At 37.5% G+C, this 144179-nt stretch overlaps 2 long non-coding RNA genes across 4 annotated transcripts; both read right to left on the reverse strand.

Moving 5' to 3' along the window:
• Window positions 1-20110: 20110 nt before the first annotated feature.
• On the reverse strand, window positions 20111-100080 carry LOC130455502 (uncharacterized). 3 transcript variants are annotated; one of them, XR_008913512.1, is made up of 7 exons: window positions 99996-100080; window positions 92169-92239; window positions 89183-89327; window positions 44694-44800; window positions 29279-29398; window positions 23770-23812; window positions 20111-22520 (listed from the first exon to the last, which is right to left on the reverse strand). It is a non-coding gene; the product is annotated as an uncharacterized LOC130455502 (long non-coding RNA). The 3 variants fall into 3 exon arrangements; XR_008913511.1 differs by having other exon boundaries at window positions 29279-29401; XR_008913513.1 differs by lacking the exon at window positions 23770-23812 and having other exon boundaries at window positions 29279-29401.
• A 3667-nt stretch (window positions 100081-103747) lies between these two features.
• On the reverse strand, window positions 103748-109640 carry LOC103096629 (uncharacterized). The gene is made up of 3 exons (XR_470451.2): window positions 109541-109640; window positions 108805-108993; window positions 103748-107060 (listed from the first exon to the last, which is right to left on the reverse strand). It is a non-coding gene; the product is annotated as an uncharacterized LOC103096629 (long non-coding RNA).
• Window positions 109641-144179: the final 34539 nt, after the last annotated feature.

Below are 144179 nucleotides of genomic sequence, written 5' to 3' on the forward strand. Positions count from 1 at the left end.
GAAAATTTCCAGAGTTGAGAGATGGAATATCCTATTTGAGAAACAGCCAAGAGGCCTGTGCTCTTGGATCACACAATATTGGGATGAGGATGGGAAGAGAAGTGTAAAACTCAAAAGTTAGTGGAGAAAGCTAGATTAGGAAGGGCTTTGAACTCTTTATTTGATCCTAGAAATAATAGAGAACCACTGGAATTTATTTAGGAGAGAGGTGACATGGCCTGAACTGCACTTTAAGAAAATCATTTTGGCTATAAGAAATGATGAACAGGATGATTTCATAAAGAGCTGAAAAGACCTACATGAATTGATACAGAGTGAAATAAGCAGAACCAGAGGAATGTTGTACACGTTAACAACAACCTTGTGGGATGATCAACCATAAAAGACTTTACTACTCTCAGCAATACAATGATCCAGGACAATTCTGAAGGACTTAAGACAAAAAATGTTATCCATTTCCAGAGAAAGCAATGTTGGAGTGGAATTCAGATCAAAGCATACTATTTTTTTACTTTAGTTTACTCAGATTTTTATTTTGGATTTTGAGTTTTACATGAGTATTCTCTTACAACAATATGGAAATGGGTTTTACATGATAATACATATATAACTGAAATCAAATTGCTTACCAGCTCCAGGAAGGGGGAGGAAAGGAAAGGAGTGAGACAATTTGGATCTTATAACATTGGAAAACTTTTGTGGAAAATTGTTATTACATGTAATTGGCAAAATAAAATATCTTTAAAAGAAAAAAGATCACTTTAGCAGCTCATTTCCATTATCACCTATTTTGGTGTTTTCATCTTTGAAAGTTTATCCTAATTTTAAATTTTGGTTTCTTGTTAGTTACCCCCAGAAATAGAAATGTATTTTTAAAAGTTCAACTTCATTTCATTTTGATGTGTTGATTTGTATTATTACTCTAAACCTGCTGTTGTTAACCTAACTTCCCAATTTAATAATCATCTAAAAAATCCATCTGCTGGGTTATTAGTAATATTGTTAAGACTGCTCTTCATATCTACCATACCTCTAAACATTTTGCATATATAATACATTATCATTTATCATTACTTGTTTTTTACAGTGTTGGAATAATTTTTCAATCTTTGTGGCAGAAGTATTATCCAAGCCAATCTGAATTGATTTCATAAGTAATTTCATTTGACAATATATCAAATAATTCACAGTGGTCCAATTATATAATATCCACTAAGTTCCCTCTTCCACTCATTTTGTAATTTTTTCCTAATATGATTCACTCAATAAATGCTGACTCTAACTAATCATAATTTCCTATTCATCTAAGTGCTTATAAGTTTCCCCTTAATATCTGTTATATTATTTTTACCTTGAATTGCCCTTGGTATCCAGACAGTATTATGATTTTGAAAGGAAAATACCCCATTTCCTTTTTGACAGTTCATTCCCATTATCCCTGTCCTGTGTGAGCAATTTGGAAACTAATTTAATGTTGGTTAACCAAATCTCTCAAGGTATTTTTCTATTTATGTAGGCAAGGTGAGATTTCCTGACCAATTCAGATGCTTCCTGGGAGGACCTTGTGCTGTTTTCTACTTCAAGAGCAGAGAAGAAGTTTTATGGTACCGGTGAAGCTTTAGTCTGATATTATATAATCCCTTCCAAGGTCTAACCTAAAATTGATCATGCCACATTTTAAGTTAGTGGTGGCTTAATCTGTTGCTCTTGTCCTCCAATGTAGAAACAATTTTAATATCTAGGATATAGACTACTAGTATTTAATTATATATAGTCAATCCTTCATAGTCCATATTAATGAAGTAGAACAATAGCACAGATAACTCAAAATAGTGAATAATTCCCAAATCATTTATGTTCATAGTTGGGTTTGAGGATACCATTTTGTACTTCTCCCTACCTCCAACTCTATGTTTAGAGTGGAAAGTATTACCTTTCTTTCAGAAGACTTTAGTAGATTGATGGCTTCATCCATCTCAGTACTCCCCTAAAAGATGCAGATCATAACCTATCCCTGCCTTCTCTACTGGTATTTATGAGCCCCTACGCCATTATCCCCTCTTTCAAGAGGAGTTCAGAACTTGACTCACAATTTTTTGCTACACTCAAATATGAATTTTATCCTTGGAGACTTCAACTTACATAGGGATGTCCTTTTAAGTATTCATACTTTTCAGTTTAATCGGTTTCCTCAGTTTCTGTGATCTGTATCTTCACTCCATCTCAGCCATCCCCAGGAAGAATAAGGCCCTTCATCTCATGATCACCCCACAAGTGTTCCACCTCCTCCATCCATACATTCTTTTCTGATGATGGTGACCTGATCTTCCAGTTTTCCTCATGTTCCCCATCATCATAATCACCTAATTTTCTGACTGCAATTTCTTGTCATTCCTCTTTTCCCTGATTTCCTAATCCATTATCCTTGCTCAAGCCTCAGTCAGCTAACATGCATTATACAAAATTATACTAACTGCCAGGCACTATTCTAAGCGATGAAGATACAAAGAGAGTAAAAAATGGCCCCTGGTCTCAAGGAGTTCAAATTCTAATATGGGAGACAACATGCAAAAAAATGTACAAATATAGAAGGTAATCTCAGAGGAAGGCACTAACATTAAGGGAGAGTGGGAAACACTTCTTGAAGAAGGTGAGATTTCAGCTATGTCCATAGGAAGTCAGGGAAGCCAGAAGGTAAAGAGAGAGAGAGGAGAAAGAATATTCCAAGACTGTGAGGTGGCCAGTGAAAAGACATGGCGTGGTGAGATGGAGTGTCATCTATGAGGAACAGCAAGCAGGTCAGCATCCCTGAATCCTAATACATATAGAAAAGAGTAAAATATAAAAAGATTGGAATAGAAAGACTGTAAAGGGCTTGAAATCCAAAATACATATGTAACATCTGGCTTCACTGTGAAAACTAAGTCAACCCATCTCAGCAGCTTCCACCATGTGTCTCTCTAACCCTTTCCCTCTTTCCTGATCTCCCTTTTATCATCCTTCCTGACTGGGCTGTTCTAAGCTTTCTCTTCATAAGCCATCTATACCACCACCTATCCCCTTCCTTTTAGCAAAAGTCTTTGCCTCCTACTTCACTCTATAGACCATGTAAGCACCTTCTCCCCAGTTCTACTCTTTAAATTACCTCAGTATTATCCCCTACCCTTTCCACCTTTGTTCCTTTCTTGGAGAATGAGGTTACAGTTTTTGCCAGCATCAACCCCTCCACTTGACCTTTTGATTCAAGGAAAAAACCTTTGGGGAAATGGGACCTGCTAGTTTGCCTTTGAACAGGCTTCATCCTTAACCAGTCACAGCTACTGAAGAGTCAGAAAAGGAAGTTCTTGTCCTCAAAGTCCTCAACACCATCAAATGGCTCAATGCAAATTAAATTTTTAAAAGTAATGTCAGAAACATAAGGTTTTATCAGTGAAAATTTCACTAAAAATGATGCATTACCAATTCCTTTGCCACTGTACCCTAAGGACTATGAGGTCTTTCTGTGTGGCTTACAGTTAAATGCTCCGGTATGTATTATCTTCTTCTGTTAGAATATTAGCCCTTTGAAGGGTCTGTCTTGATGTGCTATTAGTATCCATAGGAAACACTTAATAAGTGTTTTTTTTGTTTGTTTGTTTATTCATTCCATCGCCTTCTGTCTCCTACGGAAACCTACTCTTTCAATCGTTTCCTCTAATTTTCAACTTTTCCTAATCATTGACTCTTTCCTTGCCACCTACAAATATGTCAAGATAGTCTTGTTCATTCAAAAGAGCTTCACTTAATCCTATCATCTTCTAAAAGTATTGTTCTATAGTTCAGCTAAAACCTCTAGTTGAGGGTCAGTGTAAGATTGAAAGAGCTTACAAAGTGTTCTCTAAGCTTTAAAATGGTATATAAATGTTATCATGATCATTATAGCTTTATTATACTGTTATAGCTTATATAGAGAGAGAGATTATGTGTTCGTGTATAACATATATAGTTATAGATTGTTAAATATGTAGAAGAGAGGCTTATCAAGCATAGCACATCCCAGAAGATAATAGAAGTGATTGAAAGAGTGGAACAACAACAACAAAAAAAAGATATCACCTTTATCTGAAGAAGAAAAATTTAGCAACCCTGAAAAAAACAAAAAAAAACTCATGAAGAATTCCTAATGTGGGAACAGAGACTGCAATGCCTAGTGAAGAACAGGAGAAATAATATTTGGATGAAAGGGCATCCAGAAAAGAGAAGCACCTGGATCTCTGGATCTCATCAAGAAATGGGGATAGTTCTTTAGCATCAAAGGCACAATTTATCCCTCCAAGTATATGCGGTGGACATAAATGTCTTCCTTATATGCATGTCTCATGTCATTTCTAAATATCTGTCCACTCTTTCACTCAGATTTTGCATATTTGTAGAAATGCGAGGACAAGATGTATGGAGAAATGCTCTGTCTGAAACCATGTAGTTCCAGAAGGTGTCTCTGCAGTTTCAAGATCTCAAAAGAAAATGTAATTCCTTCGAAGTGCTTACTTTCTGTTCACTTCACCTCTCCAGCTAGGGGATAAAGTTACATGAAAAGTATCATGAAAGAATTCATCAACATAGAAAGTCCAAAATCCATGTTAGTGTATTTTTACCTCCTCATACAGAAAGATTCAGTTAAAAGTCAAGAAGTGTACTTTACTTCGATGTAAGTGTGATATGTACACAAGCATAAGACCTCTTCAAAGTACTCTAAGAAAACCAATTCTATGGCATTGATCATAAAAATCACTATAATCCACAGAAATAAATATGGGTGAGAAATTAGAAAAATCTAGTTTTTTATTGAAATTCTAGAATATGAAAAGGGATACAATAAGTAAAGCAAACATAATTCTATATTTTCTAGCTTTATTAATTTCAATGAATCCAAGTACAAATGTTATGAATTTTTAAATTTTTTTATGAACTACTGGTCAGTTTTAAACATGTATTCAAAATATGAATGCTAAAGATACGAAATAGTGAGAACAAAGTACTAAAAGGCATTTTCTCATTCTACCTAAGTGTGTGCTGTTGACAGAACTCCGAGGTCCTGCCAGCCTGGCAAGCCAGAGACAGAGAGAAAACCGCAGGTGTAGCACATGGCCAAGCAGAGCTTCATCTTCAGGCCACCAGGCCATTCTGCTAATGTGTTTTTGTATTTTGTAATTAAATAAAGATGCTGGGTAATGCTGAAATATTTATTTACTAGATGAAGTCTCTTGAGGTACCCAAGGTACCTCTGAAAAACATTTCACATATATGTCTAAAGTTGTGTACTGGGTTTGGAAAGTTCATTTTCCTTCATTTGAAAAGCCAATATTTCCTTATTTAAAATGCCTCTGAATGATATTTGCTACTTTAAAAAAAACATGTTAATTATATTTCTGCTCCCTCAATTTCGTTGACAGTTCCTTACGCATACACCAACATCACCAGATCATTATGACTGATGATCATTTACGGAATAAACAAAAATGATGTCCCAGGATGCACCAGTTCCAGGATTTCTCCTGCCTTTGGAGCAAGTTGCCACATTGCAAACACGACAACAAATGAAATGACGATAGCATCTGCTTAATCTGGCTTTTGTCCATGTGTCACAACTGCAATGGACTGGGGTTAATTGAGAGACTTTTTTAAAAATTTGCTTAAGTCTCTTTTGTTCATTTAATTTTCTCTGACATGAAATTACTTCAGTTGTCTTTCATTGAAACATTGTCAATTTTTAATAGAGATATATTTCTTCATCTTTCATTTTTAAGAAAAAAGCTTATCAAACACTGACTTACTCTGTCATGGTTGATACATTAAACTTCTGTTTGTTAATAATATACCAGGTCTATCAAAACTGTTTGGTCTTAAAACATAATTTGTATTTGGGGCAACAGTCCTTTATATGCAATGCATGATCAATAAATATGCATTGATAATAACCACCTTTTTTTAGCCAATAAAGCAATAATAAGCAGAAAAGGCAAGAATAATCAAGAAGTCATCCTGGTTCCCACTGGATATTCCCTTTGTTCATGTAGCATCAATTGAACTTGTCTTTCCTTTTTTTTTTGCATTTGAAATCAGAGTAATGTTTTTTTAGCTGTTAGGTAGAAGGGCATTCAAATTAGTAAAAAACTAGACTTTGCCAAGAAGTAAACAAAGAAGTCTGACATATCCAACAATTCTTCTTTAAAGCAAGTGGATGTTCTACCCAAAGATGCTATTCATAAATAGAAGCTAATATACCCTCTAACATATTTTATTTCCCACAAGGACAAAATTAGGAAATGAATGATTTAACTATAATAATAATTTTAAATGGGCACATCAGAAAGAGATTAGATTATGATGTTGTCTAGTCCAAAATAGAGTTAGTATGGTCTCTTCTCCAATACAAAGATGCCAAGCAGATCTATGGTTTAGTTCTATTTGTTTTGGTTCATTTAATTACTTCTATGGTTACCTTTGCTATCATGGCTGCTAAACTCTCTAGTTAAACCTCCTCTCACCAAAGGAGGAGGGGAGTTATCACCTTCCAGACATGTGCTAAATTCTATTGAAAACAAATTCTAAGTGGTAATAGTTATATGATGATAAACTCTTCTACTAGATTGTAATCTCAATTAATCAGGCCCCTTGTTTATTGTTTGTTTGTTTTTTCAAATTTAAATCCTCACTCCTTTACACCTTGAGACTTAGTGAAACACTTAGAATACAGTGGGCACACCATAAAATTTTTTGAAAAAAGGACTTGTCAAAATCTGTCACTGGGTACCACTGTTTTCCCCCTGGATGGGAATAGAGTAACCCAGGTATACAGTCAATATTGCCCTCTAGTGGTCATCTTAGCTCAATGGGTCCTAATGCTAGACCTGAGCTTCTCCATCATTGGCAAGTCCTATAACTAACCACCCATTAGTGCCTGAGGCCCTGGAGGTGAGTTTTATTCTGACTATTTTCTCCAAAAGATGGCATACTATAAGTTTTGAACATCTTCAGAATAGTCATTTCCTGATGTACAAATGACCCTAACAAATTAACAAAGCAAATCAAGCTCCATTATACACGGGATGAGGCAAATGAATGAATGAGTTAAATATCTGTAACATTAGACTAATTATTCTCTTTTCCAAGAATTTCAGTATTGTGCCAATTCCAATCAAATAGAAACGAGATGCCTTAGCAAGCAGTGGATCCTCCCTTTTGCTTGCTAGAAGGCTGAAGGGAAGAAAGGATGACCACTTGATGAGGATGTTGCAGAGGTACCAATTAGACTGGACAACATCTGAGTTTCTGTCAAAATGATTCTATGAAATTCATAGCCGGAGAGTTTGAATCACATAATAATAATGATGATGATGATAGCTAACAGGATAGCGCTTTGAGGACTGCAAAATGCTTTAAGTCTTGTGATCCTCACAATAGCCCTATGGGGCAGTTATAATTATTCCCATTTTATAGATGAAGAAATTGAGCAGAGAGATTAACTATCTAAGGCAAGATTTGAACTAAGATCTTATTGACCTAAAATCCATCCACTATGTAGACCTAGCTGTTTCAATAGAGTAAAAGTGCTTTAAAGTTTCATGTTGATGTTTAATCAATCAAAAAATAAACATTTATTAAAAGCCTAGTATGTGCCAGGGACTGTGGAAAGCACTAAAGATATAAAAAAGAAGCAAAAAAGCATCCTTGCCCTAAAGGAACTTACAACCTAATGGAGGGGACAACATGCAAAAAAAAAAAAACAAAGCAAGCCATATAAGGATAAATAGAAAATGATTAGGAGAGGGAAAGCACTGGAATTAAGAGGGACTACGGAAGGTTTCCTGGAGAAGGTGGGATTTTAGTTAGGACTTAAAGGAATCCAGTGAAGTCTGTAGTCAGAGTGGAAGAGGAAAAACATTCTTGCTATGAGAGACAGGGAGAGAAAATGCCCAGAGCCAAGAGAGAGAGTATCTGGTTTGTGGAAGAGTCAAGAGTCCAGTGTCACTAGATTAAAGAAAATGGGCCAGGAAATAAGATGTAAGAGGCTGGAAAGGTAGAAAGGGTATAAGTTATGAAAGACGTGGAATGCCAAACAAAGCATTTTGGTTTTGATCCTGGAGGTAATGTCAATGCTATTGCAAGACAAATATCCCAAGGAGGTCACTGACAAAAAGGACTAGAGACAGTAAAGGACTAGGATCAAAGCAAAAGTCCATCAACTGAGGAATGACTAAATAAATTATAGTATATGAATGCAATTGAATATTACTTTACTGTAAGAAATGATGAGCATGTTGAATACAAAGAAACATGGAAAAACTTATACAAACTGATACTAAGTGAAACTGAGCGAGAAAAGTGACATACACAATGACTATAACAAGGTAAATGGAACGAACTACAAAATGGCTTTAAAGTAAATTTTGTGACATTATTTTTTTCAAAAGGTGGCCCCAAAGAAGAGATGTGAAAAACATCTTCCCTGACTTCTTTGCAAAGATAGACAGTCCACAGATGTAGAAATAAGATTTTTTCAATGTATTTGATGGTTTTTTCTGTTAAAAAAATTCTTTATTATAATGGATGGCTTTCTGAAAAAAGGAGAAGTAGAGGAACAGAGAAGGAAATATCAGTGTAAAAACAGAACTTTTCAATAAAAATCTATTTTTGAAAAGTTGAATGGTGATGTTAACATTAGGATATGTGAATAGAATTTAATTCAAAACAATTTTTATATGTATAAGACCAGCTGGCCCTTTCCCACTAAGAAGCTCCAGTTCTGGATTCACATGGTTTAGTTTCAATCCTAGGGGAATCCAGCTTCTAAAGAGAGGGGTCAGAATTTTTCTTATTGTCTCTGGCTCACTATATAGCCATCCAAAATGGAAAGCTCTCAGGACATTCACTTAAATAAAGCTTAGATTTGGCTCATGCCTAGAAACTATCCAGCAGGGATTAACAGGGTCTTTTTCAAGATATCCAATGTAAAAAGAAGATCAAATATTGGACAGCTATTTATTTCTTCCACTACAAAAGAAATGCTTAAAAACTCAAGTGCATTCACAAATACTTATAGAATTATATAAGTACTTAAAGCATGAATATGTATTTCACTTTTACTTTGGGACCTACTGTCTGGGTAATTCCTTTGTGGTATCTTCTGACTAGCCCAGCATACATGGCTCATTTTCCTGTCCAGTATTCAACTGTTCCTCTAAGAGGTATTGTAGTAGCTACAATGATGCTATACCTCTTATAGGATATCTGGCACAGAATAAAGAATCCAAGTAGTGAGCATATAGGAAGAGGAAGAGTTCAAGGAAATATACAGGTCACTCCTTTTAAAGTCTTCAAAATGAATTGTTCTCCCTGGCTCAATGGCCAGTGTTCCACTCCTACAAACACACACACACACACACACACACACACACACACACACACACACGTGTGTGTGTGCACATGGAGTATGTACATGTAAACATACACACATGCACACACAGAGTATCATAGGGATTAAGGAACTGATCATGGGATTACTTTATCTTCCTAAATCACAAATCCACAGGGACAAAGAGGTACCATTCCAAAGGGATTATTCTCCAGCACTATACCTGATTACATGTCACTCAGAATAACCAGAGGAGCTCAAATCAATTCCATGTGCTCTGTGAGATGGTCCCCATCAGCAGATCAAGGGAAACTTCCTAGAATATTCCCATTATCTATCAAAAATATGAAATTGGTATCCAATGTGATTTTAAAATTCATTTTACTTTTCGCCATTACTTCTCCGATTTTCTCTATCAAACTATCTACCAATAGTACTTTCATTGTCACTTTTCTAAAGAAATTATCATGTATTATAGTTATCTTATTATATTGATAACTGTCTAAACTATAGATTTCATGAGGGCAGGGATTTTATCTTATCTAAACTTTGTATTTTCTCCAGGACCTAATATTGACTCTACATTATTTTCTACTTTCAAATTCCTTGCCTTTTTGTCTTATCACTCAATTGAACCTTGCCAAAACCTATTCTTGGATTAATGTCATTATTTTCCTCCTTTACTCCAATTCACATGTTGCTGAGCTGGAGGGAATCATGAAACACTACTGAGAGGTCCATGTCAAATTCATGTTATCTGATCTCAATAGGGCTCTAATTATAGCAAGGCAATCATTCTGTTCCTCACTAACTGATTCATTATCCCATGCTCACAGTGGCTATTACAAAACTTCTCATCTCTCTTATAACCTCAGATGACATTCCCTCCCACAACCCTCTTCTCTGAGAACTTTGTTTCATTCTTCACCAGAATAATTGAGATGGTTTTCAGAATGCTCTTCTTCCTCCCCTCCTCCTCTCATAACCCTCAGTCATCTTCCTTTACTATCTCTTCTTTCACTCCGGTCTCTGATGAAAAGATTAGCACTTTTGCCAAGGCCAGTTTCTCTCCCTTGAACCCTTGATTCCATACCCTCCCATTTTCTCCAGTCAACTGTCCCACTATCATCCCTACTCTTTTATCTTTGACCTTTCCCTGTCTAATGGCTTCTTCCCCACTGCCTACAAACACAGATATATCTCATCCATCTTAAAAAAATAAAAATAAAAAATTTCACTTCTTCTCACCATTCATGCTATTATCTTATATGTCTTCTCTTTGTGGTTAAATTCCTTGGGAAAACCATATATAATAGGTATTTTCCTTTCTTATATTCATTCTTTTCCAAACCTCCTATTTTCGATCTTCAAGACAGCATTCTCTCATCAACTGCTCTCTCCAAGGTTATCAGAGATCATTCGTTAGACACATCTAATGAAGTTTTTTCAGGCTTCAAGCTTCTTGATCTTTCTGCAGCATTTCAAACTCTTATATGCCTTCTCTTCCTGAGTGCTCTGTTTTCTTTGGGTTTTCTTGGCTATATCTCTTGGTTCCTTCTATATGGCTAACTGATCAGCCTCAGACTTCTTTGCTATTTTTTTCATTCATGTCACATTTATTAACTGTGATGTTTCCCAAGATTCTGTCCTAGGATCTCTTTTTCCTACTATGCCACTTGTCTTGTTAACCTCCTCAGATCCCCTGGTTATCATATCTAAGGAGATGATTTGTGAGCCAAGATGGTGGAGCAGAGGCAGCTACCCAAGAAATTCTTATATTCCTCTCCATATAACTATAAAGTAATACCTCAAATCAATTTCTGGAGTTGCAAAGCCAACAAAAAAGCTAGGGTGAGACATTTTTCCAACCTAAGACAACTCAGGAGTTCAGAAGGAGAAGATTATGACACCAGGATGGGTGCCAGCCTGATGTACATATTCAGTAAGTTTCTATTGTTTAGATTCCTATATGGGAAGATGATAGATGTAACTCCTAAGAACTTTATCATTATTAAGGCAGTTAGGAGTCTGCATAGACAGATGACATGCATATGAGTTGGTTGTGTTGAGATGATCACAAAAAAATGAAAGAGTGAGAAAGAGGGACACACTGGAAGAAGAGGAAGGGAGAGGAAAAATGGGGAGAATGATCTCATAAAAAGATGTAAATAAGGAAGAGCTTTTACAATGGTTGGGTATAAAGGTAGTGGCAAGTAATATTTGAACCTCACTCTCATCAAAATTTGTTCAAAGAAGGAAATAATATATGTATAGGGTATGGGTGTGGGTGGTTGGATACCTTTGAGTATAAAAATCTCTTACCTGTGTAGGATGTAGGAGGAGAAGAGAATAAGAGAAAGCAGGGGATAATAAAAGGGAGAACAGATAAAAGGGTGGAGTGGTCAAAAGCAAAACAAAGTTTTGAGGAGGGACAGGGTAAAAATAGAGAAAATAATAAATAGACAAAAATAGGGTGGAGAGAAATACATAGTTAGTAATCAAAACTGTGATTGTGAATGAGATGAACTCACCATAAAATGGAAGCAGACAGCAGAATGGATTAGAAACCAGAATCCAAAAATATTTTATTTACAAGAGACATATTTGAACCAGAAAGACACATACACAGAATTAAAGTAGGGCCTGGAACAGAATCCATTAAGCTCTGGTTGAAGTTTAAAAAAAGAAGAAGCAAGAGTGGCAATCGTGATCTCAGACAAAACAAAAGCAAAAACTTCTTGTTGTTCAATTGCTGTCATGTCCAACTCTTCTTGACCCCATGGATCATCGCACACTAGGCACTTCTATGCTCCACTATCTCTTAAAGTCTGTCCAAATTCATATTTATTGTGTTCATGACATTTTTAATTTCATCCTCAGCCATTCCCCTTTCCTTTTATTTCCCTTCAATCTTTCCCAATAATAGAGTCTTTTCCAATGAGTCCTATCCTCATTATGTGGTAAAAGTATTTAAGCTTCAGCTTCAGTATTTGACCTTCCAGTGAATAATCAGAATGATTTTTTTTTAAGAATTGACTGATTTGATATCCTTGCTGTCCAAGGGAATCTCAAAATTCTTGTCTAGCACCATAATTCAAAACCTTTGACTCTGCAGCACTCAGCTTTCCTGGTTGCCCAATTTTCACAGCCATATTGGAAAAACCATAATTTGTCTATTATGAACTTTTCTTGGCAATATGATATCTTATTAGTATGTTGTCCAGCTATGTCATGGCTTTCCTTCCAAAGAGCAAGTATCTTTTCGGGGAAGGGTGATAATTTATGTTTTATCTTTTATATTTTTTCTAGATTATAGGAAAGTTCAATTTTAATATTATATTTTGACATTTTGCAATCCATGTTTTCTCCCACCCATCCTTCTTCCCAAACAAGGCAGGTAATATAATATAGGTTATACATATGCAATCATACACTATTTATCCTGTTCATCATATTGTAAAAGAAAATACATATTGCTTATATTAGAAAAAATTCATGGAGGAAATAAAGTGAAAGAATGGTATGCTTCAATCTGCATTCAGATTCCATCAGTTGCTCCTGTTGCAGCTGATAGCCTTTTTCTTCATGAGTCCCTGTATCCTTCTATTGCTGATAATAGTTAAGGCATTCACAATTGATCATCACATATTATTGCTGTTACTATGTACAACATTCTCCTGTTCTTCTCACTTCACTTTGTATCACTTCATGGAAGTCTTTCCAGTTTTTGCTTTTTTATGTGATCATCTTGTTTGTCATTTGGGGGCTACAGTCATTCCTTAGGGCACAATAGTATTCCACCACAACTTGTTCAGTCATTTCTCAATTGATGTCCATCCCTTTGGTTTCTAGTTCTTTGCCACTTCAAAAAAGAACCGTTATCAATACTTTTATACAAATAGGTCTTTCCCCCCTATCTTTCATCTCTTTTGGATACAGATCTAGCAGTAATATCACTGGGTCAGAGGGTATATACAATTTGATAGCCCTTTGGGCATGGTTCCAAATTGCTTTCCAGAATGGTTGTGTCAGATCACAGTGCCATCAACAGTGTGTTTACTAGTGAGCAAGCATCTTGATTTCATGGCTGCAGTCACTTTCTGCAATGATCTTTGAGCCCAAGCATGTAGAATCTGACGCTACTTTCCTTCCTTATCCTTCTATTTGTCAGGAAGTGATGGAATCAGTTGCCAAGACCTTAGCTTTTTAACTAAACTACTTTTTGAGAAAAAATAAACCTAATTAAAAGAGACAATCAAAGAAACTACATTTTATGGAAAGTTACCATAAACAATGAAGTAACATAAAAAAATTATGTGATGTTTCTCTGAAAAAGATCTCATTTCTCAACTGTAGGAAACTGAGTCAAATTCATTTTTAAAATAAGTGCCATTTCTCCAACAGATATGAATAGGCAATTTTCAGGAAAAAATCAAAGGCATAATCATATAAAAATACTTTAAATCACTATTGATTAGAGAAATGGAAATCAAAACAACTCTGAGGTTCTACCTTATACCTTTCATATTGACTAACATGACAGAAAAGGAAAATGATAAATGCTGGAGGATGTATGAGACAAAAAGGTATAGTTAGTGCACTGTTGATGGAGTTATGAAGTGGTCCAACCATTCTGGAGAACAACTTGGAACTATGCCCAAAGGGCTATAAAGTTGTGCATACCCTTTGACCCAACAATGCCATTACTAGATGTGTATCCCAAAAAGATAAAAACAGCAAAAAAGTATGTCGATGTGCAAAAATCTGTAAGATCCCTACCAAATCTAAACTTATGTCCAAAGGTTAGAGAATTAGACACCAAGAATTTTCAATTAATGGTGCTTTCTGAACTTGGTTAGTTTGTAATCTTCAGTTACCCAGAACTTCAAACTTGAAAAAGCAAAATTTATCCCATTGAAGAAATATTTATTAAGTGTATTGTGCAAGGTGTGTTAATGGGGGTAGGGGATACTTGAAAAAGACAGAAACTAGATAGTTTCTCCTCTCAAAGAGCTATTGCCAATAATATAACAAAGAGACTGTACATTTGCCCAGTGCACAGTGCCGTTAACTACATTGGCAAGAATTTGGCTTGGAGATATGTTCCTGGCAACTCTTTGGAAGATTTTTTGTGCTCTACAGCTGCACTGAAGCATAACTCAGAAGAATCTAATTTACATTACTCAGCACTAGACCTGGAAAACCCTAACTCATCCATCAATGGTCCAGACATGAACATTATTTGAGGCATAATTTAATACGGATGGACTCCTGCTGGCTTTAAGAGACACTCACATTTCTATGGCGCCTTAAGGTTCACAAAGCACTTTTCCTATAACAGCTTGGGGAGGAAGATGGTACAAGTATTAATGTCCCCATTTTACAGATGAGGAAAATGAGGGAAAGAGGAGTGAAAAGACTTGCTAAGAAACTCAAACTTGAGGTCAGAGCCAGGATTTCAAATCTCTCTTAGAATCAGATCTAGGGCTCTTTTTTCTGTCTGATGATGTCTCTCAAGGGCAGGGCTATTTTCTCTATCTATTAACATCCCTGCATTTGTCTATTTCAGACAGGGTTCCAATGAGATCAAGGTTTTCTGTGCTTCTGTTCAATTCCTCCTGTCAGTAGCACCATAGTCTTTGTCACCCTAATTCACTACCTCTCAAAGCACCCAGGCCCCTGAGGATGCTCTGCATAATGTCCATAAGGAGTAATGCCAATGATGTAATTCTAAGAGTCTAAAGTTACCAACTGGGGTAAAATATTTGGCTGTAGTCAAGCTTTGGGGTTTCTTCTAAAATTTTTTCATCAAATATATTTTAAGCATTTACTATGTTGTGTGCAAGACTATGCTCAGGGCTGAGGAAGCCGAGATGAAAAATGGCACAAACCTTGTATTCAAAGAGCTTGTATTTGAATAGGGGAAATAAGACAGGTTCACCACAATAAGATTCCTAATGGAGTCAATCTTGAGTTTTCCCTCTCCCTCCACTCTTATATCAAATCAGTTGTCAAATCTTATTGATTCGACCTTCACAATATTTCTTGCATCTTCCCCTTTCTCTCCATGCATTCATCTTCCCTAGTTCAGGCCCTTACCACCTCTCATTATTTGGAGTACTGGAATGGCTTTCTAATTTTTCTTCCTGCTTCCTGCTTCTACCCTCTATTATCTATCATTAGCATAGCTGCCAAACTGATAGTAATAAAATACACATCTAACCCTCCCCCACACACCATAAAAAATCTTCAATGGCTCTCCATTGTCTCTAAGATAATCCTTAGGCTGAAATTTAAGGCCCTCCACAATCTGGTTTACATACTCTTCCAAGCTGATTTTATATGACTTCCCTTCATTTGCTCTCTATTGCAAACTGGTCTATTATTTTTTCTCTGCACACCAGTTCTTTTGTATAAATGGTCCCTTATGGCTGAAATGTCCTAGCTTCCTTCAGGATCCTGCTCAATGGCCTCTAGAGTGTATCATCCCTTCCCACAACCTTCCTCTTTCCCCATGATGTGACTTTTCATTTCCTTTGTATATATTTGGTAAAACTCTTTTCCATATATGTTTTTTCCTCAAAAGAATGCAAGCTCCATGAGGTTTGAAATTATCTTATTTTAGGCTTTGTATCCCTAGTACCTGGTTTACTTCCTGGCACAAGGTAGATGTCTAATAAATACTTATGAAACAGGAGGAAGCGGGGAGAAGGATTTTATCAATTATGCAAACTATTAATTTAGAATAATTTGAGAATAAAGCTTCACAAGAGGTGATGTTCTTTGGCCATTTGCTTATTTAAAGGTTTTTCCTGGATCACAGGTTTGGAGTTGGATGGGACCTTATTATATTATAGATGAGAAAATGGAAGCCTAGAGAGGGAGAGCAACTTAGGTTACATAGGTTGTGAATGTTAGGACCAAAGATCTCCCACAAAACAAGAGTTCTTATTTATATTATAGCATGATGACATTGGCACAAGTCCTCTCTCCAAACAATGAGAAGAATTGATTTTGGAGGAAGTAAGAAATGCTGGATCAAAACTACTGAGAATTTCCTTATGGAGAACATTTCAAACTAATTTTTGCAACTGTCTGGGGGAGATATATCTTAGACTCAAAAATGAACAGCGAATCCCATCTGGTGATTGGTGAGTTGTCAATGGAACTTATGTAAATGATGAATAAAAGTGACAGCTAAAGAACAAAGTCACTGGACCAGTGTGATAATGATTAGGGACATTATTAATCTCCGCACCTGCTCAAATTAAACCTCCTCCAATCAGATGAACATGCTGACTTGTCTTCAACATCTTTATTTCCATGCTACATTAACAAAGAATTATGAAGGGAAAACAGTTTGGGGTTAAATGATGCAACATATTTGGAAACCCCTGATTCCTCAGTAGACTGACTTCCTGAGTGAAGTGTTAAATGGCATCACAAAACAACTTTGTTCTGAAAGAAATGGTGTGCATGACCAACTAATATGCTCTCTTTTCCATGTTGCCCCTTTCTTTACCCAGTCACCTTTCCTATGCAATTTAACTATAGTTTTCTTCTTCATCACCTTTTTTCCACTCAGAGAGTCATCTCCCAAGTTCAGCACTTCTCACTCTAATTCAGTCTTTTATAGCCTGATCATGGAGAGAGTCTTCAGTCTCTGATTCTAGTCTCTCTCCACACAGATGCCCAAAGGATCTTCTTAAACCACAAGTGTGACTATATCACTCCTCTGTCCAGAAGGAATCGTTGACTTCCCTTTGCCTCTTCAAGGGTATAGAGTGTTAGATTTTCACTGTAAACACTTACACCTTGCAAATTGGTAGGCAAATGCTACAAGTTAGGATTTCATTTATTGTTTTGCTGATGTCTAGAGATTGAGGTAATGAAGAAAAGGTTAATAATAAAGATTTTAACTGTGCTGGAGAGCTGGTTGTTAAAACATTTATTAACATTCACTGCCTATAGTACAATACAATTTCTTAGCCTGACATTTGAGCCTTTCTACAATATGGTTTTCATTTACCTTTCCAGTCTTAATTCATGCTATGCCTCTTTGAAACTCTCAATTCCAGTCAAAACAGATATAATATGCTGCAACTTGATAAATTTTAATTAAGCACTTCTATGTGTTAAGTCCTGGGGATACACATTTTTCAAAAAAGAAAGACAATCCCTGCCTGCAAGAAGCATATTTTCTAATGGGGGAAGGCAATACACAAAAGGAAACTGAAAAGAGAGAAGGGGATAGAATTGCCAAATTGTATACTGGGGACATGATGGTGGTAGTGGGGTCAAAATCAAGCAAAGCAGCTGGAAGTAAATGAAGAGATGGCTAGGATTTTGAGTCTTCTCTAAAGGGAAGTTGTGGGAGAGGATGTTCTCTGCTCCACCTTCCAGTAGTCCAATCAGAGGAGCAGAAGCAAGTGAAGGTATTAATGAGATGTGAGTACCAAAACTGAAGTAATCTCTATGATGATGAGTTTCACAGAGATGATCTTATCCTTGGTGGGAGATTGGGAGGAAGAGAGAGAGGGAAGAAAGGTGTGAGGGGCTACAGAGAAGGATGAGTTTCTTGAGGAAGGAATTAAACTATTCATTTCTATGATTTCACATAAACTATTCTTCATTCCTTTATTGCATCCCCCCATTTCTTCTTAGAATCCACCTTCTAGAATCCATGTTCAATTTAGAATCAAGGTTCAACTCAAGTTACCATTTTTCCTATGAAGTCTTTTACCATCCTCAGAGTTAGTGGTGCTTTCTACATCAATTTTCCTTATGTTATATTCATTCACATGTTTTCTATTCTCTCTATTGAATATACACTCTAAGAAGAGTATTCTGTAGATTTGCCTTCATCCTGGATGGGAAGAGATAACACTGAGATGTGTTCTCATCTGAGAAACTTCCTGGTCTGTAGCACAGAGGAAAGCGCTGAAAGGCTGTGAGAAAGTGGAGAGATGTCCCTCTACACTGACCCTCACCCTCATCTACCTACAATGAGCAGCCAGCAAAAACAAGACTTGTAGGGGAGGGCTTCCACTAGAGGAGATCTCATATTTGAGACTGGCAGCATGTGCCACTCAAGTCAAGCAACTACCACCACTTCAACCATTATGTCCCCTCAGGCTCCAATGCAGAAAACTCAAGTCCCTGAGCCCAAGAGCCTTGGAAATATTGATGCTTCTAGCCCATTGCCCTGAGACAACATCCTAGGAAGCAGCTCCTATGGAAATGGAGTCCAGGAACAGCTCTATAGGCATTATTGCCACAGTTACTAAAAACCCAGAAAAGAAAGTTCTTGCCACCAAAGTCCTTGGCAGTGTCACTTCATTCAGGATTTTATTAATGAAAATAGCATTAAGAGTGGGGTATTGCCACTTACTCTGCCTCTGTACCCAAAGAACCATGAGAACTTTCTAGTCAACTTACAACTGAAACCTTCCTTATGTATTGTCTCTTCCATTTAGAATGTAAACTCCTTGAGAGCAAAAAACTATGTTAACTTTTTCTATTCATATCTTGAGCACTGAGCCCAGTGCTGTACACTGTAAGTGCTTAATAAATTCTCCATTCTCATTCATTCATTGATTGATTTATTTGTTCTATAAGGACAGAGTCTCTTTTCCATCCAATGTGTGGAACAGTTCTTTCATAAATGTTTGTTGAATTAAATTAAATTAATTTGCACTACAAAAAATAGATCTCCATAATAATAAGTTTATAACTATTTCAAAAAAGAAATAGAGGTACACAAAGATGATCATCTGGAATATATTTCAAGTCAAGCCTCCCATGGGACAAAAGTTTCTGGGAGGCCTCTGCTGCCAAATAAAAAGAAGACAAAAAAATTATTCTGAACAAAGCTTGCTTCACGACAACATGTGGATATACAAAATAGGTTGCACATGTGGCGCTTCCTCTTAGACCCAGAAATCAAGGAATGGAAAGAAGATATACAGGACCTAGGTCCTGTATAATGAGGAAGATTTAATGTTACCGTTGCCCAGACTAAATCAATAACTGGCATCCTAACTGGGCCAGATATTGAGGGAGCATGATTTGCTTTTCCTTTCCTCCATTTAAATAGATTTCTTTTATCATTGGATAATTCCAGGCCTACAAATTCCATTTTTCTAAGTTCCCCTAGACAAAACACCCCTTTAAAAGATTATATGCATGATGAAAAAGAGATGATAAACATGTATGAAATCTACAGAAATTATCAAAAGAAAAGGAATTCATTTCTTGCTGGTTACCTTGACCACTGTTTATTTACAAGAGTTCATATTGTATAAAGTCTTGTATTTGAATCAGCTACACTTGACTGGTATCAGTATTTCTGTGTTTTGTATGCCTAGTCTGGATAGTCTGTTTGGAAATTAGAAAGAATTATAATGTTCAGTGACCAGGCAGAGTATATATCACTCCATAGGATTCTAATAAAGTTAAAAAGAGAAGCACTCTGAAATATCTAACATCCTTCACTTTACTTCCCCCTCAAAACAATTCATCATAAACCCTTTTTGCCCCCCTTCATGACTTTCCTCACAAGACTGTGAAGATCAAATAGCAAAGTCAAATGTGAAATGCTTTGGGGAAAACTTTATGCTTCCATGCTTTGATCAACTATTATTGTTTTAATTCATTCTCATCGATTCAGGGGAACCATCCATCAGGGCATATGCAATAATCCAACTCCATCACCTCTTGTTTTTTTTTTAATTTATTTAATGAATTTAAAATATTTTTCCCATGGTTATATGATTCATGGTCTTTCCCTTCTCTACTCCTTCCCCCCTCCTGTAGCCAATGAACAATTCAACTGGGTTTTACATGTATCACTGATCAAGACCTATTTCCATATCATTAATATTTGCTATAGAATGATGGTTTAGAGTCTACATCCCCAGTCATATCCCTCTCAACCCATTTAATCAAGTAGTTGTATTTCTTCAGTTTTTCTACTCCCACTGTTCTTTCACTGGATGTGGATAGTGTTCTTTTTCATAAGTCCCTCAGAATTGTCCTTGATCATTGAATTTCTGCTAGTAGAGAAGTCCATTACATTCAATTATGCTACAATCTATCAGTCTCTGTGTAAAATGTTCTCCTGGTTCTGCTCCTTTCACTCTGAATCAGTTCCTGGAGGTCATTCCAGTTCACATGGAATTCCTTCAGTTCATCATTCCTTTCAGCACAATAGTATTCCATCATCAACAGATACCACAATTTTTTCAGCCATTCCCCAATCGAAGAACATCCCCTCATTTTCCAGTGTTTTGCTACCACAAAGAGCATGGCTATGAATATTTTTATACAAGTATTTTCCCTATTATTTCTTTAGGATATAATCCCAGCAGTGGTATGGCTGGGTCAAAGGGCAGGCATTCTTTTAAAGCCCTTTGGACATAATACCAAATTGTCTTCCAGAATGGTTGGATCAATTCACAACTCCACCAGCAATGCATTAGTGTCCCAATTTTGCCACAACCCCTCCAACATTTATTACTTTCCTTTGCTGTCATATTAGCCAACCTGCTAGGTGTGAGGTTGTACCTCAGAGTTGTTTTGATTTGCATATCTCTAATTATAAGAAATTCAGACCACTTTTTCTTGTGCTTATTGATAGTTTTGATTTCTTTATCTGAAAACTGCCTATTCATGTGCCTCGATTTATCAATTGGGGAATGGCTTGATTTTTTTGTACAATTGATTTAACGCCTTATAAATCTGAGAAATTAGACCTTTGTCAGAGGTTTTTGTTATAAAGATTTTTTCCCAATTTGCTTGTTTCCTTCTAATTTTGGTTACATTGGTTTTGTTTATACAAACCCTTTTTAATTTAATGTAATCAAAACTCTTCATTTTACATCTCTTAATATTCTCTATCTCTTGCTTGGTCTTAAATTCTTTCCTTTCCTATAGATCTGACTGGTATATTATTCTATATTCACCTAATTTACTTATTGTTTCCTTCTTTATATTTAAGTTGTTTGCCAATTCTGAATTTATCTTGGTATAGGGTGTGAGATGTTGTTCTAAACCTAATCACTCCCATACTGTTCTCCAATTTTTTCTGACAGATTGTGTCAAACACTAGGTTCTTGTCCCAAACACTGGTATCTTTGGGTTTATCATTTACTATATTGCTGAGAACATTTACCCCAGGTCTATTCCATTGATCCTCCCCTCTGTCTCTTAGATAGTAGTACCATATTGTTTTGATGACCATTGCTTTATAGTACATTTTAAGAAGATCTGGTACTGCAGACTACCATCTTCCACATTTTTTTTTCATTATTTCCCTTCATATTCTTGATCTTTTGTTCTTCCAAATGAACTTTGTTATAATTTTTTCTAATTCAATAAAAAAGTTTCTTGGTAGTTTGATCGGTATGGCACTGAATAAATTAACTTGGGTAGGATTGTCATTTTTATTATGTTAGCTTGAGCTATTTATATTTATGAGCAATTAATGTTTTTCCAATTATTTAGATCTAGTTTTAGTTGTGTGGAAAATGTTTTGTAGTTGTGTTCATATAATTCCTGTGCTTGTCTTGGCAAATAGATTCCTAAATATTTTATATTGTCTAGGGTGATTTTAAATGGTATTTCTCTTTCTAACTCTTGCTGCTGAGTTGTGTTGGAGATATATAGAAATGCTGATGATTTATGTGGATTTATTTTGTATCCTGCAACTTTGCTAAAGTTGTTGATAATTTCCACTAGCTTTTTAGTTGGTTCTCTAGGATCTTTAAGTAGACCATCATATCATATGCAAAGAATGATAGTTTAATCACCTCATTGCCTATTTTAATCCCTTCAATTTCTTTTTTCCATCACCTCATATTTGGTGATTTTTGTCCATAAATTCTCCACAGCATATTTCCACAATATATTGGCCTTCCTCTGGTATTTTGGGACTATCAATGCAACTCAGGCTATCCATTCTTCACTCATGCTATAAAACCAACTCATAAATTTCTTGTCAATACACATCCTTGAGATATCCATGATGTCATCATTGGTAAGATAGTGTAGCTTATTTATCCCCAATACAGTGTAAGCTCTTTGTGGGTAGGGATTGTTTCACTTTTTATACTTCCATCCTCAGCACCTGGAATGTAATAAGTACTTGTTAATTGATTGACCAACTCCACAATGCATCTCTCATTTACTCTCTCAGTCATATTCAGTTTTTATTTTTCTGAGATCCTAGTGAACCATGACTTATAATTATCATTCTCTTTATTCATTTAATGAGATTTTTAAAAATTCTATAATTTCTAAATGTTAGAATACAATTATATCAGAATATTTTGAAGCTTTACTTCCTGTATACCTTTTCCTGGCCTGGCCATTTTCTCCTCCTACTCAACTGATTTAGATAATGCATATGTTTTCTGTTGGCACTAATCTTCCCTTTCCATTTCTTTGGAATTGCCTTTCTGCATAAAGGCTCTAGAAATTCACTCACTAGGGCCAAATACTCCTCTTGGAAAGCAAAAAGTCATAGAGTAATCAAAGCAAGCCAATCACACATTGACCCATTTATGGTACATTTTCATCCTCAATATCTAAGCATCAATTTAGATATTGAGGGGGAAAATACATTAGCTTGGTACATTGGACAAAATTGCTGCTTTATGTAAGAGGGGAAAATTGATTTAGCTTTTTTGGGAAAGAGAAATGTCATTTCTTTCTTGTGTATTGTCAACTATAGCATAAAGAACCAAATTCTTATTCTTTAATGCACCTAGTTCTGTTTCAATCAAAACAAAACTGCAAGGGAGATGACTTTTCCTTGAAGACTTTTGCGAACCTCAACTTCCATACTTTCTTCTTATCTTTCAAATCTCCTCCTTTTCCCCATATGCTCAATGTCCTCAGACCTCTCCCTTCTCCAAGATTTTTTCCCCCTCACAGAATTACTCAAGTTCTTCTATCCAATCCAACACCATCTAGGGCCTGCTTGCCTCCATAGATAATACTTCTTGTTTTCTGTCCTCTCATCTAAGGACAGTGAGGCCAAAACAACGTTAGATAATACTAAGAGGGTTTAACTAGGATTTAGGAAACTTGGGTTCTACTCTTAATTTTGCTACTTATTAGCTGGAAGATTATAAGACATTTCTCCTTTTTAGGCCTCAGTTTTCTCAGATTCCAACTGATGGTCTTTAAAATGCTTTCTAACTCTAAAATTATGATCCAAATAAATTAATGTAGGGGCAACTAGATGGCTCAGTGGATAGAGCACCAGACCTGAAGACAAATGGTCCTGGGTTCAAATGTGACCTCAGACACTTCCTAATTGTGTGACTCTGGGCAAGTCACTCTAACCCCAATTACCCCAAATGCTTACTTACCCTTAGCACTCTTCCACCTTGAAACTTATGCTTCATATCAATTCTAAGACAGAAGGTAAAAAAAAAATTTAAAGCTAATGTAAAATACGAGATGGTGAAGCAGAAGCAAGAACACGAGCTAAGACTAAGCTAGGGCTCCTCCAGGTCTAGAGGTGATATTCTTTCACCCATCCCTTCAATAATTTTATACAAATGTCAAAAGATTGGTGACTTAGAAGGGAAAAAACATCACAAAGGAGCAAAGATGCTACTTCAGAGGACTATGTGTAGAAGATGGAAAGTAGATTCAATATCTTTCCTAAACAATTATGAAAAATTTATGAGTCACCTGTATATAAGCCCCAATTCTTCACTAGAATCCTAACATTTTAGAGCTAGAAGGTTCTATACATTACAGATTATAGGGATTCTTAATCTGAGGTCCACAGTCTGGGCATCCATGCATAGATTTTTGGATAGTCCATGAATTTGGGTAGGGAAAAAATACTTCTTTATTTCAACATAATTGGTTTCCTTTATAATTTAATGAAATAGTTTTTAATTTATTTGAAAACATTATTCTTGGAAGACCTCAGGCTTCATAAAACTGCCAAAGGGATCCATAATGAAAAAATAAAAGGCGAAGAACCTCTGATCAAAATCAAGTTCCTCACTGAAGAAACTGAAGTCCAGAAAAAGTGACATGACTTTCCCAATATCAAGCAGCTAATTAGTGGCAGAACTAGCATTAGAACTTGGGCCTTTTAGTTCATTTCATCAGCTCACAAAGCCACTTCCTGCTTCCTTGCCAAGTTCCTCTATTAGTCATTGTCCAGTTGGTAATAATAATATAAATAAGATGTCTGTAGAGCACTTTGTAAACTCTAAAGACATTAGAATTTGAATCTCTTTATCTATGAAACCAAGATAATGAGAGCTTTAATACCAACCTAAGAGAATTGATATAAAGAGTCCAATCTTAGAAAAACCTGAACTAGGGTAGTCATTCTGTGAGTGGAAATTAGGGGCAAAAGTGGAATTCTTAGAGATAAAATCAACAAGACTTGGCAACTGTTTGGATATAGGTATGCAAGACTCCAGATTCAAGCTTGGAGCCTGTTCTCAAATTCCTGGTCATGTTGCCACTAAGTCTTTCTGCTTTTTCCTCTGCCAGTGTCTCAAAACAAATATATTTCTTTTTTCCCCTCTTCTTTTAAATTAAAACAATTATAAGCTTTACAACCATTAAGAGACACAGATACTCAAACAAGAACAACAAAAGGAGATTGTGTATTAAATGGGAAATTTACATTAGTTTATTTAGTGTATAGCATCATTGACAAAATAACAAATTTTTTCTAGTTTTATGTTCCCTTCTCAACTCTTTTCTTTTTCTGTGTTTTTTTCTAGATTTTATTATTATAATGATTGATATAGCTATAGCCAATATATGCCTTTGAGAGAATTTTTTAAAATGTATATACTGGTTTGGGCCCCAATCAGTTCTTGACTTTTGTGTACCTTTATTTTGTGTTTCCTGTATTCTTAGGCATTCCAAGGAATGTGTTCCCCCAATGAAACCTGACTGATAGATGAGAGATAATGAAGCTCTCCCTGGAAGTCATGTGATGACTCACCTTCACCTATGAGAGTGAGGAAGGGTTGAGAATTTTGATGGACCACCTCCCAATTAGCTATTTACCAATTAGGCATGTTTTGGGATGCCCAAGGGAGGGGCTGAATAATGAGCTCCCAAAATTGCATTTATGGACCTGAGCCAGAAGATTTAGGGGGTCTTTGATTATAAAGAGAATCATTTGACCAGCTTAATTTGTCTTGACTGGTCAATTAATAAATTAATTTCATACCTAGAAATATTGCCTCTCTAAATTTTAATCATCACACTAGTGAAGTTGGTTCCCCTCCCTCACTCCCCATTATTGCATATATCTTGTCATATTTCTTCACAAAGCATTCATTTCTTCCAGTTTTCCTTTTTCTTCAGTCTCTGTTAATTAAGATGACTAATAACCTTTTATGCTGAAAGGATGGATGAATGAAAAAGTGTTTATGAAGTAATATAAATAAACTGTCAATAATGTAAATGATTTTGATCATAGTGTCCAATCAATCCAAAAGCATTTACTAAACTACAATGTGTCAGACACAATTACTAAGTAGTAAGAATCTAAAGACATTAATAAAAAGCCTTTCCCCTCAAGGAGCTTGCATATTATAGGAATTCCATGAATTTTTCCCCCCATAAAATCTGATGAAGTTCTGACCACCTACCATCACCCATGAGGGTGGGGAAGGGTTGAGAGTTTTGATGGACCACGTCCCAATTAACTATTCATCAGTTAGGGACATCTTGGGATGCCCAAGGGAGGAGCTGAATACTGAACTTCCGGACATTTTTGTGTGTGATGATCCCTCTGGCAGTCTGGACTCATTGGAATAATGTTTTTAAATGGATAAAAGAAAATACATGGGAATACAAAGAAAATCTGTTACATGGTGAGGAGGGGGAGATGTAATTTTTCCCCTATCCTGAATCTTTTTTTGTGTATGTGATGGATCCCTTTGGCAGTCTGGATTCATTGGAATGATGTTTTTAAATGGCTAAAAGAAAATACATGGGAATACAAGGGAAATCAGTTATATTGGTGGGGGAAAAGAAATAATTTTTCCCATCCAAATTCATAGGTTCCCTGAAAACTATCCCCTGTTCTCTACATACTCCTCCCTCCGTACCCCCAAGAAGTGGAGAATGCCTGCATACAGGGGACACAATGTGGAAAGTGGGTATATATAAACTATAAACTTATAACCGGTAGGTGGCAATGTGGAGAGGAAAGCTGGCTAGCTTGTACTCTGGGCTTTCTGCATCCTCCCTTCTGGGTAAGAGGAGCCAAATTCTCCCAGACCACATCTGTCTTAATCCACTCCCTGACATCCCCCTCCCTTTTCTCTCCTGAGGCTGGGAGGAGAGGGGAGAGAGGAGGAAGAAGAGGCACCAGAACTGGCTGCAAAAACAATGACTGGCGGAGACTAGAAGCTTTCCACGGCTCCATGTGATGGCTCCACACAATGAGGAAAAGTAGGCATTCTAAGGGAGGAGAGTGAAGAGGGCATGGATTCTGGTCAGTGAGGATATAGTGCCAGGGCACGGAGGTCAGAGATGTGTAAAGAACAGCTAGACAAATTTGACTGTACAACAAAGGGTGTGAAGGAGGAAAACATAAAAAGGCTATGAGGGGCTTTCAATGCCAGATGAGTTTTTAATTGATCTGTCAAGGCAATAGGGAGTCACTAAAGTTTACTGAGCAGGAAGTGACATGATCAGATCATGCTTTTGACATTCAACTTTAGACTTTGGGCAAGTAAACCAAATTCAAAGATTTATTATAACAATTCAAGTGAGAGGCTGAAAGTGGGCAGTAACTGGAGGAAGGCGCTAAGAAAAGGTATTATAAATAATGCTCTAGAGGTAGAACAATATGATTTACCAACCCACTGGATACATACATACAAGACTGGAGTCATCTCTAACCCAGAAGATCTGATTGTTAAATTTTCATCCTGAGCATTTATAACAGAAATCAGCAACTGCTACAAATCAGGGCTTGATTTGTTTTGCTGATTGTCTAGCTTGAGATAATAATAAACTCTAATAAAGAGCTAATCACTTAAAAGTATGTGTGCATTAATATCCATCCCCCCTCCATAAAATCCATTTGTTAAACATTTACCAGCACACTCCTGTATTCCTTTAAAAATATTGCTTGGGAAGAAAAAAAAAACATTGCTTGAAGTACAGGAGAAATTTTAGAAAATGAAGTCATCAGCTTGGAAAGCTGGTGACTGTAGGCTAATAATAATCATGATGACAATAATAATAATAGTCTTTTAAATAGTGCTTTTGAGACTTTACAAAATGCTTTTCATTCAGTATTTTATCTGAACCTCTCACTAGCCCTGGATCTGTAGGATGAGTGGGAATGAGGAGCCAAGGAGGACTCCTAGGCAATGAACCTGGGTAACTCGAAGGAAATTAGTAAAGTGAGAAGCCCTTGTACATAAGATGGGAAAACAGTGTATTGGAAAGAGAAGTTGTGCCTACAATTCCCAGAAGAATTATTTACCAGTGAGGGGCCCTAGGGCAAGTCACCTGATAGCCCTGATCCTCAGTTTCCTCGTCTGTAAAATAAGTATGGAAACATTGGAGATAACATTGTTATTTCACAAGACTGACAGTAACAAAGTTTATAAGTTATAATATAGTAACTTTGTTTTTAGAATCATGTATTTTCCTACCTTTATTTCTTTTGCCTTGACATCTGATTTCCTGGTTTGCCAAAGTCACTTCAAGAATATCTCAAAATCATTCATTAAAAGACACCTCCTTTCATGTCATCAGCAAGAAGTTACTAACTTATCCTTTACCTTTTCCATCTCCAAGCCATTAGCAGGGATCATAAATTGCATGGGGACTCTCTGTGACCTGTGGAATACGCTACTAGTTCCCTCCATTCAGAGAAATAGCCACTTTCTAAACCTATTTTTACAAGAACAAGACATTACCCTTTGCTCTATGGGTACTTATTTTTCTTAATAACATCTTTCAAGGGACATTATCTAAAGCTACATAAACTCCCAAGTAAATTAAGTTCAGCGTTAGTAACCTTTCTTCACTTGATTTTTCTGCTTTTCAAAGGATTCAGACAAATTGGAAAACCAACATTTCTCCTTAAAAGAGCTAATTGTTTTGACCCTGTCAGGAAGGACTGGTCCATAATCTTTTATTATATAGCTAATTCTCAGTTATTTAAAGTAATGGAGAGACTCCTTGACATGTATTAGCCCAAACCACAGATAATCATCACAATACTGTAAAAATTCAGACTAGGCATCAGTGAAGATGCATTCATTAACATAGGTACTGAAATTGCTACCTTAACTAGATTCTTTTCTTTTAATCCAAGCCTGTGATCTAATTAGTGTGGAGAACTCCCTGTGTGGAAGCCCCCCTCCACTGGTACAGATCAATAACTTCTCTATAATTTATAGACTTATCACTGAGAGATTAGGTGATTTGCCCCGGGTCACATACCTAACATTGGTCAGAAGTGAGAGTTTAACCCTCGTGTTTTAGTTCTAAGTCTAGTCTTCTATCTACTGTACCCAGGTAATTATTTAACAATCAGGTCTCTGGTGGGAGGGTGTAAAAAGTATTCATGACACACTATTAAGTTATATCTGCATTATTACTATTTTCTCCATCACTTTCTTGAATCTAGACAATCAACATATAATAAAGCAAGTCTTTATTTGTAGAATTACCAATTTCCAAGGTGTAAATGCTCACATTGAAAATTTTACAATTGGCTCTCTCAAGCATGTAGGCCCTAATTCCAACACATTACTTATACCATATTGCTTTTTCTAGATAAATTTGTCACCATAGCAATCAACACATTTAAATTATTCTCAGAAAATTGACAGTGCTCTTGCCTTATAGCATACACACATGGATTTTCCAGTTGCTTGAAGGAATTTATCTCTGCCTTCAGTTGTGAGACAGATGCAAGATTTGAAAATCCACACATGGAAAGTTTTGGCTCTTCTGCTTGCCCACATGGTGAGAGAGCTGCTGTGGCCCAAAGGCAGGGGGGGAATGAAAAAGAAAGAAACAAAGACAAAGTGAAAAGTGGATAAATTACCTTGGAACAATTGAAGGTTATTTTTATTCTGTTATTCCAGGAAGAAAGGATGAAGTTCCTGCAGCCTCGATGTTCATACATCCCACAATACTCCTTTGGAATTTTTTATGAAAGTAGGTGCTATCTAAATAGAGCTCTCATTCTTGGTTTGCTTTGAGAATTCTATTGACTATCTGACCTGGGTGCTATAACAGATGTGGTCTTGTCAAGTTGCTCTATAGCTCCCTCTTTAGAGATGAACCTGCTAAAGCTACATTTTCATTTTTTGTTTAAAAAAAAACATGAGAAAAAACATTTTCATGTTCTCTTTCATTGATGGCTAAGTATAAAGTCTTTTTTTATTTGAAATATGGACTATCAGGGCAGCTAGGTGGTTCAGTGGATAAAGAGCTAGGCCTGGAGATGGAAGGTCCTAGGTTTAAATATGGCCTCAGACACTTCCTAGCTGTGTGACCCTTGGAAAGTCATTTAACACCAGTTGCCTATCCCTTACCACTCTTCTGCATTAGAACCAATATTTGGTGTTGATTCCAAGACAGAAAGTAAGGGTTGAAGAAGAAGAAGGAGAAGGAGAAGGAGAAGGAGGGAGGTAAAGGAAGAAGAAGAGGAGGAAGAAGAAGAGGAGGAAGAAGAAAAGGAGGAGGAGACAGAGAAAAGAAAGGAAAAGAAAAGAAATTTTGTTTGTCCTAGGACATCTTGAATCCCAAATCTGCATTGTTCAGAGCCCCAGAAAAGTCTAAGCAATATACCCATCTGTCTTTGAATCAATAGGTGGCATAGTAGATTGAGCCCTGTAAAAATGGTGATTTGAACCTTGGACTTCAATTCCCAGAAGTCCTTGGTATTTCCCAGAATTCCCTAAAATCTCACCCTGAGTCCTCGCCTGAGTGCCAGAAAACAATTTGTATTTAAACTGACTCCACCTACTTCAGCCCCTCTCTCCCTACTTCCACTTCTAAGCACAGGAGGCTCTCTACCTAGCAGACAAGATGCAGGTTGCACGTGCTCTCTTATTTTGTATTTTCTTTATTTCTTAATCTTTAATAAACCTCATAAAAATATAATACTTTACCAGAGAAACTAATTTTAACTATTACAGTCCAGGACTTGGAAAAAGGAAGGCATGAGTTCACATCCTGTCCCAAACCTTTAACTATCTATGTGAACCTGAGCAAGTCAATAAATTTTCTTAATCTGTGTCTTCTAATGTAAAATAGCATCCATAGTGATAACATATGCAAGGGATGCTTTGCATCCGTTAAAGCACTCTACAAATGCTTTCATCATCATCATCATCATTATTAGAGGATTAAGAAGATACTTTCCTATCTATGGTCATCATGGGCTTAGGAAAGCCCCAATGGGACAGCTTTGGTTTCTCTGTATCTGGCCAAATTAGCTAGTGAACTTGAAGCTTCCATAAGCAAGGATTGAGTCATCTAAATTGTATATCTTCCCTCTAAAGCCTCCATTTAAAGAGGGCTCAGAAGCAGAACCAACTCTTCATTTCCTGCCAGCAGCACTATTCGGATCCGATTCTACTATCACCAGTTCCCCTAGCTGGGTGCCTTTTTCTTCTCCCTCCTACCTCTCTCTTCAAGTTCCTTTTCTCCCCCCATTAGCTCTTAAGCACCTTGAGGATAGAGACTATCTTTTTCTTCTTTGTATCCCCAGTTATTAACACCAGCAATAGTGCCTACAGTGGTACCTTGACACCTGAGTTTAATTTGTTTCATGGCCAAGCTCATATGTAACTCAATTTGCTCATGTGTCAAATTGAATTTCCCCGTTTAAATTCATGGAAATGCAATCAATCCATTCAAGCCCCCCAAAAAACACATTAATCTTTTGTTTTATATGCTTTTAAATACAAAAATACACTTTATAAATAACAAATAAACATATTTATAGATAATGAGAAAAATGTAAAGAAATAAACTTGCTTATGAAATGCTATTTACCTTCAAAGTCAGGTGAAGATGCTGGCGGTGAAGGTTTTCATTTCATGGGCTATCTTAACATAACTTACTCTCTACACATGTAATGCTACATTTAAATGCAAAATTGGCCTTATACATTACTTATGAGATGTAATTTTATTGTTAAATTTAATTGCTTTTTTTTTACTTTACTTAATTATCATCATTTTCTTCAATAGATTTTGGCTGTTCTGCCACACTTGCCTTGATTTCACTTAGAGGCCGTTCCAACAAAAACCTTTCCATGGAAGTTTATCTCTTCTTCCATTTCAGAACATTTGGATAATGTGTGAAACAAGTGTCATCACACAGCTCCAATGCATGATCTGTTGCAACTTTTTCTGGGTGTGCCTTTTCAAGAAACTGTTTCATTTTTTCCCAAATCCTCAACATTTCCGTAACCTCAATTGTACAGATATCTACCTCTGGCTCCTCCCATGGGCAGAAGATCATGATTCAGATATCTACTCGTGGACTTAAGCAAAAAATTCCTATTGGGACTGCTCGGGTCTCAAATAGCACGTGACTTAAGTTGCTCGTGTATCAAGGTACCAATGTATTACAATAGTAAGTACTTAATAAGTGCCTACTGTATTATAGTGTGGAGTATAGAAATGTGTTCATACCAAGCACATAATAAATTTTGTTTTTAAAGGCAAAGTAGATAAAAGTTAAAATTATATCATTTTAAAGGCAGTGAGAAAACTCCTGATTCTCCCCCTTTATCCCCACAAGTCTCCAGTTATCTCCCATCTGTAATGTCACAAAGTCCTGCTCATCACTTCTTTTTGGTATGGAGATAATCCTTGCTTCTAAAAGTGGCACCAGTAGAATTTAAAATTCAGTAGACTCTTCTATCTTGGAAAGACCTCAAGGATGAGGAAGCCAGGGTTCAAGTCTCATCCTGTCCTGTCCTGAGGTAGGAACTAAGTGTGCATTTTACAGATGAGAAAACTGAGCCTAAGTGAAATGATTTGCTTGTGGTCACACAAGCAAATGGATGGAGTAGAAACTCAAAAAAGTTCTCTTCTTTCCAGAGATCTTTCCATTTGTCTTGCCTGTGTTCTCTTGAAATTCTAAAAGATTGGATAGAGTATTTTTTCAAAACAGATTTCATGACTTTATTTTCCTATTCTATAACACAAAAGCATTAGACTAGACATTCTCTAATATTCTTCCCAGCCTCTAACGTTCTATTAATCTAATTGTCACAAGACAACCTTCTAAATATATCTAAAGAAGTATGCATGGCTAGGTACTCTCTAAGAAAATCCTTCCATGTTATTTAGTTCTTATACAAGGTAAGAAGATGTTCTCCTTCATGCTTCATAAATCTATTTAATACATAAATGCTTATTGTTGATTGAAGTACAGAATAAAGATGATTTGTACATAATCATTTGAATGTTTTCTCCCCATTAGACTACAAACGCCTTCAGGGCAGGATCTGCTTTTTTTTTACTTTTTCTTTGTATCCCCAGCACTTAGGTCAATACTTGGCATATAGTAAGTGTTTATTGACTATTTTTCTTGTTGTACGTTTGGTATTTGCCTGCCCCTCTCTCTGCTTTCCTTGTTCTATAGTCTTCTTCTCTGCAGTCTCTATAAATTAGAAGATTGGACAGGGTACTTTTCGAAGCAGTTTTCATGACTTTATTTTCCTCTTCCATAATACAAGAGCATTAGACTAGATGTTCGCTAATATTCCTTCTAGCTCTAACATTCTATTAGTCTAATTGTCACAAGACAAACATCTGTACATTTTGTAATTGCCAATGAGTTGTTTTAGGTGGCTCTAAACTTGTACTTCCCATTTATTTTCCATGCTTCAAGGAAATGCTGATGCCAATCAACATGGACCCCAATCTAGCTTTATTTCTGAGCCCTTGTCTGTAGTTTTGTGTGCAAATTTGTACATGGTTTGGGGTACTTTATGAAGTCAGGAAATTACACACACAAAAAAGTTGTACTTGGCAGATAATATTGCTGGTTATGTTACTTGTTGAGTTGACTTCAGAGCTGTAATCTGGAAGTTTGTCTAATTGGACTGATTGGTTTTGGTCTTGTGGTCTTGAGAGAAACCAAGGATGAAGTCTGAAATGTCAGAAACATTCATCAGCCAAGAAAGGGAGGTGATGACGGTTTCCTTTTTATGTATCTCCAAATGGTTGTGGCATGTTTGGCTCAAACTCTTTTGATTTGTGTTTTAATTTTTACATGTCTAAGAAAGGGAGTGTGGCCAACAGTATGGTTGGGAGAGTGAGCTTTTTCTCTCCAAAGGCACTGAGAGCATAGTCTCAGAATCTCTCTAGTTCTGAAATGCTAAGATTCTATGAATGGGCCCAGATAAGGACTGATAAATGATTGCAAGGAAAGAATTACTCTTCTATTTTGTTAGAAATGAGAAAGGGTAACCAAGGGAAAATATTCTAAATTGACTAATTAAATAAAAATTTCAATAAAATAAAAAGAAATGAGAAAAGGGTAAATATAAAAGAAGAATGGTAAAATCTGCTCATCACCTTTGCCCTAAACATTCATCTAAATCACTTGATAACACCTTAGTCACCTTTACTTGTATGATGGTTCATTCTAGAAAACATCATCATCATTTTTTTAATGTTACCTTCTATCTTGGAATCAATACTAGGTTTTGGTCCCAAGGCAGAAGATCAATAAGGGTTAGGCAACTGGGGCTAAGTGACTTGCACAGGGTAACACCGCTAGGAAATATCTGAAGCCAGATTTAAACCCAGGACTTCCTATCTCCAGACATGAATCCCTATCCACTGAGCCACCTGGCAACCTCCCAACACCATTGTTTTAAAAGTGGGTGCCACAAAGATAATGTCCATTAGGCCCTAAAATTACTATTCAGGCCCATCATAAAGATAGCTAGCAGACAGTCCTGCTTGGAAGGCATTCCTATAGCAACAACCTTCCCTATTACTATAGGAAAGAAATATCAAACATGGGACCCACAACATTCTTGAGTTCAATCCTAACCAGATAAAAATGTAATTGAAAAATGTAGAAAATATCACATCTTAAAACTAAGTTATGTGATCTTCAGGGATCCTTATGTACAGATTATTGGTCCCTGGTTCTATTTAATTTTGACACCACTCCTATTGGGGACAACCAGACCCTCAGATTCCACCTACAAATTATCTTAAACTCCTCATGATCTCCCATTCCCCATATTCAGTCTCTTGCAAAGACCTGCCAATTTCACCTTTGCAATACACCAACTTCTCTTCTCCAATACTGCCACCATCTTGGGACAGGTCTTCATCACCTCACATTTGTACTTTTGCAACAGCCTTCTGGTGGATCTGCCCAACTCAAGTTTTTCTTCACTCCAATCCATCCCTCATTCAGCCACCAAAGTGATTTTTTTAAAAACCCTTACCTTCCATCTTAGAATGAATATTGTGTATTGGTTCTAAGGCAGAAAAGTGAGGTCTAGGCAATGGAGGTCAAGTGACTTGCACAGGGTCACACAGCTAGGAAGTGTCTGAGGTCAGATTTGAACCCAGGACCTCCCATCTCTGGGCCTGGTTCTCAATCCACTGAGCTACACAACTTCCCCCTTTATAAGTGAAAATCTGTTACCCTAAAAAAGAACTACATTTCCCGGGAGCCCGCCAACTTCATATCATTACATGCTTCCTGTAGACAGGGGATATTAGACAAGGATAGGGAGGGTCCTTGCCTCTTTGGCTTGATGACAGCAAGAATGGGGGTGGTGAGTGGGGATTTTGAAATGGCTGATCAGCCACGGGCACGTGGTCTTTATTTTGTATCCTCTTTATTCCTTTATTTCTAATGATCATTAATAAATCTCTTAAAATATAATATTTTCATTATTTGAGATTAATTTTAATTTTTACAACCCTAAAGTGATTTTCTTAAAGTACAAGTTAGATCATGGCCATTCCTCTACTCAATAATTTCTAATGGCTCCCTATCACTTCCAAGTTCAAATGCAAAATCTAGTATTTGACTTTTTCAGTGCCCTTCATAGTCTAGCTCTCCTATCTGCTAGTATTCTTATACCTTACTCCCTATCACATAATCTTCAGTCCAATGACACTAGCCTCCTGGCTGTTCCATGAACAAGATGATCTGTGACTCAGCTCTGGACATCTTCTCTAGCAGTCCCCCATGCCTGGAATATTCTCTTTATCTGTGCCAATTGGATTCACTAGTTTCCTTTAGGTCCCAACTAAAATCTCATCTTATAAAGGGAGTCTATTCCAACTCCAATTAGTCCTAATATCTTTCTTGTCTTCATTATGTCCTGTTTGTCCCATATTTAGCTTATTTGTACATTTGTTTTCTTGTTGGCTCCCATCACAATATGAATTCCTTGAGGGCTTGGAATTTTGTTTCTTTTTGTATCCCCAGTGCCTAGCACAGTGCCTGGCACAGAGCAGACACTCAAATAAATGTTTACTGAGTATTTCTTGACTGATTTACTCTCATACTTTAAAAACAATTTATTTGTACAATAGTGTTATATGAACAATATAATATGCTTTGGGGGAAAAATATGAATGAGAAGACATTCTGATAGAGTGATCCACTTCTTAAAATTGTCCCCAAAATGAAAAGATGTATTGATCATAGGGTCAAAAGATATGAATTTGGAGGCAGCAAGGTTGCTCAGTGGATTGAAAGCCAGATCCAAACACAGGACTTCCTGGGTTCAAATCTAATCTCAGGTACATTCTACCTATGTGACCCTGGGCTAGTCACTTAACCCCCATTGCCTAGCCCTTACCATTCTTCAGCCTTAGAACCAATACACAGTATTGATCCTAAGACAGAAAGGAAGGGGTTTTTTTTAAGATTTGAATTAAAATCCTGCCTCCATAACTTATTATAGTTGTGTAACACTGGGTGAGTCATATACCTACTTTGCATCCCAATTTCCTCATCTGTAAAATACAGGGGAAAGACTATTTGTATACTTTAGAGTGCTATATGAATATTTTAGCAAAATACTTTCATTGTATTCTTCTTCAAAGACTTAAACGAATACAGTATCTCAGATATTTACATGTGAGGGGGAATACAAAAAAGAAAAAAATTTAAAATAATTATAGGAACATAGATTTAAATAGAAAGAACTGGGCAACAGTTATAGGAACATAAGTTTAGAACTAAAAAGAATCTTAAAAATTATCTAATCCAGAGGTTCTCAAATGTTTTGGTCTCAATACACCTTTACACTCTTAAAGATTACTGAGGATCCCCCCAAAAAAGCTTTTGCTTGTGTGTCTATTGTTACTTGCCATTTTAGAAATTAAAATATGTCAGTATCTTAGTATGATTATGCAACTGGTTTTGACCTTGAAGATTCCCTCAAAAGATCTCAGGGATCTCTCACTTGTTGAATTAGTTCAAAGTCCTCATTTCATGGAAAAGAAATTTGAGAACCAAAAAGGCGAACTTTTATCTATTATCTCCTCCTAGAAGACATGATGTCCTTGAAAACATAAACAATTCCTTTTTGTTGTTGTTGTTGTTGTTGACTAACTGATTTTCCAAGCTCACACATGTAACCAAAGCAAGCCAGGATTTAGAAGCTGGTCCTCTGCTGGCAAATGAATGCTCTTCTCATCATATCATGCAATCTCTCTTTTATCTGGAATAGAGTGAAGAGATTCCTGAACTCTTTCTTTGCTTAATTCATTCTGTTATTAGAACCCTAATTTGTCCCCCTTTCACAGCCGGCAGAATGATTAGTTTTAAATCATTCTTAGTTCCATCTTAGAGTTTGCTTCAATCAATCAACTAATAAGCATTTATTATGTGCTTATAGTCATATAGTATAAGCTATTGGGAGGGAATGTATTAAGTATTGGGGAATACCAAAAATTGTAAAAGAAGTCCTTGCAGGGAGCCTGCGGAGGAGTTGGGACTCAAGTGGATGGAATCTCATATAGATATGGAGGAAAGCAAGTTAAATATATAGGAGCTGTGTGATTTCATTTCTGTCTATCTTGTTTTTCTTTATATATGGAAATGTTTGTTTTGTTTGAATTTGTAAGAATTTGCATTAATAATAATAAAACAAAGATAATCACTGACCTCAAGGAGCTTACAGTCTAGAGAAATTGTCACTTGAAGGCAGGGTGGGGGGAAGCATGCTAATTAATTGCTGGTGGATCTATGAATTGGTTTTAAACCATATTGGGAAACAATTTGAAATTATGAATCCCAGTAATTCCAACATAGCCTAAGAAGGACAAAGTCAAAAATCTTTTACATGTGTGCCCAAAATATTGAATCCTACTTCTTGTGTTAGCCGAAATGCATCTGTATATTGCTGGAAAGGGTAGAGAAAGAGGAGAAAAAGAGGATATTCATCAATTAGGGAAAGGCTGAACAAATTACAATTATATAAATATAATAAAGTATCACTGCATCGTAAGAACCAATGATTCTGAGAAATTAAAAAATTCTAGAAAGACCTAAAAGAATGAATTAATTAACGAAAAAAACATTATTAAGATCTTACTACATACCAAACATAAAACCTGAAGAGACAAATAAAAGCAGATCATCCCTGCCTTTGAGTTTACTCCTTTTTCCAATAATATTTTCTTTTTTCCAATTGCAGATAAAAACAATTTTAACATTTGTGTTTTTTTTTATTTTGAGTTTCAAATTCTCTACCTCCACCCCATCTCTTGCCCCTCACTGATTTAGTAGGCAGTTTAATATTTTATACATATGCAATCATGCAAGACATTTCCATATTAATCATGTTGCAAAAAAGGGAGACAATAAATTCCAGTGAGTGGTCCTCAGGAAGGAAACCCTGGCTTTTGAGAAATGGTGAGTGGGGTTATAGGGGAGTAGAGTAGAAGTCCCATTCAGGAACAATAGAAGAGTTGATTTGATCATGGTCCCCAAATTGAAAGTGGAAATGGAGGAGGGTCAATGAAAACCTACTTTCTTAGAGGAAAGGGAACTAGCTAGAGGGCAACATGACTGTTGAAGCTGTAGGGAAGATGGCTGAAGAGTAGGAGGCAAAGTGAAGGAGAAACAAGAGAACAAGTACAAATTGATTACAATAATATGAATGAAAACAAGACTGAGAGGTGGGCAAACTTTGTTTCATTGTAATGATCAATTTTGGCCTTTGTAGAGCAGATAACAAAATATATTTCCCTCCTCAAGATAGAGAGGGAGGGCCGGGGGTGAGGGGAGACATCAAATGTGGTCTGTGGTATGTATTTGCAGATGCAGTTGCTATGTTGATTGCTTTCACTTAACTTTTTCCTATGTTATAAGGGAAGGTTCAGTGAGGGTGAGGGGAGTATAATGGGAAATGAATAATGAAAAACATGAGGCATAAATAAAATGAGAATGGGGAGAGAAAAGAAAGAAGGAGAGTGGGGAATATGGGGGAGAGAGAGGAAGGAGAGAAGGAGAAAGGGAGGGAGAGAAAGAGAAAAGAAGGGGGAGAGAAGGAAAGAAAGTGAGAAGGGGAAAGGAGAGAGGGAATGAGAAAAAAAGGAGAAAGAAAGAGTAGAGTGAGTGGGGTGAGACAGGAGAAGGGAAAAGAGGGAGAGAGAGACAGAGAGAGACAGAGAGACAGAGACAGAGAGACAGACAGAGAGACAGAGACAGAGAGACAGAGAGAGAGACAGAGACAGAGAGAGAGAGACAGAGAGAGAGACAGAGAGACAGAGACAGAGACAGAGAGACAGAGACAGAGAGACAGAGACAGAGAGACAGACACAGAGACAGAGAGACAGAGACAGAGAGACAGAGACAGAGAGAGAGAGAGAGAGAGAGAGAGAGAGAGAGAGAGAGAGAGAGAGAGAGAGAGAGAGAAAGAGAGATTGCTTTGGGACCTTATTCCCAGCCTACTAACTTAACTTTTGGTGGAAAGGACCCTTTGGGTCATTACCACCACAGTGACTTCAATGGGCGGAGTCTCTGGATCGAGTCCCCTGGTTGTCCTTGCTCCCTGCTCTATTTATTGGTATATACAGCAAGAGACTTTTAGTCTCCAAGAAACCAGATGAGACAAATAACCTCACTGAGCCAAAATTAAGGCATTTTCACCAGAGAAGAATGAAATGCAGCAGTTACAGTTTACCAGAAGTCTGGCAAAACTGTTAATGGATTTCATCCCCACCATTCTGATTGTTGGCAACCAATGAAACTAAGTGCAAAATTCCAATTATTTTCTCATTTTGACCTAAACCCGACATTTTTTTCCCTCAGGCACCCAGGGACGTTAAAGGGGGTTCCCCCTACATGTTTGTCTTCAGTGAGCTCCTGAGGATCTGGTTCAAGTTTCAGGATTTCCAAATAACACTGTGGCTTTCTGTTAAACTCTGGTTCCTCTGTAACTTCTGAAGGCAATGGTTTGGCAAATTACAGCCATTTATTTCTTTTATTCTTGTTAGTTTGAATTTTCCCCTGGAGCTTTTTCTTTCCTTTGGAGGGGGTCTTCTCCAAATCAGTAACTAAGAGCCTTTTTAAAGGGACAGAGGAATTTTAATTCACTACATTCAGATGTAATCCTATTGGGAAGGAGTCACTAACAACTAAATAATGTCTTTTGAGTTTGCTAACAGAAAGCAAGGAGGAAGGGTATGGTCTGACTGACCATATTAGAGCTGATTCCTCCCTTAAGGACATGTTATGATATAGTAGCCTCTGTAAGAACTTCCTGTCTATACCTATTCCTGCCTCTCTTTGCTCACATATGCTTCCTTTAGAAAAGAGAAATGGTGCTGCCTGGTGTCCTCATATCATTAGTAAAAGAAATACATGGAAGGGTGGTGAAGTGGAAAGACCACTGGATTAGAAGTCAAAGGTTCTATATGAATTTAGGTAAGTCACTTAATCTCTTTGGGTCTCAGTTCTCTCATCTAGAAAAGGATCAAGTTGGACTTTAATGACAACTAGATCTAAGTCTTATGAATTGTGTCCTAGGAAAAGTCAACTAATGATAGATAGATAACTAGATAGATAGATAGATAGATAGATAGATAGATAGATAGATAGATAGGTAGGTAGAGATACATATATACATACATAGAAAGAGAGAGTGTGTGCTAAGGCAATATAAATAAAAGGAACCAAGAGAATCCCTTCCATCAAGGAACTAATATTTTAATGGGAAACATAATACCTTTCACTTTTTAAAAGGGGTCCTGAAAAGGAATGACAAGGAAATGGCAGGAAGTAATGGGATAGTCTACTGATGTCTGATTACATAAGACAAAGGTTCATCTATTAGAACCAGGAGTGGAGTCCTAGTATCTGGTCGGATATGGGTGGTCAAAGATGGAAGCCAAAGAAGGTAGACTACAAAGAGTATCTAGACCAAAATACCTTGATGTCATTAGAAAATAATAGCTAATACCCTTCACAGATTCATGTATAATTTTGATTTTGGTTCTTTGAAATGTTCATATTTGTTGATATTAATTAATTATATAATTTTTAGAAAATGAATTTAAAAAATAGTTCATATCCCATGTAGGAAGGAACTAAATGTAGATTAAGAGATTATACTCAAGTGAAATGAATGGGACATGACTTTTTAGCCATCTTGGATTAATAGGAATCACTTTGAAAGTAATTCACTTTTTGTCAAAAGTAATATTGACCAAGGTGGCTTCACTAGATATATCAATCATGTGGGTATCCAAATTATGGCTCATGTACAGAATTGGCAGTAAAGAGCCAAAGAACAGTGGTGTGGTAAGCTGTTTTGTTCTGTAGGTGAAAACCACCTTGGGAGTCAGCCCACGTGCTCCATTATCAGAGGGCTGACTTAATCATTCACTGACATACCTGTTTAGGCATTTTGTCACCTGGCACCTTGGTGCCACATTCTTTGTGGGTACCCATTCTGCCTGGCAGCTAGAATTACCTACCACTATTTCAACCTGACCCCAAACTGAGCATGAATATAAAAACAAAAGGCATCAAGAAAACCAACATTTTTAAAGGAAAAAAATAGAATTATGGGCAACTGGAAGCTAGTGCATTAATATTAGACCTAGTCAGGAAGGATTAGATTCAAAATTAACAACTGTGATCATGGGAAAGCCTCTCTGAGCCTCAGATTTGACATGAAAAATGGAATGATAATACTTATAAGTACTAACTTCTAGGGGTTTTGTAAGGTCCAAATTATGTGTGTATGTATATGAATATGTACATATATCATATATAAATAACAACTATATATATATACACACATATATAAATTGCTTTCCAAACTTCTTTTTTAAAAACTTTTTAAAACCTTTACTTTCTACCTTAGTAACAACTTTAAGACAGAAGGGCAAGGGCAAGGCAACCAAGGTTAAGTGACTTGCCCAGAGTCATGAAGCTAGGAAGTGTCTGAAACCAGATCTGAAGGTAGATCCTCCCAACTCCAGGCATGGTACTCTATCTACCAAGCTACCTAGCAGCTCAGCCTTACAAACTTCTAAAGCACCATACAAATGACAATAAACAATGACATGACAAAAGACCAGCAGTCTTCTACTCATTTGGAGAGCAAAACTTTTAGCCCCCTGCCATAGTACATTAGAGCATATCATTAATTTCGTAGCACAGGTGACTACCATGGCTACTTTTTCATAGAGGAATTATAATCTGCATTGTGGATCACATCTGTAATTGATCTATCTAATGCAAACTAAAAGAGTGGTCTTTCCCTTTCGATGCTGTGCCATCTTGGCTTCACTTAGCATTTAAACATCTTTATTAATTTGCAAAAGAAAATACTGATGGTCATTTTGATCAGTTTTCCCTAGGATGGCATCAGACTGATTCTCAGACATATTACCTGGTGCCTGGACTGTCCAAAGAGAAGTCTCTGTATGGAATCCTTCTTTCCTTGTTTATGTGAACAGAGGAGTTCTTTGTGCCTCCCTTGTATAGGCGTGACATGGCTACATGCCCAAAAGGAGGTTTGGCAGCTGTCCGACTAGGGGCAAGGGTCCTCACAGAGAAGGTGGCTGTACTTACCAGGAGCTGTACCCAGAAAAGGGGCCATTTTGAAATAGACATGTTCACTTCCTTTTACTACATCCCTGCCAAGTGACTAACTATACACTGTGAAGGAGGCAAGGAGACCGAGGGCATATATATATACTCTCAAATCAGCCTCTCTGCAACTTCTTCAGAGAAATATGGGGAAACCTGTCTCCTCCCTCCCATCCTGAGAATACAACCCTTGTTAATTCTAATAGAACTAGAGAAGGCTGGAGCTCCTTCTAATCTCCTTTAGACGTACAAGAAATAGGAGCACAGATGGGAAGGGTAGTTACTGGTATGTGGCAAGCCAAATTTATTAACAATAATGCTCAGACACTTTGTCAAACCCCCCCTTTTGAAAAAAAGATGTTAATTTAGCACTCCTCCCGTATTATTTTAAGTGCTAAATAACACTTTATTACATAAATATGGCCTGCCAGTTCTAATAGCTATGTGCAAAATTTGCTAAATCCCAATGTAATGGTACATATGAAGTTGCTTATAGAAAATTGCAAAGTATTTAAGTGACAGTGAGAGAATGTTATGATTGGCAAAGATATCCATTTACTCTACCTAAAATTGAGGAGCCTGTGTAAACAAAGTCAAGTTTCCATACACAAATGATTTTTCCTCCAATTGTACCAGTAACATCAAAAATAAAAAGGAGAACCATGAAAAATGATCCCTGTGAGACAATGCACGACATTGGCATAATGTTACTTATGTATATCAGAGTGTTTTTTCGTGTTCTCTTTTTTCTTTTTCTTTCATTCTTTCTTTTTTTTGGACATACCAAACAGAAAACAGACGTAAAAGGGTTTGGCTTTGACCTTGGTACCTCATTTACCAAGGCGAGTTTTGCACTGAGTTTTATTAACACTGAGTAAATCATGGAAATAATTAAGCTGGAAACTGCTACCATTACTCTTTTTCAAAGGGCTATGTTCTCCTTTCTAATACTTTTTTAAAAATCTAGCTTTTTCTTCAGATGTATAGAGATGCTTAAGGCCCCAAGCCATGGCAATGGGCCAATAATGCCAGTAGCCCATTTCGAGAGTGCTATAGACATGAAACTTTTCTGGAAGTGATGGTGTGTATTTGAGAAAGAACCAAAGTGTTCATTCAAGAGTGACATCAATGGTTTTATTATGCCATTTCAAGATCTAACCTGAATTTTTTCCCTCAGAATTCTTTTTTTTTTTTTTGGCTAAGAGATATTTCTTTTCCCTTTCTCCCACCCCAATAACTTTATTTGCAGTTGGGCAACTTTCAGCTCTCTTGAAGGGTCCCTATTCTGCTGGGGTTTAAGGAAGTAAAGGAACATAAATTTGATCCCTCCACCATAAGCTACAACTTCCAGGTTTCAGACATGCCAAATATGTTTCAATCATGGAGAAACTCTCCTACTTATCCTATACTTGTCAGGAAAACAATAGATCACTAAGGACTTGAAAGGGTTGCTCCTTCATAGGAGAGCAATTAAGTGTTCATTACTTCCAAAAGAGACCTTTTTCTATGTCGGAGACAATTGCTTTTTTAGTAGCAATTCACCAATTTAGAGAAACCTTTATGCACTAATTTTCCCATGCAAGGCTTAGATTAGCAACATTGGATCTCTGTTAGTACTTTCTTCTGCTTATGACATAAGGAGTTTACAGTCAGCTCTATACGATTGGCAGGGCAGATATTTGTGATTTGGGGGCAACCAGGTGCTTCAGTGAATAGAGCACTTGGTCTGGAGTCAGGAAAACTTGAGTTAAAATCTGACCTCAGACAATGTGTGACCCTAGGCAAGTTATTTAACCTTGTTTGCCTCAGTCTCCTTATCTGTAAAATGAGCTGAAGAAGAAAATGGCAAACCACTCTAGTATCATTGCCAAGAAAAACTCAAATGGGGCCACAAAGAGTCGGACATGACAAAACAACAACAAAATACTTGTTATATATAAGACATGAGATGATTGGCAAACTATTTGCCTTTTGAGTACATTATTCAGCAACAATGGGGCAAAATATTAAAGGAGGAGACTTTTATCCTGGACTTCATGGATCCCCTTAAGCTGCCTAATAATCCCCATTTGTCCCTCCAGATCTGTGAAGGAGGTAATGCAAGTGCTATTCATTTTAATTTTATCTCATATACATGAAAACTGAACTTAGGAAGAATTAAGTGACTAGTCATGGTCCTACAGCTAGTAAACCTGACACTTACCTTGGACCTTAATCTCTCGGGTCTATTTCCTCGTCTTTGAAATAAAGGGTGTTGGACCAGGTGGTCTTCAAGGTCCTTTCCAGTTCTTAATGATGGTGATAATGTTGCTATGATAAAAAGAAATATCATAATAAGTCAATTGTTAGTCTCAAGATGTAAAGTCCCAAAATCATTTGGAGTGACTTTCAAAAATCAAATCCACCTTCAGAGGATGAAAATTTGCCATTCCTGAGGATATTCAGAAGAATAAGCCCCAGGTTCTTAACAGCCACATAAAAGAAGGTATTCTAAAAATATTTTCATTAATTGCAGTATTATCAGAATAATTTTCTCAAGGCAGCAACATTGAAAAAGAGAGAACTCATTTTAAAAAATAAATGTTTGTTGCTATATTTTATTTTCATATCATCTACATTTTTTCCATTATGGTCCTCCTCAATCCCCCTCCTAGAGAGCCATCCCATTTTATAATGCGTATCATGAAGAATGGAAAATATTTCATTGGGGTATACCCAGAAGTGTACTGGTAAAAGTTTAGCTAGCTTTCTAGGAAAGAAACAAACCAAAAAAGGAAAAATACCTACACTCAAAAATTATACATTATAAATTTTTTAATTTAACTTGCATCATTAACATTTTCTATTGTTTTCTTAAACCTGGGCAATAAACAAAATCATATATAAATAATAAGTACAAAATAATAAATCAAACTCTGCTTTAGTACAAATATATTTTGCCAATTCCTAAGGTATATGTTCTCACAATGAAATTGACAATCAGCTCTAGTAAGCCTTTTCAAGCTGACTCCAGTTTATCCCAAGGAAAGCTGAGCTTTCTCCATAGCTACTTCCACTCCATGGGATGTACTCTAATCCAACTCTTATTCACAAAGATTAGAAGAGAGGAAAGCAAAATTTGGTAAAACTAACCAACACATTGAAAAAAATTTTGTGTCAAATATTTCTGGTATGGGTATCAAATTCCAAAATATATAGACAGCTAACTGAAATGTATAAAATCAAAGGCCATTTTTTCATAGGTAAGTGGTAAAAAGTTATATTTCTGAAAAGAAGAATTACAAATTATCAAGAGCAAATGAAAGAATGTTCCCAATCATTAACAATAAGAGAAATGCAAATCAAAACAGCTCTGAAGTTTCATTTTATACCTAGCAAACTGATGAAAAGGTGGGTTGGGAAAGAAAGGTACAAAAATACAAAGTGGATGGAACTGTAGGTTACTCCAATCATTCTGACAAATTATTTGGAATTGTGCTAAGAAAGTGACTAAAATGTTTCATTTATTTTATTTCTATGCTCTGATAGTTGTAAGCATACTTTCTATAGCCAGCTTTTATTTCAGTCAGATAGTTCTCATTGCTTTAAAATCCTTATTCACATTGATGTCTACTCTACTTTCAGCCTTTCTTAATAAGATTTCTTCTCATTCTCCACTTTCTTTTTCACCTTCTTTAGGTTCTTAGGCTTCTTTTACTTTCTCCTAAAACCTCTAAGTAAATAAGAGTGATCTGTAAGTGCGTGTGTATGTAAATCATCATCTTATTTAATATTTCTATGACTAAGTGTTTTTCATTAAAAATTTTTAATTGTAAGAGTAACCTTCAACAAAAACAAATTTTCAAATGTATAGAAAAGAATCCCAAAAGAAGGTTAAAAAAAATATTACATGAAATCATCCATTTCTGTCTAAACTATCACTTAGAGGAAGCCTTTCTTGATCCTTCGTAATTGTGAGGCCTCCTCTCTACTGATTGTTTCCTATTTATCCTGCATGCCGCTCTTTTTTCTATTGAAAAATAATTTTTATTGACAGTCTGTATTTTTATTTCACCTGAATATTCCAAATTAAATGTCAATTTCCTCCTTCCCTTTTCCAGAGAACTATCTCTTATGACAAAGAATAAAAACATTTCAACAAAACTATCTATGGAATACTATCTGTTCAATATCTCTATCCTTTGAAATTTGCTATTTTAAAAACTTATAAACCTATAGCGGTATGCTCTCCTTGTCTATCAAAACTCTAGGAAACAATGATCATGTTTTCTCCTGGTTTTCATTGTGTATGTATCTCTTTGTATGTAGTTGTTTTCACAGTCTATTCTCCAATTGATTGTGAGCTCCTTGAGAACAAGGACTATCTTTTATTTTTCATTATGTCCCCAGGCCTAAGCACAGTGCCTGGCATAGAGCAGTCACTCAGACTATACTGACTTTAAAGTGTGCAAAAATTTTAATGAAATGGTAAAGAAATCTTTCTATTTGTTCTTATATCCCCTTCTTAACTTCCTTCTTGCATTTTTCAGATTTCATTTCTATCATTATTACTTACATAGTTGTGGTGTGTCTGCCATTTTGATTCTGCTTTCTTTGCTCCATATCATAATATATAAACCTTCTAAAATTTCTTTGTATTCTTTATTTTTTTTCATTTTTTGGTGGTATGACAATATTCCATTATATTCATTGTGGAAAGGAAACTAAAACAAGTTCTGGACTTTCTGCCACTGTGTTGGAATAAGCAACAGTGGGAATATTAGAGAGAATAGAAATTGACAAGACTGACAGTTGGTAGGGGAAGGGGCAACTGGGAGTGGCAGTTGGTCTTGTGACTGGCACATCCTTCCTGGCCTTGGAAGTGGGAGGAGTTTCTTCTTATTCATCTCTGGATAGAAGTGCCTTTATTTTCTTCAGCCCGAAGAGACAGGCCCAACCAGCTCTGACAGTCAGAACTTTTCTTGTTGCTTGCTGTCTTGTTGCTAAGATTTGAAATTAAGAAAACTAATACAGATATAGCGTAAGCAGGAATAAGAGAAACCCTCCACCAGCCTGTGAGGCCTGGCCTCAGCTCCAAAGCTGAGAGAGACTCAAATCTTATTTAGGGATATCCCTCTTCCCTGATACTTCAATCCAAATTGGTTATTAGCATTTATCTTATTTGAATATCACAGTCAGATAAGAGGACTATCTTTTCAGGGGCATAGAGGGAGCTGAGCCTCAGTTCAGTCATTCAACTACAAACGGTCCTTATCAGACCCCTGCTGGGCAACTAAAGTCTGGGGAAAGACTTGTCCCTTAGGAGGGTTCGTGTTCACCTGCTCTCTGGGGCATCTTTGGCACTAATCCATAGAGAAGACATCCCCGCAGGCTATCATAAGTGGCTCATTTCTTGGACACCCCATTTTGTTCAAAAATAGCCTGTCGGCAGGGGGTATCTCTCTCCTCCTCACTGGCAGCCATATTCCCTCTCTCCCTTCAATTCCTCCATTCCCTGCTACAAAACTTCCATATCCCCTGTTCTTCATATCCACCCATCTTTCCCTATAAATATTACATCATATATCATGATTTGTCTATTTCTCCATTCATTGACCAATTACTGGGCACATAATTTATATTTAGGTTTTGTTACTGTTAACAATATACTAACATTATAATTAATAATAATATAATGATAATAAAAAACTACTCTATTTTTGTAGAAATTTCTTTTTTTCTTTGTCAATAATGCCCTCAGGATATAGTCATATTAGAAGAATCAGAGGAAATGGATACATTCACTTGTAACCTAAGTCCCAAAGCCTATTGGTACAGAACTTTCTCCTCATTCATGGAGATCAGTGCCCTGTATCTGAGTGATGATTGGGGCAGAGATGTTGAGACTGGGGAGCAAAAGAGCTCTACTTTCTTTGGACCATCTTTGGGATACATCAGTCTCATCCTGGATCTTCAGTTCTGGAGTCATTTTGGCCACTCCTGGCTTCCACCTTCAAGAGAGTAGATAGAGAATACCAATCCTCCCCTCATCCTCCCTCCCCCATTTAAGTTGCTGAAGGAAAAAACTGGGAAAAAGTTGACATGAGAGAAGCTGGCTGTCCCCCTACCCCCATATTCCTATCCCCAGCTTGCTACACTAAAGACTTTGAGGTACAATTTTCTCTTTGGTTGAAATCTAAGACTCTCTCTTAGTTGAGCTGAATTACTCTCAACTAGAGAGCTCTTTTACTCTGTATTATCTAGTATATATTCTCATATACACCATCTCTAATGTCTGTTTTGCTATGATTTAGATAAATGGGTTCCTTTGGTACCTCCTATGTATGTTCATTGTGGATGGGTGGAAGGGAATCAAACCTTGAATATAAAAGTTAGGGTCCTACTCTCCTCAATTAATGAAATTGTGATCAGAAGTCATATCCCCTAATTGCTTTTTACAATTTCAGTAATATTTAAGGGAGCAGATAAATATAATTCTAGCCCAGCACCTTCTCTCTGAAGAAAGCAGAGTGGCTAAGTTCCTGGTCCCAACCTCCTGCTCCCCATCCTTGCAGGAATTAAAGCATTCTTTGAAGAAGGGAAAGTGAAGGAAGAAGCTAGAGATACTGATTCTTCTTCCCTTTGAGCTATACAATAAAATCTGCACGCTACACACAGAAAACAGCCCTCACAACATACCATGTATTTATGGGGCAGGGCACTAAGATAAGCTCTAAAGATACACATTTAAAAAAAAACCCTCAGGACCTTAAGGAGAAATTCATGTTTAAGAGATTTCTGTATCCCCTCTCCCAAAAGCAGAAGTAATACATAATCTCTCTCGCTATTCACTGTGCACTAACTGATTAATTGAGCTCCACTCCACTAAACATACCTCAGTGTGGGATATCTGCTCGGTATAATCTTTTATATCTCCTTTGAGGTCTTATTTTGCTATAGGGAGTCCCCAGGAAAAGTGGAGACATTGGTCTGTGTGTGTTGGAATTTGGTTATTAGGCAAAACGAGGTACCAGCAGTAGAGCCAAGAAGTGTTTATAGGGACAAGCATATCACCTTCTCCCTTCCTTTGCTCATGCAAACTCTTCTCCTTGTTAATTCCCTTCCTACATTCAATGGCAGACTAACAGGTATTCTTTGGAATGTAGTTCGAAAGGACCAGAATTCCAGATGCTCTTTTGCTTATTAATTAATCCCTTCCCCAGACTAGATCCAAGGAAACAACTTCTTCCATGAGTCAGCTTCTTCTCTCTGTCTCCATCTGCAAACTCAAAAACTTGAACAAAATCTCTGTTAATACTCATATAATTGATTAGCAATATCAAGTAGCAGAGATAATAATAAGACTACCCTTTAAATAGCACTTTAAGTTCAAAGAATGTTTTACATGCTATGTCATTGATTCCCTTTTTTATCCTTATTTTCTGTTTCAGTAACAATTTTAAGCCAGACAAGGGCTAGGCAAACATGATTAAGTGACTTGCGAGGGTCATATAGCTAGGAAGTATCAGAGGCCAGATTTGAACTAAAATCTTCCCTACTCCCTACTCATGCCACTTAGCTGCTCCTGTCTCATTGGTTCTTAGAACAACCCTTTAAATTGGGTGCTGTGACAGAGGATGGCACTAGAGAAAAAGTGCCAGACTGAAGAGTATGTGAAATTGATCACCTCAATGGGGGAGGGGGCCCCAGAAGTGGAATCCAGAAGGAGGAGTAGACTCTGACTGGGAGAACAGTGAGGGTCTCTCGGTCTTGAAAAGCCAAACAGAGAAATCAGGAAAAAGACTTTCTCCTGAGGGTTACCATTGTTCCTGCTGGTGACTGGAAATCTCCCCCCCCCTCCCCCAACACTTCCCAATTGAAGGGACTTCTGAAGAGAAACCTGAGCAGACTTTACCTCAGCTCCTGTTGCCCCGGGGTGAGTCGACTTTCTCTCAGGGGGGCTCAGGCTGCCAAGGCCTAAGTTCCCCCCAAACTTGAGGGGGGGGAAAGGGTTTAGAGACAGGGACCCCTTTCCCCACTTTCCTTTTCCCATTCTTCCCTGCCCATTATTCCTTTGTATTGCCTAATTGAGTCAACATTAAAAGTTATTCCCCAAGCTGAGTGTGAGTGAAGGGATCAAGGGGAGACCTTTTGGTCTCGAGTAGTGGAGGGGGGGACAAGAGGGACAAAAGCGAATTGGGGAGAGCAGCTTTAGCTAAGGAGGGAAGGCAGAAGGGGGAAAATCTTCAAACCCCCTCTCCTCTCTCTGAGCCAACCTGTTACATTTGCTGTCTCCCCTGAACCCTGCTTTGAGAAGGGGGTTCTCCTCTCTTTCCCCCTCTCCATACCAAAAGTCCAAGCTTATCTCAGGGTACAAACTTCCCTCTCTTTTATCATTTTTTAAGACAGTGCTATTGTGATGACCACTTTACAGATGAGGAAAATGAAGATAAAAAGTTAAGTGATTTTCCAAGAATTAAGTTGCATAGTTAAAAAGGATCTGATACAGGATTTGGACTTGAGTTTTCCTAATCCAACATCTATCCAACTCCATCGTAAGAGATGATTAGTAAAACAAGGCATAGCACGTGGTCAAATGAATTATAGTCAGGGCCAAATTTTTCTTTTCTTCTTTACCCTCAACCCATCTTCTCTACTAAAAGGAGGGGGTAGGGGGAAAAGGCAGATAAAGTGATTGAACAAGTAAAATGATAAAAAGTACAAAGATTTATAACTAGAAGAGACCATAGGAGCCATCAAGTCCAGACCCTTCACCTCATTTCACATGAGGAAAGTTAACTAATAAGTTCTTCTTGATTGTTCTTGAACAATAAGTTGTTCAAGGTCACACAATTAGTAAGTGTATGAGATAAGATTTGATACCATCTAATGCTTTATACACTATGCCATGCTAGTTTTCTTTTCTTTTCTTTTTATAGTCATGCAAAACACTTCTATGTTGTCATTGTTGTAAGAGTAAATTCATACCAAAACCCCAATAGAAAACCTTAAATACATTGATGTGAAAGATGACTCCTGCAGTACTTTCTCAGGAGATAGAGAGAATTCCCTGTCATAAGTCTTTCAGGATTGTCCCAGACCATTGCATTGCTGAGAGTAGCCAAGTTTTCACAGATAATCATTGCCCAGTATTACTGTTTCTGTGTGCAATGTTCTTCCTGTTCTGCTTATTTCACTCTGCATCAGTTCCTTTGGATACTTTTCGTTTTTTTCTGAAATCATCTTCATGTTAATTTTCCAAAGAGAAAAGCAGCTTCTCCAGAAATGGTTAGAGCAATATCCCAACACCTGCCTCCATGAATTGGGCTAATGTTTCTTTAAAAGGTATTGAAAGGATCCTCACGATGTGATTGGCTCAAGGGGACTAAAAGCACGGGCTCTGATCACTTCAACTATTCCTTCCTTTCACCTGCCAGATCCACAATGCCTATCCATCATTCTCCTTGTCCCTGCTCACCTACCCAAAGGAGCCCTGGACAGCAAGAAATCCCAAAGTCATTGTCTTTCCTTCTCCTCTGTTTCCTCATGTAGCTTCTCACCAGAAGTTTTGTTTTGTTTTGCTTTGCTTTGTTTTGTTTTGTTCTTTAATGCCCCAAAGCTCCACAAAGACCCACTGTGGAAGCACAATCACTTCAATGTGGTATTAATGCTGGTCCTGAATTTGCACTGTTTAAGTTGGCACAGCACAGGCTCTGTCCAGTCTACAAAGATGGGAAAGTGAAGAATTTGTGCCTGGTGACAGAGCAAATGTGTATCTTCATAGGATAAGCCTAAATTTGAGAGGCTTATTACCTACAGCTGTTGTTGTTATTGTGGTTGTTGTTCAGTTGTTTCGGTCATGTCTAATTCTTCATTCCCTATTTGAGCTTTTCTTGGAAAAAAATACTGGAGTAGTTTGCCATTTTCTTCTCCAGTTCCTTTTACAGATGAGGAAACTGAGGCAAACTGCATCATGTGACTTGTTCCAGGTGACACCATTAAGAAGTATTTGAGGCTGGATTTAAACTCGAATTTTCTGACTCCAGACCCAGTATTTTATTCACCGCACCATCTGGCTCCTCTTACAAACTACTGACAGACTGCAGACTGATGAACTTTTTGGCCACAGAAGCTATCTAAGATCATCTCCTGTATCACAGAGAGGCAGAGAGCTGTGTCCATGAAAGGTATTTCTCTATTCAGAAAATCATAGACCTTTGGAATAGCAAAATATAATCTATTACTTTAGTATAGTCTAATTTTTCTGTTCTAGTCTATTTAATTTGGCTATGGCATTACAGCTAGTTTGAAGATTTGTATTTGGAAGAATATTGAAATTGTTGAATGCTAACTCCTTCCTGAGTATCAGTGTTGGGCACTTGGGAGAATAGAGAGATTCAGCAGTCAGTGACCTTGCTGTATCATTCAACTCATTTGTTTAGAAACGTCTCTTTACGAATGTAATTATAAAGATATTTCCGAAGTCAAAAGTAGTCAAACCCTCATTAACTAGAATGTTCAAAGAAAGAGTTAACTGAACTTTCTGGTCCCTTTGGAAAAAATTTTTTTCTGAAAATCATTCTGAAACGCTTCAGTACACTTTCCTGCTGTAGTAAGGGCAATATAGTCAACATAATTCAATCTTTTTTTGATGATTCGAGATCTCAGCCATAATTACTAACATAATTTCTCATATAGTACCATAGATGTAAAAGATCCAGGAATTTCGTCTGAATATATACTGACCCTCGGCAACATCCTGGGAGTTGTTTGTTTGTTTTTTAATATAATGAAGCTATTTTGTTATTTTATTTGCATTTTTCTCCTAGAAATTGAATATCTCCTCCACCCCCCCAAATCTGAATAATTAAGGATCCTGATCAATCAGTTTATCTTTTCAGCAGTTATTTTGGGGTCAACACTGTTCTGAATAAATTTTTGTGAAAATTGAGAATTAACCAAAACCTCTTATAATTTTTAGGTCATAGATTTAGGGATAGAAAGGAACCTCATAAGCTTTCTAGGGCAATCTCTTTCTTTTAGAGACAAGGAAATGAAATGAAGCAGAGAGGAGTTAAGTTACTTGGTAAAGTATCAAATCTGAAAGACAAGTCCAGATTAGTGGTGCAATGGATAAGAGTACAGAGCCTAGTGTCAGGAAGACCTGAATTTCAATCATGGGTGCAAATACTTCCTGGCAGTGTGACCTGGGCAAATCATTTAATTCCTCTTTGCCTCATTGTCCTTATCTGCAAAATGGGGATGATAATAAGCCCAATGCCCCAGTATTGTGGTGAGGATAAAATTGAGGTAATATTTATAAAGAGATTTGTGAGCCTTTAAATGTTCTTTATGAACATGAGCTATTTCTAAAGGTGAGTTTGGAAAACAATATTTAGCACTCTGTTGTACAAGGAACTAACCAAGAATCCACTGGTTGCTGGAATCCTGTAAATATAATGAATCTAGCCACCCTCCTCTCTGCCAAGATATTCAGTGTCTAAAGTTGTGTCTGATCATTGCACTGATTAAAGTTCTTAAGCCTTTCAAAGTTATTTTCCTTTGCAATATTGTTATTGCATGTTTGTTCATAAAAGTCTTCCCAGGATTCTCTGAAGCCAACCTTTTCTCCATTTCTTTTGGCACAATGATATCTCACTACATTAGTATGCTATTGTTTGTTCATTCATTCCTCAATAGACAGTCGTCTCATTTCCAGTTCTTTTTTTTCCTACAACAAAAATAGTTGCTATATTTTTGCAGAGATAGATCATTTTCCTTTTTCTTTGATCTCTTTAGGGCATAAGCCTACTGGTGGTATCACTGGGTCAAATGGTATATGCAGTTTAGTGATTTGGGGGACTGAGGCATAGTTCCAAACTGCTCTCTAGAATGCTACCATGTATCACTATTTTACCTCCAAGACATCTCTTGCATTCAGTTCCTTCTCTCTAATTCCATGGAATTCAGGTCATGCCCTTATCATTTCTTGCTCACACTGCCCTAATTGCTTTCAAAGTGTTTTCCATGCCTCCAGTCATTCCTAGATCCAATCCATTTTCCTTCTATAACTGCCAGGCACAAATCTAACCATCTCACTTGCCTAATTAAAAATCTTCCATGGCTCCCCATTGTCTCTAGCACAAGATACAAGTTCTTACCACATATTTAAGGTCCTCTCCTACCTGGCTTCTACCTACTCTGGGACATGCGGTGGGGTCTGGACCTATGATTTCATTGGCATAGGGACTTCCTGCTGAAGAAATTGCATCAAATTGCACCAGTGCAGGTCAGCACCTGCTCAGCAGGATATGCTGGGAGCACTGAGAGATGAAGTGACTTGTCTAGCGTTGGTCATCCAGTTTGGGCTTGGATCCAGTCTTCTCCAAATCCAAGGACAACTCTCTATCCACTACACAGCACTGCCTCCCACTCTTGGCTACTTTTTTAACCCAATTTCATACTATTCCCTTTCACAAACTGTGTTTTCTAGTTCAGCAGAACTATCTGCTGCTCCTCAAATTCAACACTCCATCACAATGGTCTTGTTTTGTTGTTGTTATTGTTGTTGTTTTGCTTTTCTATGCCCAACACCTAGCTCAGTCAGGCTTGTGTATAGTATCTATTTAATAAATGTTTGAATTGAAAAATGAAAATTTTATTTGTTTAATCCTTTAAAAGCTTCCCAACACTCCTCTAAAGAAACAGGCTTATTTGGTCAGAGCCAGGGTCAAACCCAAGTCTCTTCTTACTCCAAAGTTAGTATCCTTCCCATTATAACACACCAGAGGGAACTCCTAAGATAACTTTGTTTAATGATCCTCTGATTATTAATATCAAATAAGCAATAAAGTATTCATCAAAGGCTTACAGGTTCATGCATGTCCTGAACAAAATATAAAAAGACTTTCCTGGAGAAGTTGTGGTTCTTCTGATGATTCTGTTTGTGAATAGCATTGTGCTGATTGCATCAAGCCTCAGATTATTAAAGGGCCTTCTCAGTCATTCATGTTAGTTAATAAACAATAATTAAGGTTTGCCATGTGCCAGCAACTATCCTAAGTGCTGAGAATACAACCACAAGTGAAAAGACAATCCCTGACCTCAAGGAGATTTTATCCTAATGGGGAAGATAACATAAAAGGATGAAAGATGAAGGGGGAGAAGAGATGATGGAGAAATCTAGAAAGAAAAGGCAAATGGGAAATAAAGAGATAGTTGGTCTAGGCTCCCTCCTTAAATAAACATCCCAGAAAGAACTTCCCACCCTCCAATCAGAGAGAAACATCCAAGAGACAATTCTCTTTTGCCAGAATCTCTTCTTAAAAATGGTTTTTTATTGTTGGTGGAGTTGTGAACTGGTCCAACCATTCTGGAGGACAATTTAGAATGTGCCCAAAGGGCTCTAAAACTGTATATAACCTTTGATCCAGTAATACCACTGCTGGGTCTGTATCCCAACGAGATAATGAAAAAGGAGAAAGGACCTATTTGTACAAAAATATTTATAGCCGCTCTTTTTGTGATGGCAAAGAACTGGAAATTATGGGAATGTCCATCGCCTAGAGAATGGCTGAACAAATTGTGGTACATGTTGGTGATGGAATACTATTTTGCTATAAGAAATGATAAGCAAAAAAGATTTCAGAAAAAGCTAGAATTATCTATAGGAACTGATGCCAAGAGAAATAACAAGAACCAGGAGAACATTGTACACATTCATGGCAATATTGGACAATGATTATCTGTGAAAACTTGACTACTCTCAGCAATGCAATGATCTGGGACAATCCTGAAAGACAAGGAATGCTCTCCACCAGAGAAAGCACTATTGAAGTTAAATGGATACAGATCACAGCCATCTATCTTTCACATTAGTGTATTTATGGTTTGATTTGGGGGTTTGGTTATTTATGAGTGTGCTCTTATAATAATGACCAAATTAGATGATGATAAAAATAATTTTAAGTGGTTTTTAAAAATAAATGTATCTTTGCATACATTTATGACCTACCCCTCCTCATACCTCTCTTGAGCCCCTCCTATAATTTGAGCCTTTTTAATACTTGTACTTCCTATACACTTTACTCTCATACAAATGTTTTTACTAGCAAGTTTTTGCATTATTTCACATAAAATTTGCCATTTAAGTGAATCTCTTTTCCTTTATTTTGCTTGGGAAGTTGTTTAGCTAGGTCTAGATTCTCCCGAGGAACTTCACCATTTGATGGGCAAGGTGTCAGGAAATAATGAAGAGAAATTGTGATGTGAGTTCCTTATCTAAGTTGTTATGATTACTCTTTCTCTGGAATGAGGGTTGATGTTAGATAACATGTATGTCTACCTTCCTGAAATGTAAAGCTTTAAATCTCTGTTCAGAAGAATAGGACGACATTAAAAAAATAACCTTTTCCATGATTGAGATCTTAAGCATAGGCATGATGATGGATAGCTAACGAAGTCTTCTCTTTTGCTGAAATATCAGCTCTCTTTCTCCACTGTTACCTATCAAATGAAGACTGACTGCCATGTTAAGCCAAACAGAGGAAATATTTTCCCTCTCTCTCTCAGTTCTGTTTCATAATTTGTGTTATTTAAGGGCAAATCTGTATGTTTTCTTCCAAAAAAAAAAATAAGAGGGGAAGGAGGTGGTAACTATATTTTGACCAACACGGTACATGAAATTGATAATATTGCCAACTCAAATATCTAGTCTTTAGGACAGTCAAAATAACCAGATATCCTCTTTTTTACTTTGAATATTTAAGCATATTACTCTGCCCTCAAAAGAGGCAGAAGACATTTCTGCATTGCCATATGATGGAAAACCAGTCAGAGAAGGTGGGGTATAATTATTCAGGGAAGGAAGGTGACATGCACAGTTCCTAGAGCCATGATAGTGGATCTGAGGGAGAGGAGAGTAAGAACCTAGTCATGGGCACATCTATTTTCCAGGATATTGCCCAGGATATATACTTGCCCTATTCAGCTTCTAACAAGAAAAAGCTGAAGTTGACCAGAAGCCCAGGCTTGAGAGTTTCAGTGGAAGGGGAAGAAACTAAATAGTGAAAAAAGAATTTAGAGAGAAAGACTAAAAGATTAATCAAAAGAGAAAGCATTAAAAAAAACCCAACCTACAAGAAGCTAAAGTAATAAAGAATCATAGAACTAAAAGGAAGAATTACTAAGGTATCAAAAAGAAGTACTTAAAAATATTAAAAGTACGCAAGAATAAAATATTTTAAATATATGAAGGAAAATGAGCAGATATTATCAGATGAAAGGGAGAATCCCAGAGATCATGGACCAATAACAATAAACTCCAAAATGATTAAAGAGATAACTAAAACTCTTTAAAGAAGAAATTAGGAATGAATTGAGTTCAGAAATCAGAGCTCTCACTGCAAAATTAAAAAACAAACATCAAAATAGGAAAACTTGAATATAAGGTGAAGACATTTTTCAATGGTAGAGAAACTCTAACAGAGATAATATTAGAAGTGATGTGAAATGCAAAAACTAAAATGGAGAGAAATGTGGTAGAAATGATAATAGTCAACAATATCAAAAGACATTTAAAATAGCTGAGTCATGAAGACAAAATGCATAGAAATAACTACAGGATAACAGTTTTCCCATGATATGTGCAGGACAAATTAAAAAAAGAAAAAACAAACTGTAAAGCCACATTCAGGATATAATGTTAAAAAAACCCCAACCCTACAGAACTCCTGAATAGAGACAATAAAAACAAGAGAATTCAGATTACTGCCAGGAAACAGACAAGGGAACAAATATTCTTTTAAAAAACTCCAAGGAATGTGTTGTTTCAATTTTACAATATCAATAACAAACAACAAATTTTGCAAGCAGTTAGGAGAAGTATCTTCATGAGGAATACTTGAATATGGCGTTATCCCATATTCCTAAGAAATCACAAGAGAAAATGGAATAATATGATCTACAAAAGCAAACAAACTCAAACAACAACCTAAAATAACACATCCTTCAATGTGAGCCTGATCATCAACTTAAAAAAGGGGATGCTCAACAGAAGAGAGACATTTGAGAAATGTCCACATAAATGAACCAAATAAAAAAGGGATGCAAAAAAAGAAAGAAAAAAGATTTAAATGGTTTGTTTCAAATGACTAATATGGAAAAATATTTCACATGTTTGCAAATACAAAATATAAATCAGCTTTCTTCTTTACTTAGGGAAGAGGGAGGGTACAAGGGAGTGAAAGAGGGAGGGTGGGAAAGAAGAAGAGAATTCAGACTCAAAACTTTTTAAAATGAATGTTTTTAAAAATATACATAATTGTTAAAAATAAAATATTATTAAAATATTAAAAATAAATGGGTTATGGAAGAGGGAAAGGTGGGGGGGGAAGGGAGGAAAAGAAAATTATCTTTGTTTCCAGTGAATAATGTATGGAAACGACCAAATAAAATAATGTTTAAAAATTAAAAAAATAAAAATAAATGGGTTGTTTCTCAATGACTCCTGTTTTACCATTGACTTAATTGTACTAATGTACAATTTACTGTCACTTTGCTCCAAGTTTTTTTTATCTTTTTATTTTAAAAATAAACCCTTCTTTTCTGTTTTTGTATCAATTCTAAAATAGAAGCCTGGCAAAGTCTAGGCAATCAGGATTAAATGACTTGCCCAGGGTCAGACGGTTAGAAAGTATCTGAGTACAAATTTGAAACCAGGTCCTCCCTACACTAGTCCTGGCAACCTATTCATTGTGCCACCTAGCTGCCCCTTTGCTACAAGTTCTAATGTCATGACTTCGTCTCCTACGCAGTTTGCAAACAGTGAGCATTTGTGTCACCTGGCACACCTCCTGCAAGTTATTATATATTGACCATCCTGTCATTCATTGGTGGTTCTTGTAGCTATGAGTCTCCACATATATGTAGACTCTGAATACTTTAGCCACTTGACTAAATGAAGCAATTTTTCATTTTGACCATTTGATGGTAACTGGCCACACTCATTCTGGCCCGTAAAATAATGGAATTGATTTGGCTTAATTTTGCTTGTTTTGTACCTGTTTCTCTCATGTGTGGCAGCTGATTGGCTTATTTTTGCTCCTCTTTCAATGAAATTTTCTTAATTTGTTTATTTAAAGCAGAGGGCTCATGGGTTACATACAGGGTTGCTTTTGCTGTTATTGTTGAAAGAAGATTATCTCCTCTGGGTATTTTTGCTTGTTTGTGAAACTAAAATGTCCAAAAGTGTATCAGGATCACCCAGTTACCTATGATACCATATATTTCTTGCAACTTTTATGTTGAATAATCATCTAAGATCAAGATGTATAATGTACTTCCAACTACGACATTGAGCCTATTTTTCAAGTTAAATTTACCATAATAAGATAATATCTTCCTTAGAAATGCACTGCACAGTGGAATTGCTTGTCGGCTCTGGGAGGGGGGAAGGAAAAAGGAGGGAAAGAAAATGAATCATGTAAACATAGACAACTCTTTTAAATAAATAAATAAATAAGAAATGCACTGCACAGTAAAGTCCCTTATTTATATTATCAATTTGTATCTTCTGCAATTTACTGCTTTCAAAAATTACACTAGACCCCCAGACTACAATATATTCCCATGTTACTAATGTGTTAAATGTATTCAGCTCACAATGAATTTTCTTTAAAAAAAATTTTTATTATAAGCTTTATTATAAAATGACAACAAACCCACATATCCAAACATATAACCAAGCACCAAAAGTTACTTTACACGGAACTGAAAATTTCACTATTTATAGTTTTTAAAATAGGTATATTATCTCTAACAAGGCAATAACAAAATTGCCCTGTTTGTTTTTTATCTTCCTTTCTGAATTTTTTTCTTTCCCTTTATATTTTCCTGGATTCTGTTGTTGTTATTCTAGTAAATATGAAGAATTCTTTTGGTTCTGCTTTCTTTCTCTTTATCATCCAAATGTTTATTTAAAATCTTCATAATTGTGAATTGTACATTACATTACACAATTTGTTGTACAATTTATTCAGTCTTTGCCCAATTACTGGATACATGGATTATTAATTGATCCCAAGGTCACACAAACAGTAGCCTAGCTTTTATTGCATAATTCCATATTGCTTTATTTTTTAGTTCATTATTTTTATTTTTCAAGTAACAAGTTTGTTCATTTTTATTAATCTGTCAAGTCCACTGCCTCCCTGACTCCCACTGAGCAACTTTAAGAAACAAGCAAACCTAGAAAAAAATTCCTCAATACATACATATCTTCAGTCTGGAAACAAATATGCACATTAGATGTGTTTGACTACATATATATGTATATATATTGCTGTATTTTAAGTTGATCACCTATTAACCATTACCTTCCATCTTATTTTTTGAATCAAAAATCCAGAAATTTTTACATACCAATAAAACCAAGCCATAGTAGAAAGAACATCTACTTTACACATTAATATCTCACACTCTTGCTCTAAAGATTTTTTGGGGGGTGGGTGGGTATATATGTATATGTGTTCAAAACCTATTTCCATGTTATTCCTATCTGCAGTAGAGCAGATCTTTAACATCAAAACCCTAATCATATCCCTATCGTACTATGTGGTTGATCATATATTTTTCTAATGCATTTCTAGTTCCTCAGTTCTTTCTCTGAATGTGGATAGCATTCTTTCTCCTAAATTCCTCTGGATTGTCCTGGATCATTGCATTGTTGCTGGTAGAGAAGTCCATTACTTTGATAGTGCCATAATGTATCAGTCTCTGTGTACAATGTTCTCCTGGTTCTGCTCCTTTCCCTGTGCACCCATTCCTGGCAGTTGCTAATAATAATATTCTATCACCATCAGTTACCACAATTTGTTCAGCCATTCCCCAATTGAAGGGCATCCCCTCATTTTCCAGTTTTTTGCCACCACAAAGAGTGTGGCTATGAATATTTTTGTACAAATCTTTTTCCTTATTATCTCTTTGTGGTACAAACCCAGCATTGATATGGCTGGATCAAAGGGCAGGCATTCATTTAAAACCCTTTGTGCTTGATTATTTTGACAAATAGTTTGTGTAATATTGGTATTAATTGTTTTTTAAATGCTTGTTAGTATTCACTTATGAATCCATCTGGCCCTGGGAATTTTTTCCTAGGAAGTTCCTTGATGGCTTGTTCAATTTCTTTTTCTAAGATGGAATTAAGAATTCTGTTTCCAGGGGGCAGCTGGTTAGTTCAGTGGATTGAGGATTCAATCCTGGAGTTCCTAGGTTCAAATCTGGCCTCAGACACTTCCCATTTGTGTGACCCTGGGCAAGTCACTTGACCCCCATTGCCTAGCCCTTACCATTCTTCTGCCTAGGAGCCAATACACAGTATTGACTCCAAGACGGAAGGTAAGGGTTTAAAAAAAAAAAAGAATTCTATTTCCTCTTTTGTTAATCTGGGCAATTTATATTTTTGTAAATATTCACCCATTTCACCTAGATTATCATATTTATTGCCATATACTTGAGCAAATTAGTTCTTAATAAGTGCCTTAATTTCCTCTTCATTAGAGGTGAGATTGTCCCTTTTATCTTGGATACTGTTAATTTTTTTTCTCCTTTCTTTTTTTTAATTAGATTGACTAGTTCTTTATCTATTTTATTTGTTTTTTTTTTTCAAAATACCAGCTCCTAGTCTTATTTAGTAGTTCAATGGTTCTTTTACTTTCAATTTGATTAATTTCTCCTTTAATTTTTAGGATTTTCAATTTTGTTTTTATATGGGGATTTTTAATTTGTTATTTTTCTAATTTTTTAAGTTGCAAGCCCAATTCATTGATCTCCACTCTCTCTATTTTGTTTGTATAGGCACTCGGTGATATAAATTTTCCCCTGATTTGGCTGTATCTCATAGGTTTTGACCTGATGTCTCTTCATTGTCATTCTCTTTAATGAAGTCTGTAATGTTTCTATGGTTTCTTCTTAGACCCACATGTTTTGAAGAATTAGATTATTTAATTTCCAGTTAACTTTAAATTTGCCTTTCCATGGGCCCTTATTAATTATAATTTTTACTGCATTATGATCTGAATAAATGGCATTTATTATTTCTGCTTTTCTTCATTTGTTTGCAATATTTCTATGCTAGGATACATGGTTGATCTTTGTATATGTACCATGTACTGCTGAGAAGAAGGTATATTCCTTTTTTATCCCTGTTCAGTTTTCTCCAGATATCTATTAACTCTAATTTTTCTAGCATTTCATTTACTTCCCTTACTTCTTTCTTATTTATTTTTTGGTTCAATTTATCTAGTTCTGAGAAGAGAAGGTTAAGATCCCCCACTAGTATGGTCTTACTATCTATTTCTTCCTTGAGCTTCTTCAATTTTTCCTTTAGAAATCTAGATGCTATACCATTTGTTACATTGATGCTTAGGAATGATATTACATCCTTATTTATAGTTCCTTTAAACAAAATGCAATTTCCTTTCTTATCTCTTTTAATCAGATCAATTTCTACTTTGGCTTTATCTGGTATCATGATTGCTATTCCTGCTTTTTTACTTTAGATGATGTATGCTATATTCTGCTCCAGCCTTTTATCTTGAATCTGTGTATGTCACCCTGCCTCAAATGGGTTTCTTATAAACAACTTATAGTAGGATTCTGGTTTTTAATTCACTCACTCTGCTATCCATTTCTGTTTAATGGGTGAGTTGATCGCATTCACATTAAGTGTTTTGATTACTAACTGTGTATTGCCCTCTATCTTGTTATCCCCTTTAGATCCTGCTCTATTCCCTTTCACTCTATTCAGTCTCACACATATTTTGCTTTTGGTCACTCTCCCAGTTCTCCCTCCTTCTATTACCCCCCCACTTTCCTTGTCTTGTTCTCCTTCTATTTCTCTGTAGGGTAAGCTAGAATTCTATGCCCCACATAATATACTTCTTTCCCCCTCTCTGAGTCACTTACAAAGAGAGTAAAGTTTAAGTATTCCATCACCACCTTTTTCTTCCCCTCTCTGTATTGATTTTTCTTGCCTCTTTATGTTATATAATTTACCCCATTCTATGTCTCCGTTCCCTTTTGTCTCAGTGCAACTCTCTTTCAGTCCTTGATTGATTTTTTATATGTCATTCATATGCATACATATCATATCATAGATATTGTTCCATATCATCACATTTCTTATACATCATATCATCATATATCATCATAGTATCATAATCAGCTTACTTTTCCACTCTCTGTCTGAGTAAATTCTTTCTACCCTCATTACTACCAAGAGTAATTTTTGAGAATTATAGAAATCTTCTTTCCATGTAGACATATAAACATTTTTACCTTAATAAGTCCCTTAAATTTTCTCTTTCTTATTTACCTTTCTGGGCTTCTCTTGTGTTTCATATTTGGCTTTCAAACTTTTTGTCTAGGTCTGGCCTCTTCCTCAGGAATATTGGAAATCTTCTATCTTATTAATGATCAATTTTTCCCCTGAAAGAGTATACCCAGTTTTGTTGGATAGTGTAATAGAGAAATACTTGAAGGTGTCTTTTGAATAATACTGGATAACTAATGAATCAAGGTTTTACCTACCCTCCTCCCTCAATGCCTCCCATTTCCTCCCCTCTTCTGAAGCCTTTAGCTTCCCCTCCCCCTTCTCCTTCAAGTCACTCAGTGTGAACTATGAGGTTTAGAGAAGATGCTCTTATTCTCTTAATTTCTCAAGTAAAGGGGTTTATTTGGGGAAGACAGGACAAGGATAGAGGATAAGGTACGAGGGATAGGATTTTCCCTAGTATCTACAAGGAGCTTTGGTTTTGAGGATATTGGGGAAATGGCAATCCATCACTAGCAGGGACAGTCTGAGAGATAGGACAAATATTTTTCTTTTTTCTTCTTTTTCTATTAACCAGCCAGGTAAATATCAGTCAGTCAGCAAAAGCTTCAGGGTCTTCACCATTAGCCACAAGCAGCCAAAAATTTAGTTCACCAGCCTCTCCCCCAGCTCCAGAAGCCAAAAGGGGTCAAGTTCAGAAGCTTCTCAACCCATTTCAACCTGGCTTGGCTCCAAAAATGGAATGTTCCTTTTGATTGACAGCTCTTCTGTCCTCAGCTTTTTGTCTTGCATGTATGCCTCTTCTCTTAGGTGACTCTGGATTGTAAACCCAAATTTTTTCCTTTCTGAATATCATATTCCATGCCTTCCAATCCTTTAATTTGGAAGTCGCACTAGGTCCTGAGTGATCCTGATTATAGTTCCATTGCATTTGAATGGTTTATTTCTGGTTTACTTAAAGTATATTTTCCTTGGCTTAGTGGCTCTTGAGTTTGGCTATTACATTCCTAGAAATTGTCAATTGAGGATTTCTTTCTGGAGGCAATCTAGTTTTATTTTCTTATTCAAGGATCACAGGGCAGTTTTCTTTGATAATTTCTTGTAATATGATATCCAAGGTTTTTTCTTCATCATGGCTTTCATGTAATCCAATAATGCTTGTCTCTCCTAGACCTGTTTTCTATGTCTGTTGTTTTTTCAACAATATATTTCATGTTTTCCTCTGTTTTTTCATTTCTTTGATCCTGCTTTATTGCTTCTTGATTTCTCATGAAATCATTAGTTTCTAGATGGTCAATTCTGATTTTTAAAGCCTGGTTTTCCTCTGTCAGTTTTTAGTTCTCTGTTTTCAATTGGCCCATTTCTTCTTGCATCACTTTCATTTCTCTTCTCCACTTTTCCTCTACCTCTAATAATTGGTTTTTGAAGCCTTTCTTGAGCTCTTCCAGAATCTATGTCCAATCCATATTTTTCTTTTGGTCTTGGGGTTTTTCCTCTGTTTTCACTGTCCCCTTCTGTGTCTGCACCTTACTCTTTGTCTCCATAAAAAGTCTTTAGAGTTAGGTGCTTTTTTGATTGTTTGCTCATTTTTCCTTTCTAATTATAGATAGGATCTGTTTTCTGGAGAGTTGGGATACCCTTTTAAACTTTAGTCCTTCCTTGATGCTACTTTCAGCTTATTTTCTTGGTTATTACTAGTTTACTCAATGGTCTGAGGCCTAAGAGCTCTGAGAGACTCCTCCCCCTGATGATTTAATTGACCCTTGAGATACTGATAGCTTAAAGACTTTCCTCAGGCTTGGTTTTAAGTTTTTAATCTCAGTCTGAACTTGATCAGGTCAGGGGCAAATTAGATTCTAGTCCCAGGCTTAGGCTCATGTTTTGGTCTCAAAGTGATCTTGATTCAATCAGGCACACCCTTGATTGTACTGTCCTGGAGCTCCACCCTTAGTTTTGGGCAAAAAGATCCCAGGGAGGCTCTCCCTGAGAACTGTGTCCTCACCCCAAACAATAGATTATGTCCTCACCACAAACCCAGATTGGGATTCCTGGCTTTGCTCTGGGCCCACACAGATTGGCCCCCTTAAGCCCAGATTGCCCTGGGCTGGGACTCTGGACTTCTCCACAGGTTTGTAATTTCAAGGGGTATAGTTGGCTTGGACCACTAATTGCCCAACAGAATCTCAGGGTCTGATTTAACTTGGGATTAAGTTCAGAACCTGTGAGAGAAGATATGTGGGGCAATGAGAGGTTATGGTTTGCTCTTAGCTGGCTCTTCACTTGCTGCTATGCCCCCTGCTAGTTCCACTCCCCTTCTCACCTCAGTTCCCCAGATGATCTCTGTCTACCTTTTGGGGTTTTCTTTTTTGAAGGTTGTTTCCCCTATGTCTCTGGGGATTCTTTCACTCCTGTGTTTGTTTTGTGGTGATATTTTACTCTTGGTTGCAGAGTATTTTCATGGTGAAATGGTGCAGTGGTACCTTAGTTACTCCTCCATCTTGACTCCACCCCCAGAAGTCTACCTTCCATCAATACTGTGTATTGATTCCAAGACAGAAGAGTGGTAAGGGCTAGGCAATTGGAGTTAAGTGACTTGACCAAGGTCTCACAGTATGAAGTGTCTGCAATTAGATTTGAACCCAGGACCTCCCATCTCTAGAATTGGCTCTCAGTCTACTCAGCCACCTTGCTGCCCCTAAAAGTCTTTCAAAGTTTTTTTCTGTATTGTTGTTAGGATTATATTAAATAACCTAATTCTGATTACTTTACTCTGTACCACTTCATAGAAGACTTCCTAATGTCCTCTGAAATAACCCATTTCATCATTTATTATGGTATTTTAATGTTCTATTACATTCATATACCACAATTTATTTAGTAATTTCCCAATAGCATATTCCATTAGTTTCTCATTTTTGACTACAATGAAAAGAGTTGCTATAAATATTTTTGTGCATATAGATCGTTTTTCCCCCTTCTTTCTTTGAGAATAGTAATGATATAGCAGGGTCAAAGAGTTTGCTCTGTTTGATAATTTTCTGGACATGGTTCCAAATTTATTTTTGGATTGACTGGACCAAATCCATACCTCCACCTACAGCCCCTTCAACATTTGTCATTTTTCTCTCTTGTCGTCTTTATCAGGCTAAGTGGTGAGGTAAAACCTCAGAGTTGCTTTAATTTGCATTTCTCTAAGAGTTACACCTTTTCTCCTGTGGTTATTGATCATTTGTATTTCTTCCTTCAAGAACTTCCTTTATGATGCATTTCCCACAATCTAAACTAATATCTTGAAAAAGCATAACGGCATTAGTTCAAGGATATAGTTAGTGGTTCTTTAATAAATTGAGTGTTTAGTACTCTGTTTTGAAAGACATAGCTTTAAGTCAGAATCTAAGAGTAAGAGGAGACCTTAGAAGTTGTTTGGTCAAAGTCATATTTGTAGAGTGTATAAAAAAATTCTACATCTCTGATAAGTGGTCTTGTTCCCTCTGCTTATAGACCTCCAGTGATAAAGAATTCATGAAGAATTAGAGATAGCCCAGTCTGCTACTGGACAGCTTTAATTTTTAGGATAGTTTTATTTTTATTAAACCAAAATATACTTCTCTGGAATGTATGGCCATTGGTTAAAGAAAATCTCAGCATTGGAAGGAATGCTTGGAGTAAATTTAAATTTGATGGATAATACATCTAGAGTTGTGAGGGGACACTGAAGTCATTTAGTCTAACACATCATTTTACAAATGAGGAAATTGAGGTGCAAAGTCATTGCAATTTGCCAAATAAATGGACAGGGGGATGGGATTCCCCAGCAGAATTTCTGTAGCACATGGGAACTCTCTGAGTAGTCACTTTGTGTGACCTGTTAAAGCATGGAAGCTAGTTGGGTAGGGTTGCTGAATATGCACCTTAAGGATTAACATTCTCCAATGTCAATTCATAAGGCTGATACCTGGCTGGGCTTCTTTTTTTTTTTTTTTTGTCTTCTATATTCAACTATAATAGCTCACCCTCTGTTGCAAAATTCCCTTTTTTGGAAAGTTTTTGAGAATTAGGGAGGAGTGGAGAAAATATCTAGTCTGCCATTTCATTGGTCAAAAATATCCCCAATTTGTCAATGGAAAATAGACTTGTTAAAATGAAATAGCTTACTTCTATGGAGCCTTCCTCAAGAGGGCAACCCAGGGTAAACTGTGAAAGACAAAGATCTGCAAAAGGTCTAGAATATGAATGGTGTTGACTCATTTCCTCCACACTGCAAACCTGAGGCTTATATTAATAGAGATTCGGGGAGGGCTAGAAGACCCTGCTAGAGGTCTAAGAAGTCTAAGGAGATCTTAAAGTTTGTTCCTTAGCCTTAGTTCAGGAGGACAAAAGTGAAGTTTTTCAAAAGCTGGAAGGGTTCTATTTTTAAGACCTGAGGGAGACAGAAGAAGGTAATGAACTGGTCTTGGTGTCTGCTGAGCAAACCATGAAAGGAATAAGAGGAAAAGAAAGGCAATACTGTTACAACAGACAAATATATTGTGGACAGGCACATGGAATATATTGCATCTGAAAAACAAGCATTGAGGTACACAGTGTAGGAAGTCACTTGTAAAAACTGAATCAATATGGTGGCCAACAGGCTGAGTTGGGCTGCAGACTGATAACTGAGCGGTACTACTGGGTGCAATGTGCTCATTGGGATGGGTATAAAATGGTCAGACTTGGGCTGTTCTTGCAGGAATATTTAGAGACCTTGTATTACCTAACCCCCACCTCATCTCCCACTATTAAGTGGGGAGATGTTTAGAGGTCTTAGAAAAGGGAATTGTGTTTGTATAGCAATTAAAACAGGGCATCTGAGATATGAGAAAAGAAAAGTAATGGGTGCAGGCATTAGTAGTCTCTCAGTGACCAAGAATGACAATTGTCTTTGTGCAGTTTCATCTACGGTGTACCCTCATGTGGCTTTGGAGTCCAAAGGCTGAGGTGCAGAGTTTGTGGCACATGGGGCCTGGGACGCCAGTTGTTACAGGAGGTGCGGCTGTGGCCTGGTGTCGGCGTTCACACGCAGCGGCAAGACGTCGACGTTGCTCATCTTCAAAGGTGATGGCGGCATTGTTAATGGGGGTTCACCAGCTGCTTCTGTCAGAGGCAGCGAGCTCTAGTTGCTTTGGTGTAATGCCAGCCCACTTCAAGTTGGACTTTAGCTGATCCTTGAATCTTTTCTTCGGCCGGCCTTGTTTCCTGAGTCCAGCTGACAGTTCACCATAGAATACCTGTCTTGGTATTCGCTGTGGGTCCATGCGGATGACGTGTCCAGACCATCGTAGCTGGGCTTTGAGGACCAGGACTTCGATGCTGGTGGAGTTGGCTCTGTCAAGGACTTCCTGATTGGTGATTCGGTCCTGCCATTGGATCCTCATGATTGACCGGAGAGAGCATTGGTGGAATTGCTCCAGCTGTTTCATGTGCTCCCGGTACAGTGTCCATGTCTCACAACCGTACAGGAGCGAGCTGAGGACCACTGTGTTGTACACTTTGAGCTTCGTCGCAGTGCTTACACCTCTGTGTTGGAGGACTTTGCAGTGCAGCCGCCCGAGTGCCTGGCTGGCCTTTTGGATCCTGGCATTAATCTCGTGGTCTAGGGACCCGTCGTTGGCGATGGTGCTGCCCAGGTACTTGAAAGTGTCGACGTTAGAAAGTTGCGTGCTGTCGATTGTAATGCATGGCTGGTTAGTTGGCCTCCCTGGTGCAGGTTGGAACAGCACCTCTGTTTTGCTGAGGCTGATAGTCAGGCCAAACAGTTTTGTTGCGGTAGAGAACCTGTCCACAATGGTTTGGAGATGATTTTCTTGGTGGGCCATGAGAGCACAGTCATCTGCAAAGAGAGCTTCCAGGATGAGTCTCTCTGTTGTCTTTGTATTTGCAGTCAGGCGGCGAAGGTCAAAAAGTGAGCCATCCAGTCGGTATTTGATGTAGACGCCCAGGTCTAGATCCATCACAGCATGTCAAAATACTTGGGTGAAAAATAGGTTAAATAGTACCGGAGCGAGGGCACAGCCTTGTTTCACGCCATTGGAGATGTTGAAGCAATTGGAAGTCTCTCCACCAGATAGGACTATCCCTGTCATGTCGACATGAAAGAGCTGGATCAGTTTGACGAATTTTGCTGGGCAACCAAGCTTGCTGAGGATCACCCACAAGGCGTCCCTGTTCACTGTGTCGAACGCCTTCGTCAGGTCGATGAAGACAATGTAGAGACTCAGGTTTTGCTCAAGGCATTTTTCCTGCATTTGCCTCACCATGAAGATCATGTCGATGGTGCTGCAATCTGGTTGGAAGCCACATTGTGATTCAGGCAGGTTCTGCTGTGAAACAGATGACAGGAGTCTATTGAATATAACACGGGGGAGGATCTTTCCAGCAGTGGAGAGTAGTGAGATGCCTCTGTAGTTGTCACAGGCTGCTCGTGTGCCTTTGTTCTTATATAGGGCTATGATGGAGGCATCTCTGAGTTCTGGGGGCATGTCTTCCTCTTCCCATATGCTGGTCAGCACTATGTAGAAGGCCTGGAGTGCCTTTCCCTTTAAGGCCTTGTACACCTTGGTTGGTATCCTGTCTTTACCGGGTGCCTTGCCTGTACTCATTTGTTTAATGGCTTTTTGGACTTCCTTTATTGAAGGAGAGACGTCAAGTTGTTCAATGGTGCGGTTTTGGGGGATCTGGTCAAGGGCGCTTTGGTCGACTGAAGAGGGTCGGTTGAGAAGCTGACTGAAGTGTTCTTTCCACCTGTTGCTGATGCCTTTTTTATCTTTTATGAGTGTCACCGTCAGAGGATAGCAAGGGAGTGGTGGTGGGTTTTAATGGCCCATAGACAGTCTTGAGGGCACTGAAAAATTATTTGTAGTTTTTCGTATCAGCAAAGCACTGGATTTCTTCTGCCTTTTTTTCCCACCATCGGTCTTGCATCTTCCTGATCTCACACTGAGCCGTGGCTTGGAGAGACTTGAATCTGTCCTTTTTAGGAGCAGAGTTTGGGTTATTTTGCCACTCCATAAAGGCTTTGTTCTTTTTGCTCAATGGGTCTTCAATAGCAGTGTTGTTCTCATCAAACCAGTCCTGGTGGTTGTGTTGTTTGGGGCCTAGGACTGCCTTTGATGTTTCTTGCACTGTGTCTCTGAACTGGTTCCATTTCTTAGTTGAGCTTCCAGTGATTGGTCCCTTGACAGACAGCTTGTCATCCAGGCAGGACTGGAATGTTTGCAAATAAGATGGATCTCTAAGACAACTCACATTGTAAAATGCGCGAACTGTCTGGGCACGTTTTAGATGGCGAGGAGCAATGCGCATTTGAAGAGTCACTCTAACCAATTGGTGGTATGTCCAGCATTCAGCTCCTCTCATGGCTCTGGTGATCTTTACATCCTGGACGTCTAGCTGGCGTACAATGATGTAGTCAATGAGATGCCACTGTTTTGATCGTGGGTGCATCCACGTTGTTTTATATTTGTTCACCATTCTGAACACAGTGTTTGTGATGGTGAGTTCAAACTCTGAGCATTTGCTGAGTAGCAGTAGGCTGTTGTTGTTCATTTTGCCCACGCCGTGTTTGCCAAGCACTCCTTTCCATCTTTCATGGTCCTGGCCAACGCGGGCATTGAAGTTTCCCAGTAGTATCAGCTTGTCATTTGTGGACACTGAGTGCAGGATGGCACTCAGGTCAGAGTAGAACTGCTCAATGGTCTCTTCTGTGCTGGTCAGTGTTGGGGCATATGCGCTAATGATTGTGGCATACCGGTCTTTGCTGAGAGGCAAATGGATCTTCATGAGCCTCTCGCTGATGCCCACAGGCAAGTCTGGCAGATGTTTGAGCAAACTGGTCTTGATAGCCAGGCCAACACCATGGATTCTGTCTTCATTTGAGGCTCTACCTTTCCAGAAGGAGGTGTATCCAGTGGTGGGTTCACTGAGTGATCCCTCTTCTGGTAAGCATGTTTCACTTAAGGCTGCAATGTCGATGTTATATTGCGCGTTACATCTTTACCGATTAGAGCTGCTCTTCTCTCGGGTCTTGGGGTATTCTCTCTGTCAAGTAATGTCCTGATGTTCCATGCTCCTAGTAGGAGTTTCTTTGTGTTTTGTTTTCTTTGATTTCGGCCACTTAAAGGGTTGACCCACCAGCCGTGGTGTGCTGACCAGGTGTTTGTAGGGCAGGCAATGTTTGGGACACCTTTTCTAGTCCCCTCCCTTGATTAGAGTGAGCAGTGCTGTCCTAGAGAGGGCTGCTCAGTCGCCCAGGATGCTGCCGAATGTCTCTGCTGCCCTACAGGCAATAACCCTAAAAATACACGAACCTATTTCACATACCGTGGTGACTTGAAACCATGACTTGGAAGCTAGGAGAAGTAAGGACCTTTTTTTTTTCAGGGATGACTAAACTAATCCTCATAAAACTATAAACTAGTCCTTTTACAAAGATAAATATTGTTCTGAGGGGCCAGGAATCAGAGAGGTAGGACTAGTCACCATGTTGAATAAAGGCTATACTAGAGGGGAGCTAAGTATTCTTTGATATTTTTTCCTCTGCTTTATGTCTCTTAGAGTGCTTTCTATATTTTTGAGGGTTCCCTTGGTGGGGCCTCATACACCTTGCCATGCAGCTGAGCTTCTGAAGTCTGAGCATGCATTGTACTCTTGGAAAGTCATTTGTTAAGAGTTTATGATGCAGGAGGAACTGACCTTAATTCCTACTATGTGAGATTACTTCTTTTTTCTTAAAAGGCATACTTGAGAAGGAAGACTTAGAAACTTGATCAACAGGGAATAGAATTGAATTCAGGTTCTGCCTGTAATTTCTTGGATGACATTTGGCAAATCTCTCCACTATTAACCTCAGTGTTCTCATGTGTAAACTGAGGAGGTTGGACAAGAAAATCTCTGATGTCCTTTTCAGTTCTAAAATCTGATGCACCAAAGAGAGAACTGACAAATCCTAAGCCAATATTGAGAATATATGTGTGTGTAGATGCATATATATCTTCTCAGTATTAGCTAGTTCTCAGTATATATGTACATATACGTATGTAATATTCTCTTTTAGAAGGCTAGGTTGATTGTGATGTGCAAAGAGTTTAAAATGACCACAGTTTGTCATGTATTATATTAGTTGCTATCAGAACCTACCCTTCCTTCTCCAGTCAAATGACTCTATTCTTCTTTGTCTATACTGTGCCTTTGGGGTGGATAATACATTTATTCCAGTTTACCTGCCATTACTCGAAATATTTTTGGAACTCCTTTCTTGGAATGGCCTTTGGTGCTAGTTTGGAAACCATGCAAACAGTTTTTCTCCTCATGTAACCACACCTCAATTCTGACCCAAAAGAGTGTCCCCAAGCTTACTCACCCACCTTATTAATAAGAATTTACTCTACATCGTTTTGGATATTTTCCCAAAATCCAATCTACCCTCAGAGGACAAAGACATGCTCCCACTGAGAATGTTAAAAATAAAAATGTGCCTGAGGCTCTAAAAGCAATTTCAAGACTAGAAGATCCAAAAGTGCTTTGGGCAATGGCAATATCACATCACTAAGTGTATTGGCTCTCAGAGGGCTCCTTCAAAGGGGACAAAACACATTTGGATGTATTAGTTCTAGTAGGTTTATTTTTTGGAGAAAAAACTGTCTACTCATCCAAATACTCAAAATAATTCCTTGATTATAACTTCATTTTCAGAATCTGTCTAAGAAATTGCCTGGCTAGGGCAGAAGATTATTTCAGGAGTAAGGAACTGCTCATTGCTAATGGTGTCTCTTTTCTGCTGTCCAGACTGTTTGTTTTAGTCCTAGATTCTCTTACTTGGGTTCCTGACCTTTTCCTTTCTGAACCTTCCTAGTGCCTATACAAGTTCCTGACCCTTTGTTTTGACCTGTACTCTGACTCCTAGAGATTTCCTGATTCCTTATTGCCTGCTTAGTCTTTGACTTATCTGCCCTCTGGAAATTTTAAATTCCTATTTCTGAATTCCTTCTCTGGGCTTTGATCTACCATCTTGTCTCTATCTGGTGCCTGTGTCTATCCTCCTGGTTCCTAACTGCCATAGCTATCTGACCAATGTTGCATTTTCCTCTTAAAGTACTGACCCTCCTCTACCAGCTGAAAATGACCTCTTATATTTCTTCTAGCACTTGGTTCAGCTCTTCTCCTTGTTACATTCTATCTTACATCATGTCTCACCCTCCCCAAAATATTCTAAGTGCCTTCATGGCAGAAACTGTGTTAGTTTTCCTCTCCAACATCCTCTAAAATGGAGCACAGCCCATTGTGCATATATTTCAACATTTAATCAATCTGTGATCTCATCGATGTAAATGGTGCAGTCATGGGTATGGATCACAACCCATCCACACTTTTTCATCTTGTACAATTCTTGTTCTGGATCTTCTGATACATCTCCTGCAGAGGGCTTCTTCCACATTAATTTGTGATTACATTAGTCATGCATCACTTTTCTGTAACTATCTTAGTTGATAGACTGCCTTCCTCCCTTTTCTGGTCATATATTTCCTTGATGAAACCTTTCTTTACATGAAATCTTGGTTACGCCATCTTTGATAATATGTTGCAACTTACTTGTGCCCACCTTGCTTCTCTCTATCACCTTTAATTTATCTAAAATTCTGAATCTTCAGAAATCACTCTTTATTTCGCAAAATTTTCAATGATAAAGCAGCAGTGGGAGGGCATTTCTTTAAACCTTGAGTGTATGTGTGGGTTTATTTATTTGTGGGGGTTTTTTTACCAGAGAACATCTTGTGATTATTAGAAACAATGCACAATTTCCCCCTAAACAATCCAAGCTTCTACTACTTATTGTCTAACTGCTGCAACTATCCTAGATATAGTTATTGATATACTAATTTAATGGATTGGCCATCCAACTACATTGTCTTAGACAATAGGTATTTTTCATCTTCCCAGCTTTTCCTGTATAAATTGTGAGGCTGGTGTCTTGAATAATTGTGACTCTCAGTAAGGAAGTCCTGCAATGTTGGGGATTTAAAGAATCAGCACCCACAGTTGAATATGGAGAACCTCACCATCTAAAGGGACAAGAACTTTCATCATGAGAGTGGTAATTAAATACTTTTGGCAAGCATGTATCTCCCTATTTCACTTTCACTAGATGTTAATAATTGGAAAGTTATTATTCTTGTGATTGCTTTTATCAAAAAATCTTATAGGATCTTAGTATATGATTGAAAAACTCCATTCTGGAAGAAAGCTCTTAAGCCTGTTGTTTACTTTTATGGAATCAAGTGCTTTCTTTGGTGTGGGACAGGGGAAGGGCCAAGAAAGGGTGGTTATCAAAGAATTAGAAAATCATTTACAAGTGTTTGCTTATTCTCTCGTATTTTTGTCAAGAAAAACATCTAATATGTGCATAGATTTCTTTCATAATGATTTGATCAAATGAAAAAGTAGGCACATAAATCTCCAGTTGTAAATGGTTTTTTTTTTTTAATTTTCCTCTTCAAAAATATGGATGTATATAGATGTCTTCTGAATTTGATTTTCAATCTACTGCCTCTAAATCAGTGTAGCCTACAGTTCCCATTTGTGTCCTTCCTAGCTCTCACTCCAGGCTACTTATGTACTCCTAAGCCTAAATTCTGATTTGTCTACTGGCCTTTGAGTCCTCTCTGGGAATAACTCCGTCTCATTTCTAATCTCTATTATGCCTTTGTAACTTTGCCTAGACCTTCTCTAATCTAGACCTTTTTCCTTTTCCCTACAGTTAACCATAACTTATGATTCTAATGTGGAGAATTTCATTTTCTTTCTATTTGTAATAACTCTTTAATCTTCAGAAAAGTATAAAATTTTTTTAAAATATTAGGAAAATGTTCCTTGTTTTCTAACACCATTGACACTTCCTGATATCACTGGAATCAAAATTTCCCTTAAGAGTTTGCATGAAACTTCTCTTGTAGTTAGAGTTGGCTGAAACCAATTTTTGCATCAAATCAAAACTAAACCATATACAAAACTTAATTTTTTTTCTGGTGCATTGACAAATTTTCTTTAGGCTATACTTGATTTATTTATGTTATCACAATCAGGAAAGGAGGTTAATTGATGTATGGGGAGGAAAGCAGCAGCTACTGCCAAATACCCTAATGAGGGCACCAGCTTTTCTCCCACTCTGAGGCCTCCTGTAGCCAGCTACGAGAACAAAATTAGCCCAGTCTGAGTCAGCGTTTCCTAAATTGGTCCTTGTACTGCAGAACTGATTGTGTCCATAGGCTGGAAAGCAAGAGAGCCAGGCGAGGCTTCTCTGTGGCAAAACAGTGTAATTTTAGAGAAGCTAGCTCTTTGGGTGGATTTCTCTGTGTTTGTGTTCCCCTGTGTTATTTGTCCTTAGGATGAATCTTCTGTGGTAGGCGATGTTGTTGGAAGTCTTAAAGTATAGCTCACACCAGAGACCTGAACAGTGATTATTGGATCATAGATCAAGAATTGGAAGATCCCTCAGAGGCCAAATTGTCCAGCTTCCTCATTTTCCTGTTGAGAAAACTGGAGCCTGCAGAGATTAAGTGGTTTGTTCAAGGTCACATAGAGACAGGCTTTGAACCTCACTCTCTGACTCCCAAGTTCATAAGATGGCACCATTCCATGGATCACCAATATTGGACACAACGCTTTGGACCCTTTCCTGTTTTCCATATCAGATCATCCTGGGACCTAGATATTTTCTGACCCTGGTATTTTAGTGATTTTAAAGACATTTGCCCTAGTTTAGATTTGTAGTTCAAATATTCTTCATAGTATTTCCTGTGATTGCCTTATTGTCCCCATTCAAAAACCAGTCACCTCTACACTTCTCAACACGCAGGTATGTATAGCTCTCATAATTTTTTCTACAGAAAAGAGGAAGGAAAGATTAGCTCAAGGGATCTCAAAGGACTGGGTCATAATTGGCATGACTCCCTTGTTAGCCTGTTCTTCTTGCTCTGGTCATTTTGATTCCCACTCCATCTCTGCCTTGGGGTCTGCACCTACACTCCTATGTCCTCCCTATAATGGGACCAATTAGCTTGTAAATCAGTTCAGTGTAACTCACACATTGGTGGAGAAGTTATTATGTACAACGCAGAGTGTGAAATTCTGGGAATATAAAGGACAAAAACAAAATAGTTCCTGATCTAGAGGAGCTTCCATTCTATTGGATAAACTATGCACACAGAAAATAGCAAAAGACTCTCAAGGTGGTGGAGGTGGTGACTGAGCTGAATCTTGAAGGAGAACAAGAATTCTGAAAGACAAAGATAAGGAGTGGGGAGAGAATTTTATGCCAGGGGAAGGCTCATAGGAATGAATGAAGATGGGAGATAGAACGTTGAGTTTGAGGAATTAGCCAATAGTCTAGTTTAATTGGAATATATTGTGGATCGATAATAATTCTATACATAGTATCTATTGTCCCCAAAGTGCCCTAAATGTAAAAGTCCAAACAGGTGCTCAGCCAAGTAGAAATGTAGCCCCATCTGAAGAGAAGTTGAGTCTTGGTCGATACATTTTCAGTATTTTCTATTGTCCTCAAAGCCCCTAGTGTATTCCAACCAAAACTCCACACTGGTCACAACAAACTCCTCATGGAGTTGGGATTAATTTTGTCCCGTCACCAATCACCACCACCCCCATTCTATCGTCTATTCCATTATGAGGCCAAAATATATGTTCTCTATTGATGAGCTGGCAACCACATGCGTTGAGCGTGAATGTACCATATATGTCTCTATTCCCTCAACTAGCTATTTTATTACACATCAATCAGCATATTTCTGTGATGGCTATTCTCCTTTTCTGGGCTCTGTATCCTAATTCATTCACTAGCACATTTTAAGCTTTCTCTCCCTAATGAATGTCAGATACTAGTTAAGGAGAAGAAAAAGAATTGCTTTGTGAAAGAACAGTTACCTCTAAGTGATAAAAGATGTGAATTCACTTTCCCAAGTTTCTCCTAATGTACTTGCCTCCTAATTGTTCCACTTCTTAGAGACTTATTTGACTGTTAAGAATCAAGCCAACTCTAGAAATATTTGAAACCTCCTGTTTCCTTCTAGAGGGGAAGGCTCTGAGCTCACAGAATTCCTGGCCAACCTACAGCCATGTATTACAGAATTCAGACTTCATGGATAGCACTTTTTCTAGAGAATGATATTCTGCGAAACACCAACAGTCTTTGTTGGGTGGTACTATGAGGGGATAGATTTCTCTACCTGTGTATTTTAAACCTGAGTATGAGAGGAATGAGGTTTCTTCTCAAGAAAACATCAATACTGAAGGAAGCATTGTTAGAAGTGAAAGAATATGAAAGTCTTTGGAATGATTATAGCATTTCACTCACAAGTTTCATGTATACAGAATGTAAGTGTGTGTATACATATGGGTGTATGTGTATATTACATATAGATCTTTAACATATATACACATGTGTGCAATAAACACATCTGCCCATTTAAAGTTCTGCCAAATGCGGTAATAACCTCCCACACTTTATAAAATCTAGGACTAAACATGGAACACATTTATACGAGAGTAGAAGCAAATCAAACACAAATCTTGGTTAGATTTTTTTAATGAGTAGCTTTTTATAGTTTTTAAGTCCTTGTTTGGGGTGGGATGGGAAATAGAATTATAGAAAATCAGGTTTTTCCATTAGATTATAAGAACTTCTTTATAGATCTTTGGAATTTCTTTCACGCTGTGACATGTGGAGAATCTTGAAACTACATTATGGCAGATCCCAGGATATTAAAGGCAGCTGGTGGCACAATGAATAGAGCACTGAGCCTAGAATAAGGAAGACCTGAGTTATGTGGATCAAATGATATAATATATTTTTTTAAAAGCAGTTAGCATAGTGCCTGGCTCATAATAGGCACCATATAAATGCTTCTTCCCTTCCCCTGATGCCACTAATTGGAGTCCTCTATTAGGAGCTCTTTCATGTCCCCTTCACCTAGTCTCTCATCCTTCCTTATGGTCTCAGAGGAGGAGGAGGAGCACCTCCTCAGTGCCAAGCTTACCTTTTCCATTTATATTCTTGTTCCTATCACTTTGTGTTTCTTTTTTCATGGCCTTACTCCTTAGATCATTCATCTTCATTCATGTCCTTTCCCTCTGCCTACCTACACATATAGGTCTCCTCCATCCTTAATAAAACAAGAGAAAATTAACTTCTCAAGGTCTTCCTTACTCCATTATCATTATAGCTCTCCTTACTTTTATTACTAAATTTCTGGAAGAAATATTCCATGTTCATTCTCTCCATTTCCTCATCGCCTGGCATTCTGGCTTCTAGCCACAATTGAAACTGCTTTCTTCAAAGTTACAAGTGGCCCCTCAACTGCCAAATCCACAGGATATTTTTCCTTTTTTAATATTTTGTTTTTTCCAATTACATATAAACATGATTTGAAACATTCTTTTTTTAATTTTGAATTTCAGATTCTCTACTTCTCTCCTAATTAAGAAGGCAAGCAATTTGATGTAGGTTATACATGTACAGTTATATGAAAACATTTCAGTGAACATTTTTCAAGGTTCACTCACCACCCCCTTCTTCTCCATATTCTCTGGTCTTTTGCCTTTGTTGGCGTGACTCTGGGTCCTTTTTCTACCTATTTGACTGTTTCTGCTGTATCTTCTTTGGTTATCTTCTTCTCTTCCACCCCTCAATGTGGACATTCTGTTCCTTAAGCCTCTTTTATTGTTTTTTTTCCCTTGGTGATTCTACCTATTTCTATGTCTCCAATCATTACCTTTAAGCAGATAACTTCTAATCTTAACATCTAGTCTGATTTCTAATAATAGCTTGCCAGACATCTCCAGCAGTATATCTCACAGGCCTCTCAAACTCATCTCTTCCACCCCCCAAAAAAACCCCTCAACTTCCTTATTTCTATTAATGACATCACCATCCTGCTAATCATGTCGATGGGAACATTCTAAGCCACTTTTTACTCATCTCTCTTTCTCATTCCCCTGTATATGATCAGTTGAAAAAGTCTACCTTTGAAATATCTCTCATACCTTTTCCTTTCTCCTTCAATTTCTACCATCCTCATCTAGGTTTTCTAAACCTCTTGCTAGGACTATTATAATAGCCTACCATCCAATCTCCCTACCTGTACTTCTTCCCTGTTCTGATCTATTCTGCATATGTAATTCATCAAATTTCTGATATAGGACTTTAAATTTTATAATACCACTCCCCTACTCATAACCCTTCAGTGGCTTCCTATTGCCTAAAAGATAAAATGTGAATGTAAATGCCTGGAATTTAAGCCTTTCCACAATTTGTCTATAGCATACTTTTCCAGTCTTATTTACTGATTCAGGTTCAAGCATCCTATTCTTGGGCCAAACTACCACAAAACTATATATTCTGCCATCCCTCCCTTTGTGCAGGTCAACATTCATGCCTACAAAGAAAATCTCCAAATTTACCTGTTTAAATCCTTTTTTTCATGGTCCAGCTCAGGTTCCACCTGCTATAATAAGCTTCCCTCGATCCTTCCAGCTAAAAATAACTCCTCCCTTCTATTTCTTATAGCTCTTTTCCTGGATGGCTCCTTTGTCTCTATAATATTCTACCTTGTATTATATCATCTAGCCCCTTTTCCCAATCCCTGGGCCATTAGGTAACAGTACCATACATTCAGAGCCTAAAGAGAGATCATTTAATCCAACCCCTTAATTTAAAATTTTTTTAATTACTATCTTTGGTTCTTATGCACATAGATCTATAAAACTGTGCATACTCTTTGGTCCTGTAATACCATTACTAGATTTGTATCCTAAAGAGATTTTTTTAAAAGGGAGGGAAAGGCTATAAATATAAATAGGTATAAGAATATGTTTTAATGCCAAAGAATTGGAAGCTGAAGGGAAGCACATCAGTTGGGAAATGACTGAACAAGCTGCGGTATATGATTATAATGGAATACTATTGTGCTATAAGAAATGACAAGTAGGATGGATTTGGAAAAACATGAACTGATGCAAAGTGAAGTGAGCAAAACCAAGAGCACACTGTACAGAGTGACGGCAATATTGTATGATGATCAACAGTGAAAGATTTAGTTATTCTCTGCAATATAATAATTCAAGATAAATCCAAAGGACTCATAATAAAAAATGTCATACATCCCCAGAAAAAAGAACTGATTGGGTCTGCATGCAGATGAAAGCATACTATATGTCACTTTTTTTCTTCATTTTTGTGGAGTTTTTTTTTTTTTGGTTTAGGTTTTCCCCACAAAACAGATATGATATGAAAAAAAATGTTTTATATGATTACACGAGTAAAATCTACATCAGATTTACTTACCATCTCAGCAAAGGGAGAGGGGGAGTGTGGGAGGCAGGAAGAATTTAGAACTCCAAATTAAAAAAAAATACAAATATTTTAAAAGAGTTTTTATATGTAATTATAAAAAAGAAGAAGAAATTTATGATTCTTATATCACAGTCTCTAATATATCCTTCCTCTCTCCTCCCTTGGAAAATCATCCCTTTTAACAAAGAATTTTTTAAAATATATGCTTTATCTCATTTTTTCAGTTTCAGCACTAAGTATAGCACCTGATATGCCATGGGCAACAAATGTTTATTGAATCAAATTAAATAAAAAGGTCTCCAAACCTATATTCAGATGATGCTTGAAGCTGAGACAGGAATGCGTAACAATGTAGATCATGTGTCAAGGCTCCATGTTGACCAACAGTTACAAAAAGGAAAAAGAATATAGTTCCAGAAGTATGTCAGTTCCTTGAGGGAAGGAACTAGTTTTCATTTTGTTTTGTCATTGTATCCCCAGGACAATATCTTGTTTGCTAGATCAGACTGGCTCTCTCTCTCCCTCCTCCTCTAGATTTGCTAGATGACCAGAATAAGTGAAGCATTTAATGTGACAGTTTCCCATTTGTTATGACAGCAGCAAACCTTGGATGGTCACTTGGTCCTCCTGTCACCCTGTGACAGCAGTAGGGCATTCTCAGTAAGGGATTCTTACTTAAATATTAGAATTAATAATAAATAAAATTAATTTATCATTGTATATTAATTAATTATTTATTAATATTAATTAACATTAATGTTAAAAATAAGAAACAAGCTTCTTATGTTTTCTCCCCCATGGACTCTTCCTTGTGGCAAGTGAAGTTCTCTGTGATGAGGTTTCCTGTGAAAAGGTGGAATGCTCTTCCCATCACTCCCCTGTGGCCACACCCAAGGGGATCTTGCACCTGGGCCCCTGGATGCCTTTTCTACTTTGTTTCCTTTACTGAATAGGTGGCCAAACTTCATTCTCAAGATAGACGTGCCTGAACTTGAAGGCAACCTTGCCTTGGGTCCTTTTGATCTGTGCTGACTGGTAAGGAACAATCCCTGGCCAACTCCTCTGTACTTGACTCCATTTGAGTCCTTAATATTTCTCCCTCTCAAAACCAAAATCCTCCAGTCTGAACCCCAGCTGCTGTAGCCCCGCCAAACCCAGAGTGCAAAAGAGTCTCTAATCCCTCCCAGGACAGGAAGAATCAACCCGAAGTTCATGCATCTTATTCCCTGAAAACTTCCTTTGTGTAATTACAGAGATCTGGGTCCAGAAGTCCTCTCATTATTCTGGTTCTGCTCCTCTGGACTCGCTCTAACTTCAGACTGTCCTTCCTCAAATAATGATGCTGAAACTGAATGTAAATACACGAGATGGAGCCTGACCAGCCCAGAGTACAGCAGAGCTACCTCTTCCTCATTCTAGACACGCGTTTGACAGCCATGGAATTCTTCCAATCTGCTTTGGGCCTTGTTGGCTCTCATTTCCAAAATATGCATCCTCTTACCTGCCACGAATAACAAAAACAAGCACCCCCGAGTTCCTCAAGTTGAAAGATAAATACTGAGCTCTTATTTTCTTTCCTCCTTTCTTTGTGACTGGACTCAAGATACTGTAGTCACTTGCCATTCTTATAAGGCCGGGCAATTACAAAGACGTTTATCACTTGGAAAATACGATGTGCCCCCTGCTGCCTACTTGATTTAATTGGATGTTATTAAGGGATGGGTACATGCTGCATGGCATGCTTTGATGTAGTGTACTGGAAAAGCAATAAATAATGGAATTAGAGAAAATATTGGACCTGTTTCAGCAATGATAATTATTTGTCATTTCAACCTCCCCCTAGGTGCTCACTGTCTCTCTAGAATGGGAAATATATGATTTCACCATGTCTGTTGAAAGCTTGACCCATTTTTCAGTGATGTTTTAAAATCCAGAAACAGAATTAGACTGAGATTATTTTATCAGAATAATAATAATTATAAAACTATTCTGAAATAGAACACCGCTTTATGGTGTTTTGCCTATTCTCTTATTTACACCTCTTATCAACCCTGTGAACCACGAGTATCCTCATTTTACAAATGATGAAATCAAGGTTCACAGAAGTGGCTTCCCGGTGATCACAGCCCATAGATATTAGAGAGGGATTTGAATCCCACCCTGCCCAGCTCCTGGCTCAGTACTCAATCCACTGTGCCATGTTGCATCTCAAATGATGGCTTGAAAAGATACCTGTCATTTTGTACAAACTGGCATCCTTCCCAGTTTTTCCTATATGAAAGACCTGAAAGCATTTTTAACATATAGTGTCTTAAACGTCTTAGTAACTTTTGGGACACCTGTGTTTTGTCTTTCCTTCTTTGTGTGTTTTTTAAAGTACAGAAACCACCACTTTTTTGAAGAAATTAAGGGTCTCACCATTTCCAAAAATCATGGTAAGCAAATCATCACAATGCTAGTCTATTAGGGTATTGGGTAGGGATTTGTGGTGGGACAGATCCCAACGACCTCCTCTTCAATTTAAAATAAAGAAGTTAAACATTCATATTATTCCATGAAACAAATGAACTGATGTCTTATGGAAGAGTCTGATCTGATCATGTAGTGCGACAGGGATGTGATTAGGGTTTTGATGTTAAAAGATCACCCTATTTCAAATACAAATACCATAGAAATAGGCTTTGAACAATGATATGGGGATAACCCAGTGGTGTTGCTTGTTGGCTTTGGGAGTGAGGGAGAGAGCAGGGGAGGGGGGTCATGAATTGTGTAACCATGGTAAAATATTCTAAATAAAAAAATTTTTTAAAGAATTGGATCTGATCTTGCAGGATGATTCAGCAGTCACATCACAATTCAGGTTTTTAATGTATGTAGGGTCTGGATAGTGTCATGGGGAAAGCACTGGATTTGGTTCACCACTCAGATCTGTTCCTTACTCTCTGTGTGACTTAAACAAGTGCCGGCACCTCTCTTGTCCTCACTTTCTTATCCATAAAGTAAGATAAGGCCAGCTGATCTCTAGAGTCCTTTGCAGCTCTAAATCCTAGGATCTTCTAAGAAACAATCTTCTCTTGCTATAAGGTGATAATGTGTGTATTAGATTCAGTAGATATTTAGTAAGCACACACCTCCGACGTGCAGGGCATCGTGCCAGGGGCTAGGAGAGATAGAAGGCTGCCATCATATCCCACCTCAAATCTGATAAGACTCACAGTCTAGTGTGAGGAGTGACAGCCATAGACACACAATGACAGCTGAGAAGTGCATAAACAAAGAACTGTATGAGATGGGGAGAGGAAGGAAGAATAGTTATCAGTGAAGGTATCCTAGAAGACTTTTGGAGGAGGGGGCATTTGAGTTCAAAAGATCTGTAAGAATTCAACAAGTCAGGCATGATGTAAGAGAAGATGGTCAGGAAAGCATGTCTGGAGAGCAATCCCAATTAGCTGTGTCATAAGAATATGTGGACAGTAGGGTTGTAGGTATATATTTTTGTTGCTGTTACGGAGTCATTTCAGTTGTGTTTGACTTCTTGTGACCCCATTTGGGGTTTTCTTGGCAAAGAGTAGCTTGCCATTTCCTTCTTCAGCTCATTTTACAGACAAAGAAATAGAGACAAATGGTTTAAGTGACTTGCCCAGGGTCACACAGTTCCTAAGAATCTGAGACTAAATTTGAACTCTTGTCTTCTTGACTCCAGATCCCATGCTCTATCCACCATGCTACCTACCTTTTATATAGACAGATAGATAGATAGATAGATAGATAGATAGATAGATAGACAGACAGACAGACAGACAGACAGACAGACAGACAGACAGATAGATAGATAGATAGATAGATAGATAGATAGATAGATAGATAGATAGATAGAGATAGTGGTAAATTTTTGAGGAACATAATCATCTTAGTAGTCAGATTCAGGCATTCTCTGAATTCCCAGAAAGTAAAAAAAGATGGAGGAGCTGTGGTCAGTTATGTTGTTTGACAAAGGCTAATTTTGGGATGGGAAGCTCACATGAAGGACATTGAAGGAACTGTCCAATCTACAGCAAGAAAAGGTGGGCAGTGCCCACTCTAATAGTCTTCATTGATGGGACTATTTTCATGCTCAAAGAGTTTCTACAAACATTAACTGACTAATCATCACAATAACCCTGGAGGAGGTAAATATTATTAATGGCCTCATTTTACAGATGGGGAATCTGAGTCAAGGAGAGATTAAGTGACATGCCTAATACCACAAAAGAACTAAGTGTTAGTAATAGGATTAGAATACAAGAGAATCTGGCTTTCAGTCTTCATTGCCCTCGGGATGGATTTCCTATCAATCACAAAAGGAAGATGACATAAATGGTAACTAACAGATTTTGGAGAATTAGGACTCAGTGAGGTTGGAGCTCTTGGCATGAACAATTCCACTTTTGGAATTGCAAATAGTAAATACATATTTTAAATGCTTATCTTATAAATTGCCTTCATTTGTATGCAAAGGATAAAGAAATCTCCTAGTGACCAACTATTTTGAACAAACAAAAATAATTCATCACAAGTGCTGTCTGCCGTATAGGAACTAGCTAGAAGTAACTTTTTAAGAAATCATGCTTTAGGAAAATACACATTTTTAGAAGGCCAGTTATAGAAAGCTTTCTAGCAGCATTTTCTTTTTGGTGGAGGGAGGGGAAATCATATTTGCTACCATTGCTGACATTTTATCATTCTGAACATGGCATCATGCGTATAATGGGTGCATGATGAATTTGACTTTTTGTTCTTATTTGGTTGTTTCAGTTGCAGCTGATTCTTCATGACTCTATTTAGGGTTTTCTCAGTAAAGATACTGCAATGGTTTGCCATTTCCTTCTCCAGATCATTTTTGAAGATGAGGAAATTGAGGCAAACTGGAGTAAGTAAGTCATTCATCCAGGGTAACATAGTAAGTGTCTGACACTGAATTTGAACCCATGAAGATAAGTCTTCATGATTCCAAGCCCAATACTCTATCCATCACCAGTTGGTTGTCCAAATGCTTTTTTAAAAACCTTGGATTGAATTCAACAGTTTGTGACATTCTTGGTGCTAGGCATACAATGCTAAAAATCACAATAGTCCCTATCCTTAAGAGACATGCATTCTACTGAGGGGATATGGTATAAGTAGTAGATAGTAGACAGTAGTAGTAGTAGTAGTAGTAGTAGTAGTAGTAGTAGTAGTAGTAGTAGTAGTAGCTGCTAGATTTTACATAAACCTAAAGTTTATAAAAGGTTTTCTTATCTCATTTTATCTTCAAACTATCTCTGAATGGTAAATGGCCTTTTTATTATCTCTGCTTTACAGATAAGGAAACTGAGGCAGAAGATGTTAAGTGACTTTCCAAGGAACACACAACTTATAAGTGTTTGAGGGAGATTTTTTAATTCACAATTTCCTGATTCCACATCCAGTTTTTTTTATCCACAGTGCCACCTAAGTGCCATAGTGTCACACACACACACACACACACACACACACACACACACACACACACACCGAGGTTATCTGAAAAGGCAGCGATAATGAGCCACTAAGATTACAGAGTTGTAACCCTCACCCTTAGCACAGTGCCTGGCGCACAACCAGTACTTAATCAGTGTTTGTTGAAGGGGAAATCAAGGTCCTTGTCGAGTTAGAGTCACCTTTTCTGATCCTGGAATAAAGAAAAGCATGAAGAATGGAGACTGGAGGGAGTGCATTCCAGACCTGGGGGCCAATCTATGTAAAGGAAGAAGGGAAAGTTGATTGGGAGAAACACCTAGTAATTGAGGCTGGCTGGAATGTAAAGCACAAGAAGGAAAGTAATTAGAACATTGCTGGGAAAATAGGCTGAGACAAAATTGTGGAAAGCCTAAAATGCCCATCTGTAGAGTTTGCTTTTTATCTTAACAGTGATGGGCAGAAGCCACTAGGTGGCTCAGTGGAGAGAAAGGCAGACCTGCAGAAGGGAGGTCCAGGGTTCAAATCTGCCTTCAGACACTTCCTAACTCTGTGACCTTAGGAAGTCCCATAACCCCAGTTGCCCATCTCTTATTGTTCTTCTGCCTTGGAACCAATACTTAGTATTGATACTAGGGCCGAAGGTGAGGGTTCTTAAAAAAATAGTGGTGAAGAAACATGAAAATCCCTAGTGAGCAGGGAAGTGACTGGATCAATCTTCAGAAGATGGCTTTGGCAGCTGTGAGGAAGAGACTGAAATCAGGAAGCCCCGGTAGGGAGTCATTACGGAGGTCCAGGTGAAGGGTAATGAGGACTGATGGGGGGGCAGAATCCAGAGGACTTGGCGACTAATTAGATATGGATGTGATTTTTAAGTCAACTTGTTGAAGAAAATTCACTCTCAAGAGTAGGGCTACAACTTTAATCCGGGCTATTATAGCTTGCTTATACAATCGGTATGAGTTAAGGAAGGTCTGTCCCTGTTCAATTTGAATTTATTAGCATTTTGTTGCTTTAAATCAGATCCTTCGCATTACTTAAACATTGTTTTTTAAATTTAATATTCAGAGTGATAGAACTTTGCAGTGAGCCCTAGATAGAGACATAATTCATCTTGATATGAAGCATACCTTATAGCACTTAAGTGGTTTATTAAACTTGTCTGATCTGATATCGGATAAATTCTAACCCTGATGGCAAGACATGAATTTCCTGCATTTATCACATGTAGGATTACTCTAAATCACAGAGGCTATTTCAAGTGGCTATTTCAAGAGCTGTTCTTAGAGTTGAAATACGTGAAGTATCTAAATGTTTCTTTTAGCTCAGTCAGACCCAATGTGCTCTGCCGTAGCCTTAGTTTCCTGGTCTCATGTCAATCCCTGGTGGACATTTGTAGAGCATGAAATCCACCGCACATACTTTGGCACCCGTGGAGAACAACTGGCAGTCTCCGATCAGGAGAAGCCTTAGTAATGAGCCCAGGGAGACTGAATGACCTCTTATTAGAAAAAGCATTGCCTCTGAGAAAAAAAGGCTGAGGTTCCCAGCGACAGGGAGGTTCATCCTGCAGCTGTTTTCTCCTTTCTTTTTCTTTTCTTTTCTTTTCTTTCTTTTTTTTTTTGAGGGGAGGAATTGGAAGTCTTCCTGAGACTGGGCTGCCCACCCAGTTTTATCAGCTGAGGTCCTTGTTACTTACCAAAGGAGAAATAATGATCCTTCTGTCATTAAGTTGTATGACTATAAAGAGAGTTCAGCACTTGGGGAGAAGGTGAGCTTTAAAGGAAAGGATTTAAATTCCATTCAACTGACAATGAGGCCGGAACTACAGTAGAGATATATTGGAGCAGTAGAAAGAATGCCAGATCTGAAGTTAGGATGATTCATCTTCCTGAGTTCAAAACTTAATGAAGGATGCTGGTTGCGTGATCCTGGGCAAGTCACTCAACCCTGTTTGCCTTTGTTTCCTGATCTGCAAAAGGAGCTGGAGAAGGAAAAGGCAAACCACTACAGTATTTTTGCTAAGAAAACCCCAAAAGAGTTTGCTATTCCCTTCTCCAGATCATTTTTTGCAGATGAGGAAATTGAGGCAAACTGGGTTAAATAATTTGCCCAGGGTCACACAGACACAGGGGAGGACACGAATGAGAACAACAAAACAACCTTAGTGACTCAGAAATAAGTTTGAACTTGAGAAAAACTCTTCTTGGGTGTTGCATGCCTGAATGATATTTTTTTTCCTTGCTACTAGAAGTCTTCTCCTTTCCCCCGTGAAGGAACACCATCAGGCTGAATGAAAATACTGAAAAATTGTAGGACTGCGGCCGGGTCTATAAATGCCCTGTATCAGTCAGTTTTCATTTGGGAGTTACTGTAATGACAGATTTCTACAAACATTTTCAGATTGATCAGGCAGTTGATCTGAGTTGACATTAACACACTTAGGTTTTTTCCTTGAGACCCAGAAAGCAAATCAGCTCTTAGAAAGTGGAGGAAATTGTCTTACCTCGAACTGTCTGCATCCAAGGTAAGACAGAGCAGAGGCATCCCCATCCTTCAGAGTCATTTTCATATGCACATGTCCCCAGGATCTTGCAGCGTCATTAGGATTTTATGACACCAAGTTATTGGCTTTGTTTGTGGCAAAGGTACTGTGAAATATGATAGGAATCAGTGGCCTGCACATCCTGTCTCCCATCCATTAAAAATAAAACCTGATTCAACCATTAGTTGGTTAATATTTCACTACATTTCACTAGTTCTGAATCATGCCAAAATATGCCTTTTTGCAACAGCTGGAAAATTATACTGCAACTAAAATTACATTTTTCAGCTTCCCATGGAATGTTTTTGCTCTGGGAGCTCAGGGAGAGCCTAACTAGTGATTAAAAAAAAATCTATGCCCATAACCCAACCATAAATGTCACCGGTTTTTATTATAGGACAAAATACATTTTGTAATGCTACTTTTCTTTAGTATTCACTGACAAGGCATTTCTTACTCCAATATACTGGTAAAGTAAGGTAAAAAAAGATACCGATGTGTTCAAATGTGGCACAGCGTGTGTATGAATGAATGTCATTTTTCTCAGATCCTTATAATTAAAAGTACTGTTTTATACCATATAAATAGATTCATATATAATTGTATGCTGTCTTGTGAACAACTAAGTGACAACATACACATACATGCATATATGTATATAAAATATGTGTATATGTACATATATCTATAAATCCACAGGCATCTACAAAGCTATTCAGTAACTGCTCTAGCGTAAGCAATATGTATCTTGTCTCACAACATGAGGAACAGGGAAATATGTATTATATGATAATATATGTACAATCTATATCATATTACCTGCCTTCCTGAGGCAGGGGGAAGGGTGGGAAGAAGGGGTGGGGGAAGCACAGATTTTTTTTGAACCTAGCTAATGTGAGAATTTGTTTCTCTTGGAAAAGCATATTTATTATAATTTATTATATATTTATAACAAATCATATTATTATTGCTATGTTATATATTATAGTATGCTTTATAGATAAAAATAAAAGGTAACCCAAAAAAGGACATTGAACATGCAGGGAGAGGATACTGATAAAGTTAGTAATATTAAAAATAAATTAAAGGTAAAAAAGGAAAAAAAAACAAGAAGAACCTGCTGTATATCGGGTATTGTACTAGGCATTAGGGAAACAGAGATAAAAACTGAAATAGTTCCTGCCTTGTCCCCAAACGTGTAGGAAGATGCAGGGACAAGAGGAGCACAGGATTGGCAGATGCTGATGGGTTGCTGTCTGTATTATTGGAGTGAGCATCCATCGACAAGGTGCCATCCACGTGCATATTTGAACATATTTGGAGTGCAGCTGTATACCTACATGACAATGCAAGGCATGCTCAGACATACGGTCACTGGGACATGTCACACAAACACATTGAATAAGGTCATTCAGGCAAAACAAGGTCCATTTCAATTGAATCAAACTCTCCCAACAAGGCAGTATTGCAAGGCTGCATACACACTCTACTTCATTTTGTTTAATCAGGTGGCACTTTGTGCTCATAGAGCAGCCAAATAGGCAGGATTGGAGTTTTTCTTCTTGGAAGTAACATAATATCGATGGGGCAAGTTCCAACTTCTCTGCCTCACCCCAGTACCCACATTTGACTGGGGCTTTTGCACTCATAGAATCCTAATGGCAGGGTGCCTGGAAAATAGTAGATACTTAATAAATGTTTATTGATTAACTTATTGATTGATACCCAGTGGCCCCTTCTCCTAGTTCTCATCCTTTATCATTTATCTGCATCATTTGACACTGTTAACCATGTCCTTCTCCTTGGACTTCAGTAACTTGTCCCCTCCTATGCCTCTCATCACTCATTCTTGGTCTCCTTCATTCCTCTTTCCCCACATGGTCTGAGTTTGGGAAACTTGAGGTAGCCTAAATACAGATGACCTCTGTGTAGAAAGTGACTCTGCCACTTTATTATCTGTGCGATTCTGAGCAAGACATTTAATTTCTCAGTTTCCTCATTTACAAAATAAGAGCAAGAGATTGGTCCAAGATAGATCAGAAGTGCTTTAATATCCCCCATGTCTGAAATGGACTCTACATCCTTATTTCTCCTAAAGGATCAAATCCTGCCCCAGGCACTCATGAAGTCACTTTCTCATCCTCACCTTTCTCATCTGAAAAAATGGGAATAATAATCATTACACCTACTTTACAGTTGCTGGTATAAAGAGAAAAATACTTAAAGTGCTTTCCAAACCTTTAAGTTTCAGGAAAATACTACCTATTACTATTATAATAAGTTACTGTAATAAATAACAAATTCCTCTTTGAAAAATTCAACCCCTCTCCTTGAGCTCTCTTAATTATTTTCTAATTTGTCTGATAGTTAGTGTGCAAATAGCTTGTCCTCCTAGAAGAACAGAAGTCCCTTGAGAAAAGAGTTCATTGTTTTCTCTGTATTCTGGCATCTAGCACAGTCCCTTGCAGCTAATAGGTACTTAAATATTTGTTGAACTGAATTATATCATAAATTTATATGGTTGGGATATGTTTAGAGATTGCCTAATCCAACACCTTAATTTTACAAATAAGAAAGATGGGGTCTAAATGGGCCAGGCAAAATTTTCCTCTAGCTCTACTCAATCACAAAACCAAAACCAGAACCTAGATCTCCCAGCTCCTTGTTGAGTGTTCTTTCTACTAAATCCTATGAATGCTAGCTGGAGAGAAGTACAGAAGAAGGGAAGGAAGGCACTTATGTATGATGCTATAGGGTAGATAGAGAAAAGAGTGTCCAGGAAGGTCTTGTCAGCACTCTCAAAATGTTCCATCCTGGATGACCTCAGAAAGAGCTGGAAAGACCTGCATGAACTGATGCAGAGTGAAATAAGCAGGACCCATAGAACATTATAAACAGTAACTGAAATGTTTTAGAATGATCAAATGTGATAGACTGTGCTACTTACAGTAATATAATGATCCAGGACAATTCTGAGAGACATATCAAAAAGAATGCTATCCACCTCCAGAGGAAGAACTGTTGGAGTAGAAATGCAGATGAAAACTTATGATTTATCACTTGCTTATTTGGGTGTATGATGTGGAGTTTTGGTTTTATAAGATTATTTTCATAGCAAAATGAATAATATGGAAATATGTTTTGAGTGATAATATACATATAGCCCAGTGGAATTGCTTGTCAATTCCAGGAGAGGGGAGGGAGACCACATGAATCATGTAACTTTGGAAAACTTATGCGTAAATTTGTTATTGGAATAAAATGAGGATAATTTTTTTTAAATTCCATCCTGGGGCAAAGTTCTCAAAAGCTCTGCCTACATTATCATTCTACTTCTAAAATCCCCAAACCCACAAACATATCTAATCTTTTACTATTGTGTGAGAAGTCCATAGAATCTGAACATGGTATATCACATGCAGTGGCCCCGTCTGAGCTATAAAGTACATGAAATTTGGGTTCTGTGACCCCAACCTGAGACTTCTGTGATTTATCCTTTCCTCTTTGCATTGGCTTTTTTCACTACTTAGATGCCCAGTCATCATATTGTTTTTTCTCTTTCTTCAAAATCATTTTCAAGTAAGAATTGGGAACTCATTCGCAGCAAATTTGAAATAAAAGATAACAGTTTTAAGTGTTATTTCTCCTAAGAGGATTTGTCTTTTAACAGTTAGCAAGGAGCTAAACTTAGCAGTCATATCAGGCTACATATGCATAGGGGACACTGGGATGCAGTGAAGAGAATGCCAGATTTGGTTTCAGAACACTAAAGAGTTAGTTCTAGCTTTAGTTCTACAACTTATTACCTGAGCTGTATGACAAGAAGAGATTTAAATTGGACATGAGAAAAGCTCTGGGCTCAAATCCTGGCTCTAATATTTTATAGCCAATGGACTTTGAACAAACCACTTAATTTTTGAGTCTCTGTAGAATGGGGACAATGATCGTACTTCAAAAGGTTGCTTTAAGGAAAGTGGTTTGTAATTATTAAAATGCAAAGTAAATATTATTCTTCTAATCTCACTTCTCTGGATTTCCCAGTGGTGTAAAATATGGAGGTGGGCCTAGATGAACTCAAAGGTCTTTCTCAGATCTGAGTCTTATTTTTCATTAAGATTGCAAACTTTGTGATGGTAGGGTTCTATTTCCCCCAGTATCATATTTGATGTCTGCATGTTTTAGGGCTTAGGAAGTTGTTGACAAATGAATGAATGAATGAATGAATGAATGAATGAAAAAAAAAGCCCCATTGTGGTCCTTGTCATGTCCTTCTACAGTTTACAAAGTGAAAAAAGAGAGTCCACTGAGTGTAGACAATGTCAATGTATAAACCATTTTTTTCAGAGAATCATAAGATTTTAGAGCTAGAAGAGATCTTAGAGATTACTCAGTCTGCCTCTTCCCTCCTTTTATAGCCGAAGAAACTAAGGTTCAATGAGGAAAAACAGCTTGTTCAAGGCCCTATAAGTGAGTCTCTCAGGAGACTCTAACCCAGTTTTTAATTCTAAATCCAATGGTCTTTCCACTAGGTTATACTGGTAAAGACATAGCAATGGGTCATCAATTAAGCCACCAAGTAGAAAAGCAAACAAACAACTATTTAGGGCCCACTGATAGGGCTCATGTATAAATGTCTTACTTGGATGAGATTTCAAGATCGTTTTACTAGTGCCTTGAAATACTTAATCTGAGCTATTTCTCTCCTACCATTTTTTTACACAGTTCTGTAGGTAAAGACAAGGATTATTACGGAAGAAAACGTTGGCTCAAGCTAGGTCCACGCAGTCCAGAACACAGTTAGGTGTCCAGTGAATTCAAGCTGCATAGACCGCCAGCCCAGATACCATAAGGACCACTGCCAAGCTGCCTGATCCATTGCCAGTGCTCCATTTACTCAACTGATGCTCCGTAGGCCTGGCCTTGGTGCTAATACCTAGGTAATAAAATTTCTAATTACAAGTTTGACTCGTCTACTTGTTATGATACTAGTCTTTTATTAAAACTAGATTTTGCTCAACCATGGTCCTGGCTATAAAATAGAGTTCTTTTACTTTCCCCCAATTCTATTGGCACTCCTTTTTAATTCAAATACTGCTCTGGGATCAACAATGCAATAAGAGATAATTATGTTTTAAGATCCATGAATTGGTTGTGAAAATGCAGGTATTTTCTCTCCAGGTATTTCACTCTAGGAAATACACAGAGATGCATATTTCTATCTTGATGTATGGGGATTTACATAGGAACGCAGCCCTTGGAGGAGGAAGCCGTATTTTGTAGGAGAGCAGGAACAAATACCACCCATCACCACTTCATTATGCTCACAATGTACTCCATTATCATCAGTATGTGAACATAAATCCTCCTAAGAAACCTCCCTGTATTAAAAACCATAATTATAACATGTATTTATTCCAAACATATGTAGTGCTGTTTCAAACTACCCACCAGCTGAATATATTTTGCAGCTTTCCAAATTTGACTGGTGCGAAGATGGCTTTTATAAATGTGATTTATGACAATTTAGGTGCCGAAAAGCAGCGTAATTACAAGAATTGTAAATGTTTTCTCTCCGCCTAAGTATCCTCTGCTGAGGAGGACAGCCTCATTTCCTGTGGGCTGGGCTTTTCTACCGAAGCCTTCTCTTGCAGCCAACGGGCTGCTCGCTTCCATTCCGAGTTTCACTAGTGAAAGATTAACAGAAACTTTTCAGCGCCGGCTCTCTTTTCCCCGAGGAGCTATCCATTTCCCCATCTCTGAAGAGGGCAGCCTCTCCTAACATATGTTGGAAATTGTTGTTCAACTTCACAGAATGTACAAACACAAGACTCTGCTCCATTCATGGTACCAGAGCAGGCGTGTCAATGGAATAGTTCATTGTCATGGGGAGCGCATCTGCCAGGAGAGAGGTTCTCGCCTGAAATTCATGGGCTTTTTCACCACGAAGGCTCTCATGTTACTGTAAAGCACAAGAGACTTGACTCTTGGTATAAAAATGTTCAACTTTTAACCTACAGTGTGCAGCCTCTATTTGAATTGGAGAATAAACGGCCAATTAATGGCTCTTTGGCCAGATGTCAAATAATCTTTATGAGATGCCAAAAAACGGAGCAATCACAATGTCACAGTGACACTCTGCCCCATCCTATCCCCCTTTCCCTCATTATTTTAAAGGACAATCTCCTAGTTCACAGCTAGAGAAGCTGCGGTAGCAAAGGTTAAGTGCCTTGTCCAAGGTTATATGACAAGTCAATGGCGAGGCCAGTCTCAGAACCCAGGCTTCCCAATTCCCAGTTCAATGCTCTAGTTTAAAGAGCCTGGAGACGATACAATTGTAAATTAGACTGTCATCAGCACTCCCCTTACTCTTCTTTGTTTCACTAGTACATAATTCAGTGGGTTAAATATTGGCTTTGGAACAAAATTCTGCCAATAAAGTTTGCGGTCTGTTATTTCTAAAAGCAATTTAAAATTCTGCAGTTGGCTACCTTGGTGGTATGAGCACGCCCTAATCCAAAATGACCTCTCCTTGAGCTATGCCCTCAAGTTGAAAAGAGAAGAGAAATTTTCCATGGAGATAATCAACATTTTATTGAGTTTTGATTTTATTCCTGAAACAACAACCCAAAAGGAATAGGGAAAAGTCAAGGTTTTTATTTTATACAAGAAATGTAGGGACAGTTAGAAATTCACCCAGAAAGTTTCCAACTTTACTTAAAAGTTGCCATTATAAACCAATATCAGGCAATGGTGTTGTTAACTTATGTCTCAGCCATCCCCCTGAGAGAATGCACTGCACACCACCGTGTTTATGGGGACGTGATATTTCCCTGAATCTGCACTATCGTAAGGTTACATATTATTATGGGGTTGTGCTGAACACAAGTTGCTATTTCATTTCTTGCCTTTCTAAAGAACCTTTGCTCCAAAGGAGTCAATATACTGAATGAGAAACTACAAAAGTATTAAGAATAAACACCCCACTAGACATTACATTTGACAATCAGTGGTGGAACAGAAACAAAAAGAAACTATATTAAAAGGAGGAAAATAAAATAGGCACAAAGATTTCATAGGAAGCAGCTGTGTTATAGGGGGAATGGCACCAGTCTAAAAGTCAAGTTCTGTTTTCTAGTTCTAGTTCTGTTATTAACTTGCTGTTTGATCTTGGGGAAGTACCCCAACTGCTGTAAAGCTCAGTTTTTTCACTTATAAAATGAGGACATTGGACACCAAAAGTGCTTTTCAGCCCTAATAGTTTATAAATCAATATTCCCAATGAAAACTGAAAAAAAAAGTGGTCAAACAGCCCCAGATTTCTAATCCAGATTTAAGCGGAGTATTGCCTCCAGTGATCCAGAGAAATCCCAAATTATATTTTCCCTTTGGCTTTGTTTGCCACAAAGTGGCAAAGTCAAAGCTGCCAGCATTAGATGGTTTCAAACCAATAGGTTTACATTTTATTCGCGTTTTCCCCTTAAGGAGCAGTATTATTTGATTACATACCATTTAAGTAAGTAAGTAGCTAGAATTAGGAGCAAATTATAAGTACTCATTAATGGAAATCAGGGCCTATTTACTATACCAGCTTTTTCTATAATTTAAGAAGAAAGAAATTTACATTATTTCTCTAGTTTTAAGTGAGTTTCTATTAAGGAGATTATTTCCTAAAACCAGTAAATATTGCAATTTAATTTTAAACTCACCTCTTCCCCACTGCTTTGTAACATAATCTTGTAAACCTCTCCACTTCTCACTAACTGTTGGATATGAATCTCTAGTAAAGTCTCCTTCTAATGCCACATATCGACATGAAGGTGGCCTTGGCTTCTCAGAGGCTATCTCAGTAAAAGCACAAGCACAAATCCTACTAAGCCAAGGAGGTTTCTTATGTGGACAAGGTAAGTAACTATATGCCTATGGTCTAGGAATTAACCTCGTCAAAGTTGGAGAGTTGATTCATGACTAGGATGGCTTTAGGGGGATGAATTTTTAACCCATACCAACTTTTGGAGACCATCTACTAATTTATAGAGAGGCCATGATCTGTGAAAATGTCACACTGGTGAAACCAAGTAAAATGGGCTTAGTCATACTGACCTGCTGTATAATGCTTTTTATAATCCCCACTATATAATCCCCAAGTTGGAAGTGCCATGAGCTGGTTATAAAAACTCAGAGCTAGAAGGGACCTCAAAGGTTTTCTGGTCTGATCTATAACTGAACAAGAGGCCCTTCTGTGGTATCCATAAGTATGCATGCTCTGTGCCCATTTATGATAAAATCCCAGGAAAATGGTCTTCTAGTTTCCACTGGAGGAGGAATATATCTCCCAAGGCAGTTTTTTTCACTTCTAGACAGCTCTAGTTCTTAGGGGCTGGATTTTTTTTTTTGCTTTATTAAGCTGAAATCTTTCTTTATTCAATTTCCATTTATTTCTCCTAGTTTTATTCTCTAGCACCAAGAAGATCTAGTTTAATCCCTCTTGACATGACAGCCCTTCAAAGTCTTGAACACAGCTATCACATTCTCCCTTCATCCTCTGTTCCTTTAACCCAGAGGTATCAAACACACAGTAATGTAACCAAATTATAACTTGGAAATAATGAACAAAATAAGTAAAAATATGGTAAAACATAGATAATATTCCATTTTTAAACCAAGTCAATATGTGGCCCCAAAAGAATTCCTATATATGGATTAGTGACTTCTTTACTATTTGAGTCTGACACAATGCTTCAACCAATCATCACAAGGTATGATTTTCAGCCCCATCAATATCCTTGTGGTCCTCTACTAGATACTTAGCTTGTTAAAACATCAATATTTCAGTAGATCTGCTATCATCAATGTAGGTTTTCCCATCACAAATGCAGGTTAGAACCCATTTTTGGTTTTTCATCCCATGTGATTCTTGTTCCTATCCTTTCATAGATCCTCTAGAGAGAATCTATTCAACATTTTATAGTCTTCTTTATATTTATTTACCTCTTTACCTTCTTTATATTTACCATTTTATGAATTTCAGTGCAGCATCTCAGACTATCAATCTGTAATCCCTCATTCTTGTTCTACGATCAATCTCCCTCCTTTTCTAATCATTTATTTCGTTCTTTGAGAATATCTTTTATGTCCTTTCTTGCGTATAAGTCATCATTGAGAATAGGCTATCATCTCCTTACATATGCTCTGCATCTCTCCATTGTCCTTTAGGTAAGCCAGAATTGAATTCATTATTTCAGATATGATCCAACCAGGGCAAAATAGAACCCAACCATTAACTCTCTTTAGGCACCCAAGATAGCATTAGCTTTTTTAAAATAACCATTGACTCACATTGATCTTGAAGCTCAGGAAAATTCCCAGATACTTTTTTTCAGGTACTGTTCTGTAGACACACCACCATCCCATCCTGTATTTGTATGTTATCATGTCTTTCTTCAGGCCCTCCAAAATAAATTATTTCTGTCTTTTGTCATCTTTACCAATTTGCTGTGTTTATGGTAGAGCTTAAGATTTTTTTAAATTTTTATTCCTCTTGCTATTCCAATTAAGGAGGGAGAAAGGAGCTGACTTAAAGAGATTGATAGGAATACCTAAAGTACTCAATAATGAACTCAAATTTTTGAAAGTCATGTGGAACAATCCTTCATATGGTTGTTGATAGTTTGCATTTCTTCTCTTAAAAATGTTTTCCCTTTCTCTTGACTGCTTACTTACTGGAAAACAGCTCTATATCTCTTTTTTTAAACTTTACCTCCTGTAATCAATAATACATATCGGTTCCAAGACAAAAGAGTGATAAAGGCTAAACAAGGAGGCTAAGTGACTTGCCCAAGGTCAAACAAACCCAGAACTTCCTGTTTCTAGACCTAATTCTCAATCTACTGTAAAAAATAGACTCGAGTACAGGACTACAATCCCCATGAGCCTTTGCTCCACTTCCCCAGAATGCCTTGTAATCTCACCTGGGCCGAGATCGAGAAGGTATTTAAGCGGATTCAAAGGCTGTTGAAGAGGGCTTGGCTTTTTTTGGACTGCCGTTTTGGAGCAGAGGCGTCTCTTCCATGATGTGAGGTTATTTTGTCTAGGCCTCTAGCCTAGGCACATGTTTCTTACTTGTATATTTTTTAATCCTTAACTTTAATAAACCTCAAAAAAATATAATACTCCTTGCAGAGAGAAACTAATTTCTACCTGCCTCAGATGCCTCAGTCTCCCCATCTCCCCTAAATTTTAATCTTTACACTACTGAGCCACCTCATTGTTCCCTTCCATATATATATATATATTTTTTTATATACATATATATATTTTTTTAATTTGAGTTCATCAAGGAGTTTTCCTTGTAGCTATATCAGTCTCTTTAGGATTTTATCTTTTTTCTCCTTCAGTTTCTCTTTGAATCTTCAGAATTTCATGATATAGAAACTTCCTTCCTCTTTAAATCACTTCCCAAGCTAACCATTATGCCATCAGATCCTATCAATTCTTTCTTTGACCCCCTTTAAAATATGTTCTCCCCAAATCAAAGTATATGCCAGACTCTGCCTGGCTTTGCTTTCTCTATTATCACACTTACAACAGCCCTTGCCCCCAAAGTTCCTCTCACTTCTAATTCAGCAATTTCTCTAGAATGAAGAACAATTTGCTCTGTATCTGCATGCATGTATGGGCAGAAAAGCAATGATTACATATGCACACAAATGCTGTGGCAAACTTTCTACAAGTGAAACATGAGATGTAAAGCACAAATGTAGTGAAATCCATCTACCTTGTTTCATTCACCATGCTGAGGACTTCCAGATACTCCCCTCTGCTCCCTTGAACCTTAGGCTCTCTGCCCTCAGCTAAGAGGGTGAATTTCAGGGATGGTAAGACTTTGTTGATTTAGCAGTTTATATATTGCCCGAAACTCTGCTAATTTACTAATGTTCAACAACCATTTGAACTGCTGAGTTCATAGGGAAAAAATCTGTAATGAGAACATTAGTTATTGGTTAAAGAAAAAAATAATGGTAATGGCCCACATTTGTACAAAGAGTTCTCTTGGCAACAAACTCCATGAAGTTTTCACTGCAACTACTATTATTCCCATTTTACAGAGGAGGAAACTGAGAATCCAAAGAGATTAAGTCACCAAATCATAGCCTCATAGTCAGTAAGCATCAGAACCAGGATTTTAGTGGTATGGGAGAAACATAAATATTTCCCATTTTCCATCACTGATTATACGTTCCAAGAGAGCAGAGACTGTTGTATATTAAAATTTGCATATTTTCAGTTGCCTAGCACAGTTTAGAATTTATTTATAGATTCTTTAAAAAAAAGCCTTACTTTCTATTCTTAGAATTCATACCAAGTATCACTTCCAAAGCAGAAGAGCAGTAATGGCTATGAAATTGAGGTTAAGTGACTTAGCCAGGTTCACACAGCGAGGGAAAATTTGGGCATAGATTGCAACCCAGGACTTCCCATCTCCAGACCTATCTCTCTCTATCCACTAAGTTACCTAGATGCCCAATAGCTGGGTTTTTTTTTAAGATAAATTTAAAGAATGTTCATTATAGTCAAATCCTACTAATTTTCTAATATTTATGAGATGTTAATAGACTATGTTTCTGAAGAAATTTTCAAGTTCCTCTGGTTCATGGATCATGAGAGGAATGACCTTAGAAGTCATCTAGTTCAATTCCCTTCTTTTACAAATGATGAATCTCTCTTCAGTGGGCCTCAAAATTAAACAATTTGCCTAAAATCTCATAGTTTGTTAGCAATAGAGTCAGGACTGAGGCTTGTGTCTAGAATGACCCCTAGTCTAGTGCTCTTGCCATTACCACCCCATGACTTCCCCTTCCTTGCCTCTCTGATATTAAAAATATAAAAGAATTATTTGAGGAAAATGTCTGAAATGAGGCCACTAAATTCAGGCTGTGGGAAAAGAAGTACAAAAAAAGGAAAACATTTTTTGAATATGAAGTTAAAAAGCAGTAAGGTCATGTGGGACTGGTAAAACACTTTGCCAAATTGCTAAACTTTGGGAATTGCTCTCTCTGTAGCTGTGAACATGATGTGAGGTAGGCCAAAGCAGACAATCACACTGCCAAGAACTTCAGGTACTAGCATTTTCGTTTTCATTTTTTATTCTGTGACTGGTCTGCCGTTAATACTAGAAATATTGTTACTATTTTGAGCATGACTATTAATTTCCTATCAGAATTATTTTCTTTAAATAGGTGATTTTTAAAGGTTTACTTCATTCTTAAATGTGATTTTACTATGTACCGATGCCAAACATTTTTCCAGTTGAGCACATCTCCAATTTTCTTTTGGAAACCAAAGGGAAAATTGGATTTCTCCAGAAGAAATTCACTTTATAGCAAATGTTGCTGGAATACATCTGTTCCATTGAGTGGTGGATACGGATAAAAAATAATTATAATAGCCAATAAGAGGCAAGATGGAATAGTGGATAGATGGCTAGCCTTAGAGCCAGTAGAATCTGATTTAAAGTTCTGCAAGTCACTTAATTTTTCATTGTCCTAAATAATGTTCCAAAAGTATGAGTTTTTACAGAGAAGTAGCTGAAAACCTCAATGGAGGTAGTTTCCACAGTGGCATTTACCCTCACTGATAAAATCACAGATCCAGACCACCCTCCCCATATCCACCCCCAAAAGGGGTGAGAGAATGTGTTCTGGTTTGCACAATTGTTTATATACCTTGTCATTTAATCACCACAGCAATCTTCTAACATAGGTAAAATATAGCTGATGGGTAGAGATTTACATGGAGAGATTGACTCCATTTGATAGATGGGGAAACTGAGCCTGAAAGAAGTAAAATTACTTGGATATGATTGTGTTACTCATTAAGGATTAGAAACAGGATTCTGACTTTAAGACCAGCATTCTTTCCAGTATAGAATGTGATGGGTCTAAGGATAATGTTGCAATTGTTATAAAAATTTTCTAGCATCAAGTCTGCAAAATAGCATCTCTATAATTAATGGCATACAATCATCAGGGTGGTTAAGACCTCTGGCAAGTAATACAGTCAATTCCCTACTCCCCCCAGGCAGGACTTATGCCCTACTGTGCATGGAGCAGAACAATAGGTAGCCAGGCCATTCTTACAGAAATCCAGGTAGGAAGAATCCACCTTCCCTTGATAACATATTCTAATATTTTACAGTCATTATAAGTTGTTCTTATTGATTAATCCAAATCCTCCTGTTGCGATGTAAACCCCTCTTCAGAGGGCCCTTTTTAACCAACCAATTATATGTAGCTGTGTTTTCTGAGCAGCACAATGATTTTAGATAAGAAAACTATGTTTCAGTAGCTTAATAATCAGGGCTACAAGTTGTTTTGATTTTATTTTTAATCACTTTTATCCACACTTTTGGGGAAGTTTTCAAAACTAATGATTTTTTTAAAACTCAATAAGGAAAAGCAAATACACCAAAGAATCAGTAGATCAAGCAAATGACTCAGAAAGGCTGCATGGAACCATGGAAAGAGTACGAGATTTGGCATCAGAAGACCCGAATTCCAAATCTAGCTCTGCTTTTCATGAGCTTTATGGTCTTGGGCAAAGCACTTGCTTTCTCGGGTCCTCAGTTTCCTCTTATGTAAAATTATATATGTTTTTTATATATAACATGCTATGCTATTCTATAATATAATATAATATGATTAATATAATTACTATAATATAATTATTAAAAATACCATACTATCTCCAAAGGCAAATACAGCTTCATGGTCCAATGGGAGAAGCATTGGATTTGGAATAAGATGCTACAAACTTGATTCTTGCCTCCACCTTTTTGAAACTCCTCTTCCTTATTTGTGAAAAGAGGAGGACTGGACTCCATGACCTCCCATAGGCCCTTTCATCTCTGAAACTATGATCTTAAATCCTACAGGATACATTTGTAGAGAATAGGTAGACATACAAGGAGTTGAGTAATAAAGTAGAAATGGCATGAATTGCAGTTTCATAATCTAAAAACACTTAGAAATAGGAGAGGCAAAAGGGAGGGGTAGCTAAGTGACTCAGTAAATAAAGAGGCAGACCTAGAGATGGGAGATCCTGAGTTCAAATTCAGTCTTAGATACTTCCTAGTAGTCTGCCTTGGACAAATAAGTTAACCCTAATTGCCAAGATCTTAATGCTCTTCTGATTTTGAAACAATTGTATGTATAAAAAAAATGAGGACATAGAGTTAAAGGAAAGGAAGAAATAAGCACTTTTTAAGCTCCTACTATGTGCCAGATGCTTTACAAATATCTCATTTGGGAGGATGCAAGGGAGAAATGTGTTGTGAATAAATATTCCAAGAGAATGTAAAGCTCTTCCTTCCTGAATTTCCACTGCTGCCCTTCTAGTGTAGATCCTCGTTAATATCTTCCAGGACTATTGTCACAACTCCCTAATAGATCTTCTTCTCTCGATTTTTTGCCTCCCCTCAGTGGACTATTTACACAATTGCTAGAATAATATTTCTTGTTCATAGATCTGACAATAGCATTACTAAGAACTCTATATTAGATCCTAGTTTCTTAATGACTATGATTTGGAATTGGAAGGAACCTTGGAGATGCTTCAGATTTGTGAAGAATTTATTTCACCATCAATTCCTAAGTTATCTAGAGGAACCTAGTTAATAGAATTTGTTTTAGATAGAGCAACTAAGAATAGGAGAGCCAAGCCAAGAAAGTAAGTGAACTTGCAGGGTCAGATTATGGGAGAGAGAGGATCAAGCACTGAAACCCCACATGGGAAATGTAATTGGCCCATCCACCTGTCCCCTGGACCAGTCTGACAAAGACAGGGAGTAGATAGGGTCCATGATTGCTGGCATGAGGAATGAGGAAGATGGGTACAAGGAAAAGGAAAGAAGGGAAGAAGAAATGAAGTTCCAGCATTTATAAAAACATTTTATAATAGGAACCAGGCAAAAAGTTCAATGAGCTGGAAAGACCTAGTGTGGGGAAATGACACCAGAAGCTGAAGGAGAGTCAAAACTTGGAATTCACAACAATGTCTAAAAGGCAGATAGACAAGAGTCAAAATTCAGATCACTGACTGTAAGTTTCAGGGCAAAGCGATAAATGGAAGACTTGATCTACAAAATGAACATTGATTCCATGTATTGCATTCACGAGCTACATAGTCATATAGGAATTTTAAACATACTGGCTTATAAAAGCCAGTCCCCTCAGATTGCCATTACCTCCCTTACACTCCATGGAATCTACAGGAGACAGGAGGATGGCTTTTGGTCCCAGATCGAGAAGAGTCAGTCTTTCTTTTCTGATCTACAGTCAGTAGCTTTTGGCAGTGACTCTTAACCTATCCTCTGTGAACTACAAGACTTTTGTTGTCATTTTTAATATTTTGATAACCATTTCAATATTATTGGTTTCTTTTGTACGCAGTGCATTTTCTGTGTGTAAAATATTCTGCATTATATTGTCAGAGGAGTCTATGACATTAAGGGGGAAAAAGATTAAAAGTCTCTGGTCTAGGATGAAATAACCTAAGAAAGAAAGGGAGAGATATGCTGACCTTAATCCCCAGCATTCCATGAGGGGAAGCAGATTCAGGAAAGCTGAAACAGAAGTTGAGAAGAAACTAAGAATGGGTCTAATATCTATAGTTGAATATTAGGATTAAAGAGTTAGAGTGGGAAAGGACCTTAGATGCTATCCAGTATCCTCATCCTCTAAATGAAGAAGCTGATGCTCTATGTTATTAAATGACTTGACAGGAATCTCACAGGTAGTAAATGTTGGAGATCAGTCTTCTTGGCTTGGTTGTACCACAACATTCTAATCCCCTACACCACAACACATAAAACCTGTCACCCTTTCTGTCTGTTACTACATCTTCCATGACATTTTATAGCAAATTCCTAGTTTCCAAGGCTCCGTTGGTGCTCTTTAAACCAGTAGGTTCTTCCTATATCTTTGTCGAATAAAGAAATGAATGTTGTACTAGTAACGAATGTAGTACTAGTAAGGGAAAAGAAAAAAAAGGAAAGAAAAGAGCAGGACCTCCCCCCCCATATCAAGCCAAGGTAGAAAGAAACTCAAGAAAGATAAGAGGAGCTCGTAGCAATGAAAATCCAGCAAATCAATGGTTTCCAAACTATATCTCCATCCACTTTTCCTAAAACAATCTATTCAAATAATTTTCTTTGCTTATATTTTATTTAAAAATAAAATGAGGAATTTATTGTTTATATGACACAACAAACAGACATCTGACATCTAATTCCTGTAATATATCTATATAACAGAAGGGCTCACATTTTAAACAATTAGTACAGATGGAATTTTATTACTGCAGATTCCAGTACAATAATCACACATAATATCATTTTACTTTCATGAGAACAATGTAATATGTATGTGTATGTATATACATTGATATTGGTAAAAATCTGATTGCAGCTTTTATATTTATAATCTATAAAACAACCATGTGGCTTATTCTTCCATATAATGTTTCTCAAAACATGGTATTGATGATTTTGATGTCCCTAACTGTTCTTTAAACACTAATTCAGATCAATATTTTGTCTTTCTAATAGCTATAGCCAAAAAAAAAACAACCCATCCTTACACAAAGAACATGTTACAAATGGTTATAATATTTTATATCTTCATTTGCTAAATCAAAGAACTCTTTAACTTGTACATTTCATACGAGGAGTCTGGATTAGATTGTGACCTATTTGAAGTACACTAGTTTTTGAGGGGGGGGTTGCTTTCTTTGAATCCCCAGTCCTTAGCACAGTACCAAGCACATAGTAGCACTTAAATTCTGATCAATTTGATCAGACAGAATGCAACAAAATGTATTATCTTTGTCCATGGCAAGTAGATAGATTTCTAATCTTTTGATGTTATTAAATATCTAGATTTTAAAATAAAATATATTATTTATGTAGACAAGCGATGAATAAGCAGATTTTCATTTTCTTCTCTTTTATTTGCAACATCATAATTTTTTTAATTGGAAACCATCAAAATATTATATATTATGAACAGCTCTGTTTTTAAAATTCAGTCACTACCTCTTTCTTGAACCTTGCATTGATATATTTAGAATATTGAGATTTTCAATTGTATCTAACATAAATGAGTCTCAGGAGGAAGTTTTTTATTATAAAATCAATTTGTTATATCTTTATAATTATCACCAAGAAAAATGTTAATTTCTTCTTTTAAAAAGCCCAAACACCCTTAGAAGTATTTTGGCTCAAGAAATCCAGTATGTTTTGTAATAATAATGCCCTATGGTGTTCCCTCATATTGTAATGTAATTTTTTTCCAATTTTTCCTTTAATGAATTTTTTAATATAAATTAGATTATTCTTGTAACAACATGAAGAACTGTAGGTGGCTCCTCATTCATATTTCTCCATACAAAGGATTACTTATAAAGCATTTGATACATTCAGATAGCAGATAGCTACTAGTACTGATAGAATTTTTGTCCATGCAGATTCTAGGCCTATGGTCACACACTATATCACTTTGATTTTTTAAATCCATCAATTATACAGATCATTTCTCTTGATGTAGCATTGCCATCAACAAGTCTACAAAGTAACAAATCACATTTATAGAATCTAGAGCTGCAAGGGATTTCAATGGCCATTGATTCCAAAATCTTCATTTTACAGGTGAGGAAGCTGAAGCCAAAGGAGATTATGTGGCTTGTTGGTCATCACACAGTTAGGAAGCAGCCAGTCTCCCTAATATGATTTCAGGAACATCTGCTATAATATGAGCATTTTCACTAGATCTGTTGCTCCAACCATCTGCAATATAAAATATGATGATTTTAGTTGTTCAACTAATTGATGGCAAAGACCTTCCAATGCAATCTTAGTTACATTTCAGGAGCAATTATATATTCTATATTATCTCCTAAGCAAAGAGAAACATTTGAATTTGCCTTGCCTATGAACAGGTAGTCGCAGTGTTCCTCTTATCAAATGAAACTTTTTACACTTGGCAATTCTGTAAGCAAATTTTTCACAATGTATATTTTAATATAATTTTTAATTTAACAATTTTAATATAACAAACATAATGTTTGGTTTTGTTTAAGATCATCTAATTTTTTTTGAAAATTTTATTTTGTCACTACATTTTTAATAAATCATTACACCTTATTAGACTTCATGTTCTCTTCAGCTAAAGCTATCATTCAAAGGCAACAGCAGTTTTACGTCTCCATCAATAACAATATTTGTTCATCTCAGTGATAAATGCAGTGGCCCATTTTTTTTTATTTAGGTCTTATACTTTATATCGCTGTACTTCAGCATTTAAAAACTGCCTCTATTGTTTTTGCTTGCACTAATTTGCTCCAGTGAATTTTAAAATTAAACTGGTTATGTATTTGTCCATTACAGAGGAATTTATTTCACTTGTTAAAAACTAGGCAAATTAAGACAATTGGATTTAAATTTAATTGTTAAAAACTTCAAAGTATTATTTATAATAACCATTCTTGAGTTTTTTCAGTTATATAAAGTTGCTGGGTTTTGTTTTGTTTTGTTTTCAAAAACCAATGTAATATAATTGTTATAATTAACAAAATGAATGCTACTAAAATATTACTGACATCATGGAACTTTTAGCTTTCACTTGAAGATTTTTTAATGTTGAGTATACATTTTTCACATTTGAACACTGAAAACAGTGTGATCAATCATCCGAGGTCTTTAAACTGAGCCTGAAGGTCTTCATGGGAAGCCTAGACAACCATTTGACAGTTATCTATAGTAGGAATTCTTTTCATGTATGGAGTGGAATAGATGGCCAGTGGTATCCCATCATCCATCTCTCAAAACCTGTGGTTCTCTGAGCTTAGTCCAGTAAGTTACTACAATAGTAGTTGATCACACACATGTTGAGATTCAGTCCCTAGTGACTCGAATTCTATCTCATTTTTGTAAACTAGATCAAACATCCCCTATGTTGTATTTGCTGTTACTTGGAGTGAATTTTCCATACTAGTCTTGATTCTGTCGATAGTGACTAAAACTTTGTTTTCATTGAAAAAAGCAGGCATATATTAGCAAGAGTTGTACTAGAAAATAGCCTAATTTTGGCCATTGCTTCTAACCACCTTCCACCTCAAGGGGATGCTCAGTAGTTTGGAACACTCTGTAATAGATGGCGCCAGATGGCTGGAGCACAGGTTGGCTAATGTGGAAGTAAGGCAGCATCATGAGGGAGGAAATTAAAGAAATTGGTATTTCTTGCTCCCTAGGCTGGGGTCTCTTGGCATCACAGATTTACACAGCACTAAGGGAATACTTCTATGTATTTATGGTGTATTAAGAGGACCACTTGCCTTTGAATCTTAGTTGCATTACTTGTTACCTGTGTATCCTTCAGTAAACCTCAGTTTCCTCATCTTAAGAAAGAGCAAGACCAAATAGATGATAGAGATATTTTCATGGACAGCCAGGTGTCACAGTGGACAGAGTGCCAGTTGTGGAGTTGGAAAAACTCATCTTTCTGAGTTCAAATCTGACTTCAGACACTTACTAGCTGTGTGATCCAAGGCAAGTCACAATCCTATTTGCTTCAGTTTCCTCTTCTTTAAATGAGCTGGAGAAGAAAATGGCAAACCACTCCAGGACTTTTGCCAAGAAAATCCCAAATTGGGTCACGAAGAGTCAGACTTGACTGAAGATCACCCACCACAGAGATCCTTTCCATCTTTAAATCTTCATTCTGGGAACAGGGTCATAGAGTCAAAAACTTAGAGCTAAAAAGACCTTAGGGTTCACTTAGGCTAACTTAATCATTTAACAGATAAGGAAGCTGACACCACACCGATTAAGACTTGTTACAAATTCACACAGGTATTAAGTGGCAGAACCAGGATTCAGACCCAGGTCTCTGAGTCCAAATCTAGTACCCTTCCCACTATAGCATGGTGGTTCACAAACACAGTAGTTACCTGGAAGTGTTCCCTTGTTCCAAATTACTTGGAAATGTAGAATGTTAAGAATTTGAAGAATCCTTATAAATTATCTAATCCCTATTTCATAGGAGGTCCAGAGAGGGGAAATTGCTTGACAAAGATCCACAACTGATCTGAAATTAGAACCTGTTTCTTCACATTTGTACATGTGCCCTGACTTTGGGAGTTCATCAACACTAAATTCCTATGTGTAGCTACAACAGGGACTAAGAGCACAAGGGAAGCACCAAACAAAATAACTCAGAATGAAAAATACACTCAGATTATTACATGTAACTTTGTGAATAAACATACCTACATTTCTGCATTGCTTAAGTTTTCCATTGTGTTTTCCTCACAACAGCATCAGGACATAACTGCTGGACTGGAGGAAGTACAACTCAGAAAATGTTTCTGTTGGCACCTTCTAAATGTTGTTGCCCTAGGACAAAGTCCTGGTCACTCAACCATATTTAGAGATCTAATAGGTCTAAACTCTAGACTGGTTCAGTGTACCTCAGGTTAGAATGATCAGATCCTACTTCTTCTGAACTCCTTCCAAAAAAGAAAATGACACTTGGAAGAATGTTACAATTTAATTACATGCAGGAGAAAAACCAATGTGGGGTCCTTGCAGGAGAAATGAGTGGAAAAAGAAAAATGAGGAGGAACGGCAGCATCACACATTTAACGTTCACTTATCTATTTAACAACTCTATATTAAATACTTCCTTTGTACAGAACATTCTGCTAGACCCTGGGCATATATAAAGTTTACAGAAGATAAATTCTACCCTCAAGGAGCTCCCAGCCTAGTAGGGCCAGAGACAAATAACTCTAAAAACCAGAAAGTGATCCATGGATTAGAGAGGTATGAAAACAAAGCTGGATGTAAGAATGGAGAGGGAAGATCCTTACTGAGGAGAACAGGGAGGGAACATTTTAAGTTAAGCTTTAAAGTCTTAATAAAAAATGGTGAAGAGTGGAGCACATCTCAGCCACAAGGAGAAACTAGAGAGAATGGAAAGGCTGGAAGGCTAGAACGTATTAGGGGAGACAGGATAGTTTGCTTTGGAAGAAGTATAGAGAATAAAGTAGAGTAGAATGAATTCTGGTAAAGGAGTCTGGTCCCAAATTGTTGAAGGCTTTGAATGCGAGGCATGGGAATTTGAACTTATAAGACTTGAATTCGAATAGACTTAGACACTAGTAATACAGTGTGACCCTGAACAAGTTATTTAACTTATATTTGTATCAGTTTCTTCATCTGTAAAATGAGGACAATAGAACCTACCTCCCAGAGTTGTCATGAGGATCCACTGGATAACAATTCTAAAGTACTTAGTACAGTACCTGGTAATAGTTAGTGCTATGGAATTCTAGTCTATTATTATGATCATATGTGTTGTTGGTGATGGAGTACTATTGTGCTAAAAGGAATAATAAAGTGGAGAAGTTCCATGGAGACTGGAACAACCTCCAGGAAGTGATGCAGAGCGAGAGGAGCAGAACCAGGAGAACATTGTACACAGAGACTAATACACTGTGGTATAATAGAACGTAATGGACTTCTCCATTAGTGGCGGTGTAATGTCCCTGAACAACTTTCAGGGATCCAGGAGAAAAAAACACCATTCATAAGCAAAGGATAAACTATGGGAGTGGAAACACCGAGAAAAAGCAACTGCCTGAATACAGAGGTTGAGGGGACATGACAGAGGATAGACTCTAAATGAACACTCTAATGCAAATACTATCAACAAAGCAATGGGTTCAAATCAAGAAAACATCTAATGCCCAGTGGACTTACGCGTCGGCTATGGGGGGTGGGGGGGAGGAAAAGAAAATGATCTATGTCTTTAACGAATAATGCTTGGAAATGATCAAATAAAATATATTTTTAAAAAAAATTATGATCATATGTGAACCAGTAACACTGGTCTCCTTGATGTTCTTCGCATATGACACCCCATTTCCAAACTTCAGAGCAAGTTCACAAAGTGTCCCCCATGCCTAGAACTCTCTACCTCTTCATCTCCACCTCCTGGCTTCCCTGGCTTCCATGGAGTCTTAGCTAAAATCTATAAAAATTCCCCAGCGAATGCCTGAGGATAAGCTCCAATATATAACTTGTTTGTATATAGTTTTTTACATGCTGTCTCCCCACTTAGTTGGCAAGTTCCTTGAGAACAGGGACTGGTTTTGTTTTGTTTTTGCTTTCTTTGTATCCCTAGCATTTAGCATAGTGCCTGGCATATAGCAGGCAGTTATGGTCAAGTGACCAGGACTTTATCATAGGGCATCAGTTTTTTGTTGTTGTTCAGTTATTCAGTTGTGTCTGGCTTTATCTATCCATCTCATCCTTTGCTGTCTTTTTTATTTTGTCTTCAATCTTTCCCAACATCAGGGTTTTTTACAGTGAGTTCTTTCTTCTCATTTTGTGACCAATGTATTGAAGTTTCACCCTCAATATTTGACCCTCCGACAAATTGTCTATGTTGATTTCTTTTAAGTGTTGACTGATTTGGTCTTGCTATCCGAAACTGTTCTCCAGCACAATTTGAAAACTACCTATCTGTGTTGCTCAACTTTTCTTATAGACTAACTCTTACAGCCATACATTGGTTATGGAAAAACCATAGCTTTGATGATATGTACCTTTGCCATCAAGATGATATCTCTGCTTTATAGTGGAATAAATATATTTTAAAATTTGTCAAAACCTTCTGACTAAAATAAATGCTTATTGACTGACTGATTCATACCCCTCAAATTAGATTCTTTTTTCACCTGACTGGAAATTTTTGTTGCCCTTTAGGGCATTTTTCAAGCCCTTTACCAGACTGCCTCTCAGGGATATCATAACCAAACATTCAAAGCTCAGTAGGGTACCTCAAAAAGAGTTCATTCTGCTTGACAAGAAGAGGGATAAAAAGGGGAAAATTCAAGTTGGCCCACTAGAACTCAATTCTTTTGAGTATTCATTTATCTTCATGCAACTTTCATTGGGTTCCAGATTGCATGCCTGATATTTAGTGCCTGAACATTCCTCTTTTAAATAGCTCTAATCTATTAACAAGCTTTTACTCTATTCATTCTCCCGTGCTCTGTTTATTCTATTAGCAGGTTGTTAAGTGACCTTTTACAGGATGCAGAGTTTTATCTGCATCATTGCTGGCCAATGATTTTAGATGACAGCTTGTGTTCTGCTGAAAGTGGCATTCTGAAAAGGATTCTGCTAAAAACCTCTGCATTTTAATCAGGAAAACCCATTATAATACCACTTGTTATTTCATATTTTTCTATCATTTCATAATAGCAACAGTGCCACAATACATTGTGGTTTTTTCCACCTCTCCATTCATTTAATGTCTAAGAAATACCATTTCTTTCATGGTTTTAATTATAAATTAAAAATGAACAGATACAAGAAGGAAAAATTAGCCATTGTAATAAATTATATATATATATATACAAATATAGATGATTATATAGATGCAATATATATGTGTGTGTGTGTATATATATATATATATATATATATATATATATATATATATATCCTGAATTCTTAAGTTTAGGCAAAGGTCTTAAAGAGACCATAAAGATCCTAGATTTGAACTTTCATATTTTACACCTGAGGAAACTGAGGCCCCAAGAAGTTAAGAAATTTACCCAGAGTCATAAAGAGCTAAATAATTAGCCTTCTAGAAAAGTGAAGCTTTAAAATATTTAATGCAATCAGTTGTATTGAACCTGCTTCCCATGATATTTATGAATGACAGGAAGAGAAATTAAAGTTCTACTACAAAAGAAATATAAATCAGGTAGTCAATACCAGTGTGTACCCTTTCGTATTTAAAGCATAACATACAAATCAGCAACTTCAATGGCTTTTGATATGCTTATATGTGATAAATTTACATCGTTCCAAAAGAAAATCTTGATATAGTACAGCACTTAAGACTTTTCAAAAGGTTTGTTGCAAGAGTAAGGCTATCAAGGCAGGTAAGTGCTTCAGCCTTGGGTCCTTTCACTTAAATCCAGTCCTCTTAGCCCCGCTCCACATTGTCTAATAGTCTTCATTCTATTCTTTATGCAGATGAACCAAGAGGCAGTTTTAATGTGTTGGAAAAAACTGGATTTGGAGTCAGACTTATTATTGTTGATGTTGAGTCATTTCAATTGTCTGACTCTGTGACCCAATTTGGAGTTTTCTTGGCAAAGATACTAGAATGGTTTGCCAAAGAACCTGGATATAAATATGAGCTATGATATTTATTTCATGTGTGACCTTTAGCAAATTACTTGTTTGGGGGTCTCTCTTTCCTTATCTGTAAAGGGTCCACAGCTAGGTAATACAGTGCCTAGAACTCTACACCTAGAGTCAGGAAGACCTTAGTTTCAAATCTAGTCTCAGACACTGGCAAAGTACTCTGCCTCAGTTTCCTCATCTGTAAAATGTGGTTAATGATGGTACCGATTCCTCAGGGTTGTTGTAAAGATCAAGCAAGGTGATATTTGCAAAGCTCTTTGCAAACCTTAAAGCATCATTTAAATATTAGCTATCATTATTACATGAGAGGATTTAGAAAGGATTAATATTGAAAAATTGTTTACATGATGGCACATTAAAATACATATGAGATGGTTTACCATCTCAGCTAGGGGTGAGGACAGAGAGAGATAATTCAAGACTCAAGATTCTTTTTAAAATGTTGGAAACTATTTTTACATATAATTGGGGGAATTTTTTTTAATTTAATAAGAAAATTTTAATAATCTCCAAGATCTCTTCCAATTCTGAATCATTTGGTTTTAATGTCCATTCATTCAAACTGGCCTTTTTGCTACTTTTTGTACATGATGCTGAATTTCCTTTTGCACTGACTATGTCTTCCATGCCTAGAATGTACTCCTTTCTCATTTCTGCCTCTTAGAACCCTTTGTCTCATTCATAACTCTTTTCAAACATCATTGACCAGTACCCTTTTCAGATAACACACACACACACACACACACAAACACACACATACACACACCCCTTAAATTTACTTTGTACACATTTCATTTAATTTATTTTTAGCCATGCTGATACCTCCAAAGACATGCATACTGAAAGCAAGGAATATTTAAATTTTATCTTTGTATCCAAGTACCTAGTCTAATTTGTTGAAAATAGAAGATACTTAAATAAATACTTAATGCCATTGGGAAATAGTTAACAAAATAAAGGCAACTAGGTAACAAGGGATAAAGTACTAGATCTGGAATCAGGGAGCCCTGAGTTCAAGACCAGTCTTTTACCCTTAAAAGCCATATGATCCTGGATAATTCACTCTATTTGCCTCAGTTTCCTGAACTATAAAAACAGGCATCATACCAGCAGCACCTACCTGCCAGGGTTGTTGTGAGAATCAAATGAGATAATATTTGTACAATGCTTAGTACAATGCCTGGTACAAAGTAAGTGATATATAAATGCTACCTATTATTATCATTAAAATAAATAAAATATAATAAAATATAGATTATGTTATTTTGTGGTATTTAAGTCAAAATGCCACCCAAAGGGATTATTATAGGTCAGAATCTATAGTTACCAACTTAAGGTGGACAGTGAGCTGATAAATGCAAACTATTCCTAAACAAAAATAGACCAAAGCATAGGATCCTAAGCCAAACAGCAAGAAAGGAGATACTAAGTGACTGATAGTGGCCTGCCCCAAGCTGCTGACTACTGGTACATTCAACACTTCAGATGCCCCCCCAAAAAAAAATTATGTGGTCGATGATGTTTATGAACTAACACTTCAAAGTTTTGTAAGGGATTTATGTCTGGTTAGACAAGTATTCTTCCCCTAGACCACATCTCCCAGAAGGATTTGGAGTCAAAGGACAAATGAGTCCCATTATCTTCCTACCAGCCTCCATGCTGCCAACTGCCTTGCCTAGACCCAGAGACCCTGCCTTGGAGGACTTAATTTATTCAGTTCCAGAATTCCCATCCTAGAACCACTCATGGTAGGTGAGTTTTTCACCAAAGCTAACCATATCCAGGTCAGTTTCAGCCATGCTTTCCTATACTCTCCAGCTATCTTCTTATTAGATCTGTTGCTACTACATGTATACTACCTCCCATTCTCCTTTCTAGTTCTGTAAGCAAAAGCAAAAGCAGTGCTACCATAGCTATCTGAAAAGAAGTGTCAGTCTACTCCCCTGAGGCTCCATTTGCCATCTTTATAACTTAGGAAACCAAATGACCCTCTTTGGATTCCATTCCTCTGTAGGTATCTTGTTGTTTTGTCCATTGTGTCCAACTCTTCATGACTCCATTTTGAGGGGAAAGCAAAGATACTGGAGTGTTCTGCCATTTTCTTCTCCAGGTCATTTTACAGATGAGGAAAATTAAGACCAACAAGGTTATATAGTCTGTCCAGGATCACACAACTAGTAAGAGTCTGAGGCTGAATTTGAACTCCAGGAAGGGTGCTCTAGCCACTGTACCACCTAGCTGCCCCCATGTGTCTGTTAGAATGTAAGCTCCTTAAGGATGGGGATTGTCTCTGTTTTGGTATGTGTATACATATTTCTTGTCACATAGTAACCACATAATGCATTGCTTTTTCTTTCATTTCTGAAAGTGACTTCCAAGGGGCTCGTGCTTGAGGTCTATACCCAAGTCATTAGATGCAAAGCCCTGATGATGAAGGACAGAGATTCTAAGTAATGGCAACATTTGGGAAAGTTTCTTTCCATTCCTTACTCCTCCTCCACAAGTCTGCAGAGGGCCAGAGAGGTGCACCAGACTGAAAGATATGCCATGGAGCTGAGACCATGACTGGAAGCACGAGCTGCTGAAGAAGAAAGCATTTGGAGCTGCAACTTATGGCAACCATCATCTTCTGACTTACCCAGATGAGTAAAATGGGATTTCAAGCCGAGTTAACTCACTCCTTCTGTCTCCTGAACTATGTGGAAATGGCACATTTTTGTTGTCTTGTTTTTTTAAGCAATTAAACTTCCTACTTTTCTCTTGCTCTCTCAAAGCTTGGGAGTTTGAAGAGAATGAGCTGCAGAGTGATAGCTGGGGTTGGCTTTGGGAAGATGGCTTTGAAAAGTGTTTATAATGTCATATTTTATGATATAAGTGGCTTACACTTGGTTTTACAGATACCTTCACTAATCCAATTAAACTGTTTCTTCACCATTACCTTGAGTCTTGAGAGACTGAAGCAACACGCTGAATTTTAAGGGTTCAACTGAAGAATGACAAAATCATTCCTAAATAAAAGTATTCCTGACCAGAAGATCCCAGAACAAAAAAGTAAGCGGTCAATGGATGAAATGATTGACAATCACGCTTACCTATGCTACCATCTGCTGACAGGTCTACCGAGTATAGGTAGATTGCTGCACATAGTAATTTCTCTCTTACACAGCTGATGGTCTTTCATGGTTATCGTGAAGGAAAAATGGATCTTCCTAAAATTCCTCTTATGATGGGCTGAGTTGGTGCCAGGAATTTTCTATCATGAGGCCTAAGGAAGCAGGTAGATAGAGCACCAAGCCTTGAGTCAAAAATGCTCATCTTCCTGAGTTCAAATTTGGCTTTAGACCCTTTTTAGCTGTGTGACCCTGGGTAAGTCACTTAACCATATTTCCCTCAGTTCCTTCATCTATAAAATGAGTCAGAGATGGAAGTGGGAAATTATTCCAGTAACTACCAAGAAAGTCCCAAATGGCATCACAAAGAATCAGACATAACTAAAAAGCAACTCAAGAAGAACAAAATGTGAGGCTTATGGTTAAAGCTTATTCAGCTTAATATAAAAGAAGTCAGACCATAGCCTCAGGGGGCATAGCCTTAGAGAACCCATGGTCTTCTGTCTACCACAGACATGTAGCAGAAGATGCTTAATACACTCAAAAATCAGGTAACTGACTGACTTCGTGTTCCCGATTTGTTAGTGAACAGGGGATAAGTTGGCATTTCTGTCTCTATCTGCTATAAGGACTGATCATACATAGTTTATAGAAGGCTCCGAGCTCCTTTGAGGAAGATGTTAAATCAATAACACAATTTATTCACACTCTATTAGGTTCTTCCAGGGGTCACTGGGGTGGTGACATTTCTCAGCCATCCCACCTAGGGCACGCAGATATAACAGTGATGGTGTGAATTCTGTAAGACTTATTTGAGAATAGTAAACATTACTTTCCCCAGTTCACATGAGAAATGTCCTAATATGATTCAAATAAGCCAAGAGTTTTCTACAGACAGTGCTCAAAAATCTGTCTGTGCCCCAAATTAGGTCCTGGTCAAATCACAGCTCTTCTGACTCTGACCTCACCTGAAAAGGCATCATAAACACAGAGTGATTGGGGCAGCTAGGTGGCTCAGTGGACAGAAAGCCAGACCTGGAGATTGGAGGTCCTGGGTTCTAAACTGGCCTCAAACACTTCCTAGTTGTGTGACTAGCACTGTGGTTCAGCAAATCACTTAACCCCAATTGTCTAGCCTTTATTGCTTTTCTACCATAGAATCAATACTTAGTATCAATTCTAAGTCAGAAGGTAAAGGTTTAAAAAAAACACCAAAAAATCTTTGCCCCTCATTTGGGGAATAGTTGAAGAAATTGTAGCATATGAATATGACTATTTTATTGCACCACAAGAAATGATGTTATGATATAAGGAATTCAGAGGAACATGGAAAATGAACAAATTGATGCAAAATAAATGGAATTAGAAAAACAATATATGTGTATGTGTATATTAAATGATTATATAAATTAAAACCACATGACAAGGTAACAAATTCTAATTGTAAAGACCTAACTCAGTTACAAAACCCCATATTCTTCTCAGTGTGGAGTTAGGGACTAGATATACATGCAGAATATGCCATCTCACAGGCTTCTGGATTGCTGGTTTTGCTTAAGTATTTTTTCTTTATTACAAGGAACTATCCATTGTAAGGAGGGATTTGGGCATAAAGTCAAAGGCCACAATAAAACTTTTTTAAAAGAAATAATAAAATGATAATTAATATAAAACCAGAGCAGCTAAGTGGTACAGTGGATAGAGTCATAAAGACTCATCTTCCCAAGTTCAAATCCAGCCTCAAATACTTACTAGCTGAATGATCCTGAATAAATCACTTCACTCTGATTGTCTCAGTTCTTCATCTGTAAGTTGAGCTGGAAAAGAAAATGGCAAACCACGTCAGTACCTTTGCCAAGAAAATCCCAAACAAACTTATGAGAAAGAACACTATCCACATTCAGAGGAAGAACTGTGGGAATAGAAACACAGAAGAAAAACAACTGCTTGATCACATGGGTTGATGGGGAGATGATTGGGAATATAGACTCTAAAAGATCACCCTGGTGCAATTATCAATAATAGGGAAATAGATCTTGATCAATGATACATGTAAAACCCAGTGGAATTGCAGCCAGCTTGGGGGAGAGGGGAAGAGAAAGAATATAAATCATGTAACCATGGGAAAATATTCTAAATTAATTCATTAAATAAAAATTCCAACTAAAAATAAATAAGGCTATAAAAAAGAAAAAAGAAAACCCCAAACAAGTCACAAAGAGTCTTACATAACTTAAAAAAAATAAAATTAAATAAAATTTACCCAAGTGCTCTGAGGTGTATAAAACACATTGCAAACCTCATTTGATCCTCACAACATTGGGAAGTTCATGGCTATTATTATCCCCATTTTACAGATAAAGAAATTTAAGCTAACAAGGAGTAAGACCTTGGATTTGAACTCAGATCTTTCTGACTCTGGTCCAGCCCTCTATCCACTGTCAGTTAGCCACCTCTAAGGAAAGAAAAATTAAAAAAAAAAATCAACTTATTTCAACTACAAAGAATTTGTGGGTTTTGTTTCGGGTTTGTTTTTGTTTGTTTGTTTGTTTGTTTGTTTGTTTGTTTGTTTGTTTGTTTTACTCCCATTTCTCCCATTCTCAAGATCACACACTCACCTGTGTGGAGATAAAAGGGAAAGCTAGGCAGCCAGCCTGTTTTCTTCCCCTGCGCCCCAGGGGGGCACTCACGGAAGGAGGACAGAAGTAGAACACAGCTGGGAAGTGTGTGCTCCTTCTTGTCTAAGCTTTTCACCCCAGGGAAGAGCCTGGTCGCCAGCAGTGATCTGACACCCATACATTTGGAGCTCTTTCTCCATTTCCTGAATGTGACTCACCACAAAGACTGAGCCAAAGTAACATTTAGGTAGTATGAACATGAATAGAGGAAAAAGGATCAAATACCTTTTGTTCCCAAAGGGAAACTACACTGAGCAGCAACACCCTACATTGGCATGCTGAGGCACAGTCGCGGGCCACAACTGTGGTTTCTAAACCAACGCCAGGCATTGAAAAGAGGGGGGGGGGAGGGGGGAGGGGAGGGGGACAACAAACCCAAACATACAAAAACCAGCACTGTGGTTCAGCAGCGGCGGCGGCGGCGGTGGCGGCGGCGGCGGCGGCGGCGGGGGCAGCAGCATCAACCATTGGCTCTGGGAGGGGGATCTCATTCATGCTGTCTCCTATTCCTCTCTTGGTAGATCAATTCTCCCTCTATTATGTTTCTCACAGATTCCCATCTACATTCCGTTATATGGGTGTGCCATGTGTGCCTCTGTGTGTGTGTGTGTGTGTGAGTGTGTATCTGTAGGAGATTCTGTGCAGGACGACCAAACACAGCCTCTGTAGCTCTCACGATGAGGGTCTTTGGCATTTTTTGTTGTTCTTGTTAGGGATTTCTCCCCTGGTGACTGAAGAAATGGCTCCATTGTTTCATTAGCTGGAAATCTGGATCTCATCTTTGGAAGTGGGATTTGGAACAAAACGATTGCATCTTAATGAAAAGATTGCTCCAGAGTTGACGAGCCCCGGTATTTGTATAAAATGGGGCTCATGTTTTGTTCTTTCAGAAGTAACATGCCATGCCCTTTCTCGTCTGGGTTTATGTATCATTTCATTCCACTTGCCAGTCGTCTAAATAAAGAGGATATGGCTAAATGTTTGAAATCTTTTTTTAAAAAGAAAGAAAAAAACCTGGTGGACTGCAGATTTGTTTATAAAAACGAAAGCTAGACATTTTCTTGGATCTTTGTTAGAAATGACATCCTATACTGATGCCCTTTCCGTAATCACTCCACTAACCACTTCCAGGCCTTCAGATTGGGTTGCAGAGCTCTGATGATGTTTAGCTTTATACTTATTAAGGAACCACGTCCCGCTTGATTATCCATTTCTCTGTATGACTTCAGGAGGACAAGCCTTCTCAGTCTAAAGTAGTGCAAATCACTCCGACTTTCTCCTGGCCTGGTGTCTGATGGTATCCATGCTATCTGGCCAATGATCTTCCATCAGTCCTTTTCCTAATTTGGTCCTACTGTTAGCCTAGTAACAATAGGACACGGTACCTTGGGAGGCTGGAACCTAAGAAAAAGAGGATCATAAATTTAGAGCTAGAAGGGACATTAGGGGTGATCTAGTCCAACTTATTTATTTTACAGAGAAGGCAACTAGCTAAAAGAAAGCTTAAGTGGCTTACTCAGAGACAGAATGTGCATACATATATATATATATATATATATATATATATATATATATACACATAGATAGAGAGAGAGAGACAGAGAGAGAAAGTGAGAGAGAGAGAGAGAAAGTGAGAGACAGACCGACTATGTAGACTTTAGGCTAGTCCCAGGAAGGTTCTGAAGAAGTGAAGCATTCTCAGTTTAAAAACTTTGAACTGGGATTCAAAAGACCTGGGTTCAGGTTTAGCTTTGCCATTTATTAACTATATAACCCTGGATGTGTATTCTGATTTCTCAGAATTCCAGTTGCCCCATTTTGTAAAATGGGAGCAATAATAATTATATTCTGTCCCTCATAGAGTTATTATGAAGAAAGTGCTTTTATAAACCTTAAAGGTTCTAGAAATATGTGTAATTTCATTCATATTTAGACTGGTGCCAGAGACATTTGAGGAAGCCCATCACAGAACACTATGAATTGTCTATGCTGCTAAAGGACTAAACAATGATTAGAAGTGGTGGGATGGGCAGGGGGGCTTCAACACAATTTTGAGGGATGAGTAGTTCTACTGTAGGACAATAACGTCTTTTGGCTGCTGAAAGGAAAGGAATCACACCTTGGCCAAGGCTGCTGCCATAGAAGACCAGGGGTACAAGAAAGGAAAAGCATCCCAGAAAGGTGCTGTTGGCAACCCCTAAATGTTCCATAGGGGTCAAGGCCCAAGTGGCTCTCTCGGTTACAGGTCCTCATGTCTATTACCATTATACTAACTAAAAAAGCTGAGGCAAAGATGGCACAAACTCACCAGATCACCAAAATCTCAGAGCCATCATAGTCTGATCAGGGATCCACATAGGCATACATGTACTGGTAAATGCTTAACAATCAACTTTGAAGAAAAAATTCATATGTATGTATATTTTCTAAATATGAATATATACATGTAAATATATACTTGTGTATGGGGTGCTCAGGGAGGAGTAATATCTCTGGTATGGAGGGCTTGTCATGCCCTCCTAGGGCAGCTCTCTAGCCTCTGACCCCCACCTGACACCCAGCTCTCACTTGTGGCTCCCAGTAGCTGCTAGCATGTGACAGCGGCCACACCCCGGGCAATGGCTTCGACAGGCCGGCCAAATCTTGTGAGGGTAGCCATCGGGTCATTGACCCCTGGTGAACCAGGGCTTTGCTCACCCAGCATGTGGAGACTGCTTCAGCTGAACAGACAGAAGAAACCAATAAGAAGGTTCAACGGCTGAGAGGGCGACGCAGCAAAGCACTGTGGAGTGCTTAGGGCATGTTGGAGCACAAAAGACAACATGGCCATCCAATGCAGGTGAGGAAGTCTCCAGGTGTAATGACTTTTCATGCCACTGGACCCAGGCTTCCAACGCCAAGAGAGTGGGACTGTCTCTGTGCATCAACTTTTCCACTTAAATCTTCATGCACAAGTCTTTGTGCACAAAAACACACAAAGACAATCTTCATCCTCGGTTACTGAGAGACTACTACTATATACTTATTTATAAACACATTTATGAAAGTATTTATAAATATATGCGTGAACAAATATATGATAACACACTTTTAAAATGAATATTTTATCCATCACTTCCTTAAATCTGACAATAAACAAAACAAAAAACTAAGACCTGATTTGTAGCATTCTTAGAATTTCCAAGGCATAGATGCTCAACACTGAAAGTGTAACAATTGGCTCTCAAAAGTCATTAGAAGTTGATTCCAGCATACCCCTGGATCTATGCCTTCTACAGATCAACATTTCACAGAATCTGCTTTTCCCCTCCTGCCATCTTTCTTGTCTTATCCTCCTAAATGTGCCACATTACAAGGACCCTTCTTCACAGTGTTCTACTGGAGGCTCTGACAAAAAAGAGTTCATTTGATCCAATGAAATGCCAACATACCAGAGTAGTGCTTCTTCATTTTTGTCACTCAATCCATAAACATTTATTAAGTGCCTACTATGCTCCAGAAAATTTATCAAGAAATGGGGATACAAAAAGAGGCAAAAGACAGAACCTATGATCAAGGAACTAATATTCTAGTAAGGGAGATAGTATACAAACATATAATACAAATAAGCAATATATGGGCTAGATAGGAAATAATGGTTGTTTAATCATTTTTCAGTCATGCCTGACTCTTCATGACTCCCTTTGGAGTTTCCTTGGGAAAGATACTGGAAGGATTTGCCATTTCCTTCTCCAGCTCATTTTACAGATGAAGAACTGAGGCAAATAGGATTAAGTGTCTTGTCCAGGATCACACAGCTAATAAATGTGTGAGGTCAGATTTGAACTCATGAAGATGAGTCTTCCTAACATTAGCCTGGTACTCTATCCATAACACCAACTAGCTGAAAGCACTAAAATTAACAGGAACTAGGAAAAGCCGCTTGTAGAAGAGGTGATGGGGGCATCCACCAAAATGAATAGCCAAAGGTGAGAAGGAGTATAGTCAAGAGCTATTGCAATGCTGAAATCAATAAACATTGACAATAAATTGAATATGGGGAGTAAAACACAGTGAGGGATTGAAGATGACTCATAGGTTGTGAGCCGTCCTTTACAGTAGGGGAGGGAGAAGGGAAGAAGGTTCAAGGGAAAGATAATGAGTTCCCTTTCCCATATGTTGAGTTTAAGAGGTTTACTCAACATTCAGTTAAAGATGTCTGAAAGGCAATTAAATGGATGAGATCAGAGGTCAGCAGAAAGGTTCAAACCTTAGCTTAGAGATGATAATTAGATTGGTGGGAGTTGATGATATCACCAATGAAGGAGTCTAGAGGGAGAGAAGAAGAAAACTCAGAACAAAGCTCAGTGAGACATCCAAAGAAGATGCACATGACTCAAATAAGGATCCAGCAAAGGAAACTGAGGAATATTCTGAGAGGTGGGAGGAGAATGAAGAGGCAGTGATGTACTGAAAACCAAGAAAGAAGCAAGAGTCAAGGAAAGAGGGTGACCTACAATATCAAAGGCTGTAGAGAGGCCAGGGAGTCTGAATATTGAGAAAAAGCCATTGAATTTGGCGACTAAAAGGTGACTGGAAATTTCAGTAAAATAATGGAATCAGAAGCCAGATTGTAAGGGAGTAAGAAATGACTGATATTTTACTAAATATTTTCAGTAGTTAGTAAAAATGCCCTGCTCTCCTTACACAGGAAGGGGAGACTCCCAAGGGTAGTAGGTACTGCTCCAAAGGGTAATAGTTTCCCAATACTTGTGCCCCATGCTGGAGGCAAATTTCACAACTTCAGTCATTCAGGAAACTGAATACCCTTAAACATGCCTTAAATTTAAACAAACACAAAATTGGGCAATATTAAAACAGCTAGGAACAGACAAGGCCCTCTAATGACTGATCCAAAGTTACTGAAGGTAAGGTTCAAATCCTACTCTGTCACTTGGATCTTCTCTGAGCTCAATTTCTTCATCAATAAAATGGGAATTTGGAGGGCAGCTAAGTGGCAAGCCAAGAAATGGGAGAATTTAGAGTCAACTCTGGCCTCAGATACATCCTACCTGTGTGACCCTGGGCAAGTCACCTAACCCCCATTGCCTAGTCCTTACCACTCTTCTGCCTTGGAACCAATATATACTATTGATTCTAAAACAGGAGGTAAGTTATTATTTTTTAAATGGGAGTCATTATGAGGAAAGTGCTTTGTAAAACTTACAACACTATATAGAACATATTATGGAAGGAGTTCTAGTCTTAGGGCAAGAAGAGTAAGTCCCAGTTCTGACACTTGTAAATATATGACCCTGGATAATTTATTTAATGTAGATATATCTAGGCCTCAACTTCCTAATTTGTGAAATAGAGATAGTAACACTTTCATCACAGAGCTGTGGAGAGGAAAATACTGCCAGCCTTAAAGTGCTATGTAAATAATTCCAATTGTTGGGAGGTTTTCCTGCCAACAAGCTTAAATTCACAACTTTTACCTAGTTGCTCCTAATTTTATTCTCTGGGGCCAAATAGAACAAGCTGAAGCTCTCTGTGATTTGGCTCTGGGCAGAGTTCAGAAGGACTAATAGCTTTTTATTCTTTGAATCTCTCTCTCTCTCTCTCTCTCTCTCTCTCTCTCTCTCTCTCTCTCTCTCTCTCTCTCTCTCTCTCTCTCTCTCTCTCTCTCCCTTTATCCAAGTTAATAGTAAAATAGAACTCAGAAGAAGTATACATATGAGAATATATACCAGGCAATACAAATGGGAGGAATTCTCTCATTGAGAGGGATAATTCAATTGGTAATGAAAATCTCAGACCCCCTCCAAAGGGGAAATTCCCAGTCTCTACCCAGTCTCTAGTGTAGCAAGCCTGAGATAAGGACATGATGGAGACTACTAATTTTGCTCATGTAGGTTTCTTCCCAAAGTCTGTCTCCTTTGAGTAACCTGATGAAAGGTTGGCATCCCTGTCTTCTCTCTTGAAGCCGGAAGCCTCAAGAACTGCTAGAAGTGAGAAGATCCCAAAGCTTCGCTTCAGCAGCACATATACTAAAACTGAAAAGATTAAATCCCCCTTCTCTTCCTCAACTTCACTCTGCCCCTCATTCAGATAAAAGTCCCATACCAGTAAACTTTGGGGTTTAGATTACATTCCTCCCCTTGCCAAATTTCTGCATTTCCCTGAAAAGATTAGCTGGAACAAGTCCCAAACCTGTAACTATACCTTATAAACACAAACATCAGTGATTTGAAAACAAGAAGAATGATTTTCTGGCATCCCAGGTAACCAGTCTTCGGTTCCAGTAACGGTATATCTGAAAGACATGGTCCTATGCAGAGCATCACCTAGGAAGCTATTACAGCAACAATTTGCCTAACTTCATACAGGACATAACACATGCACATTTGAAGGAACACGTAAATCCATAGTACATAGCAAAAAGCACATAGAACAACCAAAAACAACAATTGTTGCCAACTAACAAAGCAAAGCTAGTGAACTTCAATAATAACACTATCCATAAGCTTATAAAATATAAAGTACAACACATGTAAAATATAATGCACATCAAATACAACTTAACTGTTTTATTTCATAATAATACATATTATATATAAATGCATATAAAATATAACTTAACTCTAATTAAACAATTAACAAGAAGAGTTTTCTATTTATTACATGAACTTAACACAAAACAGTCAAATGAACATAGCAAAAATAAGAAACATACTTAAATGCATGTAGTATGTGTAATATATGGCCAATAACAGGGTCTCACACACACACACAGAGGAAATGGAGGGAGAGAGAGAGACAGTTGAGAGGATGGAGATGGGGAAGAGGCTGGTTTTTCCCTCTCTTCCCCTTGGGGAAGGTAGTCAGGCTTTGTCTCCCTGAGGGACAGAGTATGTCTCCTCAGAGAGTGATTCTGTGAGGTGGAAGTTAAAACTAGAGGCAAGAGTTATAGTGAAATGGCACACAACTTCCCTTCTTGGTCTCAGCTATCATTGAGAGACAAGATGGATCTTCCTGTCTCTTGGTCCTTTCAAGTACACCAAATGCTACTTCTCTTCAAACCCCTGGGTTTATACCACACCAAGGAGAGATGTTCTTTGGATCCAGTTATTTGGATCTCTAGGATGTTGAGCTAAACCTCCTTTTTTGGTGGAAAGGTATGGTTCTCCCCAAATCTTCAGCCCCCTTCCTTAATTTCAGGAACTAGGCAAACCTGATCTAAGTAGTAAACACTTTATTTGGGTTCACTCAGGGAAGGGAAGATGAAGGTATTAGGTATTAGGTGAGGAAAGTGGGTAGCAGGAATCCCTATTGATTGGCAGACTGACCCCCCAAATCTCAAGGGTCCAGACTCTCATCCTTGACCCCTCTTCTGGTCAGCTTCTAGTTTGATCCTTACTCCTGAGCTAATCTAGTTAGAGTAATGGAGTTCAGGATAAGTTGGGGAGAGAGGTGGAGAATAATCTTTGGAGAAGAATTTCTCAGTAGACGGCTTTCTTCAAAGTCCCAGTCTATGATGTCTTAAGATGAATTAGAGATTTTGGGGTTCACTGAGAAATAGTTGATATCCAGAGGGACCCCCCCAACCTCAGAGATCCTCTTCTCAGACTCTCAGCTGGAGGAGTGAGGTGAGCTGGCAGTTTTTGAGTTCTCTCAGCTTCTGTTCTCTCACTAGAATCCTGGGTTTTTTCTTCTTGCCCCTCCCTCACATGAGCTGCTCCTTGCTCCACGGGATCTGATCTTTCTCTTTTACAAATTCCTCTCTTACATGTGCAATAATTCACATGTATAGCAGTAAACATATGCTATTATATTCCAGGTACATTTCACATAGACAGGCTCTAGTACTGAACCTAGATAAATATCTTCAAGTTTACCTGTAACATCTTAACTTAGCCTAGTGTCTAGTTTCTCCTATCACCAACTGATTGGTCCACTCCTCTATCAGGGATAGTAGTTGGGATGGACTGACCATCAGGATCAGTAAAGACTTGGGTATCTATACCTTATACTATGTTCAAGCTCTGTGGATTGAATCTCTTCCCTACAAGAAGTCTCTATTGGTTTTAAGTAAGAAAGACGTTACCTCTGGGTTCCATTCTCCTGTCCTGTAGTAATATATAGTCTCCTTCATCAGATCTATCACTTTCAGTCCTGATATCTGGGTCAGAAAGTCTTGGTACAGCTGGTAGACAGCCTCTTTTTCTCAGTCCTTACCTAGGTGATTGTCCATCAGTTCTCTCCCCTTGCTCATTATAAATTCTGACTAGATCTCCTATGGGCAATTAGATGGTTGTGGTGAATAGTCCTGACAAGACCCCCTCCATTCTCTGGGGCTATTTTGTAAACAGGCAAGTTGCTCAGTCTCTCAATAACTTTGTATGGGTTAGCTTTCCATCAGTCAGCTAACTTGTGACTCCTTTGAATGCCAACGCCACTAGACAGCATGCTAAGTGCATATGTAAATCTTGTGACATTGAACCAATCTTCCTTGACACCGCTTCCTTCATATGACTGGAGGCAAGAACAGATGGCTAATGAAGGATTAAAAGAGATAATACAAGCCAAAAGAGCAGAGTAATGATTCTGCTTGTCTTGATGTTCCAAACAGCAGAAAGTACCATATTGCTGAGGCAATGGAAGAAATTAGAGCAATATAGTCCTATATATGACTGTGATTCACCCCACACATGAAACCATGGTTAGACAGCAGTTTAACTGAAAAATATTTGGGAGTTCTATAGTCCTGAAGACTTACTATGAGTTAGAAGTATGACATGAGAAACAAACCAACAGGTGCCATCTTGTCAATAGCCATGATTGCATGACATGATAACTTTGGACATATGGGTAAGAAAGGACCCTAGAACTTGTAAGAAACTGATTTTACTGGCCTAAAAATAACCTCAGATGACATCAAGAAATATATACCTTTCTTGATAAAAACACCTGCTTGTTTGCTTATTATATCATACTTTTAACTCATATTAAGTCTTCAGGACTATAAAACTCCTAAATATTTTTCAGGCAGACTGCTGTCTAACCATCATCATATTTTATACTTGTGCATTGATTGTTTGAACCCATATGAGACTTTACTTTTTTGTTAAATTTCACTTTATTAGTGTAACTTGTAGTCATCACTGTGTAGAAGGGCTGTCTTCCCACCTCATTCCTGCCCCAAAAGAATTAAATCCAAAGCTCTCCAACTTCTCTCTGCTCTAGGGCTTGGCTCAAGATGGCGGGGGTCTTCCTTAGTAGTGAAAGGTAGGGTCTCCCCTCCTAACAACCACCCATTCCTCCTTGTGCTCCACCTTTCTCCCTAAAAAGCAAGACTAACAAGGGCAACCAAGTGGTTCAGTGGATAGATAGAAAAGCCTGGAAATGGAAGGTCCTGGGTTCAAATACAGACTCAGATACTCCCTAGCTATGTGACCCTAAGTAAGTCACTTAACTCCAATTGCCTAACCATTATCACTCTTGTGCCTTAGAACTGATATCTGGTATCAATTCAAAGACAAAAGTTAAAAGTTTTTTTTAAAAAGCAATGTTGAAGATTGGTTCATTCCCTGAGCTTGCTCTATAGGTTCCTCATGAGCTCTTCTTTTGGTTACAATGAAAATGGAAGTGTAGGGTCCTTATAGTTGCCTTAATGCAACTAGCTGCCCAGTAGGTAGAATACTGGGCCTGGAGTCAGTAAGATTTATCTTTCTAAGTTCAAATCTGGCCTCAGATACTTAGTAGATGTGTGACCCTGGACAAGTCATTTAACCTTGTTTTGCTCCATTTCCTTATCAGTAAAATAAGCTGGAGAAAGAAATGGCAAACCATCACTAAGAAAACTGCAAATGGAATCATGAAGAGTCAGACATTTGACAGAACAACAACTACAGATTTCTTGTAGTGGAAATGAATGCCCTTTTTTACAGTTCTCTGATTGCTATGAATTTAAGGTACTACTCAGCAAGACAGTGGAGAACAAATGTTTATCTAGATAAATCAGGCTTAGCAGAAAAACACCATTGCAAGGGGAGAAGATCAGAAAAATGAAAATCAAATTAGGATTAAGTCTGTTTAGAAGCACCAAGAAGGGGATGAAGAAGAAGACATGTCAACTATTTGACTTCAAAGCTGAAGGGAGAAAATTCAAGTGACCACTTGGACTCTTCCTCCATTTTGATTGTTGTTTTAATCACTGTGCTGCTCAGACCTGTACTTTCAAAAAATCACTTTGGCAGCCATGTGGAATAGATTGCAGAGGGAAGAGTCTTGACACAAGGAGACCAATTAGGAAGCTGTCACAGTAATTCTGGTGAGTAGAAATGGGGTTCTGAACTAGGGGAGTGGGTATATGTGGATAAAAGGAACATATCCAAGAGATGTTCTCGAGAAAGATAGGAAAAGATTTGGCAACTGATTAGATAGGGCAAGTGACAGTGAGAAATTAAAAATGATTCCAAGAACCAATACCTTGGATGAACTGGATATAAAGATGTGGGAGTTATCTACACAGAAATGATAAATAGGGAGCTGATAATATGAGATAGAGAGAGAGAGACAGAGACAGAGACAGAGACAGAGACAGAGAGACAGAGAGACAGAGAGACAGAGACAGAGACAAGAGAGAGAGACAGAGAGAGAGAGAGAGAGAGAGATTAGAGAAGAAAACAGAAGATCCAGGACAAAACTTCAGGGACAAGGGCAAATAGGTGGCTTAGTGGATAAAGAGTCAGACCTAAAAATAGTAAATTCTAGGTTTAAATCTGACCTCCTACACTTCCTAGCTATATGACCCTGGGAAAGTCACTTAATCCTAATTGCCTTGCCCTTACTGTTCTTCTGCCTTGGAATCTATACTGGGAATCCATCCTGAGAGAGAAGATAAAGGTTTTTAAAAAATAACACTTTGGGGGACACCCATAGTTACTAGATAGATATGGACAATGAGCCAGCAAAGGAGACTGAGGAGTGGTCAGACAGGAAAGAACCAAAAAAGAATAATGTCATGAAAACTCAGAGATAAGATAATATCTAAGAGGAGAGGGTTATCAGTTGTGTCAAATGGTAAAGGATTGAAAAACTATGAGTCCCCTGGGTTTCTAACTCTCAATCCAGTCAGTGTCTTTCCCATCATATTCCAGCCAAGAGTGATCTCTTCTCAGGCAGATCTTCTCATTTGTGTTTCTTCGTTTTAAAATCATTTTTAAAATTTGAAATTACTTCAGTCCTTTGAAAAACTTAGACTCCAGAATCCCAGACAGAGAGAAAGTTAAATCCTCATAGCCTGAAGCCTTACCTCTTCCTTAATTCCAAACTTCTGGGGGGGGGGGAGGGGGGGGAAGGCTGAATATGGCCTTAAGGAACTGTTTTGTAAGCAAGAGGACTGGGCTGTGGTATTCAGGCTACTCAAAAAAGGCTTTCTACTGGCCAAGTCCCTGCCATCAAAAGGAAGTGCTGATGTGAAGTCATTATCCGGGAAACTCAAGCAAAATACTTTTTGACTTGAATTATCTGGGTGACTGAGTTAAAAGTGAGGGTTTTGCCTGCTTCTTCTCTGGCCTACTCTTTGCTGCACTTTTGAAGACCTGATTTCTGTTTATAATTGCTTCCTAAAAGAATTTTTGGAGCCCTCACTGGCAATGTTTAATTTTTTTCTTTGTCCTTCCAACTTGCACCTTGAAATTCTATTTCTTTTTCTTGCTTTTGTCATAATAACATTTCTTAGTCTTCATTAGCCTGTTCTAGAGTTTATGTTTAACAGGTTTAAAAATATCCTTATTTTCCATTTGGACATCTCTTGAGATAATTCTTCAGATGCAAAATTATATTCTTGACTTCCATTTGGACAAGGAGGGACCTATAGGTTCTGCTAATAGTATTTTAACAAGATGTTTAAGTCTTGATTGGTTTACTGGCAACTGTTTGCAGGCAGAGCTTATCAAATGAATGAATAACTGAATGAAAGAATGAATGAGTGAAGTGTATTCTGAAATTTGTCCTTGATCTAGTCATATTCCATTGTATAGCAGAGATATCTATAGTTGAAGACTCTGCCAGCCATGATTTCCCCTCACTAACCCTTTTGTTACCTGTTCATGAGTGCAACAACACTGAATTGTCAATGGATCACACGCTCAAAGAGAGTGTACTATTTCTTCAAGACATTAAATTGATTACAGGGCTTTTGTCTGGTCATTCCATTCGGAGCCTTTATACGTAGTTTCAATTCAAAAAGCTCTTTAGTCTGTCATCCTGTCAGGTGGTGGGGATGGGTAAAGACATGTGTTTGCACTTGCATGTCAGATTCTGACATCTGTATTTATTTGTACATATGTATTTTGTTTGTTCAAATAAATGTTTCATCAGAAGGGGAGTACAGTAGGGAAATTCACAGAAAGGACCGGTACATTCAAAAGCTAGGGAAATGCTGCTCAGCAAGTGTCGGATTCTGACTTCTGTTTAATTGTAAATAGGATATGTGGGAAGAAGGCACACATCAGGGAGATGAGGTCTGTATTTATCTTTTAATGTTATTGTTCTATTATACAGTTTACTGCATAAATAATTGAAATGGTAGTAATAACAATTTAGGGACTATTCAACTGTTGTGCATGTTATATTTCATTGCGATTCACATTTCCAGTATGGTGTACAGATCAACAAATATTTCCCATTAATGAAAACGTGCTGGTTAAATTAACAATGAATGTTTTGCAAACAGATACAATTTGATTTTAACTCAGATAATTTAAAAGCATTTTTCTTATTTGAATAGTTTTTAATTATTCAGAAGTCATAAGACATTTTTGATACTGTTTTTGAGCAGCTGTTTTTAAAGGACAATTTTTAATGTGGAATTCCTAGAGAAAAAGACTAGAAAACCAGGAAGCCCAATGTTCCTGAGTTATATTAGATCAGCACAGAAACATCTAATTCATCTAAGTTATTGTAGAGAAATGTAAATAGTGCACAGTGGGTGGCAAGTAGTTTAGTTTTATTAAGAAATAATTTTAATTTCTGTGCATTATTGCTTATTGGTTGATTAATCAAATTATTGAACTTGAGTAATAAGGTAAAAAGGAAGCTAGTATCTCTACTCTTAATGTACTTGAAAAATGCTTTGTACACAGAAAGTGCCTAATAAATGTGTGTGGAATTGAATTGATCTTTCTTTCCTTTTGAGGATAGCTATGAAGGAAAGAGATCTTTACTTAATAATTATATCAATTATTCATCAGTTTTTATATTAAAATTGGTATATTTTTGGTATAAATCTGTAGCAAAAGTTAAAGTTTATTCATTCAAATCATGCTGCTTTATACAATGAACTAAATTTTAAAACCAATGTGGATTGACTCCCTACTGTGCATGATTCAACAACCATCTTCTAAGCACCTACTATGTGTAGGTACTGGGGGATGAGGAGTAGGGAAACAGCATTGGGATATAAAGTTTAAGTAAGCCAAAATCTCTTCCCTGATGCCTTAAAAGAGGTGCATGACCCACATGCAAGTGAGTCACAACTATGCTATGAAATAATGTATAATCAGTGAACAGAAGGGATGCTAATAAGATGTGAGAGGGGAAGGCTGTGACTTCCTAATGGAAGGGTTCTTAAACTGAGGTCCATGAACTTGTTTTTTTAAAAATTAATTAGTTTCAATATGATTGATTTCCTTCATAGTCCTTTTTTTTATTTTATTGATTAAAATAATTATTCTCAGAAGAGGTCCTTAAGCTTCATGAGACTACCAAAGGGGTTCATGATATAAAAAAAAAGTTAAGAACCCTTGCTGGACCTAAGAGATCAGGGAAAGCTTCTGGAAGAAGGTGGCATTTTATTGGGCTTTACAGGATGGGTAGAGGGGCAGTCAGGTGGTTCATTGGAGAGAGAGAGAGACAGGACTAAAAGTGAGAGGTATTGGGTTCAAATCTGACCTCAGATACTTCCTAGCTGTATGACATTAGGCAACAGAAGGGATGCCAATGAGGTGTGAGAGAAGTCTGTGACATCCTAATGGAGGGGCTCTTAGTAGCTGAACCCCAATTGCCAAACCCTTACCATTTTTCTGCCTTGGAATCGATATTTAGAATTGATTCCAAGATAGAAGGTAAGAGTTTAAAAAAAAATAAAAGGTTGGTTGGGTGATATATTTCATAGGGGAAGGTATGAGCAAAAGTGTGGTAACATGATAGTTCAAAGTGAATACAAAGATTAGAGAGCTCCCAATCAGTCAGCATTTGTACCAGGCGCCATGCTAAACTCTGAGGATACCAAGAAAGGCAAAACGCCATAGTTCCTACCCTCAAGGAGCTTACATTTTAATGTGAGAGACAACACGCATACAGTTATGTGCAAACAAAATACATACAGATTAGATAGAAAAGAGGAAACCCTATTATAAAGGGAGGCTGGGAAAGACTTCTTGCAGAAGCGAGGAGTCAAGCTGAATCTTTAAGGGAAACCAAGGGGCGGAGATGAAGAAGGAGAGGATTCTACACATGAGGGACAGATTGCTGACTTGTAACATGTAGGGAAGAAAGTAAAGTTGAAAAATAGGAAGGGGTAGGTTATAAAGGGTTTTCAATGCCAGAAAAGAACGTTTTATATTCTATTCTGGAGCTAATAGGGAACTACTGGTGCTTATTGAATGGGGGAGAGGAGGAGGGTGACATGACCAGAACTGGGTCTTTGGGAAATCATTTTAGAGGATAAATGGGTCTATTTAGAGACTTGAGGCAAAAAGTCCAACCAGAAAGCTATTACAATAGTCTGAGCCTGTGGTGATGAGAGACTACACCAAGATGGTGGCTGCTTGAGGGGAGAGAAGGAGACATATAGGGAAAATGTTAGTAAGGTAGAACTGACAAAATTTGGCAATCGATTGGATAAGTGGGCTGAGTGTGAGTTAGGAGTCAAGGATAACACTGAGCTGATGGTGCTGGAGTGACTATCTAGAGACCATCAAGTAAGAATGAAGCTCAAATTATATTTAGAGCAATCATATCACATAAAAATAGAATGGCACTAGATGGCGGAAGGTCTTGAGAACTAAAGACTAAATTTCACTTGGTGAACAATAAGGAATTTCTAATGTATTTTAAGCAAATATGTGACATGACTATATTTAGGAGTGAGAGAGTTTAAAAAAATAACAGGTAACTAGTGCAAATATCAATATTAAGTAAATAGGTCTTGATCAAAAACATCTGTAAAACCCAGTGGAATTATGTATTGGCTATAGGAGAGGGATGCGAGGAGGGGAAGGAAAGAACATGAATCATGTAACCATGGAGAAATTTTCTTAATTAATCAATAAAAATAATTTTAAAAAATAAAAATAACAGGTGAAAAGGATCATTTGGAATGGGGGAGAGAGTAAAAAAAAAATGAAGGCCTGGAAGGAGTCTTTTACAATAATAAACCCAGTTGGAAATGAGGACCAGAAATGGGGTGGTTACAGTGGGGATAGAGAAAAGAGGACAGATGTAAGGAATGTTGTTGAGGTAATATCAAAAAGACTTGATAGTTAAGATACAAGAGGTGGAGGATAAAGATTATGGATAAAAGGTACAAGAGATAAATAATGCTGAGGTTTTCAAAGGAGATGAGTTGAATGGTAAATCTATAGACAGAAATGGAGGTTAGAAGGAAGTAATAGTAATAATAATTTTGAAAATTCTAAAATACTTTAAAATTTACAAAACCTTTTGCATATATTATCTCATTTGATCATGACAGCCCTGTGAGATAAATGCTATTGTTATCCTCATTTAATACACAAAGAAACTGAGGTGGTGGAAGTTAAGTGACTTGCCTTGGGTCATGTAACTAGCAAGCATATAAGGCAGGAATCAAATCCAGATCCTCCTAACTCCAAGTCCAGTGCCCTATACACTGCTATCCTGTCTTTCTAAACAGGAGCAGGTTTTGGGGGAAGAATGTGGGGGCAAGTGGAATGTCTCAAATTGGACATTTTTAATTTGGGGTGTCAAAAGGATATTCAAGCAGAACTGTGTGTAGGTAGTTGGTGAAGTGAGAAGGGACCTTGGAAGACAGGGGTTAATTAGAAATTTAGATGTGGGAGTCATCTGCATGAAGAAGAGAGTTGAAGCTGTGAAAAGTGAATGAAATTGCCAAGGGAGACCATATAAAGAGTGAGAGGAGGGCAAAGGACAAAGCCTTGAGTTATACTCCTCTCAAGGGACCAAGCAGCAGATAAGGAAGCTGTGCAGATAGAGAAGCAAATAGAGCCAGAGGAGAACCAAGAGAGTTTGATGTCTCTGAAGTATGAACAATGCTAGTATGAAGACTGAGGAAAGACTATGGTTTCGGTGATGAGAAGATTACTGAGAGGTCAGCTAGGTGGCTCAGAGTATTGAGAGCCAAGCCAAGAGGCAGGAGGACCTGGATTCAAATATGTCCTCAGATACTTCCTACCTGTGTGACCCTGGGCAAGTCTCTTAATCCCCATTGCCTAGCCCTTCTGCCTTGGAACTAATAATACACAGTAGTGATTCTAAGATGGAAGGAGACGATTTTTTAAAAAAAGGGGGCTACAGATGATCTTTGAGAGACCTATTTCTTTAGAATAAGTAGGAAGAGGAGTTAAGAGGATTTTGAAAAAGTAAAAAGCATCTAATGTAGGCAACTTTAAAAAGAAAAAAAAAAGCTTATTTCCCTGGGGGAAGAATGGGATGGAATTGTAACTAAAGCTCATAAAAAAAAAATCAAAGGGAAAGACTTTAGGTTCCAAGGGATGGTAAGGAGTGGTTAGGAAGAATTCAAAGATATACAGGAGAAAGGGTCTGCCTGGGTAGCAAAGATCTGGAGAGAAGGAAGGCATCAAGAGCTCAGGTAAGAAAGATTCTACTTGGTAATGAGTTCTCTGAGATAGGAGGGAGAAGGAGAAGGCTGTGTTGTTGCTGAAATTTTTTAAAGAATAAAGTAGAAAGAGACTCTCCTACAAAAGGACCTCAATCTTCTCAGTGAAGTAAAAGGTTAAATAGCATCATTCAATCAAAACTATGACAAAAACAAACCAGCCATTTCCAAGGCATATCAGTGAGGAGCATTTAGAGTCTACGTGAAAATACCAATCAAACTGGTCAAATTTTGGGCAGTTGGCAGCCCTAAGACTATTTAATTCTTGTGTTGTAAGTGTGGTTTTATAGGGGTTTGTGTCAAAGATTGAGGCTAAAAAGAAGGTTAGTAGGGGAATTGACAAGAGAAGAAAAGATCTGCCAGAGCTATGAGGAGATAGGGATTAGTTAGGGTAACAGATTGAAATAGTTTCAATTTTTTAAGAAAATAATAATCAATCTAGTATTCCTAGCATATAAACTACTACTTGAGAACTACGTATTTTCAGAAAATACTGTTTTTAGTAGTTAGGGAAATGCTTGAAGGTATTATGCACCCGTTGCTTCTCTCACATGTGTGTCACACATGGAAAATGAAATGAAGCCAATAAACATTTATTAAGGGCCTACTGTGTAACTGTCACCATGCTAGATGACAGCGAGGATACAAAGAAGTAGAAAACATGATCTCTGCTTGGAAGTCACTTACCTTTCAGTTTATTTGTCAGCAAGTTTAAAAGGAAATGAGAATTTGTCAATCAAAATAATTTAAGGACATGCTCTCCCTAAATCCTATGATGTGCACCCCATTTGGAGTCAGAGGACTTTAGCTCTTTGGCTTTCTACCTTTGTGGTACTAAGTCACTTCACCTTTCCGCCATTGACTAGAATGAGGAAATCTTGAACATGTTGCATGACTGACTCAATAGGCAAAAAGATACTAATGGGTTAGAATGATGGCTGTAACCTGATATAATCAAGTTAAATATAGATAAATATAGTGTTATATAATTGGGTTCAAAATGGATAAGATAAGGATGACATAAGGCCAGGCAACAGTTTATCTGAAAAAAAAAATTCTGGGGTTTTAGTGGACCAGAAACTGAATATGTCACAGATTGACATAATAGTCAAAAAAAATTAATGCTTTCCTTTTAAGAAGGGTAGAGAATTCTTCTGCCTTGAAACCAATATTTAGTATTGATTATGAGATGAAAGGTATGGATTTTTTTTAAAGGTAAAAAGAAAAGTAAAGTATCCAGAATAAAAGAGGTGAATCTCAGCTATATTCTGCCTGGGCAGACCACACTTAGAGTTCTGGGTTCAGTTCTGAACAGCATATTTAGGAAAAACAAAAACAAGCTGCAGAGCCTTCAGAAGAGGACAATAAGGGTGATAAGAGGACTGAAGACTTTACCATAGTTGAAGGAACTGATAATAATTAGTCTGGAGGAGATTTAGGAAAGGCATGATATTTGACTTCTAGTATCTGAAGATGTATCATGTGAAATTGGATTTTTTTCTACCTGGACCTAGTAGGTAAAAATATGAGAGGGATTTGTTCTAATTCAGCAACCATTTATTAAGTGCCTATTGTTAAAGGAATTGATGATAGCAAGTGGCACTTCAGCTGAGCCTTGAAGGGAGCTAGGGATTCCAATTAGGCAAAGATAAGTAGGGCAGTTGGGTGGTCCAATGGATAGAGCATTAGGTCTGGGGTCAGAAAGACTCATTAGATCAAATCTGGCCTCAGTCACTTATTGGCTATGTGATCCTGGATAAGTCATTTAACCCTGTTTATCTCAGTTTCCTCATCTGAAAATGAGCTTTAGAAAGAATTGACAAACCATTTCATTATCTTAGCCAAGAAAACCCCAAATGGGATCATGATGCTTCAGCTATGACTAAGAACAACTGAACAAGGAAGGAAAGCATTACAAGCATAGGACACAATCTGTGAAAAAGTGTCAAGATGAAAGATGGAATGTCGTTTCCAGGAAACAACATTTAAGCCAATCTAGATGGAACCAAGAGCACATGGAGTAGAATAATGTGAAATCATTTCTGTTGTTCAGGCATTTCAGTTGTGTATAACTCTTTGTGACCCCATTTGGGGTATTCTTGGAAAAGATAATGGGATGGTTTGCCATTTCCTTCTCCAAAATCAGTTCTAGAGGCAAACAAGAGCTACCAAAGTCTAGGGAGCAAGGGGATGATATAGTTATCCCTGTACTTGAGGAATATTAATTTAGCAGCCATGTAGAGAATGGGTTAGAGGAGAGAAATTAGATATGGGGGAGTAAATTAGAAGGCTAGTGCAATGATCCAGGGAGGATATAATGAGTCTGAATGAAGATAGTGGCCATGTGAGTCAAGAGAAGGGGATAGATCAGAGGGATGCTATCATTGTAGTCATGACAACTGATCAAACAAGAAGGGAGAAGGAAGAATTGAGGATGACTCTGAGATAGAGGACCTCAGTGATCAAAAAAATGGTGATATTTCCAAAAGAAAGAAGAGAAAGATTTTATATTCCATTTTAGAAGTGATTAGTTAATATAACTATGGAACATCATATGGAGATGTCCAGCAGACATTTAGTGATGAACAAGTGGGGCTCAGAAGAATAATAAGGTCTATATATCTAGATTTGAAAGTTATAGAGGGAGAGGTAATAACTGAACCCACAAGAGCTGATGAGCTCAATAAAGAGAATATTTCGATAAATTGAGCAAAAAATATGTATTAGATATTTAATTACATGCCAAGTACTATGCTAAGTGCTGGTAATAAAAAAAAACAAAAGGTAAAAATGGTCCCTACCTTCAAAGACTTAACTTCCTAATGAGGCAAACAACATGCAAATAGCCAGGTACACATAAGATATATACAGAGGCAATGGGAGGTAACCTCAGAAGGAAAGACACTAACAACTGGAGGAACTAGGAAAGGCCTCCTACAGAAAGTGGGAGATGAGGTGAGTTTTGAAGCAAGTCAAAGAAGCCAGTAGGCAGAATTGAGAGCATTCTAGACATGGGAGACATGTGGTGGAAAGACAAAAAGAAAGATGCTGTGTTTGTTTGAGCAAATAGGTCAATGTTGCTAAAGAGTGACTAGGGGGAGTAAAATGTAAGAAAATTAGAAAGAAGGGAAAGGGCCAATTTATCAAAAACTTTAAATGCATAACAGAGGACTTTATTTTTCATCTTCAAGATCATAGATGTCAAGATGATACCAAAGTTGTGGTTCTGGATGACTGGGAGTATAGTGGTGCCCTAGAACATAATTTGGAAGTTTGAAAGCGAGATATTTTAGGGTGAGTAAGTAAAGAGTAAAAAGAGGATACAGGACAGAGCTTTATGGTGCACTTGTGGTCAGTGGATATGACACAGAATGGAATGTGTCAGTTTGCATCCAAGCTCTATTTGATTGTTTTATGATGATAAATTTCCTTTTTTTGCCACCAATCTCTTGGAGTTGAACTGGATCCTTCCCTTATTGAAAATAGTTAAATCACTCACAGGTGATCATCATACATTATTATTGTTACTATGCACAACATTCTCATGGTTCTTCTCATTTCTCTTTACATCACATCATATAAGTCCAGATTTTTTTGTGATCATCTTGTTTATAATTTCTTATGGCACAATATTATACCACAACTTGTCCAACCATTCCCCAATTGATGCACATCTTTTCAGTTTCCAGTTTTTTGTCATCACAAAAAAAAAGCTGCTACACATATTTTTGTATAAGTAAGTTCTTTTCCCCATCTTTAATATCTTTGGAATTATAGTGATCACCTTGTAGTGATATGGCTGGGTCAAAGGGTTTGCACAATTTGATGGCCCTTTGGGCATGGTTCCAGATTATTCTCCAGAATGGTTGTATCACTTCCTACCTCTACCAGTAATTTATTAGTGTCCCAATTTTTCTACATTCCCTCCAACATTTATCATTTGTCATTATCATTTTCCTGCTTTGTCATGTTAACCAGTCTGATGGGTGTGGTGGTACCTCAGAGATCTTTTAATTTGCATTTTTCTAATCAATAGTTATTTGGAATATTTTTTCATAAGACTAAAGATAGTTTAAATTTTTCATCTAAAAATTTCCTGTTCATGTTCTTTGACCATTTGTCAGTAGGGAAAGACTTTGTATTCTTATAAATTTGACAGATTTGCTATAAAGATTTTTTCTGCGTTTGTTGTTTGCCTTTTAAACTTGGTTATATTGCTTTTGTTTGTGCAGAAAGTTTTAAATTTAATATAATCAAATTTCTACTTTATTTATTTTCCTATAGCTAGCATTTCTAGTTCAATATTGAATATAAATGGTAATAATGGGCATCCCTCTTCCACTGCTGATCTTATTGAGAATGCTTCTAGCTTATCTTCATTATATATAATGTTTGCTGATGGTTTTAGATAGATGCTATTTATCATTCTGAGGAATATTCCATTTCTTCCCATGTTCTCTAGAGTTTTAAATAGGAATGGATATTGTATTTTGTCACAAGCTTTTTCTGTGTCTATTGAAATAATCATGGTTTCTGTTGGTTTTGTTACTGATATAGTCATTAAGCCATTTTTATTAAGTATAGAACAGAATTTCAAAGAGATAGTACAATGAAGAAGAAAGGGGGCCAAGCTTTGAGGGCTTAAATTGGAGTGATATGCCCTCAATGCAAATGCCAGCTTTGCCGACTCAGTTTTTTCCACTGTAAAATGGGGATAATAATCATACCTACCTCACATGGTTGTTGTAAGGATTGTAAAGGGTGAAAATTATGGTTGAGACTGAAAAAAATCTAAATTTAAATGGTTGCCAAGGGAAATCCTAAATAATAAAATGCCCAAGTCAGCTGCCAAATTTTTATGGTGATTTAATTAAAACAGGAGGAAGAAAATTTTAGAGGCAGAGAGAGAGAGGGGGAGAGAAGGAAAGGAGTTTAACTCAGAACCACTTTGGCTCAGGCTGAGCCAAAGCGGGCATTAAGGCCTTGGAGAGACAAGGCAGAGAAAGGGGTCAGTCCTTATCACTCACATGACCAGTCTGAAGGACAGCTGTCTGCAAGACTCCTCTAAGCTCAAGCTCTAGGATCGAACTGAACACTAGCCCTCTCCACAGGAAGTCCCGAGAACTCCCAAGGCTGTTTTCTACCTCACTTCCTGTGTCTCACATGTGCCAACGGAATCTCAAGCTTGACTTAGGACCACCTAGAGGTCTGTCCTTTTTTTGCACATGTCTGCTGAAGGCCATTTTCTCAAATAATTAAATCTTGAGTTTGATGCAGCCCTTCCTAATCTTGTTACACTGAGTAGGGTGGAGAATGTGGGTTTCCAAGACCTGATTCTGTTATTCCAAGTATCTCTATTTTTATTGATCAGGAAATAGCTAAATCTGATCTTCTAAAGAATGGTCTGATTAGGGTGGAATAGTTTTGAAATTCACAATCCCCCCTTTCCCCCAGGCCCTAGGAAGACTAGTCTCTCCTATGGGTCTTATAAACATACCAGCTATGAAATTACAGAAGTTAGAGATAAGGGAAAAATAGGAGAGATAGAGAGAGACAACAAAACCAACGTTTTGTTGGGAGCATTGACAAAAGTCAATTAGGGGGCAGTTCCCTTTGGCAGAAGAGTGTACATTCAAAATAAATTCAATCAACCTTCAGTTCAATCAACCACACCCCAAGGTTCATTCTTGATCTTGATGTAATGTAGGTTTTCTGGCTTCTTTCTGCAACAGTTCATTCTCTGGATTTGGGAGTTAGCAAGCTTCTTCCTTGAGGCTCTTTCTTGAACAAAAAAAAAATTCAAAATCTTGCATTTTTATTAAAATATGGGATCAAATGAGATTCTATTTGAAAATTATTGCTTAGCTAGCACAGTTCCTGGAACATAGTAGATGCTTAATCAATCCTTAGTTCCTTCCTTTCTCCACTATGCACTCCTTATTCCATCAAAATGGCCCAAAAACATATTCTCTGTTCTCTCACATTCATGCCTTCAACCATATAATTCTCTAAGAATGTATCTCCTCTCACTTTTTTTTCACTTACCTTCTGCCTTAGAATCAATTCTAGCTATCAATTCTAAGGCAGAAGAGCAGCAAAGGCTAGTAGATTAGGTTTAGATGACCTGCCCAAGGGCAGACAGCCAGGAAGTCTCAAATTTGAATCCAGGATCTCCCATCTCCTGGCCTGGCTCTCTAACCACTGAGCCACTTAGCTGCCCCCTTTTTACCTAATAAATTCCTACCTCTCCCAACTCACATGCTACCTCCTCATGAAGCCTTTCCTGATTCCCTCCACCAGTGACTTACTCTTGCATGTAACTTATTGATTATAAAACTTTAATATACTTATCACAAAACATTGTGTGTTATATCTATCTGTACTCTTCCCTCTCATGAGACTATAAACTCCATGAAGGCAGAGACTATGTATTTCCTAAACTTTCTATCTTCCCCAAAGTCTGCCTAGCACAGGGCTCTCTACAAAACTGGTTCATAATAAATATTTATGGAATTTTTAAATGCCAGCTTTGCCACCTACTACATGTATGATCTTGGGCAACATTAATAAGCATTTATTAAGCACTTATTATGCACCAGGCATTGTGGTGAGTAGTGTAGATATAAATGCAAACAAAGAAAAGAATAGCCCTTGACATCAAGGAGGTGGGGGGGCAGAGGTGTATATTCTAATAGAGAAAGACAAGACTAAAAAGGGAGCTAGAAAGGGGGAGGAGAGATGGAACACTGGCAGAAGCATTCCACTGAAGAACAAAGAATGAAGGATGATGGCTGGTCTTGCCTCTTCCTTAAATTGGAAATTCCAGGAGAAACTCACCAAGGAGAAAAGGGCCACAGGGTTAGAGAGAGAAGGCAGCTGAAGCATGGTGGCAAAATTCAGATTAGAAAAAGTCATTTAACCCATCTTGACCTCAGTTTCCTCATTTGTAAAATGAGAGACCTGTTCTATATGGCCTCTGAAGTCCTTCCCAGGTCTAGATCTCTGAACCTATGAACTGTGATATTATTAATAAGATATTTACAACCTCACATATTCACCCTCTACTGACTACAGACTCAACCTGGGTCCTTTTTTCAACAAGAAGAATAAGAATCTTTGAGATGCACTGAAAATACTTGGGTTACGGGTTTCTGTTCACACTTTCTACTGCTTCCTCTCTTCCCCCTCAACCTCAGTGTTTGCTTTCATTCTAGGTTTTAAGAAATTATTCAAAAACCGAATGATAAAAATAACAGTCTACAGCATTTCAAGATTTTGTCAAAGTGCCCAAGCTAATGTGGGTTACCAACAATGGTCCTCTCTTAATTTTCAACTTTCCCTCTCACTGCTGTTTCAATATTTTTCATTGCAAACTCTTGGAGAATGTGTGGGCACACTAAGCTTGTCTCTTGAGAAGGGCCTGCTTTCAAATTCTGACTGCAAGTATGAAGGAAGGGTATTTTTCCCCCATAATCCCAATTTGTCACCAGATATTTCACCATGATTCAATTAATGTGAGACTCAAGATTAGACAAGCTCCACTGTTACAGGCCAGGACTGAGGCCCATTGACAGAGCTACATGGGGAAGTTTGTACAGTACCCATTGGTACAATACATAACTATACAGATTTATTACTCTGTCCTAAGCACTAGATTTGCCCACAAATTTACGAAAGCAAAAACATGAAGTTAGATTTGTAAATATTTGAAGTTTACTTCTGGGATTTTAAAAAGCAATAATAAAGCTAGTGAGAAATTGGAAATGGGATAAGGGAGAAAGTGTGATAAAGTTGCACTTATGGCAGTCTAATGGAAGGAAATACCAGAAAATAACAAACTTTAATAATAGTTTGCACCCCTGGTTTATAAAACACTTAGCTCCTAAGACATAAATTTATGAGGTTGCGGAAAGGAAGATAATGAAAGCATATGGCTCAGGGTCTCAAGAATTCTATTTATCTCAAGTCATTTTTACCATCATGCATCATTTTTGCTGGTCCTTGC

This window comes from Monodelphis domestica, chromosome 7 (assembly GCF_027887165.1).
Source record: "Monodelphis domestica isolate mMonDom1 chromosome 7, mMonDom1.pri, whole genome shotgun sequence".
In the NCBI taxonomy this organism is placed as follows: domain Eukaryota; kingdom Metazoa; phylum Chordata; class Mammalia; order Didelphimorphia; family Didelphidae; genus Monodelphis; species Monodelphis domestica.